The sequence below is a fragment of the Xiphophorus maculatus genome, chromosome 11 (genome assembly GCF_002775205.1).
Source record: "Xiphophorus maculatus strain JP 163 A chromosome 11, X_maculatus-5.0-male, whole genome shotgun sequence".
Taxonomy (NCBI): domain Eukaryota; kingdom Metazoa; phylum Chordata; class Actinopteri; order Cyprinodontiformes; family Poeciliidae; genus Xiphophorus; species Xiphophorus maculatus.
In genome coordinates this window covers 22,608,741-22,717,035 of record NC_036453.1, presented here as the reverse complement: position 1 = coordinate 22,717,035, position 108,295 = coordinate 22,608,741, and the positions used below count along the sequence as shown (strand labels likewise).

Below are 108,295 nucleotides of genomic sequence, written 5' to 3'. Positions count from 1 at the left end.
ATTGACAGGTTGATACATTATACATGCCGTTTTCAATCACATTTAGGTGACTTTCTCTGTTTATTTTTTGTTTTTAATTAGTTTCCCTCAGTTATTTCAATTTAAACATTAAAACCTATGCTTATGAAGTATGGTTTTTAACATTTTGACTGTAACCATGTTAATTCTGACAGTGTTTCTGAAGAAATGTCAGAGAGGATTGATAATTACGTTCAGATCAAATACTAGTTTGTTCGTAGCATGTTTTATATTATTACTTTTTTCTGCACTTAATCGGTTAAAAGAATGAGACCTTTATTTTTTTACACGCAGTAGCGTCACAACAATCCAACTGCTGGCGTTCAATTTCAGAGGCAAATTAAAACCAGCAAGTAACTTGGATCTTAAATGTTTAGTTACTCTCGACACAAAATATTTTTTCTAGGATGTGCCAACGTTTTGCATTTCAACCTTCAAGTTATCTTCATTAGAATTTATTTCCTCTAAATTTAAAATAAAGGTAGCTCGAATTATTGGTATGCAAAAAGAAAAACGGTCGGGTTGTGTTCAGTGGTGCCAAAGGATGTTCCGAAAAAAGCACCAGAAGTTGACAACCTTACTTAAAAAAAAGAAAAAAAAAGAGCGTATGGCTGAAGATGGATAGAAACATACGACACTGGGTAGAAACAGCGACGACGTGACGTCACTACGTACAGCGTGACGCCTCGGAAAGGATAAACAAAAAGGAAGGAAGCCTTCGGCGAGACAATCGCGGCAAAATCGGTTCAAATTTTACCTCGGAAGCTTTACTTGGTCACTACATGCGCGTTTTTGTTGCTTAGACTGCTACCGTCAGGCGTTCACAATCATGAACGACTCGTTATTGTTTCGTATGAGTGCATTTTCGGATCAAGGAGGGAGAAAATACATGGAGGATGTTATCGAGATCAGAATCGAGTACGAGCCGACGGCGTCAACAGACGAGGAATATCCCAAGTCGCAGAGACATGGAGGGCAGGGGAGCGCAGCTGGCCCGCAGACTGTAACAGAGCCACATGGCCTGAGCAGACCAGGTCCAGCCACCGCTGCGTGGGTTGAGAGCTTATCCGACGAGGACGTTTGCAGCGTCGGTACCCCGGCGTCGAGCGAGAATGTTGTTGTTGACACGCGGAGGTCCGTGGCGTTCTTCGCCGTGTTTGACGGCCACGGGGGCCGCGAAGCGGCGCATTTCGCCAGTGAGCATCTGTGGGATCTGCTGAAGAGGCAGCGGGGCTTCTGGTCAAAGGAGCACGGCGAGGTTTGCGCCGCTCTACGGAAAGGCTTCATCGCTTGTCACCAAGCAATGTGGAAGGAGCTGCGTAAGTTTTAAAAAAGAGTCTAATTTTCCACTGTATTTCTGTCAATATTTACCACACCTCTGAGCGTCATAATGATGTCACATGCTGCAGCATCATACTCTGCTTCTGCTTCGCTCTTAAATGGGATTTAATGAGCAGGAGCAACACAAAGCAGTGATGTTGGGGTAGAAATAGAAGATTCTTGATTTTAATGATTTATTTTAGCAAATGAAACCCCCCAAAAGTGTTGCGTATTTTTTTAATCTCACCCCTGTTTACTGTGATATCCATAAATAAAAATCATGTGCTACCTTTAGAAGTAATCTTTTACTTTAGTCCACTTTAGTGTAACTTACTGTTAGTATAAATACAGCAGTTTTTCGGTGACATTCAAGTTCTGTTCACGAACATTGAGTAAATAGGGTCGTAAAGATGAAGTTACGCAAAAAATAACGTCGTGTACACTTTTTTAAAGTAAGGGTATTAAACAAATGTGACACACCTGCATGCTTATGAAAACATGGTTTTCTGGGGCGTCGCGTGATGTAAAGGTAGAGCGGGCGCCACGCGCACGCAGGCTGATTCTCGACGCGGCCGTCCTGGGTTCGATTCCCGACTGAGCCCTGATCTGGTAGTTATTAAAGGTTGACAAAAAAAAAAAAACTTATGGAGACAATAACTGGATAATTTAATATACGTTCAAAATGCTATCTGCGATACATCATCATGAACATACCATCCCGTTCCCCCGGTCTCTTGGTATCTTGTTTCTTTTTAAGAGTTGCAAACCTGTTGAGGCGGCAAAAGACGTAGGCTGGAAGGCATCTCTAACTATATATCAAAATCTAAAATAATTTCAAGTTGCGTGAATAGCTGTGTGTGTGCTGACAAGGTAGCATATACCACATAGGTTCAGCAGAAGTTCAACCTGACTACTTAACTTCAGGATTTTATCTTCTTTCTTATCTTAAACACTCTGTTTAAAAACATCCACTCTATATAACCTTTCACAGCAATAATCAGTCAACGTTTTCTTTGTTTACCTCCCACCCCCCTCACAGCAGAGTGGCCAAAAACTATAACTGGCCTGCCCAGCACATCGGGCACCACGGCCAGCGTCATCGTGATCCGGGGAGTTCACATGTACGTTGCTCATGTAGGAGACTCGGCCGTAGTGGTTGGAGTGAAGGAAAACAACTCTGACATCACGCTCCAGGCGCTTGAAATAACGCAAGACCACAAACCTGAACTTCCGAAAGAAAAAGAAAGGATTGAGCGACTGGGTGGCAGGTGAGTGGCGTGCAGATGTTCAGAGGAAGTGTCAGTTTAAGGTCACAAAATCATTAATAACTCTATGTAACTATGTATCTTCATTGTTCTAGGCATTAGAAATTGATTTCTAACTCTACAAGAACCTTGTGTCGATGTTTGTGGTTGTGTTGCATCTCCTTAATCGTAGTGTAATGAAGAAATCTGGGGTTAACCGTGTTGTGTGGAAGAGGCCGCGGCTGACGCACAACGGGCCTGTGAGGAGGAGTACTGTCATAGACCAAATCCCGTTCCTCGCAGTCGCTCGATCCCTCGGTAAAGAACGCCTTGCTTGTTTGTTTCTGTTTCCCTTCAGCAAAATTCCAGTGGAAGTCAATTTAACAACTCTGATCGTATTTTATCGTCTGTTGACAGGTGATCTGTGGAGCTACGACTTCTACAGTGGAGAGTTTGTTGTTTCTCCTGAACCCGATACCACTGTGATGACCCTCGATCCCAAACGGCATCGCTACATCATTCTCGGCAGCGATGGGCTGTGGAATATGATGCCGCCCAAGAACGCCGTGAATATGTGTTACAGCCACGACAAAATGGCAGTACGTACTGCTTGATATTGTTAAACGAAGCAGATTGTGATTTTAGGTGCCTGGTATTTGCCACATCAATAACACCTTAAAAGTTTCAACAACTTCATTTGTCTTTCTCAAAGGGACCAAAGGGAATGTCTTGCGCCAGGAGGCTAGGATGTACGGCTCTGCTGTTCTGGAAAGAGCGCATGCTCCGGGCAGACAACACGACCGTCATCGTCCTGGCCCTGCAGGAGCGCGGGGGCCCGCCCATTCCCATGCACCGAGACGAGATCGTCGTTGACATGGCAACAGGCATCGACCAAATTCCATACCCGGGAACGCCATATAACACGTGCGAGATCCAAAAGGTCAGGAGCCGCTGATTTGTTGCATTGTGTTTTTAGAATGTCTAGGTTTCACAAACAAGATCAGACATGAAGAAAAGTTTGTGTCTTGATGCAGCACTGCTGCTCTGATTGTGCAATTGTTTTTCTGTACATGTTCATTTGTTTGTCCTTGACTATTTCCTGTTTTCTTATTACACGTTTTCAACCCATTTGTCAGTCAACTTATGACTTCCTCCAGTTAAACTACTGTATATATGTAGATGCCACAAACCGCTCATTGAGCAGTTACCCTTCTCTCATTCAACATGTTCCATACATTTTAGTCTTAATAACTTTATTTTAGTCACATATATCGGTAGCCTGCCGTATTGACTAATGCCAGCACTCAGATTAAACCGAAATCATATTTAAGATCTCTGACATCATCAATCTCGACACAATACACTGATAAGAAACCGCTCAAGATAGCAGCAGCCAATCAAATGAAGAAGGGTCATTGGTTCACCAAATCATTCTTTGTTTTCGGGGCCAACAGGCGGCGCATGAGGATGGCATGTTTTATGAAGAAGATGAGATATATGAAGAAGAACATGAGCGATGGACATGCCTGGATTGGTAGTGAGGTGACTGCTCAGCAATGAAAATGTGTTAAATGATCGCTGCTATTATTAGATAAATTATTAGCTAAGAAATAAGATGGGTTTGTTTAGTTTAGCAGCAAATTTGAAAGCAATTGAATAGAATCAGAAAAATGTCCTGAATGTAGAGCTGACTTTTTGATTTTAGTTCAGAATATACCAGGAATTCACACACAGACTTGTCAAAGTTGATCTGATAATTGAACTTTGTCAGATCTTCAAACTTTTATTTACCTGTATGTAATCATTTTTTTCACCTGCTCCCAATAGTAAGTAATTAATTTCATTTTCCACAGTTTTTGAAGTCCATATTATCATTACATTTCAAAACTAGATCCATAGCCATTCTTAAATATTTTTCATTCCAATAGTTTAAAACTTTCAAGTTTTTTTGTTGTACTGTTTTGTTCACTCTCATTAGTGTGTCTCATTTTAGTTCTTGATTGAAATCAAATTAAAAGGGACAAATCCATTTAAATCATATGTGCAGCACTTTAAGTATTTTTGAAGCATTTTGTCATGTTACACTTGCAAACCTCTGTGTATATTTATTGAGATTTTATTAGGAGTACACCGATTTAAAAAGAAAAATGATCTGGTGTCAAAATGCATCCCTAGATTTCATGTGATGGTCTAACACACAGTAGTGCAAAATCTGAATAATCTACTATGAATTTGTATTTGGTGTTTGAGTCAATCACAGTCTTTTTGTGCATGTGTTTATTGGGTTTTCCAAACTACAGAAAAAAATATAGATATTTTTTAAGTAGTTCAGTGAGTTTAATTGGCTGTATTTTTAGTATTTGTCTTGCTGGAAGGATAAACCTCAAGTATTTTGAAGCTTTCAAAAGGTTTTCTTTGAGGACCGTCCTGAATTTGGCTCCGCCCATTTTCCCATCAACCACTCCCAGTCCCTGCTGAATGAAAACATCCCCATATCCCTATGCTGCCACCACCATGCTTCACCATGTGGATGGTGTTAGTTGTTCACCGCTCACCGTTAGTTGTTCCGCATGTTGGTCGTGTTCGTTTTGTCTACAAATTCTCCAGAGAAATCCATTAGGCTCAACGTTTTTGCACATTATCACAATGAAATCCCTTTTTTTTCTACCACTTCATACTACGTTTTGTTGGTCTATCACAAAGTTTCAATAAAGAACATTGAGGTTTGATGGTGACAAAATGTGAAAAGGTTGAAGGGGTATGTGGGAAATCAATAAAGTTACAGCCTTTCATAAACGCATAACATTTTCTCTTCTGAAACCTCATTGGGTATGCTTTGCTTTTTTTTGTTTGTTTGTTTTCTCAGCCAATTGGTCCGCTGGAAGCCCCCTCCCCTTTTACAGAAAGTTCTCGAACACTGGAACAGGCCTTCGGGCTGTACGAGGCAGCTTTCTGCGCCACCACGCAGCTCTTACCCGAAGCAGACTCCACGCTGCGCCCCGCAGACCGTTCGACGAATGTTTTTGAGAAGCAAGACCCGTCCAGCACCCAGGTGGACTGCGACGATTCGGCTCCTCCTTCAAAAAAGCCCTGCCGGTCCTCCTCCAGAGCCCCTGAACTTAAAGGTCCTAATACCTGGCTTGGCGGGTCTCCGAGCAAAGGTTGCTCGCAGAAGAAACTTCACGGGAAAACAGACAGCGAACAGTCCCTACAGCCGAACAACGCGGAATCGGGTCCGTCTGAGGATGGTGGCATTCTGCCGCAGCACGCGTCGGCCCTGTGCGTGTGCTGAACCCCGTCTCGAAAAAATCTGCACACCGGTTCTTAGATGTATACTTTTATACAAAGTCTCTATTTGTATGTTCATATGTAAGATAGAGGTCTTGTAAATGTGTTGCTGTTCTGATTTCCCCCTCCCCCTTTTTTTCCTTTTCACCTTTTCTGTATATTTTAAGGAGAAAGCATTAATTTAAAGTGTCTTCAGTTTGAACAGAATTGGGACACACACATACTTCCATTTTTAGATTTTTATCAAAAGAACTGAACTACGGTAGATTAATTTTAATCGAGGAACAGGCCATGTTTTTCATTAGCAGTGGTTAATACCTCAGCTCACCTGTTTGGGTCTAAAGAATATTAATATATTGATAACTTGATGAGACGATCTCCTCGGTTGTACTATTCAGCACAAGCAGAGGTGTAATTTTTTAAAATATTTGTTTTATATGTAATTATGATTGTTTATAACCACGGTTTTTCATTCCGTTGTGTTTTTGTTTGCATTTTAAAGAATGGTCAGTATTAAACATGCTTTGGAATCGTCTCCCCATGCATTTGTCTTTGTAGCATTCCAAGCGCCTTCATTTTGTTGTCATTTATCATCTGGGTTTAGAAATAAATGAGTTTTTGTTCAAAACATCTATTTAAGCTGTAGAGGCAGAAATAGATGTTGGTCGCATCAGGCTGAAATGTTTTACGTAAGCTAACATTAGCCACTTCCCCCATACATCACACTACCACAGCTCGGTTTCCTTTGAAGTTGATGTTTTGTGAATCCATAACTTGTCCGATGAGACAACACTTAATTGCTCGTGTAACTTGTGTTACTACAACAGCTCGGTTACTAAGCTAAATAATATGTCTGCTTATATTTAGCATAAAATGTCATTGTTGCCTTAGCACAGATGAGTGAGGTTCTTTTGTGTGTGCGTCTGTGTTTGTATTTCAGATCTAAAATCAGGTAATGGAGTGTGTCTAGTGTGTTTCAGCCATCCATGTCACTACGGTTCAGCTGTTTAAGAGTTCTCTTTTTCTTTTTTTTTGTACATTGAGTAAATATGCAACATCAGTTTGTACAGTACTATAATATGCAACATGTGGGGATTTTCCAGGAGTTTGGCATGCTCAGATTTATGCTGTACTTTGTGATTTGTGTGTGATGAGGATAATGAATGTCGACGGGCATGTTCATGGATGTGTTTTAACAATACCAATACCTTTGTCTCACTTTATATTCAGTGTTGCAAATTTTCAAGTTGCATACTTTCAAAGTGATGACGTAAATAAAATGTCTGTGTTGTAATGAAGTTCTCGGCTTTTTTAAAAGGCGCGACCATGTCTGTTATTAGAAAGAAATTTGGATGTGCGAAACTGATATGGACTATTTTTTACTAAGCATGTTCTGTTAGGTGGAGTTCGTTAAAAGGTGCTGACGTGGCTCAGTGGAGAAAAGTAGTCGTCAGGTATTTTAATGAAATTGCCCTTTGTTTGGACCTCTGTCTGCAAAGCCAGTTACTAGTTGTAGCAACTGTTGCTAAAAGGCAAAGCAATTGGATGTTCATGAAGTTTTAACCTTGTCCAGAAGATGGCAACAAAGTAAAGGTTTCAAATAGATGTATTTGAGCCAAGCATTAATTCCTGCTTTGAAAAAACAAAAGGAATAATTTGGGACGTCCTATTGTCAATTCTTTTTAACCACATTTGACAAATGCTTCGTTAAAAAAAAAAAAAACTCAATGTTTTACAAGTAATATTGGTATCGGGTTTTTGATCTGCAACTACAAATCTGCACATAACAACCGAAAACTGCCTAGCAAAACGTTGCACTTGGGGGAAAAAAATAAATATGTTGTTAGAAATATAAATGTGCATAGCCTCCACCTTGTTTAGTGCTATCATCAAACAAGGTCTTTTGTGCGTTACGAAGTGCAATTGTAGGTATAGTTTTATATCTAGATTAATTTTCATGCATTAACAGGTAGAGGTGGGTCACACTATTTCAATACTTTTTTACTGAAGGAAAAGTAAACAGCAGCCGTCCACAAAATTACTCAAAAGTAAGAAGTATTTGGTAAAATGTCTGCTCAAATATTGAATGATCAAATTGTCAATTATTTAACTTTTTTTTAAAATTACATAATCAGATTGAGCAAAATATAGAGTTAACTGGAAATGTTGGTATTCTAAGGACCACAATGACATTAAGTTATATAAGTTAAATAAAATAAAATAAAAATAACAAAATCAGGCAAAAGAGAAATTTTTCATCTTTCCTTCAATTAAAAACGTACAAATCTATAACAAAAACTGCAGGTGTGTGTCTGCATCTGGTGACGTTTGGATAAAACATGTTTGTTTCTCATTCAGTGGGCAGAGAATCCAGAAATTATATTCAAGCAAGAGTAGCAATACTTCATAATAAAATTACTCAAGTAAGAGTAAAAAGTAAAATACTTCTAAAAGTACAGTTTTTTTTTTTTTAATGACTCTGGTAAACGTAATTAAGTAAATGTAACTAACCCACATCTTTTAACAGGAGGGGATTATGATTGGCTGTAAGAAGTAGGTCTGAATATTCACAATTTCTTCTTAATAATAAACAGATCACTAAATGTTTTCACCTGAGTGAAGTGGAGATTAATAAATATGACAAGTCAATAACTAATTTAAAAAATACTTAGATGACAAACAAAAGTGACATTACATTCAGTCCCTGTTTAGAAGAAACGCACAGATTTTGTTGACAAACAGCAAAGACGCGAAATTCTGGCTGCACATTTAAATGACAGCATCAGGTCTTAATTCCAGGAGAATGTGTCGCAGCTGGGACAAAATAGTAAAAAGTACACTGTTGACAAAAATGACATATGCCTCAAAATATGTCTTACATATTTGTTATTCTGTATGAAGGCAGTGCTCATATGCCATGTTCTGTGCTTTTCCTTTTGTCCATACCATCTCTGGTTCTGAGCCGTACAAATATTAGCTTCGTTATGGCAGTGACTTGACTTAAATATTTCATAGACTGTCATCCCAGCATCTGTCGACCTGCCAAACATGCAATATCCCCCTCTCACTGCAGACTGACTGTCAACTCCTGTAAACCAACAAAGCTTAAAAAATGTCCACCTCCTCTTCGTAACCTCTCTGTCTCTTGAGAAATGAACATCGTTGCAACCAGATGAGGATTATAGACTTAACATGCCAACATCACAAAATAGCATACAGCACAATTACTGACATAATTAATTGAGATTTACAAAAAAATAAAACTTTAAATAATCTCAGCTTTTTTGCTTTAGTTCAATGTAAACATATAGCACCATTTCACAACAAATGTGGTCAGGAACCACTTTACACACAAAAAAGTTATCACATTCCGAATGATTCTATATATCAAATGTTAAGTTCAGTTTTAATTTGTTTGTTATTTAATGATTTTTGTTTGGTTAGTTCTAACTCACCCACAACGTGGAAATTTTTTGCCCAAAATAATGTCAAGCAGAAAAAAGACAGAGTTGACCAATCTTGACTCTGTTTCTTGGTTGGCAAATAATAACACACAAAATACTCATAATTAACAAGATTAGCTTCTGTGAGCCAGCTGCTCTCGGAAGCTGATGATGTGTGCGCTAATCTAGAGTGAGACACAAAATCTCGGCTGCAGATGGCTTCAAGTCGCTTACAAAAGGCTATGTGGTCTTTTCTTGGAGCAACTGAACTGTCTGAGAAAAGACGATTTGAGGTTTGATCACTAAATCCATTTAATCCTGGGCTAGGATTCTTGCTTAGGTGTCGCAATGCCGCATTAATGCGCCTCCACGTTATGGCCAGAAGAGATTTGGCCAGAATCAAAGAAGCAGAGACATTAACAGAACAAACTTTACACAAAGGGATCACTGCATAGGGTTCCCACCATTTATTCGTTACGGAACTCTGTTGGGCTGTACGTATTTAGTAAAGAATTTGGAATTGCTAAAAAATGCCTGTGTGGAGCTGCAACTGTATCTGTACATTATTATCATTATGACAAACAAAGTCCAATATAAGAATTTTCACACTGTTCCCGGTCACTTACCCTAGACTTTTTTAGAACGTTACCTGTGTCCCTGTTGACACAAAGGGTGTGAAACGTGGCCCCAGATTCCATGTTCTCATTACCGCGGCTGGATTTAAAGGTATGACGAGGTTAAGATCCTTACCCAACTTTAAGTCCTGCACCTTTTCCTCATAGTACTTTTCACCTCACAGGAAAAAAGATGAACTGATACGGCTTTGATTGAATACTGCCACCTGGAGAAATATTTGTGATGTGACAAAACATAAAATTATGGTGAATAACATAAAAATGTGCCATAGAAATACACTGAGCAGCTGCAAGTTAAAGGACAAAACAGTAATTCTGCATCCCCAGAAACAGAACCAAATGTGGAGACGCACCATTCAGCTTCAAAGCACCACAAATCTGGAACAAACATCGAGAAAACTGCAAAACAGCTGAAACACTGAGCTCCTTTAAATCTAGACTAATAACCAACTGTTTAGAATTGCTTTTGGAACATCATAAATGAAACATTAATCAATATTTTGATGTGTAACGATGGCACTTGAAAAAATTTTATGTTTTAACTGTTGACTGTCTATGACTTTGTATTTTTGTGTTTTTACGATCTAAAGCTCTTTGAACTGCCTTATTGCTGAAATGTGCTGTGCAAATAAAATTGATTGATGGATTGAATTATTTATTGTTGTAGAAATTATGATGCTCTAAATTTGATTTTCCATATAATAATGGAAGGTATTTGTTTATTTTTTTATATGGGGGAAACTGTATAAAAAGTTTAGCAGGAAAACTTGACAAATTCAACGAGTTTACAAAATCCATAACGTAATAGTATAATTGGGCATCCGAAGGTATGAGGTCATTTGCAGCCATAGCCATGTGTCACCTTGGTGCAGTACTGCTTTTAATCCACCACTAATGTGTCCTTTGGGGCCTTTGTTGCTTTTAGGCTTCAATCTGACCTCCCATGCCTCATAAGACTCTTACTCTCATCAAACCTGCGAATCCTGGATTATAACGCAATTAACGCTCATCACAGTGCAACCAAGGTAAGAAGTCTTGACATCTACGGTGTTTGCTGAAAAGGTCCTCTTGTAATCTCGCTTACTCGATTAAGTGGTTCACAACTCTGTATGGTCTCCTTGGGAAACCTCTGCTAAACCGCGAAATAAGCGGTTTATTTGACTTTTAGCACAAGATTTTTGTTGCATTAACAAACAGCTTCTCAATTGTCACAGCATAGACACGAAGGGTTTTGCTTCACGCCACAGAAGACGAATGTAAATACTGAGAATACGGTGAATACAGAGAAGTCTCAGAGAAACATCTTTGGACCAGGTCATAGTATTTTCCATCTGGTTAGCCCCGGGCAATCTCCTTGATGCTATCTAGTATTGAACTAGCATTCAGTTCAATTCTTGGCCTTACTTTCTAACAACAATAAAGGCATCAAATTTCTGCTGTGAAACAAATTTAACCTTCTCGCACTGAACTGAAAAGAACTATAACTTTTCAGCATGGACCGCAATTACTTTCTCTGTCCGCCGTAATACCTCATCCCATCCTCCTAAACAAGTATACAATTTCAAATATTATTTCTGAGAAGTGCTGCAAAAAGTTAAAGGGGAAGGATTATGTATTTTCCTGGCACAAAGATTTAGTCTGGATAATTCCAGGCTTTGTTTAGGCCAGGGCATTTCAAAATAATTATTTTTTGCCATTCGGAGGTGGATTTGCCTCCTCCGAACCCACCTCAGAGGATCTAATGAGCTTTTGTATCATTGATCCAAAGATCCAATGATACTTTGGATCATTGTCCTGCTGCATAGCCCAAATGTGCATGACCTTAGGGTTACAAAGTGACTGCCAGACTTTCCACTTCCAAATTTGGTGTTAGAAAGAAAAATTTATAGTTCTTTGAATCACGGTAAGTTGTCCAGTTCCTGAAGCAGGAAAGCAGCCCCAATCCCTATAACCACCACCAAGCATGACCTTAGGTATAGTATTCTCTTTTTTTTATTCCTGTGTTTATTGGCTGGTTTAGGCTTGCAATGGTTTAGATCTCATTCTGTTTTGTTTGCTTTATGCAAGACTTGTCTGTGAAGTTTGTGTATTTAAACAGGTCTTATGTAAGTAGGTTAAATAAGTGGGATTCTTTGTCTCTTAATAATTGAAATCATAATATAAAAACTGCTTTATTTTAAAACCGACTGTCTTTGTCTGGAATTAACATTTACTTGATTATCTAAAGATTTAAATATGTCAAAACATCAAAAGCAAAAGGAATCTGTCATAGAAAAATAAATTTTTCAAAGCCCTTTTGATTGTACTTGTTGTGAAAGTATCAATGATCATAACATATCAACTCTTCTTTGTGAATTTGTGATAGAAGTTAAAAACACTCGGACCATGCATTGAGCTCCAGACATGGCATAGCCCTGGATTTCCCACAGGAGACCTTACCTGCACAGCAAGAAGGGTAGACCAGACGGTGAGGAAGTTAAATTAGGTGACAGTGGTCAAGGGACGACTAACACATGGAAGAAATTTTAATGTTTCAAATGCTTGGCGAATGTATTCCATTTTAAAGCATGATTCTCTGTTGTGTAAAATAGCGTCCCAACACTGGCTAATGGAACATAAGCAGTTGTTTTTCATGTTGAACTTAAGATAATCTTGTCAAGGATGTAGGGTCATTTATGGCCAATCCCCAGAACACAGATGCACCTTTGAAATGTAGAGCAAAGTTAAGCAGGGTCATAACAGGACAGAAAACAGACTTGTCAAAACACAAATTACCTGCTGCAGACTACAAAAGCCCTTTTTTGACTGAAGAATCCATTCAAAAGATTAAGGCTGGGGACTAAATGCCATTACCTATCCTCAAACAAACCTCATGGACAGTAATGTCACTCAGAGGACTGGGCAGTTTGAGCTCTTCACCCTATATAGAAGGAGAAGGTAAGGCCACTTCACAAAGACACCTAATTTTAACCTCCTGTGTCAGTGATCTCGTTATTTCTAATCCCAAATTTAAGTTCACATGGAAAATGAAGGCCTTGGCTCAGGTATTTTTTGTTCCAGAATAATCTGTCAATTTAACCCTAATTATACAGTTGTAAGAATGGTCTGGATCAGATTTTGTTTGACCATTTCTCAGGCATTTTAAAATAGTTAACAGAAGTTGGATTTTTTAAAAATTTTTGTGCATTGGGACAAAGGGAGAGAGTGAAGGGAAAAAAAGGGTCATTGTTAAACAGCGCGTGTTTGAAAGTTTCCAGATTCAGAGTCGAAGACAAACAAACAGGAAATCCCTCGGAAGGTTCAAGAAGCAAAGATAGAAGCTTCTTAGCAAGCTCAAACTGGGAATAGAATATGGTTACTATGAGTTTAAAATATAGCAACATGTGTACTAGAGACAGTTTATTTGCAAATATGGTTATTTCTCTTTTAAGTTTACAAAACCACAATGCAAACCATTTGTGAGCAATGAAACACTAAACTTATTGTATGCCAACACCAAGGAGGAATACAGTTCATCACTTATCCCTCCTCCAAGGGAGCTAAGATCACAACTTAGTTCATCTCCAACTTGGGCGCAAACTTATGATGGGTGAATGAACTGAACCAATTTCAGCAAATTTGATCAAACACTTACTCCACCTCCAGCCTACTCTCCCCTCATCCCACTCATCTTTGACGACTGCCTTCTTTTCTTCTGTGAACTTCACACCTCTCAGCTCTCAACCATCCTCTCTGTTTCAGACTCCATCTCGCCCACCACAACCACCAAATTTTCCCTATCAACACTTCAAGCGAGAAATGAACTGCAAAAAATACAAGTGTGAGAAGCTGCAGGTCCTCTCAAGAGGTTGGTTGATAACCATCTTCGCCCCTTGCTGAGGTACCTGCTACAGTTTACCTACCAGCCTGGCATTGGGGTGGATGACGCCTTGCACTGAGCTCTGACCCACCTGGACAAACCGGGAAGCACTGCGAGGATCATGTTCTTTGATTTCTATAGTACTTTTAAAACTATCCAGCCAAACTTTTGAGGGTTACATGGGAGATGTCAGGAGTGAATCACCACCCGTCCCAGCGGATACTGAACTACCTCACTGAGTTACCCATTATGTGAGGACATATAGCCATGTCTCCAACAGGCTGGTCTGCTGTACAGAGACTGCAGAGAACTATACCATGTTCACCCTCTACATGACAGATTTTTCCATCCACTTCTGAGGCTTCCATCTTTTGGAATGCAGGGAGTGCTCCTGGAGACCCTTTCTGACTTGGTGGTGTAATAAGCCATCTTCTATGCTGTAGTTTGTTGGGGCAGCAGCTTACCTATAGCCCACAGCCAAGGACACGGTTAGATAAGCTCATCAGGAAGGCCAACTCCGTCCCAGGACGCCCCTTTGACCCAGAAGGACATTACTATTGGACAATGTCTTCCACCACACGCATGAAGCTGTAGTAGGAATGGAGAGCTCATTCAGTGACAGACTGATGCATCATCGGTGCACAAAGGTCTGTTATTAAAGATCCTTCTCAGAAGCAGCACTAGTGATATCAACAAACTCAATAAGTATTTACAACTCTGCTGGTATTTGTGACATTTATCAGTTTCTTATAGTCTGCTGTCATTTCTTCTTGCACAAATACATGCATATGTGTAATGTTACTTTTTTCTTCTCAGTTTTGTCTTAGCTGCCAGTATATGCACAAAATTGTGCTTTTGTGTTGTTTCGATGTGAAAACGTCTACAGTAATAACCCATGAAGTAGATAGCATTGAAGGACATGTGGCCCCCAATAAGTTTTTGGTTTCTTTTGGCATCATAATAAGGTTTTTTTTCTTTTTGGCATCATTTCGAAAATCACCATCATTTAAAAAAAAACAAACAACTCACTGTTTATAGTGGAGTCTCTTCTCCCCACTTTCTTTGTCAAACCTTGTGCATGCTTATAAGGAGAAAGGTAGTTTTAACCAAACCTTGTGTCAGAAATTGAGATCCAGTTTGTTTGATTAGAAAAGTGATATGAAGAAGGCTCATTATGTTTCACAGACAGCCATTTTCAACCAAATGATTAGTCTTTGGTAATCTTTACATGAGCCATTAACACATTTTTTTGGTTTGGTATATCAATCCAAGTCCATATTTAACCATGGACTGGGTTATCACAATACTCCAAATTGTGTTAGTATTTTTTTCAATCCATCTGACATTTAGTCAGTGAAAGCATAAAATGTACTTTTTCGGTCACTAAGTTGTAAATTCACTTTTTAAATATGCATTTATTTTTGTTAAATGGGTTATTTTCTTTAATAAAAAATACATTTTGCATAGCTACTAACCATAATTCAGCTTCGTGTTAGTGTAAAAGAGTATGGAAATTTCATGATTTATTACATTCATTTAGCTGTACATAAAAACACAATATCATTAACGTTATTCTTTGTTACGTTTTTCTTGCGTCGGCAGATAAGCCAGTATTTCACGAGATCATTGTTATTTTAACAAATAAAAAACAGTAACCAGTTTTTTTTAGACTTCCTGTCATGGTTTGTGGTTGCAGGTGGTGAGGTAGATGCGGTGGACCCAGGTCGTAGTGAGTAATGGTTGTTTAATGGTGAAAACGAGGAGTACAGAAAGTCCAGGCAGCACAGGTGAGCATAAAAGCTAGAAACTCAAACACTGGTAGCACTGGTTAACAAACAACCTGAGACAGCTAGACAGTAAAGACAATGACAATGTCTTGCTGCTGAAATGTGCTATACAAATAAAATTTGATTGATTGATTGATTGACAAGGACCCGACAAGGAGCAAGGAACACAGGTGGGATTAAATAAACAAGGGGTAATCAGGAAACATGAGACACAGCTAGAAGCAATCAAGGACAGACGAGACAACACGGGAACTAAATAGACACACAGAAAAACCAAATCCTCACACTTCCTCTATCCTTAAAGTTTCCTCTTCATTAGCTTCATGAGTTCCTTTGGTTTGGCTACTTTCGCTTCTATAGCTGACAGAAAATCTGCAAATGAAGGCATTCGAAAACCAGATAATATTAAAAGTGGCAATATTTCAACATGTGGTTCTTTTCTATATTATAGTGGGCCAAATGTGTGAAAGGTTAGACTGATACTCTCACCTGCATCAGACACCGCCAGTTTCATTAACAGGATTAAAAGGAGGACACTGTAAGACTTTTATCCAGCCCTGAGTAGGAAGCACTGATCTCTTAAAGCTACAAAGAACTTGGTTTAATAAAAAAAAAAGTACTTCAAAAATAACATTTATAGCTCACATACATGAAGGCAGATTAGTTTATTACTTGACAGTTTTAGTTTATACTCATCAGTTTAAAGGCCAGACTTGTGTGGTACAGATGGGAGGAATAAGTGAGGAACTCAACTTGTGAGGAAACCTGTCACACTCTCCTGGACAATAGCTGTAAAGTCTTCTTTCATCCTGTAGAATGACTATCCGAGACCAATCTAAATAACCACGTCTAAGTGTTTCTTCAATATACCCACATAATGTTGTTACCCCAAAATGCTGTCAACTTCAAGACGTTTACCTGTCCATTTTGCATCTAAACATGCTATAGTTCTCGTCCTATGTCGACTTATTTCCTTTTCTTTCCCTATGACGTGTTTGAGCTTACAATACATCCGTTACTCAAATGCCTCTACAACCGTCACATTATGTTATTTCTCAAATAAACTAGACAAATAGCAACAGAAGTGTATGTGAATCTCTTACTTTAGAAAAAATATATACTCTACTGGACAGCAGCCTATTTAATCTTTGTATTCTCGTGGTCAGGAATGCCAGCTCACAAAGCACCAAAGTTGAGTGTCATGTAATATTGAGTGCTGTGGACCCTTCTTGTCATCCTAGTTCCCACCTAACACTGTCAGATGCCTAGAGGCATGGATATTTTTAGCTATAAAATGTTCCATTGGCTTCCCTTGCTTTAAGGACAAGAGAGAAAAAAAGTGTTGAGACTACAGGAGTCACTTAATCTCCTTGTTTTGACATCAGGTGTTCTAAAAGATGCAAAAGATGAAGCTTAAATAAGGCATTTTTGCTCCTCCAAATATGTTTTTTAATCCCTAAAGATGACAATTTGGCTCGAGGAATTTTAATAAGAAGGGAAGCAAATTACACAGCTCCTTCAGGGACTACTTCCAACCGGACCTTAGCTGGAGTCTCCTCCTTCACCACTTGTGTGGTCCTTTCGTTCACTTCAAAGAGCCAGTACTTAGAGCCGACACGTTGGCTGCCTACTTATCGCTTGAAATCAGCCGCGGGTCATTTACGTGCTGTTTCTTTCCTTTCCATCATGAGCCAGAGGGCTTAATACCGCCTCCACCTCTCCTTAGTTTGTCTAAGACTGTGACGTGCTGTCCTCAGAATTTGGGTTTATCTAGTGACGACTTGCAAGACACTGCAGATGCGCGACAGTCCACGTCTCTAGGTTTCCCCTGTTAGAGTTAGGTTTATTATTAGGCCCGAGCAGCAAAGCGCTGCGAAGGCCTATTGTATCTGTACTGTTTATTATTATTATTACGATTCTTCCCACCTCTTCGTGTGCCTTTTTGGGGGCTTTATCATATTCAAAAACTCACCAAACTTGGCGGTGGCGACTAGAAAATTTAAAAATTTTGAATTTTAAGGTTGTCGCAAAAATCGCAAAAAAAATTGCTGAACGGCGGCAACTAGCAATTTTCTGTTGACACAATGGTATGAACGTACTTCATCGTAGAGACATGAAATTTGGTACACTTGTAGAGCTCACCAAAAGACTCAGAACTTACATTGAATGTTATAAGCCAACTATCACAGAAAGTCGGCCATTTTGTATTGAACGTCCATTTTTTACCTCGAGTTTGACGTTTACAGCCTTCGTATTTGATCGAACTCCTCCTAGGGATTTCGATTGATCGACTTCAAACTCGGTCAGTCTGATCATAAGGCATGTTTGATTTAAAGTTATCAAATTGGTGAGTTTTGGAGCATGCTGAAGGGGGGTTAGCAGGGGTCAAAGTTCACCTACTCGCCATGAAACACGAAACTCTTATATTTCATATAAAAACACATAGAGGGACCAAACTTTCACTGATTGATCGTCATCGGGTGTCCTAAAATACCCTGTGGTGAAATGATGACATCACTTAGGCCACGCCCCCTGAGAACAGGAAGTGTCATGTTTTACTGTGAACGGTCGCTATCTTAGCCCTTTGACCTCATCAACATGAAACTGTGTCCAGAGACAGAAGACATGTTGGTGTGTTGAGGATTCCAACCCCGACCGGCTTTGACATAGCAGGTGGGCGTGGCGGCGTGGCGAAGTGACCTGTAACGCCGTTGCCATACGTTTGGCTCTGAATTCCACAATTTCGGGCCCAGCTGCTCCAAACTCACTAGGATGGATCCTTATCCACCCACCGACAGGAATTCATAACAAAATTTGGTGGGCGTGGCCTAATTTCTCTATAGCGACCCCTAAAGTATTTTAAATGAACAGCCCCAAGCCATGCTTTATCCTAGAATTACGAAACTTGGTACATATGTGTATCTTGTCGGGACGTACAAAAAAGTCTCTTAGAGCCATGCTCTAAACCCAACAGGAAGTCGGCCATTTTGTATTGAAGGTCCATTGTGGACCTCGAGTTTGACGTTTACAGCCTTTGCATTTGATCGAACTCCTCCTAGGGATTTCGGTTGATCGGCTTCAAACTCGGTCAGTCTGATCATAAGGCATGTCTGATTTAAAGTTATCAAATTGGTGACTGTATGAGCTTGCTGAAGGGGGGTTACCAGGGGTCAAAGTTCACCTACTCGCCATGAAACACCAAACTCTTATATATCCTGCACAGAAACTCACAGAGACACCAAACTTTCAGTTATTGATCATCAATAGGTGTCCTAAAATACCCTGTGGTGAAATTATGACATCGCTTAGGCGACGCCCCCTGAGAACAGGAAGTGTCATGTTTTACTGTGAACGGTCGCTATCTTAGCCCTTTGACCTAATCAACATGAAACTGTGTGCAGAGACAGAAGACATGTTGGTGTGTTGTGGATTCAAGCCCTGACCGGCTGCGATGAAGCAGCTGTGTGCGGCGGCATGGCGAAGTGACCTGTAACGCCGATGCCATACGTTTGCTTCTAGATTCCACATGTTTCGACCGAGCTGCACTAAACTTGGCTTGAGTGATGCTGGTGTGATACCTGAAAATTCTATGTCATCAGATTATGACGTCATCTAAGCCCCGCCCCCTCAGAACAGGAAGTGCTATTTTTTTCCTTGGAAACATTCATCTATGGCTCTCTTGACCTAATCAAGGTGATTCTGTGTTGGATGACAGATAGGAAGTTGGTCTCGCTTGCTTTAAAGTCCCAACAGTTTTCAATGGCGGCAACGCCGTTCGTATACGTTTGCCTCTACCTTCCACATATTTTGACCGAGCTGCATCAAACTTGGCCTGAGTGATCCTGGAGGCTTGCCCGTCAATCCTACGTCATCACATTATGACGTCATCTAAGCCCCGCCCCCTCGGAACCGGAAGTGCCGTTTTTTTCCTTGGAAAGCTCTGTTTATGGCTCTCTTGACCTAATCAAGGTGATTCTGTGTTGGATGACAGATAGGACGTTGGTCTCGCTTGCTTTAAAGTGCCAAGAGTTTTCAATGGCGGCAACGCCGTTCGTATACGTTTGCCTCTACATTCCACATATTTTGACCGAGCCGCATCAAACTTGGCCTGAGTGATCCTGGTGGGAGGCCCGTCGATCCTACGTCATCATATTATGACGTCATCTAAGCCCCGCCCCCTCGGAACAGGAAGTGCCGTTTTTTTCCTTGGAAAGCTCGCCCTAAACCATGCGAGAGCTCCTGCGGTGGCCGGAACCCACGCGGTGGCCAATAGGCCGGAGCGGCGCTTGCTGCGAGGGCCGCCCGAGGCTGCTTGCAGCTTTAATTAGGCCCGAGCAGCAAAGCGCTGCGAAGGCCTATTGTATCTGTACTGTTTATTATTATTTTTCTTCCCTACAAATGAATCGCCCTTTTGGGGGCTTTATCATATTCAAAAACTCACCAAACTTGGCGGACGCATACAGCGACGCTCAAATTTACGTATTTTAAGGTCGTCGCAAAAATTGCAAAAAAAATTGCTCAACGGCGGCAACTAGCAATTTTCAACAGACCCATTGCTATTCACTTACTTCATCGTAGAGACTTGAAATTCGGTACAGTTGTAGAGCTCACTAAGACGCTCAGAATTTACAAGTAATGTCATAGTGCAACTATCACAGGAAGTCGGCCATTTTGTATTGAAGGTCCATTTTTTACCTCGAGTTTGACGTTTACAGCCTTCGTATTTGATCGAACTCCTCCTAGGGATTTTGATTGATCGGCTTCAAACTCGGTCAGTCTGATCATAAGGCATGTCTGATTTAAAGTTATCAAATTGGTGAGTTTTGGAGCATGTTGAAGGGGGGTTAGCAGGGGTCAAAGTTCACCTACACGCCATGAAACAAAAACCTCTTATATTTCCTATACAAAAACACATAGAGGGACCAAACTTTCAGTGATTGATCGACATCAGGTGTCCTAAAACACCCTGCAGTGAAATTTTTTTTTTATGTAGGCCACGCCCCCTGAGAGCAGGAAGTGTAATGTTTTACTGTGAACGGTCGCTATCTTAGCCCTTTGACCTAATCAACATGAAACTGTGTCCAGAGACAGAAGACATGTTGGTGTGTTGTGGATTCCAACCCCGACCGGCTGCGATGAAGCAGGTGGGCGTGGCGGCGTTGCGAACGCCATCGAATTTCGTTTGGCTCTGAATTCCACAGTTTCGGGGTGAGCTGCTCCAAACTCACTAGGATGGATCCTTATCCATCCCCGAACAGGAATCCATAGCTATATTTGGTGGGCGTGGCCTAATTTTTCTATAGCGACCCCTAGAGTATTTTAAATGAACAGCCCCAAGCCATGCTTAAACCTAGAATTACGAAACTTGGTACACATGTGTATCTTGTCGGGACGTACAAAAAAGTCTCTTAGAGCCATGCTCTAAACCCAACAGGAAGTCGGCCATTTTAGATTGAAGTTCATTTGACAACGATTTTGACGTTTACAGCCTTTGCATTTGATCGAACTCCTCCTAGGGTTTTCGATTGATCGGCTTCAAACTCGGTCAGTCTGATCATAAGGCATGTCTGATTTAAAGTTATCAAATTGGTGACTGTATGAGCTTGCTGAAGGGGGGTTACCAGGGGTCAAAGTTCACCTACTCGCCATGAAACACGAAACTCTTATATATCCTGCACAGAAACTCACAGAGATACCAAACGTTCAGTGATTGATCAGCAATAGGTGTCCTAAAATACCCTGTGGTGAAATTATGACATCGCTTAGGCCACGCCCCCTGAGAACAGGAAGTGTCATGTTTTACTGTGAACGGTCGCTATCTTAGCCCTTTGACCTAATCAACATGAAGCTGTGTCCAGAGACAGAAGACATGTTGGTGTGTTGTGGATCCAAGCCCTGACCAGCTGCGATGAAGCAGCTGGGTGTGGCGGCATGGCGAAGTGACCTGTAACGCCGATGCCATACGTTTGCTTCTAGATTCCACATGTTTCGACCGAGCTGCACCAAACTTGGCCTGACTCATCCTGGTCTGATGCCTGACAATGCTATGTCATCATATTATGACGTCATCTAAGCCCCGCCCCCTCAGAATGAATTAGAGAGATCTTCTGTGTAATTACATAATAAACAGTCCATGTTCGTTGTTTGTAGGGCAATGCTGCCCTCTGCTGCCCACTGAAATAGTTTCATTATTTCAGTAATTCGACACCAGAGGGCAGCATTGCCCTACGGAATGAAAGTTCAATGTTGTAATGGAGGAAAAAATTAAATAATTTGTAATTCTAACACAAAAACTCACAGAGACACCAAACGTTCAGTGATTGATCATAATCGAGTGTCCAATAATATCCAATGGTCAAATGATGACATCACTTAGGCCCCGCCCCCTCGGAACAGGAAGTGATATTTTTTTACTTGGAAAGCTCTGTTTATGGCTCTCTTGACCTAATCAAGATGATTCGGATGATAAACTCTGTCAATGCTCGCTGCTGGCTGAACCGTGTGGGCGTGGCCAAACGGCGAATATCAGTCCCTCGCCATATACATACGTTTGGCTCTTATTCAGGCATAGATCATCCGATTGGTGCCAAACTGGATATGTATGACCTTTGTTCACCTCTGAAAAGCCCGACGGGTTTGAAATGTAATTTGGCTCCACTGTGCCCCCTAAGTTAATACATGGGCTGTATCTCCTCGACGCATCGACCGATCTGCACCAGATTTTTTGACAGTCGTCGGGGAGCGCTGCCGAACGCATTCACGCGTGTCGCCTGGTGGATGGGTGTGGAAAATGCGCGACAGCTTCTGCGGTGGCTAGCGGGCGGCTGTGCTGGAAACTGCGGCGGAGCTTCTGCGGTGGGGAGTTGGCTGCGGCTCTGGAAATCGTGCGAGAGCTTCTGCGGTGGCTGGAACCCCCGCGGTGGCCAATAGGCCGGAGCGGCGCTTGCTGCGAGGGCCGCCCGAGGCTGCTTGCAGCTTTAATTTTTTTTATTATTTTTTTCACCAGCTTTACGCATGATCCTCATGTGCGCCGTTCTTTGTAGACGTTTACTAATGGATCGACTCATCTGCAAATGCCTGGACTTTCAAGATATAGTGGTAATGATACAAAGATTTCGATGCACTCCTTCAACAGTTGCTGTTTCAAGCGCACTCACTGAGTGTCTTCTGCTGCGGTTCTGCTGCGGTTCCCATGGCTTACCACCCTTTCCAAGTTGACGGAGCGGACGCCTTTTCTCTGCCAGCGTTCACCCCCCGCGCACAGTCCTCACTTATCCCCTCCATAGCCGCGGACGCACGGCTGCGCGCAGCTATGGAGCTCCGGAGTCGGCCAGTACACCCGCGGACCACGAAGCGCCAGGAACGGCCCGAACAATGGCTGGACGACGATCCGAAAGTCACGCTGGAATCTAAGGATTTGTGGAGTGCATTTCACAAGATGGGGACTGAGATGGTTATCACGAAGTCTGGGAGGCAAGTAGATCTGACACTGAGAAAATAAACTGCTGGATATAACCAGTGGTCATTTTAATGTAGAAATGTATTTAAACAAAAAAAAAAAGTGATAGGTTTAACAGCTAAATACTTGAATAATTGAATAATTAAGTTCTAGCAATAATTAATGAGGTTACCAAAAACTTGGCAGGGAAAAGTACTACCTATTCAGAAATTTTGAGCTGTCAGCCAATTTTACCTTTATGGTGTATCTAAGCTAGCAGTCAAAGTATAAAATGTTGCTGATAAAAACAACTTTTAGAATCTGTTCTAACAAGGTGTAACGTAGCCTATAGCTTTTCTATTGCACCGAGTAGACAAGATACTTCGCTTACTAGAAAATTCAACTTTGCCTTAGTGTTTTTACTAGTTAGGTCGAAACTAAAATAGTGACAAGCTTTTTAATTTCTTTCTAAAAAATACTAAATTTAAAGTTATTCCCTTATAACCACGCAGAGATGTTTCAATCATAAACAATAACTGCTTCTGGGTTAAGAAGCCCAGCTAGCTAGCTCGACTTTAGCATTTGCACAGTTGCTAAACTAGTTTAGGCATAAAATATTACTGAAAGAGTAATGCATTTTTAAAGTCCGTTCAAAGGAGGTGTAGTTTCAACTTTGCCATTATAACTGCAGCTAAGATGTATTATTAAGTGACAAAAATGGTCTTGGGGACAGGAAGTTAAACTTACTACCAAGCTTAACTATAATATTACCACTTTTGCTAACTTTTGGAAACAAGCTTGATTTCTGGTGGAACTGAATTTACTTTAACTGTCATTTTGAATCTTTGCAAGGACTGCTCTTAAGTTGCTTTTATATTAACAGCATTTCATATTTTTACAATTTATAGCATTTTATTTTTTATTTTATCTACAACTACTACTCAGTGGTGGTTGTTATTGTGTCTTGTCTCTATGCTGTAACTGCGAAGTAATTTCCCTGCTGGGATGAATAAAGTAATTCTATTCTATTCTATTCTATAACAGTACTTACATTTTTGAAATTGTGCATTGTTATATTTTGCAAATTGGTGGCTATATATTTATAATTTACGTATAGAAATATACTAGCTTATTATATTAGCATGTAACGGTGGTGTGTTGTATTACCTGATGAATACAGAACACCGCTGTTGAAGTATATTCTAGTGAATATGTTTAGGTGGGATTGCTATTTTTTAATTTAATAATAAAGTAACATTAGATTTAAAAACTATAATAGAGGCTTAAATTAATTTTTTTTTTAAATTTAGGCAAGAACTGAAAACCCTCCACATTTTCTTTTGCATAGTTAATCTCTCAAGATTGTTGGAATTGGAAATATTGTCATAGTGAAAAAGCTTCTCAAGTTAACAGTTCAAAAAAGTAGTGAAACAAAAGAAGTCGGGGCAATTCCATAGACGTGAATTTTTTAACAAGAAAAATGTCGTCAAGTTGGCTCATTGGTAAAATATGCTTTCAAGAACTGCACATTATTTTAATTCTTGCGGAAATTTTTCACACTCAATTGTCAACGACAGGAGGATGTTTCCACCCTTCAAGGTGTGTGTGGATGGGCTGAACGAAAGCGCAAAATACATCCTGCTGATGGATATTGTTGCTGTTGACAACTGCCGCTACAAGTTTCACAACTCCCACTGGGCAGTTGTTGGAAAGGCCGACCCGGAGATGCCAAAGCGGATGTACATCCACCCAGACAGTCCGTCCAAAGGGGAGCAGTGGATGAGCAAGCCTGTTGCTTTTCATAAGCTCAAACTCACCAACAACATGTCGGATAGGCATGGATTTGTAAGTAGCATTCAGTTCAAAATTTCTACAAAATTGTAGGTACTGATAATTTTGCTTATGACTGTTGTTTGATTTTCCAGACAATCCTAAATTCCATGCATAAGTATCAACCGAGGTTTCATATTGTAAGAGCCAATGACATTATGAAGCTCCCATACAGCACCTTCAGAACTTATGTTTTCCCAGAGACTGAGTTTATTGCTGTCACTGCCTATCAGAATGAAAAGGTAACTCTTAATTTTGAGAATAGAAATGTTGCTTGTGCTTGTTTAAGGGATAAGTTACATATTTTTTTCCTTCACTATGTAGATAACTCAACTGAAAATTGACAACAATCCCTTTGCCAAAGGGTTCAGAAATACTGGAAATGGAAGACGGGAGAAAAGGTAGGTATCCTAACATTTTGATATGTGAACTCAGTACAACAGTTTTTGCACATTTTAACACATGGAGCTTTGGTTGTTATATTTACAGGGGCAAACAGCTTAGTAAATCAGACCAGGACGGTGATGATTCTGATGACTCATCTGGACAACCCAGTGCTAGCGAGCCGTTTTATTCTCCTCTGGAACTGGTCAGCAGCCCTCTGATGTCCACGCCAACCTGCCAAGGTGTGTTAACTTACAGAGTGACTGTGTTCTTTTAAGTAGACAAGCTTTTTTTAAGAACTAGCCAACTAACTAACCTGCTAACTAGCTAACTAATTGTTGTGATGGACTCAAAAGCCAGCAGGAGCTTATGAAAAGCAACAGGCTTGCTCATCCACTGCTCCCCTTTGGATGGCAAAATCCCCAAAAATGGTGTTTTATATTAGATTGATAATGAGCACAAATTCAGAAACTAAAACTATAGGAGAACTCAAATCCATGGTTTTATAACCATTTTTAGCAAGGTAAGAAAAAACAAGAAACCAGGTCACTTTGAACGGAACATTTAGATGGCTTGTACGAAGAAAAAGAACAAAGTATTTACTTTTTACTGCTTACTTGTTTTGATTTTAAAGTTGAAAAGGTCAGAAAACATCAAAATGATGATAAAAAATAGTTGAAATTAACAAAAAGAAAGAATTGGAAAAAGTATACAATCAAGTAAAAATGAGACTGGCACAAAAACCTGCAAAAGCCATGCCTTGTGTACATGAACTCGTAATTTGAAACTTTAGAATAGGCTTTAATAGCAAATATATTCCTTCTCTTTTTGCAAATATGCTGTAAATGCACAGTGAGCACGGAGAGCATCCATATTAAATTTGTTTGGAAAGAAACTAAAAGTTTCAGCATTCAGCTTTTCAATATTTTAACTCTATTCTGTTACAGAAATTCACCAAAAACCTTTTTTGCCGTGTCACCCCAGTATTCCTTTGTATTTATTAAATCTTCTGACTCCAATATCTTGGCCACACATTTGGTTCTAATAAAAGCTCTTTCAGCTTGCTTACCCTATCACACAATGACACACATTACCCAGAAGTGTCCTCTTTTTAAAACTTTTTCATGTGCTTCCTTACAGATGCAAAAGGAATCGAAAGCGATTCCGATATTTACCCTGAAGACGATGATGTTTTGGAAGCCGGCCTTCCCAAGACTGCGCCAACATTAACTACGAACCTGATGGATGAGGACGTTCTGCAAAACATGCCTGATTTTAGGCAAAGCAACAACAAAAAGGATGGATCAAGGGAGATAATTATGCAAAGAGCACATGATGACAACCAATACGTTATGAAAGTAGGTCCTTTTACAAACCAAAGGAGTGTAATCAAAGACAGAGGGCTACCTACAATGTCTCGATCACAAAGCCTAACCTGCTTCAGTAGTTGTCACGGTCCAACTTTAGATTTCTCGAGTGGTTATGAACAACCATTTGTCACTCTGCAAGAATCTTTTCAAGAAAAAAGACAGCTACCACCGACAGCAAAGGGGTTTACCTCTATGTGTGTGGGACCTGGATTTACACCCTTGACTGGAATTAAAAACTTTGAACAAGGACTCTCATGTCAAAGCATCCAGGCTTCAGCTCCATTTCCCTTCCCACAACTCACATTGGGATCTCAGGTAGGCTTTCCGAAATGCACTCAATTCTGTCATTGCACAATATTTAGATAGGACAACTTTGTACTTTTATCACATCCTTGAGATGTATTCAAGACCATCATCATTATGTGCATACAGATTTAAATGAAAGACATTGAAGGGGTACTTCAAAATGTCAAAAGTGTACAAGCCGGAAATACTTATCTTCCTATTTGAAACAAGGACTCCAAAATATGTAAAAAGCATTTTGAGTCAGTGACTAACTAATGGAAAACTGGTCCTGCTCCCACTCGGAATAGCCATTAGCTTCATCCTATGAGACAAGCTAATTTGGATTTACGTTAAATAAGAATGCCAAGAGAGGTTGTCTACTGCAGGTAACACTGATTCAAAATTTTTAACAGAACTCAAAATGTTGAACTATGCTTTAATCCACTATAGCTTATGGTCTATTTTTGGTTTGGTATTAATGTCAACGTAAGGTGCAAGCAAAGCATAAGTCTGGAATCTGAAGAATGATTTTTACTGAGTCGCAGCACCATTCTGAGGTTATGATGCTGTTCTAATAATACATTTTTTCCAAACAGGGAGTCACTCTGTCATCTGTCGATGGAATGCCATCATATCCATACCATTGTGTGGTACCAGTAGGAGCGAGTGTTTCAGCTCTCCCAACCAGCTCTGCCACCCCGTCACTTTCTGGAATCCATCATCACCGAAACCGTCAGCCGTGGTTGAGATTAAGTCCATATCAGATCCCACCATCTTTCAGTTCTTGCCAAAATTTCCTAACGACCACCTTGCCTGGAAGGTCACCTTCGCAGCCTGAGCTGTCCAAATATGGAAGCAAAGACTGGAGTTTGCCATCTGGACGCGACAGTTACCAAGCAAAGGCCATGCAAAAGACTGTTTCCCCATTTGTTATGGGGTTTGCTGATGAACTACAGCACACTTTCAGGATTGGCAAGTTGCACAAGAATAGCAACTAAAATAAATAACCATTGAAAAACAACAGTTCTGTTTTTTTTAGTTTTCTTTCATGAGGATATCTGCATTAACTCAATTCCAGGTCAGTACGGTCACATTTACAGGCTCTAGATGCAAGCCTAAGATTGAAATAGCTGCTTTAAAGTTTTACATGAGGAAGTGATTACCGAGATTTTAAAATATTTAAACTAATTTATCAACCTAATTTTTCAGATGCATTCATGTAATACACCACAGGATTGAGAAGCCAGTAACAGACCTGATGATCATTTGGATCGATTAGATTAATGTGTCGACATGCAGTCATGTTCCAATGGTTTTAAATGGATTTGGGAGGAGGATTCCGCTTTCCAGCCCGGATCAGAATGTGTCTGGATGTTAGGCCTAATCCTTTAAGTTAATTTGAGTAATTAATCTGTCTGTTTCATTAGAGGACTTCTGTGCACTTTTTCAGTAAGGACAGCCTAGGTGGTTGTATTTGTCCCGGTCTCTCCATTTTTGTCACAGTGATGGCATTAAAGGAGTACGGAAGATACGGAAGAGGATTAGGGCCACCGGAAAAAAAAAAAAAACAGCAGTTCTGACTTTAATCTCAGAATTCTGGGAAAAAAGTCAGAATTTTTTCTGACTTTCAGAAAAAAATTCAGAATCTCAGAATTCTGACTTTATAATTTATGGGCACCGATTGGAGGAACCATCGTTCAATGACCAACATGCTAGTTGTGCAGGAGGACAACGAAATATCTGGAGGAACATGTTGGATTTAAGTCAGCTTTTCCGTGTTCGAGGGGTCTTCAAAAATGCCCATCATTAATTAAATAACAAAAGTGAGTAAAAACAAGATAGATAGTTTAATGTCTAAAGTATAACGGCTACAGCTAGTTGTTAGCATGGTTTTAGCTTTCATCGACGGAGGAATTAATGTGTCTCGCAATGTTATATCACATGCGTTTTAATAAAGGGTGTAAACAGTTGTTTACTGGATTTCTGACTTTAATCCAAAATCCAAAAATTCTGACATTAATCTCAGAACTCCGAGATTAAAATCAGAATTTTTTTTTTTTTTTTCCCAGTGGCCCTAATCCTCTTCCGTAAAGGAGGCATTTTAAGGCAAAGTAAATTCTTGGGCTAATTGCTTCAATTAGACAAAGACCTAATCTGAAATTTCCGTTACTCTGATCAGTGTCCGTAGTAATAAGGCTGGGCTCTCCTTTTCTCCCTTTAACTGGACATCTGCTGACTTTGCACGTCACAGAGCACAACAAAATACCAACACAAGCTTCATGAATTAAGTTTGTCTTTCAAGCCTGAAAGGGACTTCAGAATCAAACAAGACAGACACAAGCCACAATCTGCATGCTGTCAGTTTTTGGTACTTTATGTAATTTATGCCTTCCTAAACAGCTGCTCAGTAAAAAATTACAGTAAAACTTAGGGGTTAAACAGTTTTTACTTCTCATTGTCACTCAGATCTTTGTGCTTGCTCGGTTTTGCTTCCACTTACCCAATTGTGAGTTTGTACACGTCCCAGTGTGTCCCATCCATGCCTGGGTGGCTGCCACTGTAATGAAATAGTCAATGTTAATCACTTCACTATTAAGTGGCTTAAACGTTGTGGCGGATTGTTGCACAAGTACATGTTTGCAAACAGCCTGTTGGTGCTTAAAGAACACACACAGGATAAATTGAAGATTTAAAACCCATCTGAGGAGTCACAGGAATCACAAGTGCATGGAACCGGGGAAAAGCGGGCATATACTGTACCTATCCCAGCAAAGGTGAAGACAAGCCACAGTGTGACACAGTTTTACTCTGTCTCAGATACTGACAGATACTGACACAAGCTAAATTATTAATTCATATTATACAAGTAGCAGCAGGCTAAAACCCAGCAGCTTTTTCCTGCCACCCGGATTCCAAACAGCATAAAGCCAGAGCAGACAATGGCAGGCGAAGGGATGCATTTCCAGTGAAAAAAGTGCCAATTATATTATGCCATTTAATTAATTCAATTTGATTATGTGAGGATTTTTAAACTAAACTCGTTTTAGTTTAGTTTACCACTCACTGAACTGAGTGGTATTTATAAGTGCCTATGAATACCACTCATTTAGGTCTAAACATTCATTTTAAACCTAATATTTAGGTTTAGACCCGTACATTTAGTTTTACCAAATAGCTGAGGATTAACAGGAATCTTATTTTTCAAAGTAAATGTGAGTCTAAGCAAAAGCATATTAACAATTCTAATATGGCCCAGCCAGAGCGTAGAACTAAGTCTGACACAGTTTGTGTGCTCATCTGAAGAGGACTTAATAGTCTAATAAATTTGGAGAAAAGGCATAGTGGGGCTAATATTACCAAGTTGTGTTGTGTGATGCCGATCATCTTCAATCAAAAATGGCTGAATGCTGATGTCAACGCAAAGAAGAAAGTGAGGTAAGCGTAATATTATTTCAAGGGTGTGCAGGTCCATCCATCCATCAAATATGGATTGTCTACTGCATGGTCATATGTAGGAGTTGGTACCTAACTGCAGCACAATGCAGGTTTTCCATCTGCAAGGAACATATTGGACATGTCACCAGTCCAGAACAGAAGGTTGACCCAGCTTCTTCTCCTTGTTTATCAAAGTTTGTTTGTTTTTTTTCCGCATAACAGTGACCTAGGGTGAAAATGTAACCCCGTAAAATTGTCTGACAAAAACAACAGCATAAATAGAAAAATAAAAAGGTTCTAAATTTGAACCTGTCAGAAGACGATCCCGTACAGTATTGACGATGTAAACCAAACTTAACGCCTCTGTTGCCATCTAGCGGCCTATAACGGCATTGACAAAGATTGTATATTCCTTTAGTTTACGTCAAGGATTCAGTTCCTTCATCTCCTACTCAAGGGCATATATTACGTTATCGACAAAACATGAGGGTACACAATTATTTGCATAAAAATGTACTCATCATTAACCTGAATAAGCTGAGTTGGTTAGTTTGGACATTTGATCGTAGCCTCTTGCTTATTTCCCTTGCATTTGTGGTATTAACATGAATGCATAAGCAATATGAGCGATATGTTCTACAGCAGGATTTGACGTGACCCTCACAAAAAAAGTTAAAAATAACTTGATTCCCTGGACATAATACTGTGACGTTTTTGGTCAACGGCAGGTACATTTACAAACCAACGTATGTTAAAACGGTGGAGCCTAGCTCGAGACTGAAACCAGATAACAACACACCGGCACACGACGCACGTGCAATTGGCAGTTGACAGTCCTGCTCTTCCGGGTGCATCTCCTCGTGCGCCCGCTCTAACCCCGCCTACAAAAGCATTTGGAATTTTGATTGGTCCGCCATGAATGGAGAGTTTCTAGATGTAGTTGTTACAGATATGAAATACTCGACTCGAATAATAGAAAGTACTGACTTATTTAGAACTCAGTTCAGCTTAAGAACATTGCACTGTTTCACATTTCTAATTATAATAATAAGTTAGAGGAACCAAAAACTGCAGAGATTAAGTGAGTTTCACAAATGATATTAAACATTATTTAGTTTAAAAGAAGGCTTTCAGATCAGCAATAACAAATTCAGTTTTTAGTGTAAATGTGCAATGTAGTCAGAGAGACTAATTTGATTTACAGTCAGGAGATTTAAGAATGAAGCATGAAATCATAGTACTTACATAACTACAAAGCATAAATTCCCAAGGGCTACATAAAAAGTTAATAAAAATAAACCGTCAACATGAATGGCCACTATATTATACATTTGATTAGCTTCTAAAATCTGTGTAAATTTAGAGCACTTCCTGTGAGATGTACTGGTTCTTAATGTTGAGGATACAGCATTCCAAGAATTCCAAGTGTTTGTGGGAAGGTTTGATTTTTTTGCTGAAATTATTCAACAGGGACAGGGAAGTCAAAGCACACTAATATAATATAATTATATATATAATATTATATATATAATTATATTATATAATTATTAATTAATTATTAATTAATTATATATATATAATATAATTTAATGATGCTTACCAAGAAAAAGCTATATTTTTTAGTTAAAATTAGACAGTTATAGGACGAGTTTGACTTTCTATCTAAGATTTTAAAAGATATTTTATGGTTTGACTTGATTTTAGTATAGTTCGCCCTGATTATTTATTTAATTTAAATTAATCAACATTTTATGACATCAAGAAAGGAGAAACAAATTTAAAGATGCAGGTGTTTTTGTAAATTTGAGGTTAGTCTTTAAAAGTCTCACTTCATGAAACTGCTGATGTTGTTCTTTCTGTGTTTTTGATATGCAGTAAATTTAATTGTCATACTTAAAAAAGTACTAATAAAAAATAAATAAGGCTTAAATAATATTTTAAATTTTTTTTTTTTTTTTTTTTAAAGGAACTTTAATTTTATCTCCACATTGAAAACCCGTTGGGAGCAACGTTATCTATTGGAACTAGTTCTACAGCGGAAGAAGTTGTCATAGGTCATTGTCCCGCAGTAACCTTCCTGCGCATCGTCACATCACCCCACTCTCTGCTGTGGAAGCGGCTTGCGAGAGTGGAGTGACCTCACCATGATGTGATTTCTTTCAAATTTTTTTTTGGTTTGTTTAATCTTTGCAGAAGAAAGACATGTCCGAAAGAAACCGCTAAGTTATTGATTTCATTCAGTCAACCTTTCCAGGATTACGTGTCGGTTTATCTGCACCGGTAGGTTTCATGCCGACTACATATTATCCCAGCTGATGTTCTAACAAAGAGTCCACGCTGTGGGACTGTTGTTTTACTCTATAGGATTCGCGTCCAGGCAGTACCACTGTTCACTGCAACGCATTGTAATAGCTTTAGCTGTCGCCTTGTGAGCTAGCCATATTAGCATCTTATCCTCCTCTCGTCTCTACCTGCTGTAACAGTAGAGACAGCTAGCTTTGACAGGTGAAGTAAACTCGAAGCGAGGTTTTAATAAAGAGCTTTAGCTATGTAATATTATTATGTCTGACAGGGAGTTATGTTAGATAACAAGCTAAATGCAGCCATCGTTGTCATTTAGTGATGTTTCCCTGGCTCACCTTTACCGTGTGTCTGGCTGCTGTGTTCGGCTTGTTTTTCTGGTCCCGCAAGCACTTACCGATAGGTAAGGTGTGCCCTAAGAGACGTTTCTTCCCTTTTTAAACCAACAAGAGGGGTAACAGTCAGTGAGTTGAGCTTGTTTTCTCCGCTCGGTGTTTCACTTTAAGTTGGACATTCTTGGAAACCTAAAGAGTTACTGAGGAGTTTAGAATTACATTTACTTGCATTACGTGTCGTTGTTTATCCACATATTTAGTTTGCTCTTGTGTTTGTTAGGGTTAGTATGTATTTTCTTTGTAATAGTGTCACGCTGTAAAGGAAAAGCGTGTTTAATGGTAATTTGTATGTATTTGTGAAGTAGACCCCAACTCATAAATTAAGGGCTTGTTTAAATAAATTTTTTATGCATTTTTGTAAAACTGTTTAGGATATGTACCACTGTAGATTTTTTTAGGTTCGTTTTACACTTTTGTTCAATAATTTATATAAATACGCGTTTTAAAAGCCAATTCTTAATTGGCACTTAGGGCCTCTGATATATACTGCTCAAAAAAATAAAGGGAACACTTTAAGTGTATTTGGCCTCCTAACTACTGTTGAATGCATTGCAATAATTTTAATACATACATTGTATGTGAGAGTGGCGTGTTTAATAAAGTGTATCTTTCTAGATGCTGTTAAGGATCTGGGTCACTTTCTGTTACCCAAGTGTTGCAATATCAATAAAAGTTGTGTTTATGCAATCCACTTTTGCAATTTAACAAACAGCACCATGCTGCTGCATGATGTGATGCGATATGTTATGAACTCTGACCCTCCTTTAGAACTCATTATGCCTCTGTGCCGCTTCCCATTTTCAGTATTCGCTGCCTGCTCGCGTTGGCCGGCCATGGCAGAGCAGGACGGTGCCGCCAAGAAGAACCCGGCCGTCGGGTCCTTGCAGTCTCACTTCCTGGTGGGCTCCATATCGGAGGAGAACTCCGAGGATGAAGTCCACGGGAGGGTAGACGGGTCGCTGGAGGACAAAGAGATCAGATCGCTGTCACCGTCTTCCTGTAGCTCAGACAGCACGAATGAGATGGGTTTCGATCACATTGATGGCACCATTCACAATTTAAGGTGAGCATCAATTTGTGTTTGTTCTTTTTCTTAGGTTTGTCTTCATTCAGAACTCTTTCTCCCATTGGAATTAATGTGTAAGGCATGCAGATGTGAATTGTTGTGTGGTCCAGTGTGAGTTAGAGCATAGCTGTACTTTTCCATTCGTGCATAAGGCCTTTTTACAGTACGTCTGAAAAATGCGGTCTCCATATTTGCACATGGGTTTCTGTGTGTACACTGTGTGTGTGTGGTTTTCCAGGAGACGGCGCAAAGATTTCTGAGTGTGGGTTTGGAAAACATGAAAGACTCACACACAGAAATCTTTTAAGTAGGAGTCAGAAGGAGATGCTCAGCACAGATGGACATTTGTCGAAAAACTCCCTAAAAAAGCAAAAGTTACTTTTGACTTCATGTAACTCTCAATACTACAATAGTCACAGTTGAGAACAAAAACCTTTCAGTTTTTTCTGATATATTTTTTTTTGTTGAGATAATTTTTTTTCTGCTGTTTTTCACTTAAATCTTATTTCTAAATAGTATTCAAACTCGCAGCCAGCAGGATGAAAACTCTAGAAATAGTTGTAGAAATACAACTTTAAACACTGGATGGGGATCCCTCAGGCAGCCATTTACATCTCAAACTGTCAAACTAGCTGAAACTCATTCGCCTCATGCCGTGACCCCTGCAGTGATGCAACCAGTCAGGATCAGGCCACAGAAAGCTAACCAGCCATACAAGCTCGGTCCTGCCACACCCGCTAGCTGATAGCAATTCTCCACGTGTTTGTCATAGCTCTTATTATGACTGATAGTTAAAACTCGCAAATCTCACTGAGCCCATGTTGTTACAGCTGTGTTTTAATGCCGGTAAAATAATTCCAGTTATTGTTTTGCACATTGTGCTTTCCCTGTTGCATTGGTATTCCCTTCCTGCCAGTGCTTTTCAGGTTTTTAGCACAGACGTTTCTGGGCTCTTGTGTAACTCACCTACAAGCAATTACGTGTGAGATACAGTAGTCAAGCAATTTGCAAGTGCAGATAAGTTTCTTATCTAAATTAGATGATCTGAATGCTGGGCTTTAAACAGATTTCTTTTGTACCCAAAAGGCACACACTGAGGATTTGCCTGTATTAGTTTATGATTTTGTGTATTTCTTGTGTTTTTTTTGGGTTTTTTTTTTTAAACAGACCAAGTATGTCAGGGCTCCACTTGGTGAAACAAGGCAGAGATCGCAGGCGGATTGATCTTCAACGGGATTTCACTGTCGCTTCACCTGCTGAATTTGTCACCCGCTTTGGTGGTACCAAGGTCATTGAAAAGGTAATTCATGGGGTGCTGTGGTGGCGCAGGGGTTAAGCACAACCCCCATATAGAGGCCTTAGTCCTTGACACGGCCGTCGCAGGTTCAATTCCCGGCCTGGTTATCATTCCCGCATGTCTTCCCCCTCTCTCATTACCCTGTTTCCTATCAATTCACTATCAAATAAAGGCCACTAGTGCCAATAAAATCTTTTTTAAAAAAAAGGTAATTCATGTTATTTGGTGCTCTTGTTAAAAAAAAAAAAAAAACTTTTGAGAACTAGTTAGTTGGTGACTTGGAACAACTGAACTTTTAGATATGTTATACAAATCTCAGTGTATTATATTATGTTTTGATTGTTCTTTGATGTACCAATGCTAAGAAACCCCAAGTTTTGAAATGGAAGAAAATGTGACACATGGTTTCCAATTTGTCATTTATAAGTAAGAAAAATAAAACACATATTGTTATTGTGTATACATGGATACAATTTATGTTCTTATTTTGACAGTGAGCTTCATTCAACAGCCCTCCTTTTTAGTCATTATCCCTCTAAAAATTCTTTGTATCAGCCCTGAAACTTTTAAATTCACCAGTCAATAATTTGTATCTCTTCAATGCCATGTGATTAGTTAGTTTTTTTTTTTTTCAATCTTTCTGGAGTCTCTAATTTATTTATTTATTTTTAAGAACCTAGCACATTTAATGGTATGTATTAGAGCCACTGTCAATCAGAAAAAAATGTCGTGGACAAGTAAATATCGCCCAAAACGTGTCCGACTTTACAATGTCGGAGAGTTTTTTTCTTGTCTATCTGTCCTGCTCAAAACATGTAGCACTTTTATTTTTCTCCAGGACAGGCTTATATTCAGCTTCCGCTCTCCTTCCCCCTTTCTGCTTACTTTGGCCGGTTCCTTAAAAACATCCCCACAACATAATGCTGCCACCACAACATGTAGGGATGGCCTGTTCACAGAGATGTGCTGTGTTTGCTTAACACTGCAGCTTGTGTATTGTTCTTCTGTATATTTGCTGTGTCACCTACTAGGTTTGTAGCCAACTGCATCCTGGTCTTTATGTAGCATTCTTTCCACATCTAACAAATTCTCAGAACTGAACTGTGATACTCTTATAAAAAAAATATATATATTGCTTCTTTTCCTCACAGTTACTTTAGGTTTACCTGCCAGATATCCAAACAAAAATCTTCTAAAGTTTTTCCTCGTAATGTGAAAAGGTTCACTCAATATGACAACTTTTTAAAGAATCTACTTGAACGTACAATATTTTCATTCCATCACTTTTTTTGTTTTCATCTCACTGGCAAAATAAACTTTAGTTATCAAAATATTTTTGCTCGTTCAGGTGCTGATTGCCAACAACGGCATTGCTGCAGTCAAATGCATGCGCTCCATCCGCCGCTGGGCCTACGAGATGTTCCGCAATGAAAGGGCAATTCGGTTTGTTGTCATGGTAACCCCAGAAGACCTGAAAGCCAATGCAGGTCAGCGTTCTCTTAGTTGTGTTTTTTTCTTTTTTGCTCACATGGAGCTAGTCAATAATTGAAGCCCATTAGTTATAGATTATGACCTGGAGTCATTAAGAAGTTGGTAAACAGGTTCCTGAAACACTGAATTTGATGTCTGTCCAACATAATGATTCAGTAAAAACCAGATTTGCCTGTTTACACATGCATGTTAATCCAGTTTTAGTAGTAATCTTTGCATCTAGTCTTGATGGTTACCTTTTTGCAATGGAACGAGTGCAGTTAGCGACCAGGAAGTAGACTGCATCCGACTCGTTTGACTTGTACTTTTGAGTCATTTCACAAATCGGGTATTTTGTATTTCCCAGAATACATAAAAATGGCCGACCATTATGTGCCTGTACCTGGAGGAACCAACAACAACAACTATGCCAATGTCGAGCTCATTCTTGACATTGCAAAGCGTATACCTGTTCAGGTACAAAGAGTGTGCTGATTTTTTTCTTTTTTCCACAGTTAACTAATGATTTTCCTTTTAGCTGTGTCTCCTTTGTCACTGTTGTTTATTTACATGTTGCAGGCTGTGTGGGCAGGATGGGGTCATGCCTCAGAGAACCCAAAACTCCCAGAGCTTCTTCACAAGCATGACATTGCTTTCATGGGTAAAGGGGATTTGGGTTCCTATTTTTCTTACATTTTTCCACCCACTTTTGTTCATTCGGATTTCCTTAACTTGTACGGTTTTCTAGGTCCTCCAAGTCAAGCTATGTGGGCTCTTGGAGACAAGATTGCCTCTTCCATTGTAGCTCAGACCGCTGGTATTCCAACTTTACCCTGGAGTGGAACAGGTAACTAAAAGATTACATTTTTTTTATACTGTTAAAAAGATTTTTTTTTAAGCTCACACTAAAAGTAGTGAACTGAGTTTTCTTCACTCAGAAAAAACTTCCACACTGAAAGGTGTTGACATTGTGACCTTGCAGCGATTATAGATGTTTTCCACTGATTGCAGGAAAATAACTGCTACTCTGTCAGCTCATTTCCCTATATCTTACTGGTGTTTTAAGGCTATTTATGGTTTCACTTTAGCTGTTTGTCTTTATATTTTAAGGCCTGACAGTAGAATGGTCAGAAAGCAATCAAAAGAAGAAAATCATCAATGTACCTAACGAGTTGTATGAGCGCGGCTGCATCCAGGATGTAGAAGAGGGCCTCAAAGTAAGCACGGTTTTAACACCATACCGTCGTTTTATCTGTGCAGAGGTAGTGCATGCTCAAAGGGTTTCTTAAAACTCCCGTGTCCTATTTCCAGGCTGCAGAGAAGATTGGCTATCCAATAATGGTGAAAGCCTCAGAGGGCGGCGGAGGAAAAGGTATCCGTAAAGTCAACTGCGCTGATGACTTCCCTAATCTCTTCAGACAGGTAAGCATTCATTTACATGTCTAATTTTAAGCCGAGGGGTGTTTTGTTTCACCTAATCAGGATCACACTCTCCCTCCGGCGGTCTAGGTCCAGGCTGAAGTTCCAGGATCGCCTATCTTTGTCATGCAGCTAGCCAAGCACGCCCGTCACTTAGAGGTGCAGATTTTGGCGGATCAGTATGGAAATGCGATTTCCTTATTCGGCAGAGACTGTTCTGTGCAGCGCCGTCACCAGAAAATCATAGAAGAGGCTCCGGCCACCATAGCCACCTCGGATGTGTTTGAAGATATGGAAAAGGTTTAGTTGAACTTGCCAGGCTTTTAAACATGAATATGATTGGATTTAAGCCTAAAGTTATTTGTTTTGCTTATTTATGTTTTCTGCAGTGCGCTGTGCGGCTGGCTAAGATGGTCGGTTACGTCAGCGCAGGAACTGTGGAGTACCTCTACAGCCAGGATGGCAGCTTCTACTTCTTGGAGCTCAACCCCCGTCTGCAGGTGGAACACCCCTGCACTGAGATGGTGGCTGATGTCAACTTGCCTGCCGCTCAAATGCAGGTCAGTAGATCTTGCAAAAAACCCTGCAAGTTTCCCTTCCCCCCTTTGTTTCCTTGGATACCATTTGAAAAAAGAAACAGGCAATATGCAGAGACAGTGTGGTGGATCCAGGCGTTGTAGCATCATTAGGTCACGAGGCCTGTTCTGCAGCGTTTAGGATTGTGCATAAATAGGTCAGAGGCAGTGAAGCAGAAAGGCTGGGAAAGCTTTCTGGTCGAGCTGATTGGGCGTCTTTCTGGGAGGATGAGTGACCACCCTCTCTGTCCCACTGGGAAATGACTGACGTTGTCTTGTAAACTGAAAATTTGATCCTCATATCCATGCCTTGGAAAGGCTAATGTGTAACATTCAAGTCACTGCACCTTGAAAAGTATTCATACCTCTTGAACATTTCACTTTTTGTCATATAACGCCAAACTTGTAGTTTATTTTGATTCGGTGTGATGTGCAACACAAGGAAAGGCATGATTGTGAATCACCTGGATTTTCCCAACGCGGGACATTAAAAGATATCTCTATTCCTTTCTATTCTATTTTAAACCTTCACCTCTGCAAAACACTCCCAAGTGTTTTGCAGCTCCTAACTTGCTATCTTCCATGATTTTCTTTTATTTAGTACCATCCATGTTCTTGTTACCTCTGACCAGCTTTCTTGCACCTGTTGAAGAAAAGTGTTCCAACATCAAGAAGCTGCTATGTTTCAATTATGAGACTTTGTATTAGTTTGCGCTGGATTTGATTTAAACATTTTGAAAACGATGACTTCTTTTTCCCCCCACTCTATGCAATAATTGGTCAATTTCAAAATTCAGACCAAGGTCGTGTTTGTAACATAACAAAATGCAAAAAGTTCACTTATTGAACCTGTCATTGTCTTCCAAGCTAATTTCTTAGCATGAACATGAACTTTTTTTTCAGATTGCGATGGGTATTCCTCTTCATCGGATCAAAGACATCCGGATGCTCTATGGAGTCCAGCCTTGGGGAGACTCTCCTATTGACTTTGAGTCTCTGTCAAACACACCGTGCCCACGGGGACACGTCATCGCGGCACGCATCACCAGCGAAAACCCCGATGAGGTACGACACCGATTCTCTTCTCACAACCAAATATCTGTGGTTTCTCTTTGTAGTTGTTTTCAGTTTGTGAACATTTAGCCCTTTAAAGGAAAATTAGTGTGTCTTTTATGTGTCTGCGCAATTGCAGGGTTTCAAACCAAGCTCCGGGACAGTGCAGGAGCTGAACTTCCGGAGCAATAAGAACGTGTGGGGTTACTTCAGCGTCGCAGCAGCAGGAGGCCTGCACGAGTTTGCCGACTCCCAGTTTGGACACTGCTTCTCTTGGGGAGAGAATCGTGAAGAAGCTATCTCGTGAGTTAACATTAAAACACTACCACTGCTAAAAAGTTACCCCCACTCGGATTTAGCTAAGCAAATTAGTAAGAGGCTTCCTTTGGATTAATAAAAATGAAGAACATTGCAACATGTGGAGCTGTAAAGAAGATCTGTTATAACTGCGCATGGTTTAGTCTCCACAGAGTTGAAAAATTAACCTTATTTTTATTTGCAATGGGGGACCCCTTTAATCAGTACATTTAAGTGTGGTGGGTTTTGGTTAATTGCTAGGGAAGAACGTCTTTATGATCATTCCTAATTTGATTTTTATTTTGTTTTTTGTATTTTTCTCAGCAACATGGTGGTTGCTCTCAAGGAGCTGTCCATCAGAGGAGACTTTAGAACAACAGTCGAATACCTCATTAAGCTGCTGGAGACCGAGAGCTTTCAGCATAACAGCATCGATACGGGCTGGCTGGACCGACTCATTTCAGAGAAGATGCAGGTATGAAGCCGTCGCCACCTACTGGTCGTGCAGAAGACAAATCAAGTTGCAGGGCTGAAACAGAAATCCATGCCAGTATTGTAGATATTGGTCAAACTCAGCTCCTTAGCATTTACTGATTAAGGTTTTCATGACTGAGCGGTACAGAACTTGTTGCATGCAGGCGGAGCGTCCTGATACCATGCTTGGCATTGTGAGCGGGGCTCTCCATGTGGCAGACGTCAACCTAAGGAACAGTGTTTCCAACTTTTTGCATTCTTTGGAAAGGTAAATAGATACAACCGGAATGAACTTTTAAGAAATGAAACATTCTTGTTGGGGAAACAACGAGCCTTTGTTCTCTTTCACCAGGGGCCAAGTGCTGCCAGCACACACACTACAGAACACTGTGGACGTGGAGCTGATCTACGAAGGCACCAAGTATGTCCTGAAAGTGACACGGCAGTCTCCCAACTCGTACGTTGTGATCATGAACAGCTCTTTAGCGGAGGTGGACGTTCATCGTCTGAGTGATGGAGGTCTTTTGCTGTCTTACGATGGAAGCAGCTACACTACATACATGAAGGAAGAGGTGGATAGGTAAGACTGTACATAATTATTATTTTTGGCACATTAAGTGGTCACTTCATTTTTTTTTTTTACAGAAAATACAGCATGTTATAGATTTAAAACGTCACATATCTGGTTATGTTAAAGTAAAGGGTGTCTCCTTACTTAGGTATCGGATTACGATTGGGAACAAGACTTGTGTTTTTGAGAAGGAGAACGATCCGTCGCTGCTGCGATCCCCCTCAGCAGGAAAACTCATTCAGTACTCAGTAGAGGATGGCGGACATGTGTTTGCGGGACAGTGCTTTGCAGAAATAGAGGTAAAGTGTCCATCCACAGCATGAACAAACCCAGAAAGATTGAAACTACTTCAAGCTGTAAATGTTTCGGTGAATTTCAGGTGATGAAAATGGTAATGACCCTCACTGCTGCAGAGTCGGGTTGTATTCATTATGTGAAGAGGGCCGGAGCAGCGTTGGAACCTGGCTGTGTCATCGCCAAACTGCAACTGGATGACCCAAGCAGAGTGCAACAGGTTGGACAGATGCAATATACCCAAGCATGCATTTTAGAATTCCCAAGCATGCAATACCTGTCTGTTTAGGTTGGATTAATGTGTTTTTTTATTTATTTTTTATTTTTTTAACAAAGTTGAAAATTTTGTTTAAAATGTGTTAACTGTCCAGATTAAAGAGTGCAGATTTATACTCTGCTGCATATTGAAGACATTTTACTGTGGTTGTTGAGGTGTTGATGCATCACTCTGGAGTCAGAGCATCAGTGAGACAGTAAATCAATGCTGCCAACAAAGATGACAGCTCCATTATCTGATAAAAAGAGACGTCTCCCTGCTTCAGTGTGTCTGGACCCAAATATGCTGCTGTGTCTTTAGAAAAATTCAAGACAGACCTGACTTTGGCCAGGTTTTCATGATGGTTATCAGACAACTAATAGGACAGTATAATAATTACAAACCCTCCAGCATGCTTAAATGTGTGCATGAGGTTCTTTTCCACATGTTCATCGTCTATTGCACACCAAACCCACTCTGACTAATTATTGTTCAAACGGCAGAACATGCACATCCTTAAAAAGTCTTAAATAATGCATCTAAAAATATGTTTTAGGCTGTGTGTGGTCATGACAACAGGCTGCGTTTTGATACGTTTCTTACCTACAGGCGGAGCTCTACACAGGGACGCTTCCTTCAACCCAGGCTGTGGCTCTGAGAGGGGAGAAGCTGCACAGGGTCTTCCACAACACTCTGGATCATCTCGTTCACATCATGAACGGGTACTGCCTTCCTGAGCCGTTCTTCAGCGCTAAAGTAAGAATTTGCGGAAATGCAAGTGAACGCTCAGATTAATTGTTACAATGGTAGATTCTAACCAAAATGTGCTTTGTGTGTCTCCCAGCTGAAAGAGTGGGTGGAAAGGCTCATGAAAACCATGCGTGACCCCTCCTTGCCCCTTCTTGAACTTCAAGACATCATGACCAGTGTTTCAGGCCGGATCCCTCCTGCTGTGGAGAAGTCCATTAAGAAGGAGATGGCTCAGTATGCCAGCAACATAACGTCTGTGCTGTGCCAGTTTCCCAGCCAGCAGGTACACATTTATCACACCAACTTAACTATGTATGTAGACATTGCTTTTCTCAGCTGCAACTCCTGCTTCGAAATCAATCCTAATCTATAGGAAAATGAGTCTTTAGTTTTTGAGTCTCTGCTGCCTGCATTAAATACTCACTCCATCGTTTCCAGATTGCAAACATCCTGGACAGCCACGCTGCTACTCTCAACAAGAAATCAGAGAGAGAAGTGTTCTTCATGAACACTCAAAGCATCGTCCAGCTGGTGCAGAAGTAAGCCATGGATTCCACAGCTTATTATGTTACATACTCTTGAATTTGTTTTTTTGTTTGTTTTTGTTTTATTTTACGCAAGGCTTTACTTGTTTGTTTGTCTCCATCAGGTATCGAAGTGGCATTCGAGGCCACATGAAGGCAGTGGTCATGGACTTGCTCAGACAGTACCTGAAAGTAGAGATCCAGTTCCAGAACGGTGAGATGACACACATCGGAGTCAATTTGAATTTTGTTCTATGTCCTCTGAAGAGTTGCAGTGGCTTTCTCTTTTCATTTGGTGGAGTACTTTCATCTCATTTGCCCCATGCGATGCTTTCTTTGCAGGACACTACGACAAGTGCGTGTTTACACTTCGTGAGGAAAACAAAGTTGACATGGTCAATGTTGTCAACTACATTTTCTCCCACGCACAAGTAACCAAGAAGAACCTGCTGGTGACTATGCTGATTGTAAGTGTCCAGCCTTTCTGTGAAAAGATTTGTGTGTTGTCATATTGATCTTCCCTGATGTCATGGTCATATTCCAAGATGACAACGCCAGGATTCATTGGGTTCAGGGAGCACGAGACTTCATTTCCAAGCAAATGTCAGAAATATGTTTTATATATGTATGCAGACTAGTTAGCATGGGTAGCAATGATTGCATATAAATAAAAATACACACACGTAAAAAATTACATATTGCAGTTTTGAAGATCTTTGATCAGACTCTCCCATCACCAAAACAAGATCTTGGTGAAAAGTTTATGCAACACTGGATGCAAATAAATATTAACAGGAAAATGCTGTAACAAATATCTGCCATATTTGATTTTTTGTATGTTGAAGCCAAAAAAAACATAGAATATAATCTATTTAATTTCTTTCCTTATGTGTACTTTCAGAAAAATGAAGTAGTATAAAATGTTAATTACTGTTTCATAATGCATTCACGTGACATTTGGTTGACTAGAGATGTACATTTTATTATTATTATTATGAATAATTTATGTTTTAACACTGTGTTTAGGATCAGCTATGTGGTCGTGATCCCACTCTGACAGATGAACTGATGACCATTTTGACTGAGCTCACTCAGCTCAGCAAGACAACAAACGCCAAGGTGGCTCTGCGCGCTCGGCAGGTCAGGTGTCGCCCTCAGCTCCCCTTTTCCTACAGCAACAGCACACACAATTCTGAAAGCAACAAATAACTGCCTTACTTCGCCAGTAGGTGTCACTAAAGGCCTACTACAGTAACAGAGACAATATAGTGACAGGAGTTTTTAATGAGTATGAATTTAGGCATAGATGGATAATTACATGCTTCACACTCTATAGCCACAGACAAATTCCGGGGGTAAAACTGCATGAAGGTATATGCTGTTGCAAGATGTCATAAGATAAGTAAAGAAGTATTGTGGTGTGTCATATGCCTGAAGGACCCCATTAATCTTCCTCACCCAGGTTCTGATAGCGTCCCACCTTCCCTCCTATGAGCTACGACACAACCAGGTGGAGTCCATTTTCCTATCTGCCATTGATATGTATGGGCACCAGTTCTGCATCGAGAACCTGCAGGTAGGTAGCAAACAAGATGGTTGTTCTTTCCATTATTGTGCCAACAAAATGGGTTAACACATAACATTTTTCTTTCGTAGAAACTCATCCTTTCGGAAACGTCCATCTTTGATGTTCTGCCCAACTTCTTCTACCACAGTAATCAGGTGGTCAGGATGGCTGCCCTGGAGGTGAGACGAACAATGAGCTCAGTCTGACGGTATGTTTCCTGTAGCTGTAACTCAACAAACTTACAGGCACTTCATATACTGTGGCTTCGTCTTCGTTGAACTCAGGTGTATGTCCGGAGAGCGTACATCGCCTATGAACTCAACAGCGTTCAGCATCGACAGCTGAAGGACAACACATGTGTGGTAGAGTTCCAGTTCATGCTTCCCACCTCACATCCTAACAGGTAACACATGCCAGTATGATCTCCAAAAGTTATGGATTATTTTTCTACTTCTTTGCTATTACTTAGTAGCACTACAATGTATTTGATTATAAATATACAGTACAGTTTCTTTCAAAATACTTATATTCTTTGATTTTTTTTTTTTTTGGTGGGATTTTATATGACAAAGTAGCACTGGTAAAGTCCCCCTGAATCTTACAATCATTTTTTGCTTCAGTTATAGCTACAGACTAGGTAGATTTGCACTTCTAGATATTGTTATCTTTTGCATAATTTGGGTAATTTATGCAAAGGTGGACATTATTATATGACCTTTTTAAACAGTTTTACTGGATTTCATTTTGGGGTGAAATTAAGATGTGAATTTGATCAGATTTTTATTTGTATAAAAGTATTAAACAACTGTAAATTTTCCTTTTCCTTCATATTTACAGACTATTTTGTATACGATTTTATCACATAAAATCCTGACAAAATATATTGGTGTTTGTGGTTTTGATATGATAGAATTGAAAAAGGTCAAGAGGTTGAAATATTTTTGAAGAATACTGTATATTTGGTCATTTAAAAAAATAATCCCTTATAATTAATGGTTCCTTGTGATTTGTGAACATTTCATCCATGTTCCATCCACTGTGTCCTTTATCCTCATTCTTTGTCACACAAAGTAAAGTGTTTTAATGTTTACATTTTGTGATGTCTGAAAGCAACTAAATTCACATATTTGAGTTCTAAAATGCACTGATTTTCCATTAAAATTAGAAACCAAAGCAAATATATTATATTTTATGTTAAACATAACAGAAACAATCCTAATGACAGAGATGTTTGATTTGCTGGATTTCGGGTTTGATGATAGATTTTTTGCTTTGTATATTTTGACACTTTTGCTTGCTCCTCCCCCTCCTTGTCGTTTATATTTTTTGTGCTTAGCTCTTTGATTTTGCTGATTGTGTTTGTTGATGTCCTGCTTATGCTATTCTGTTCTCATTCTGTTGCATGATATTTATCTGACATGGCTGAATTAACCTTTACGTTTGGCACATAATTTTAGACGACACAACAGCATGTGTGTGTTAAAGGATCATCTCTTGACAAAAAGGAGGTTTTTAACATCTCATTATGCATGTTTTAAAAAGGAGCAGTCAGGAAGTGGGATATGTTGCTTTTTTCATTCTTTTGTTAATATTAGACTGTAATTCACCCAGGGTGATATTCCCACACACTTCTCAATCTTGACTGTCTTCTTCTGCTGATGCTTGACACTAACCACATTGTAATCAATGTTGTTTGATTGCAGAGGGAACATTCCAACTCTCAACAGGTATTGTGAACATACTTTTTATCGCATAAACTAATGATTGCACGATAAAGTAGAAACTGCATAACATTTTAACAAAGACCTTTAAATGTCAAAAAAAAAAATTTGCGCACTCTAGTGCAATTTTTTAGTGCAAAGTTGTTGGCCTCTATTTGTGCAAATGTTTTGTTTACACTTATGTGTTAGAGATTATGTGTTTAATCAAAACTGTTATGCAAGTCCTTCAATGTTGCTTAGACGGTGTGTAATGTTACATAACAAAGAAAGTTATGGGAGAAATAACGGGCATCAGTAAGAATATCCAATACTAAAACTTCTACCCTGTCAGGAAAATGGCCACTCCTATCCTGGACTATCTTAAGACCTGGGATGGTAAAGCACAGGAACCAAAACCACGGGAGCTTAAATCCCAGGATAGTGAAGCTAAGGATGAGAATGCTGAGAAGAAAGATTTGGAATCTGAAGAAAGGTTAGATTCAAGAATGTCTTTAGTGGTCACAGTTGGTGCAACGTCTGGGAAATCTTCTTATCACCTACTGACTAACAACCTAACCAAATGAAAGGAAACAATCTAAAGGGTCTTTCTGGTGGATCTAGCTTTTCTTTGTCACATGAGAAGTATATTTTCCTTCCTGTAATGTAACTGACACAGCCTGTAAAAGTTACATTAATTACATGAAAGATAATTGTTCTTGCTTTTTTTTCTCTCAAGTTCCTTGTATCTTAGACGTGAGACTTTCTTCTGCTGTAATAGAAATTAGAGATGCACCGATCGAAGTTTTAAATATGATAACATCGCAAAAACACAAAATCTTAACAAGTATTTTTATGTCTAATTTCTAGTGCAGATATAGGAGCTTGTCAAGAATCCTTTAATATGGATAAAAGAAAAGTACTGGTTTCAGTAACAATTTTTTTTTCATTTATAACAGGAAAGTTTTTAAGTGGGAAAAATGTAGAAGCACAGACTTGTTTCAACATTTTATATTAAAGTCGTCTTTACTCAGTAAAAGTGTCCAGAGTGCAGTTGTTTTGGTGGAAGAGTACGGTGCGTTTGCTGAACAGAAAAATATTGGATTTTCACCCTATTCCGTTCACAAGTCGATTTCTCGGTGCATCTCTAAAATTATGGTAAAATTATAGACCTGCCAGAAAACAGAGGGATCAAAACTGAGTCGGTTTTTAAGGTGGTCTGGGGTAACCCTCACCCTCAATTTAGCCAAACTGGCAGTTTTTCCTCAACTTTGTTTTACGTTTACATATTAGGATGTCCTTCTCATCCAACCTGAATCACTACGGCATGATGCATGTGGCCAGTGTAAGTGATGTCCTGCTGGACACGTCTTTTACACCACCCTGTCAACGTATGGGAGCCATGGTTTCTTTCCGCTCCTTCCAAGAGTTTACAAGGTCAGTACCTTTTTTATTTTCTTTTTTAAGAAAAAGCTCTACCCCTGGTATCACTGAGAGAAAAATAAAATATTAAACATTTATAAAATATATTTTGTGATTTTCGTCTCCTTGCAGGAACATTAATGATGTCCTGAGCTGCTTTTCTGACTCACCACCTGCAAGTCCTATGTTCCCTGATGGAGGCAACCCTGTCTTGTACGGTGAAGAGGACACCAAGGTGATGACTAGAGACAAGCACAGCCATGTAATTGACCTGTACATTTGTGTAACCTGAAATAAATACAGCTTAATTTATCATACAGAGTGTCCAGGAAGAGCCTATCCACATCCTGAATGTAGCGATAAAGACAGACAGCGACATCGATGACGATGGCCTGGCAGCCATGTTTCGGGAGTTCACTCAGTCAAAGGTTAGCAAAGGTTGTTGTTGACAAACAAGTCTTTCTCAATTTCGCAAGCAGCATTTAAAATTTGAAATGCACAAAAAAGGTTCATGCAGCGTTGAAATTGTTTTATTTCAGAAATCCTTGCTCTTTGAAAACGGCATCCGAAGACTGACATTTCTAGTAGCTCAGAAGGTAGGAATTTTGATTTCCATGGAGTACACCGTCTGCTTCTTCGCATGTCACCAATTGAGCAGTTTTAATGGCATCTCACAGAATATGACAAATGTACTAAGTCTTGCATGTTTCTTTCTATAATATTTGTATTTTATAAACAATTATATTGAACTGCATTACTGTGGTAATTACACTAATAATTTGAAATTTAGCGTGTCTTCTCTCTTTCTCTGTATCTTTCTGCATGCCTCGCTTTTGTTCATTTTTGATGGTAGGATTTCAGAAAACAAGTCAACTGTGAGGTGGACCAAAGGTTTCATGTAAGTACTGAGAGACAAGTGAAGTCTGGTTTGTTCTTGCTCACCTTTATTGAGAAAGAGCGTACTAAAAATCAAGTTAATGTCAAATCTAACTTGATTCTAATAAACATTCATCATTAAATAGTCTCTTGTAATAGACAAGTTGTCGTTTTTCTTGTATTATCATGTCTTTCCATCTACTCTGACCAGTTTTCATATATAGGCTAATGAAAAGCATCTCCACAGCATAATGCATCTACCACCGTGCTTTAAGGGGGTGGACAGGGTGTTCAGTTTTATATGCAGGCTAAGTTTTCAGTCTCGTATAGAAGTTTCCATGTAGGCCAAAAGTTTAATCTGGTTTCATCTAAGCAGAGAATCAACTTCCACCTTTTTTGGTTGGTTCCTATCTATGCTGATGAATCTACATTTATAGAAAAAGGAAACCATGTATCCTTCTCTTCTTGTTTGTCAATTGGGATTAAATTTGAAAAGATTTGCATGTCTTCCACCTCTGTTATTTCTTTTAATTTGTCTTTTCATAGAGGTATAACAAGAGCCCTATCACGTTAGTTGCCACATCTTACAGAGAGGGTATTCTGCTAGTTTTCCCTCCTATGTGATGTATATATTCATTCCAAGGTCTCGCATTGTGAAAAATATTTTTTTCTATAAATCTATAATGTTAAGTAGAAGCGAAGTTTAATCACGACACCAAATCATGTCTTTGGAGGTTTGCAGCTCTCTCATCATCGCGTCAGCTGCGAGTTGATAAGAGCATCTCCAATCGCCCAGGCATTGTTTTGGCAAGTGGGACGCTTCATCTGATAGCGTCAAACAGCGCTACCAGGCATTATTCAGAAGATCACATGTCTCTGAGGGAAGAAAATATTTTATTCATCAGCATAGCAAGTGATGCATGTATACGTGGCTTGTCAGTGCACCAATGATAACTTGCTGCTTTTGTGAACACTCTGATTGTATGGCTGATAAATTATAGCGAGAAAACATCAATGCACCGCATTAGGAACGCAGCAGACTTGCTCCCTGCGGAGTAGTGAAAGCTAGAACCAGACTATGCCTTTTCACCTGATAAGAAGTTTGAATGCTTTAAAGGTTACCTTCTATTAATGTATGTTTTATCGAAAATTTTATTCACAGAGAGAATTCCCCAAATTCTTCACATTCCGGGCGAGAGATAAGGTAGGTATTGACCTAAAACGGGTTAAAGTGTCCACTCTTTACTAAAAATCATCAGTTGCTAACATTAAACTGAGTAACAGTCTTCCATTTCCATTATATTTGGAAAGAAAACAGATTTACCACTCGTACCCCTCCCTCAGCGCTCCTGAGTTTTATTCTTTCCGAATTAGTGATGACTCGTCTTGTCCAGCACGCCTGATAGTTTCTGTGCAACTGCACTCCACTAAAACTCATTACAGTAATGAACTCTTTAATTATGTTCCCCATTTAAGAGAAATGACACCCATTAGCAGCTTCCTGAGATTAAGATTGTTCAGGATTTCATTTGCTTAATACATTGTGTTGCTCCAAGGCGTCTCTCTACTCTTATATCAACTCGGTCCTAATATGTTCTCCTGCTACTTCTCCTATTAAAAAGACTGTTAGATGTTATAACTACAGAAAATGTGTTTAGATATGAGTTGAAAGAAGCTTTTTCAAAACTTTCTTGCGCTGACTGTTGGTTTCGTCTCTCTGCTTTTCCTCTCAGTTTGAAGAAGACAGGATCTATCGACACCTGGAGCCGGCGTTGGCTTTCCAGTTGGAGCTCAACCGCATGCGCAATTTTGCACTGACTGCCATTCCCTGCGCCAACCACAAGATGCACCTGTACCTGGGCGCAGCCCGTGTGGAGGTGGGCACAGAGGTTACCGACTATCGATTCTTTGTCCGAGCAATCATCCGCCATTCCGATCTGGTCACAAAGGTGAGAAAAGATGGAAACTTCCCCCCCCCCATCTAAATAATCAAAATCTGAATAATAAGAACAAGATTTAAATTATGAATGCATTTTCTAGCCTACCTATAATGAAGTGTTATTTATATCAGTAGCAAGGGTGCCACCATAAAACAAGGTTTTATTAATATTTTAAGATGAAGACATAAAGATGATGAAGTGGACATTTTTAACTGTCTTTGGCATTTGCTTGTAATACTTTGTGCTTTAAAAATAACATCTAACTTTGTATTCTGCCCTTCACAACCACTTCCACACTAAAGAGTGGGAGTTCGTGTGGACCTGGTAGCATTTAGTTATGGGGTGTACTATGGGGTGTACAAATAATTGGACTTTTGAGTTTCTTGCTAGCTGTTCACCACGTCAGGACCAGACAAAGTAAAAACCAACCAAATCCTGCCATCAGCAGGAATGGGTTGCTGGTGTATCTCTTGGTGCATCTCCTTTCCCAAATGGTTTTATAATATACAGGATTTATTTATTAATCTTATTCAAACTACTGTTCTGTTGACTTAATAGGAAGCTTCCTTTGAATACCTTCACAATGAAGCAGAGCGTCTTCTGCTGGAAGCCATGGATGAACTGGAGGTGGCTTTCAACAACACAACTGTGAGGACGGACTGTAACCACATCTTCCTCAACTTTGTCCCTACAGTCATCATGGACCCATCAAAGGTTTGTCAAACATTTGACACGCAGCACAGATTATCATAAGCGCATTTGCTACTTAGTAATTTAATTCCGTACAAACGTCAGATCGAGGAGTCTGTGCGCTCCATGGTGATGCGCTATGGCAGCCGTCTTTGGAAGCTTCGCGTCCTGCAAGCTGAACTAAAAATCAACATCCGCCTGACTCCGACGGGAAAGCAAATTCCTATCCGGCTCTTCCTAACTAATGAGTCAGGCTACTACCTGGATATCAGTCTGTACAAGGAGGTCACCGACTCCCGAACGGGACAGGTGGGGCCCAAAGATCGACAGGTGGGGCACTCATCCACTTTTCATCTCATCCTCTTTTTATTGTCCAGTCTTGGGCAAGGGACTACAAATTATTTCTAGAAGGCTATGGTTCTGGTTGCACTTTGTGAGTAAAGATTTTAAAAAATATATATATTTTAAAAAGTCACTTTTTAGATTTATGACAATTCAGAGGGGATCCTCTATTTGGTTTTGTGCCCTTTGCCTGGTGGACAATTTTTTGTGTTATTTTGCTTCCTGCAGCAGATGAGGTAAGACTTTTGCTTCATCCAGTCATTGGGTCATCATCCTTTCATCCCTGTAATTCATTCATTAACTTCATGTTAAAAAGAAAACGACTAAATCCATATTAAACCATCACCAAACATTTACTTTGGTTCACATTTCCATTTATTTATTTTTTTCAGAGGGTTTGGGGGGGTTGGTTATCCATTGATTTCTTCATGTATTCCTTCTACATGCCTTAGGTTACTATTTTGTTTTTTAATTGAAGATTGGAGAAACTCATGAGAGATCAGTAAAATTTAAATAGGAACCAATCTTTTACAGTTTGAGTATGTCAAAGCCTTAAAAAAGGAGAATATTGTCTTTATTCAGCCAATCAGTTTCTTTATCAGTTTTGTTTTACAGAATAAGAAATACATTGTGGTGCTGGATGCTGTACGATAGATCAATACCTATTATCTAATATAAAATTTATAATTTCGCTAAACTCTTACCCAGAACCGCACTTCGTTGTAGGCAGAAGGCAGAAGGCAGAGGAAAGGCTTTAACTGCTCAACCTCTCACGGCTTAGCTAAGAAAGATTTGTGGAATCAACTGACTCACTCGCTCTTTGGTTACCTAGCAACAGTGTAAGTAACATGCCAGCAGCAGTTTCATGTTCGCCCTCAACATATTCGGCCATACTTCACTCCTCTGATATCCGCGCGTGCTCAAGCCGACGTCGTAAAGAGAACGTCGTAGGTCCATAAGCCAACGTCCGAGAGACACGTTGTCGCAAAGGTATTTTTTTTTCTTAAGACTGCGGACGTGTACTCGGTGTCGGACTGTGTTCACATCGAAAATGTTTGCGAATTGCGGCACCGAGCTCACCATGTTGAGAGTCAGCTTTGCGTGACTGCTGCTCTCTGTGCAGCGCCGACAGTTGTACGGTGTCTGGTGGAGAAGAAAGAGATCTAGACGCCCGACTAGCTCATCAAACTTGCTAGTATCCATTATGATTGTGGGAAATGAAGGACTTGTAAGAAAATGTAAGCTTGAAATCACCGTCCACCGACAGTGCCCGCGGAGTCTGCGTGGTATGCGGAGTATGTGGAGTGGAAGTCGTTTCATATTGTTCCACCATTCGGCGCTTTTGAAAGTTCGCGATGAGCGCGCGAGATCCAAGACGGTGTTCCGTCAGATCAGCGTCCGCTGTCAGATCGTCATACGCTTAGCACGAACTGATGGCTATATCTATCAGACAAGTATACACTGTCATTACCATATGATTTTTATTTAATCAGCAACATAGAATCATGACGTAGATCGTCATACACTTTGCTATTAACAGCCGTGTGACATCCTGACTTAGCGGTTAAGTGGGTTATAGAGTTTTACCCACTTGTAGGTGTGTTGTAGTTGACTGCAGCTGCAGCTAGACCCTGCTTTAAATCCACGTTGAAACCACGACAATGCATGTTTATATATCTAGTTATCACTGAAAACAATTTAATGACTTATTTTCGTCACAACTTTTCGCGTATGCTGAACTGACAGCTCCTCTGACTGTCGGACTTCTTAATGCGCATGCGTACTCACTGCACGCCTGGATTAGTACACCGGCGCTATGGCGTTTATAGTAATGCGGACGCCGGAAACGTTTCTGTCGTCGGCGCTTTTGGTGCCCGCTGCCATGCGCCCGGTTCAAAGCGTCAACTCTGAATCTGGCTTTACTGCGTAGAAAAATAACTAAAACAAAAACGTCTCTGTGTAATGAAAGGAAAATGATCAAAACGGCTTAAGAGGACATTGTGGTTAAAAGAGGAAGGGTCACGTCAGTAGTTTGGGAGTATTTTGGATACTTGAAACAAAAAAAAGTAATCAATAATTATCGATATGAAATTACATGAAGTCTTTATTTTACATGTAAAATGTCAAAGAAAAATAAAATGGAAGATGACAAAAATACATCAGAAAATGAATCAAATGAGAAAACAAAACTTTCATATCCAGTCCAAAAAAGAGTAGGAAAAAGACAAAAATAATTAATTCCTTTGAAATGCTTATTGTAATACTTTTTCAGCCATATTGCCCAGTCTTCTAATTACTTCTGTCCTATAACTTGGAGGATTCCACTGCACAATTTTCAGTGATGCAGAGAGACAAAAAGTTCTAAGTTCTTTTTGTTGTTGTTCAGACTTTACTTAACTGGAATTGACGGGTTGGACCTCTTACAAAGTTGGTTAATATAAATTAATCGGATTTCTGATTTCTGCATCTCTGCTTTTTCATTAAATTTAAGGGGATCACTGTTTATAGTTGCAATAGAAATTAACTACGAATGTGATGTCAGTGGTACTGTGATATGTCATAATCATTAAATAATTGTTTTATTTTTTCCATTTTAATCCCAAGTTTGAAGACAACAGTGCATAAGTAAATTGGCTAATTTTATAATTTGTCTTTCCAGATTATGTTCCAGGCATATGGTGACAAACAAGGCCCCTTGCATGGCATGCTAATCAATACGCCTTACGTGACCAAGGACCTGTTACAGTCCAAGCGCTTCCAGGCTCAATCTTTGGGCACCACATATGTCTACGACTTTCCTGAAATGTTCAGACAGGTATTGAACAGAAACTTGATTCTTTTTAAAAATGTTGCATATTTCTTAATGCCCATTTCTGTCTTTTTGTTATCGCCTAGTCTTTGAAAAAGCTGTGGAACTCTAGTCAGGCCTATGCTTTGCTACCTGAATGCCCGCCTCCTCCTGAGCTCCTCACCTTCACCGAGCTGGTTCTGGATGCACAGGGTCAGCTGGTGCAGATGAACAGACTCCCTGGAGGAAATGAGGTCAGTGAGTTAAGCTGCATAGACGAACACATACAATAAAAACGGAAGTTTTTCTGTCAATATTTTGACATATATTTCTAAGTATGTAATTCATGATTTCCTCTGTAGGTGTCTCTGTTGCTTTGGCTGTCTGTTTGAGTTGTTGTCAGGCACTTTCTTCCCTGCAAAGCTCAGGATTTTAGTCTATAAAGTCAGAACTTTTTCAGAAGATTGCATTTATATCAAGCAAAAAAACAAATATTAACAATTTATATAAAATCCTGTGTCCAGTTTTGTAGCTTCTTTTCTAATCAGTCTTAAAACAAATCTTAAATCTTAAAATTTTGTATTCATAATATGTTTTTTTTTTCCCCCTTTATCACTCTAAATTGTCTAATTGTCTGTGCAGATTGGCATGGTGGCGTGGCGGATGACTCTGCGAACCCCCGAGTATCCAGCAGGACGTGAGATCATAGTCATAAGCAATGATATCACTCACAAGATAGGCTCATTTGGACCTCAGGAGGACGTTCTGTTTCTGCGAGCTTCCGAGATGGCGAGGGAGAGCGGCATCCCTCGCATCTACATCGCAGCAAACAGCGGCGCCCGCATCGGCCTGGCGGAGGAGATCCGACACATGTTCCATGTGGCCTGGCAGGATCCAGCTGATCCATACAAGGTCAGGAAATGTTTCAGACATCATAAACCAATGCAGGGTTGTTGGGTGTTTTTAAAATCTATGGGTAATCTGCGGAGAGTATTATTTATTTGCAAAAACAAATGTAGTTTTCTTCTTCTTACAAGATTTTCCTGTTTTATAAGGGGAAAAGTCATCTGTATTTCCACAACTTCATTTCAAAAATCCATATTATTTGTTTTCTATCAACATTTCTGTCTATTTATGTTTAATTTACTATGAGTTCTCTATTCTCTGCAGGGTTTCAAGTATCTGTACCTCACACCTCAGGACTACAAAAAGGTCTCAGCTCTTAACTCTGTACATTGTGAACATGTGGAAGACGAAGGAGAATCGAGGTAATATTTGCTGGGTTTTTTTTGTTGTTTTTATAACAACAAAATCTTGCTACAGAATGTGAGAAATATGCATCGTTCTGTTGAAATTGTGTAAAATTCACAAAGTCTGCCGGTCACATTTGGTTTGGATGTAAACTGTAGATTCTGTCATTCAGGTACAAGATCACTGACATTATTGGAAAGGAGGAGGGGCTTGGTGTGGAGAACCTGAGGGGATCTGGAATGATTGCTGGAGAATCTTCTTTAGCTTATGACGAGATCATCACCATGAATCTGGTAAGACTAAAGCACACATGTTTAACTTGAGCGAAGGCTTGCGTCCTACCTCAAAGTTCTGTGGGTTTCATTGGGATTTCATGTGATGACAAACACAAGGTATATAGCTGTAAAATGGAAGGAAAATGTCCGTGTGTATAAATCTGAAAAGTGTGGCCAACATTTCACTTGGTACCGAAATAAAATCCAGTGCAGCCAATTGCTTTCAGAAGTCATTTAATTAATCAGCTCCTACATGATATTGTCGTGTTTTTTTCTTTTTCTTTTTCTTTTTTATTGTGGCAGCCTAAAAATGACTGATTTGTTACGTTTACGATTTCCTATTACGATTTGTTACGTTTTTCAAAATGTTGCAATCAAAATTGCAAATGTTATTGCAAAACTTTATTTTTACCATAACTTGATCTTACAAAAAAAGTTTAAATTGCTGCACATAACCTTCCCAAAAAAGACAAGATTTTAACATACCTAAAATTTAAAGTGCAATTAACATTTGCACGTTCCTTCTTGAAATAGCATCCTTAGGACACATAAAATCCTGGCCTGTGCAGTTGTGAACATGCAAAAGAAGAATTAAATATTGATAATTTAACTTAACATGAACTGTATACACGGTATAGGCAAATACTACAGAACATCTCAAAACGTTTTTAACCGTTTAGCATCATATATGATTTCATGTTGTAGGTTTGGCTTTCCAGAGATGTCCTAAAACAGGAAGTTAAATTAGAGTGGGGCTAAAAGGACTGCTCCAAATTCAGCCCTGGTGCAATGATTGGTCAGAAAAGACAAAAATACAGAAAATGCTACCGTGATTGGTCAGACTTGCGGCAGAGTCGCGATGACTGAATTTGTATTAACAGTTGGAATCTCAAATTCCTAGAGGGACTAATTATTAATTAAATGGTGTTGAAAGATAATGGTAGTGGTGGCATCACGATGGTTTGGGAGACTTAACAGACTTGGAAATTAAACCTGCAGCCAGAGAGACAATGTAGCAATTTAAATCAAAGCATATGCATGTCTTAAAGTGAACATATGCCACAAGACTTGCAGCTGTATGCATCTAAAGGTGATTCTGCATAGCATTGACTCAGAGGGTCTAAATACAAATTCACATCACACTTTTTAGATTTTTATTTGGTAAAAAAAAGTTAAAATGTATATGCTTTTGTTCTGTTTCATATATATACTATACTCTGGTTTGGTATATCACATAAAATCCCAAGAAAACATATTGAAGTTTGTGGTGTGAACATGACAAAATGTGAAACAGTTCAAGCCTTGAAAATATCTGATATTTTAGGACGCTTGTCTCCCAGGTCACATGTCGAGCCATCGGCATCGGAGCCTATCTGGTGAGGCTTGGACAGAGAACTATCCAGGTGGACAACTCTCACATCATCCTCACTGGAGCTGGGGCGCTCAACAAGGTAAAATGAGCTCAAATGCGCAATCTGTGTTTCGGCATAGAGACAATTTACTTTTTTTGTTAGTGGAATCAGTGTGAGCACCAAATGAGCTGTACCTTAAATTAGCACCAATAATGAATCTGCATTTTAATGAGGAAAATCTCTTAAAGGATTTACTAGTTGACTATTAAAATTTAAAGCCATTAAGGAGAGAAGTTCAAATAAGTGTTAGTGAAACACTTTTTTTTTAAAACCTGCTTTGCGATATAATGAAGAAATCCTATAGAAGGACATGATTGGAGGAGGAAGGAGGTTTTTTTGTGTCAAAAAAGAGAAAAGGATTCTGCTCTGATTTTTTTTTTTTTTTTCGTGGCTTGTTCCGACTCGCTGATCCTGCAATTTTCAGGCTCGCTCCTCTCTGCTCTGCTCTGTTCTACAAGGATTCCCTTTCCGACGGCAGCCACGGGCCTGCCTGCCACTCAAAGCGGAATAATTGAAAGCGAACCATGAAGCTGTATTTGCATAGAAATAGAGTGACATGCCAGAGGCTGCAGTGCAGGACACCCATATCATTTGTTTTTAATCAAAATGAAAAGTTTTGCTGATGCAGATTGTTTTTCTGCACACAATTGATATGTGTGTTGGGGTGTGCGTGTGTGTGTGTGTCTGTACGCTTCATTGCCTCCTGCTGTCTTGCTTTCCATTCTCTGTCCTTGTCAGTGCATTAGGATGACTCCATTTCAAATTATATGACACGCTGCAACATGGTAAACCATGCAAATGGCCAAATGATGGCATACAAATATTCCTGGAAGCTCAGTTATTAGATCGCCCTGCTGTTTATCTCCATTTGTGGGAGCAGTGATTGTTATTTAAAAATATTTGCAGTCTAGATGATGTATATCTTAATGCAGTGCTGTAAAATAGTATTTTCCATTTTTGTTTTTGTCTCATTTAAAGACAAGAATAACCTGAATATGACTGACGGTTTCCAACTGAAGATCTCATTTACTGCTTAAAAAAAGTTCTACCTTAAACATAATAACTTGGGTTGTCATCAGTGACAGCAGCTAGTGTTTCTGTAAATGACGATGAGTATTTTTGCATCACTGGGGAGAAATTGGAGTGTCAAAGGCTCAGAAATCTTTTGTGATTTTTTTTTCTGCCTACTTTATGCTATCAGACAAGATGCACTTATTTTTTATTCTACACCTCAGACAGACGGTCATCAGACTCGGGCGTGGATTGGGAAATTCAGCCATTAAATTTAATCATAGTTTGTTCACTATTTAGGGAGATTAGAAAATTTGTGCCTAATGTGAGTTGTTCTTTTTCTTTGTTTGTTTTTTTTACTACAGAATTGGATCCAATTAAAGTAAATCTGTTTTACTTGAGGGTTTCTAAGTAAAACATATTTGTGGAAGCAGTTTATTTACTAACTTCAATGCAAAATGTAAATATTTTTTTGAACAGTTTTGCCTTAATTACTGCTGAGTATCTTGTTCTTCCAGCCAACGACCTCGTTTTAAATATATACTCCAGTTAACTCTAGTTTTAATCTAGAGTTTAAAACTCTAGATTTAAACATAGAGTTGTATATAAAGTTGACAGTCATTTCAATAATCGATTCATCATGATTATTCCAATTAATTGTTTCATCCCTGTCTGAAGATAAAATACGTTTCATGATCTGCAACATTTAAGCGCAACAAATAAACAAACCTGATCTGTAAGTAGTTAAAGTAGCAGTTATTGTTTTTTTTGTTGTTATTTTTAATGGAGCTGTATATTTAGCTTCCATTCAATTTTGAGGAAAGTGAGGAATCTCTAATCCGTCATGTGGATTCTTGGCTATTAGCTGAAACGTAATGGGGAGCAGCAGGCGGCCACCCGCAGATCATCATTTCATTAGCTGCTAGAAAACGCTCCGATTTTCATGGGGAGTGGAGAGTAACTACTACCACAAATACCCCAGTGAGCTGTTGCTACCAGTTGGCCTCGAGTTTTTCTCCTCCCAGTCATCCCACTCTGTCCCTCGTCCAATATCTCCTCCTCTTCCTCTCTCCGCCACGGAATCTTAATGAAGCAGGCGATGGCCAGAGGCTCAGAGGTTTTGTGTATGTCAAGGTGACTGTAATGTTTCTTGGGGCTGCCGCCTCTCCTGACAGCTTTAGGAGAGTGCCCCAGATTTGTGGCCAGATACATAACCATTAATGGTAATAAAGAAAGTAAATGATGGCTGAAAAGGTGAGAGCTGAGGGTAGGGATTGAGCTCCACTCTTGATTTTTATGGGAGCATGTCAGCGCCCAGCCACCTGTTCTGAGCTGCTTATCAAAATAGGGTGGGCTGACAGGGGAGACTTTATGACTTCACTTCACTTCCAACTTGCTCCTTTATGAAGCCTGTTTGCCGGTTACATCTGGACGATTCACAACTTGTCAACAAATACCATGCAAAACACCAAAATTAGTTTTTCATCATCTCTGAAAGTCCCGGGATAAGATGAGGCAGGATCTGTTTCTGAGACCACTGGCCTGTTCCTGCTGTGATGCTGTGCTTTCAAGCTTGTTTTCGCCCGTATTGACAAAGATGCTGTTCCTTGGAATGTCTTCATCTGTGTCAGATCTGATTAAACTCAGTTGAAAATACCTTCAGCTGTCAATGTTGGATATTTCTTTGAGAGCTTTTGGAAGAGGTTGTTATCAGTATCATGAGGTAATCATTACTTCACGATCTTTTCTAAGAAAAACTAGTTACGCTAACCTACATTTTTCTTAGAAAAGATTTGGGTTTTTCTAATTATTTTTTTTATTTTTATATGATCAAGAGAGAAGAAACAATTCCTATACCGTAAACATTTCCCACAACTGCAAAGGTCAATGTATTTTACTGGGATTTTAATATGATTTGCTGACTCAAAGTTGTGTGTCATTCTGAAGTGGAAGGAATTGGATCAATAATTTTACACATTTCAATCAAAATATGAAAATATTGGTCTTGGACTTTGACTGGGTCATTTTATCTCATGAACGTCCTGTGATGTAAATAACTTATTTGGCATTGTTTGACTAAAAGTGGAACCTTCACTCAAGTGTTGAAACTTTTTCCTTTTTATTTTTTGCAGCCTCCAACAGATTTTCTTCCAACATTACTCTGTTCAGGTTCCTATTATGCATTACTTTGTGTAGAACTATCACATAAAATCCCAAAAAACTGCAGTCATTTTACACTGAAAAAAAGTTTGAGTTAAACTCATTTAAAGTTTATACATACATTTATATTACCATTTATATTGTTCACCCTGTGAGCGATTTAAACCGGAAACAAGTTCCTTATTTGTGTGAACGTCTTGGCTAGTAAATCTCTTTCTGAATGCAATTCTGGGATTGAACCGATTTAAATGTTGTATTTTCCTTCTTAAATTCAACAATCATTTGTGTTTTCAGGTGCTAGGCAGAGAGGTGTACACCTCCAACAACCAACTGGGTGGAATTCAGATCATGCACAACAACGGTGTGACCCACAGTACTGTCTGCGATGACTTTGAGGGAGTCTTTAACTTGTTGCAGTGGCTGTCCTACATGCCCAAGGTAATCTTGCTCCTGTTGACTTTCACAACAGGAGTTGTGAAAGTTGTTAAAGAGCTGATCTATACATTTATAACATGTATGTTCCTTAGTGCACATCCAATCCAGTACCCATCATCAGTGCAAAGGATCCCATAGATCGTCTGGTGGAGTTTGTGCCGACCAAGACACCTTATGATCCTCGCTGGATGCTGGCAGGACGTCCTAGTCAAAGTAAGTCCCTTATGTCTCTGAAATAAAAAAAAATAGATAGTGCAGATAATGCCGATCTTACTAAAGAAAGTAAATATTTCAGACAAAAGTTAGAAGATATATTTAAGTCCATATCACCTAGCCCGTTTTTTCCTCATTCTGTTTATGTCTCAGTGGAAATCATGCTCCGTTACATGTGAGGCTTAGAATTTGGTAGTATTTACTCTTCTGGCTTCCAAGCTGTGATGATAAATATAACTTATCAATTTGATGTTGCTCCTCTAATTATTATTGCTGCTTTATCTGCAACTGATAAAAGTTGCAGTCTGATTCTCTGCATCTTTTGAAGCACACGTACAGATTTATCATTCCAGACGATGAGTTAAAGGTTGGAACAATTCATTAGAATATATAAAGGCTATTAAGTAAATAAAGTATTAGAGGCTAGGTCATCAGCAGAATGTGTGTAGTACATCTTACTCTGCAGGTTAAACAGTGGTGTAATTACAGAGGATTTGAGGTACGGTGTGGGAACTCTGTCAACTTCTCTGTTAGCGAGGAGTGGCGAGGCCTAATTGAATGGTAACCTCAAAGGCCGGGCATGTTCCTTGGAGTGTGCAAGCAGAAAAACCGCTGAGCTAGGCTGCTTCTACAGTCATCCATCATGGCCACTGCTAAGCACAGAGAAGGAACAAAATGAGACGAGACAGAATCCAGAAACAAGTTGAGGAAATAGAGGGAGAAGGGATAATCATGTAGCGATTGATTTGGCTGCTTTTGGTGTACCATTCACGTGAGGTCTGAATAAAGCTTTGTGCTTTGTCTTGATGCTCGTAACTCCTCTCTTTGTGAAGATCCAAAGGGTTCGTGGCAGAGTGGATTCTTTGACCAAGGCTCCTTCATGGAGATCATGCAGCCCTGGGCTCAGAGTGTGGTGGTGGGCAGAGCCAGGTATAATCAACACTCACAGAAACATTAGCTTTGTGAAATGTTTTGGGCGCTTCTTTGTGACTGTTTTCCTGTTTTTTGGGGGGGGTTCAGGTTGGGAGGGATACCTACTGGTGTTGTTGCTGTGGAAACCAGGACAGTGGAGCTGTCAATCCCAGCTGATCCAGCCAATTTGGACTCTGAGGCAAAGGTAAGATTCACTTTGAGTAAAAAGGTGCAGTGCCTCACCAGATGTTTCCATCCTTCCTTTCTTTCTTCCTTGTCTCCTTTCTGGCTTCATCCTTCACTCATCTCCTTTCTGATTTTCTTTCTTCCTTGCTTGGTCCCTTACACCTTTCCATCACGGTTTTCTTTCTGTCTTTCTGTTTCTGTTTGTCTTTCTTTCTATTACTTCCTCTATGTGTTTTTTTTACTCATTCTCTTTCCCTGTCTTTCCTTCCTTGTCTGTTTTTTTTTCTCCCATCATTCTTTCTTTACTCATTTGCTTCCTGGTTTCTTCCTTGTGAAAAAGTCTGCAATATTTACATAAAAAATGTGCAGTGGAAAAGCTCAAAGGATAAGAATACCTTGACTGGACGCTGTGTATTAGTATTAGAATACTAATTGTGGTACTGATGCTGAATATCCTGTTTTTCTATGTTTAGATTATCCAGCAGGCGGGACAGGTGTGGTTTCCAGATTCTGCTTTCAAAACAGCACAAGCCATCAAGGATCTGAACCGAGAGGGTTTACCTCTCATTGTGTTTTCCAACTGGAGAGGCTTTTCTGGGGGAATGAAAGGTATTTCTCCTCCTTGGTCATCTACCACTATGAGTAACAGTAAACCTTCTGTGATTTGACTTGAAACGATTCTTCCCAGACATGTACGACCAGGTGTTGAAGTTTGGAGCCTACATCGTGGACGGACTGAGGGAGTACAAGCAGCCTGTTCTAGTTTACATCCCCCCTCATGCGGAGCTGAGAGGAGGCTCCTGGGTGGTCATAGACCCCACCATAAACCCCCGTCACATGGAAATGTATGCCGACAAGGACAGCAGGTAAGTTCATAAAGCTGAAAGATATAAATTATTAACAGGGTTGCAAAAACTTACATCCCTTTTCAACTCTTTCACGTTTTGATATTTTACAGGACAATCAGAAATATCACCGGATTTAATGTGACAAACGGGGAGAGGACGCTTTTCTTCCTTATGCTTAAAAACTCTCTTTAAATAGATGCCGCAAAATACCAACCCAATCTTTGCAGCTTATTTGTTTAAAATCTTGAAAATTGCACATAATTTTCTATTGATTAAACGATCATCTTCTACTTTATGTTTTGCTCTATCGCATGAAATCGCAACATAATCTACTGACATTTGTGGTTGAAGTGGAAGTAAATTGGACTGAAAAGAATCTTAATTATTAACTTTATTGTGTCTCTTTTTCAGAGGTGGCGTGTTGGAGCCTGAAGGAACAGTGGAGATCAAGTTCAGAAAGAAGGACCTGGTGAAAACCATGAGGAGAGTAGATCCGGTCTACATGGGCTTGGCCGAGAGGCTTGGTGAGTCCTGCCATCTTTACACCTGATGCTTTTCCACTTGTAGCCCTTTTTTCAGTTCAGTGAGTTAGCCGTACATCAAGTGGGACTTGTGTGTGCTTTCCCCACCCTGCTTTATTTTGGTGTTGATTGTGTCATCTTCACTGCAGTCCCCCGGGAGATGTGTCAATCACAGCCCACTCGGATCAATCACCAACTCCCCGGTGCAGGCTATTGATTTTGGTTTGCTCTGATGCTGCGCTGGTTTGGCGCTTTAAGCAAAACATGATGGAATAAAGGTGGGCTTCTGGAGGGCTGGAGAGCTTACAGATTGGAATTGACAGAAATCAGCAAGGGGTTAGGGAGGGGGGAGGTTGGAGCTCCAAAACAAAATGCTGTTGATTCTTTAGCTTCATTCACATGGGGAACTTGAATTGATGGTAATGGGATAAGGAGATGAGGAAAGGTGAATACACACGGGGAGTTCTATTTGATTGTAGAATTTTTGTGTTTTAGATTCAAGCTTCACCTTTATTGGCTTTGGCAACAATGATTTATGCAGTGTTTATCAGCCACATTAAAGGATATTGGTGTTAATGAGTCAGTCTAAAAGTTATCAAGAATCTATTTGACTCTAATATGTCAAGAGGATGGTTATTCTAAAGGTCTAATTCTCATTTGTATGGTCTGATTTAAGTGGTTTATTAAAAGAGGCAAGCAAAACAAAGTCCAGAGTTTCCAAGCTACTTTGATAATCCAGCAGCCTTTGGTATTTGTTAAAAGTGAAGAACTTTTTTTTATTGTCTCAAACCATGCATCTCAGTTTTCCAGGTTTTCATACTAAAGAAGATTGAAAAAAGTCCTTTTGTTTCAAACAGAATTTAGAAATGTTAACTATGAGCTTGTGCTTCGATGAAAAGAGGGAAAGACGTTCAGCAAAGGAACCAGGATGAGAGTCGAATTCGGGACAGCCACACTGAGGTCAAACATGGTTTTCTACTGAGTACAACAATGCAGAGTCCAAACGCGACTACAAAAATGAGCAAAGAAAGTCAGAATTTCACTTTAACAACATAGCAGTTGGAGCGAGCGGCCTGCATACTGAGGCTATACACACTGCTTTATACGAACCCCTGGTGGCAGAGAGGCTTTTAGGTCAAAATGGGTAATGCAGTTAACCTACATTATGTAATATTTAAACGTTTTAGGTTAATCGGATGCTTTAATGTTGACAGCCATATATATAATGAATTACTATTCATAAAATTATTTTAAAGCATCTGTGATCAAATTTGTGTGGCTGCTGAATATCAAAGGTGATGATTTTTTTTCTGTTATTTTAATCATTAAACTAAGCAGTTCAAAGGTCTGAAAAAAACTTTTTTTTTTTTTTTTAAAGGAGAATTATGAACCACAATTTAATTTTGTCTATATCCTAAAATCCACTCTGACTGGGCAGAAGAGAAAAAGACTCTTTGGGTTTTCACCATTTTGCTTAAAATTGTGCCATTTGAATCTGAACAGGAACTCCAGAGCTGAGCCCCGCTGACCGCAAAGAGCTGGAGACCAAACTGAAGGAGCGAGAGGAGTTCCTGCTGCCCATCTACCATCAGGTGGCTGTGCAGTTCGCTGACCTCCACGACACGCCGGGCCGCATGCAGGAGAAGGGCGTGATCACGGTGAGAGCCCAGACCTCCATTTGTTCATGTGTGGCGTCAGTGGGAGCGTGTAGTAAGTGAATCACCTGAAAAGCCCCCAGGGCAGCATCGGTCTAGCTGCTGCTGCACCTGTCCAGTGAATAATGTTTGGTCTTACCAAGCTGGGCGACTTGTCTTCATAATTATCTTCTGATGACCCTGGTCAATCATCTCACCTAGTATAGAGCAGCCTGAGGCAGGCCTCAGCTCATTCTGCACCTCCACAGTCCCATCCCTCACACACACATACACTCTTTGCTCACATTACCAGAAGGGTGTTTCACAGATGGATGGTTGCCAGTGTTTTATTACACACAGAATTCACCCAAGAAGATTATTATTTGAACTCGACTCCATGTTTACCTTAGTCTGCCTAGAGAAATCTGTGATTGAGTCTTTGACTGAATGTGATCACTCAACTCAGAGGTCTGCATTTCTTTGATAAACATTAAGAAAATGTCCCGCAAGTTTTATACTTTATTTTTTAAAAAACAACTAATAAATAACCTAATTTTTTAAATTATTATCTATTAGTCTTATGTAGTCCAACAGAAACCTTGGGATATTCCACTTTTCAGACTTTGAGTTTTTCCTAGTCCTCTCCAATGTAAAATGCAGAACACTTTATGAAATTGTAAACACATGAGACTATCTATAGTATCTAAAAGTCATATTTTGATACTTAATGCCCTCTCTTTGCCCCTTTTTCCCCACTCAGGATATCCTGGAATGGCAAACTTCCCGTCAGTTCTTCTACTGGCGTCTGAGGCGCCTGCTGCTTGAGGACACAGTAAAGAGGAAAATCCAGGCGGCCAACAGTGAGCTGACAGACGGCCAGATTCAGGCGATGCTGCGGCGCTGGTTTGTGGAGGCAGAGGGGACTGTGAAGGTAAAAGCCTAGTATAGGCGTGAGCCCCAGCTGATTTTGGAAGTAAAGTATGAAAAAGTCTTTTTCTTATTCTGATTAATGGAGTCAGAATATCAAGAAAAGAACTATTCAAAAAGTACAATTTTGCTAGCCTGTGGGGATGGTGTTTTTCAAGTCATGCTCAGCATTTTGTAGATGTTCACTGACAAACTTCAAATAGGATTTTACATGCACCTTTGTTAAAGCAGGAGTCTGCAGGATTTCGACAGTAGAATAAAAATGGCTAGGACAGGTTTTCCTAGCCACCAGTTTTTTAGTTTCATTTTATAAGCTTACTTCTGGAATTTTCAAAAATATATATATTCTCTCTGTATTAAGATGAAACTGGCAAAACTGTTTGCTAAATTATCAAGTGATCAAACCGAATTCCCACCAACATGGACATGTTTTTATGCATTTATAAGGAAACTCGGCTAATTCTGACCATATTAAAAGAGTATTTTATTTGGAAAATTTGGTCTCTTATTCCGCTACCCATTATCTGTGTTTAGAGTTATCTCTCACTTGAAATGAGCCAGTTGTCCAGCATCTGTAGGTTGCTGTGTGAGAGACTCTGTGGAAAGCCAGCCGACTCACATCCGGGTCAGCCACAGCAGCAGCCTTAATAGACCTCATGAAGGGAAACATCAGACGAAATGGGCCGGTGCTTATCACCAAATAATCAGCCGCAACAGATTGGTCAATAAACTAAAACATCCCTCAAAGATCCTGAAACGGCGCTTCCCTCCTGGGCCGGTCTGGGTTTCAGACGAGCAGCTGCTGCTGTGACGGGAGCCAGCTCCGCGGCGGCGATCGCTCAAGAAAAAGGCCTTGTTAGCTCATACGTTACTCCGGTCCCGCCCGCCTGTCTTAAGCCACAATTAATCACGGCCCTGGCACGCACAGATAGGAGAGCAACACACTGTTTCTTAATTAAAAGCAAACAGATTAAAAATGATTAATAAGGGCATTAAATGTTCTCGTGGACCTCAAGCAGGACTGCTCAGGAGCAGCAAGAGCCTATTAAGGCCTCCCTCCCCCCAAATCTTTGCTAAGCCCTGCAGCCTGGCTTTGTTTGGGAGCAGAAATAACTGCACTTATGAATGCTAATTTTTTTTTTTGACCAGACCAGTCAACAAGAAATGAAGACTTTACATTTTTTGCTGTTATTAATATTTATTTGTTCCTTCAGGAGGTGCTATAGTTTTTACTCATTATCTTTATATATATAAACTGAAATGACCCTTTTCTTATCCTTGTCACCACCTAAGGGAAAAAAAAAAAAAAAAAAATATATATATATATATATATATATATATATATATATATAGAATGTGGATGGATTTTATTTTATTTATTTATTTATTTTTGCAAATATAAAGCTGAAACATTTGGCAGTTGAAAACAGCCCCTTTTATAGATATTCCTAACATAAAACTGAACTCCAAATCACTTTATTGGCAAATAAATTCAAACTATATGTAATTTAATCTTGAGCTTGAAACACTGTCCCAATGGAGAAACACGATAACGGCAGAATCATGCTGTGATTATGCTTTTCTTCAACTGCTTAAAATTGATGGGAGGATTGGCCTACAAACCATAATGGCATGGATTTGAACAAGTCATATTCATTTCTTGCATGGCCCAGTCAAAGTCCAGCTCTAAATCCCATTGAGAATCTGTCACAAGACTTGAAAATTGATATTTATTGATGCTTGTTATTGAATCTGATTGACTGAACTATTTTAGAAAGGAAAAATATATATATTATTCATTCTCTTTTTTTTTCTTCTTTTTTATTTTGCTCAGGCGTATCTGTGGGACAACAATGAAGAAGTGGTGGCCTGGCTGGAGAGGCAGCTAGCCGAAGAAGAGGGCGCCAGGTCCGTCATCGACGAGAACATCAAGTACATCCGGCGGGATCACCTCCTCAAGCAGATTCGCAGGTGATGACTCGCCCGATTCTGCTCTAGAAATTAGTTAAAGACGTGACGTCGTTTGAGCTAAAGCCGTTTTTTCTTCCAGCCTCGTGCAAGCCAATCCAGAGGTGGCTATGGACTCTATCGTGCACATGACCCAGCACATCTCCGCCACGCAGAGAGCTGAGGTTGTGCGGATCCTGTCCACCATGGAGGCGTCTACCTCGTCCTAACAGGAGCCCCGTCTTCGTCTTGCTCTCTGTTGCAGCTGTGGGAGAAATGACTCTGAGCTGGAAACACTGGACCAGAGGAGCCGGGTTGATGCAACGGCCAATACGGGACTGCTGATGAAACGTTGGCAATGATTCTCGCACAGCAAGACGGTAGATAGTTGACATTAGCTCTAAAATTTTGTAAATTGTCTTTCCTAAGTCTTAAGTGTTTGCGTAAGTTGATTTTCAAGTGCAATCTTAAGAGAATTGACAATGTAGAAATAGCAGGTGATTAATATTTAATGTTTAGGGTTTGTTTATGGATGGATTTTGTCCTTTGATAACAATCAGTGGCCTCCATCCTTTTGATCTGAAGCGTTCACATTAATATATAAGTATGTATTTTTGAAAAAAGCAATACTGCTGTTTGAAAAGCACCTTGGTTTGTGACATATGCTTGTGAAGGTTTACAAGTGTTTTGATGACCAGCTCAACAATGACAACGCGTCGCCTGGGGAGTTGACCAAAAAGGAGTTTTCACTCTGCTAAATAAAAAGCACTTAGTTACTGAACAAAGACGGGGGGAAACGCCAAAGCAGATTTGGCCGGGGAAGCCCAGCGGGGAGCGGGACGAGGTCCCTTTTAGACCCCGACTGTTTCACAGTTACCCTGCGGTGAGCGGTGGGCAGCTTGCCTCATAACAAAACCACAGCTGTCCCTTCTGTTCTCACCCACACACGCTGCTTAACAGGCACTTTAGTGCTTACTGTTCCCCTCACACTGCACCGAGAACCGCGCCCGCGCAGGACTCTCTCGTGGACGAACGCGCACGCACAAAGTGGCACAAACTCTGCCGCACAGAGTGGATAAAAGCTTAAAACACAAATCGGTAATGGCTCAGTTGAAAGAGAAAGCAAAAGGAAGTGTGTTTGAAGGGATTAGCTTGAGGTTTTTAGCCAAAGATGTCAGTTTGAATTTAGGACAGATAGGTAGCCAAATCAAGAAATGTCTTAGAAATAACAAATGCTGCTGTTTACTTTATTCGACATGTTACACGTCTGATGTTTAAATGTGACCCGCAAACACTTTTCTGTCTTGTTAATGAATGAATTGTTACTGATTGTTAATGTTCTTGTAAGCGCCGTGGGAATCACATATGACTTGAGTTTGCGTCTGAATCTCTCTTTGAAAGGAGAACATAATACTAGCTAAACGGCTCTATTATGATGAATTCAGCTTTAGAAGTTTGTGTCATTTTTGCTCCGTTGAAATCTTTACTCCTGCATGGATCAGTTCTGTGCCTTGAGTTCCGTCATTTACATATTCTCTGACCAGATGTTTTACATGTAACCGTTTACCTACAGACATGGAGAAGAACTTACAGTGATGAACTCTAAACGTGTCTGCAAACTGAATAAAACTTTACCAATTCCCGTTTGTTTTTATTGCAAACTTAACATTTTGATTTGTATTCCTTCAAACTTCAACTGAACCTTTGTGTTTTAATGGAATTTTACACAATTGACCACTAGCACATTGAGCAGCACATACATGAGTTTGATTAACAGCACCTAGATATTCCCCATGGCTCTGATTGGTTGTTTCGTTTCAGACTTATCTGATTTATCCTGATGGCAGTAGTTGTTTTTTTTTTTGTTTGATTATTTTTCAGATTATTTTTTGTTACACTCACAATATAGTGAGTTTTAACAAATATGTAAAAAAAAGTTACATACTGCAGCCTTAGGGCTTTATTTCAATAGCATAATAAAATTTAAAAGTTTTAAGGAATATTAATATATTTGCAGAGCGTTTGGAGGTTTCAAAAAATGCCTCACTAATTTAATTTGACAAATACGTTCATATATTGATGATTTGTGGAACAGATAAGCACATCACAGGAAGTCTCATTAATTTTTTCCAGTCAGGAACAAAGTCCGTCACTCCAGAGAGACTTTTCTCCTGATTACTGGAAAATGATAGTCTTCCTGTCCCTCACACCACAGATTATTAAAGTGGCGTTTTGTTTCTGGGTTTTAAACTTCAACAGTATTAAGAAGGATGAAGCAGATCAAACAAATATTGAGGGATCTATCATCCGTTTCCCCCATCCCCCCCTATGTCTGATTCTTTTAAATCATCCCCTTGGCTCTGTCAACTCTATTACCATCCAACCAACAAATATGTAAGACAAATTGAGTTGCATGCACCCAATACCCACCACAATTATAGAAGGCCCAATAAGAAAATGAGTCATTTGGAAGTATAATTGGAAATGTTCTTTGCTTGGTCTCCCTGGTTTCCCAGAGGGCTCTCCTCATTTGGTGGCATGCAAGGCTGGCTAATTCAGCTTTTAATCACTGACAAACTGCAGAATCAGGTTAGTCCTGAGCCAATCAAAAGACGCGCAGAGTTTGGTAAAACTTGCAGGGAGCTGCTTAATGTCTTTAAACTTGTTAACCATCTGGACCCAGAGCGCCGAATTTGCTTTTTGTCACATCATCACTCCACATCAGCTTCACTGGCTCTGAAGCGCTTAATGTTACAGTAAAAGATCCAGTTTAAATGGCTCATTTTATATATATATATATATATATATATATATATATATATATATATATATCAAAAGGCTAAAGTCCCAGCAGTGACTGCCAGTTTCGGGCACAAACCTTCTCAACAACTCTACGCAGAAACAGAGAGAAATCCTAATGAAAAAAAGGGGAGGAAAAAAATCAGCATCTGCGTTGAAACTGAAATGGACGCCTTAATATAGCGCAGAGGGGGAGACATTATCACGCATCTGAGGCACCCATAATTCCACATTCACGCGTCTCAATGACTTGACAGCACTTGAGAGACAAAGCCTGTGACCCAGTTGCAGGATTCCAATTAGCAGGGTGTATGCAACAGTTGATATGAAAGGAGAACAGGGTCTTTACAGAGCCCCAGGGCTGTCTGATTACTGCCTGAAAACACAAGTCTTTTGCCCGTGACAAAGGCTGGAGTGACACAGAGGGAGCGCCAGGACTCAGCTGCTCTACAGGCTGAGGATTCTGAAGAGCTCATCTCATCTCATCTAAAGCCCGCACTGCCAGGCTTTTTACATTTCAACTAGAGTTAAAGTGCGGAGCGGCGGCCCGGCTGCTAAGATGCTTTTCAGACATGTCCAGTGGGTGAAGTGGTAGATTTTTCCTGCCAGACTCGGGTCAAATGAATGACCTCTAACTCAAAATACTGTAAAGTCAAAAAGAAACTGCAATTTTTTTCATTTTATGTTCTAAAGTTTTACATAAGAGAACATGGTAAAAATCCACTGATCTTTACTGGGCTCTAAAAATAACTATATTTAACTTCAACTATGCAAAAACATGCAACAGACTCCATGTTTTCATTACTTATTAAATGAAGATGAAGTGGTTGTTTTCTGTTGATGGGCCTCTCGCAGCGTTTTGGGGGAATTTTGACCCACTCTTTCCATCAGTGGAAAGAGTGGGTCACACACACTTTTCAGACCATAGCTATCAACCCAAGTTGAGGCCAAGTCACTAAAACAATTTCCAACCATTCTGCAGACATGTAAGTATGTGCAAAATTGCACATATTTACATTAAATATGTACCAATTTTCCAAACTGTTGAACATTTGACTCTCCACTATTTCACTGGTGAACGTGCCCAAACCATCACCCCTCCATCTTCAGCGTAGTGGTGCCATGTCGTTTTAACTACAAAAGATTCATTTCCTATGAGGTTCACTTCTGGGAAAGTGGCATCCATCTTTACTGGGATCTGCCTCATTCCCATTCCCAAAATGATGGGAAGCAACAGTCGCTTTTCGAAGTTCATTGCTGTTGCCCTTCCATCTTGGCATTGTGTAAACACACACCTGTATGCTCAGCAGACTAAAAAGGTGCTGGAACTCCTGCCTTTTTAGCTGTGGTCACACGTTCTTATGACCAAACGGTGAACTGCATTCATTTGCCATGTCTGATCCCATTTTTCAGAGATTTGTGTGCATAAATATTGGCTAAAAATCATTGAGCTGCTACTTCTCCTCTTTCATTTCCATTTTTCCTTTTTGCTTTGATGATCAAAAATACCTGCTGAAGTTCTTCTTTTGTTTGTTTTTTGTGCACTTCGCGTTAAACGTCAACAACTGTGGCACCTTGTCAATACCTGATATTTTTTGGTTTTTTTCTGGTCTGACACATTTTTGACAATCAACAAAACAGTTTCCAAAAGTTTCCACATTTAGACTGAGACTTCTTGAGTATCTGAATTTCATTCTATTTGCTGTATTTGTCCAAAAAATGTTAGCATTTAAAAAGAAATATCTTAGCTCTGCATCTCAGCATTTTGTTACAGTGTAATTTGAAAACATAAACGACTTTTCCTTGGCAGGTTAATCTATTGAAAGCTGATTTATGTGGAACTTGAACTTTATGGAACAAAATAAATCCCAGAAAGAACCTAAAACTTGATGAAGGCAACTTATCTGTGGTAAATTGTTGGATTCTTTAACAGGATTTCCACAGTGAAAGCAGGGAACAAATAAGACAGACATTATGAACTCTTAGAAAGTTGATAGATGTAATGAGCAAAGAATGCTGAAACTGAAGCAAAGCTTTTTCATCTGGAAAATGACCTTTTATGATTGATGTACCTACAAGTGGGACTCAGAAAACCTTCAAATTATAGATCTAAAAATTTTTTTTAAAGAAATAAATCCTTGTATCTTCCCTGCATGGATGTCAGAGTGCAGAGAAAACCTCTAGGAGCAGAGGCAGCCTGTCAAACAGATGCAGCGGTTAAAGATTAACACACCCTCCAACCATCATCGCCACCTAATGCACACATTTTCAGTCAGCAGGCGCTAAGCAAATATTAGAAGAACACAAATGGCAAAGGAGAATATTCACAAGTAAAATAAAAAAAAGTATTGGACAGGAAAAAGAGGAAGAAGACAAACTCTAGAGTTTAACAAAAGTGCAAAAAAAAAAGAAAAATGTTTTAATCGCCTCGACTAAAACGGAATAAAGGGTTCCTCATTTATTTATTTTCAAATTAAGTTTCCAGCAGAACACAAAGTCTGGCCTCCCGTTCTCTTATATTACACTTTTCCACTGTCCATGCGGGTGTCGGTATTTAATATTAAACGTGATAAATGTAGCAGATCCAACATGAACCATTATATGCAAAGAAGCTCCTGTGTGTACTGCAGACCAGGTGAAGCTGCAGCCTGTGTCGTTCGGTTCCCCCTGCATTCCCATCCCCTCTCCTCCCAGCATTAACATTCATGGAGTCAGTGGAGTGTGGCGAGCCGCATACATCGAACCGACCACGAGATGCAGCATGATGTGTGTGTGTGTGTGTGTGTGTGTGCGTGTGTGTGCGTGTGTGTGTGTGTGTGTGTTGGCTTTCCTGAATGTGGGTGGCAAAAAAATGAGGGGGGAGGGCTGCAGAGGAATGATGTTGAAGGTTGCCCAATGTTGGATGGTGGAAAGGTCAGCAACCAAAGTGCCACGCCTTTACGGTCATAGATCACAATTATCACTGGGGGTCATTGAGCGCTGCAGGAATTATGGGAGCAGGGACAGGTTCACGCCGGAAGAGCGGGCAAGGCCAGGTTAGCTGCTCTTACTGGGTCTTGAAGTAAATGTCAGGAAAAATATGACTCCAGCCGTAGCGGCGGCAAACCTCTAGGGAGGGAGAGGAGAAGTTGTTCTGGTGGTCTACAACCTAGAGCCACATTACATAAAATATTCCTCTGAATTTTTTATTTATTTATTTTTTGGTAAAACAATGACTTGACTTTTAGTGCAAGTGAGATGCATATATTTCTAAATGTGCACCCAAATAAATGCAAAGTTGCAAAGTTGTTTTGTCTCTGCAAAATAGAACATTAAAGAAAACCAAACACATACAGAGTCGGGACTGTGGAGATAATTTTACCTCTAAATCTACCAATCAGAGATTTCTGTAGACTCTCAGTTTAAGTTTTTTATGAGTTCAAGTCTTGACTTCAGGAAGCGTTCTCCATAAAATGTAAGCGTTACCAGCGCATCAGCAGAGCGTAGAAAGTCGAGATCACGTGGAAGTGTTCGCTTGCCGGTTTGTCGTCGCCTCAGTGAAATGAATGGATTGGTGACCGCGTCCTCTTTCTTTGAAGGACAGAAGCATCCAGACAGAGAAATCACTTTGCTTGATGGCACGTCTGCCTTTGTCATGTAGCAACCTTTGAAGGTTCTCAGAAACTTGTACCATTTCATAAAAACATGTAAGAGTAGAATTAGTGCAAACGATGGGATACGAATGAATATGAATGCATGAATGAATGAATGAATAAATGAATGGGATGATGGATGGAGCTTAATGCAGGACAATGCTGTAAGGTAAATCGGCAGGATTTACCTTACAACAGAATAATGCCTTTGAACATAAAGCCAAATCTCCAATGCAATAATTCAGTTCAGTATAGTCACGAGCTAGAATGGCCTAGTTAAAGTTCCGTTCTAAACTGTATGGAGCAAGAGATGGACCTGTTTTTCAAAGAAGACTTGGTCTCTTGATGTGCACATCTGGTAGAGATATGCCCCAAAAAAGACTTGTGATGGAATGAAAGTAACAGCTGGTTCCACAAATGATCAACTCAGAGGTTCTGTGTACAAATGCACACATTTAATTTTATTATTTTAAACTGCAAAACATCACCCATCAATTTTATTCTACTTTATCATGCACCACTTTGTCTCAATAAAATTCCTTTCTATTTGGACAAAATGAAACATAAATGTTGCCTGAATATTTCATGTATCCACTGTGTAGATATTTGCTCCAATAAACATCCGGGCCGGTGAACAAGATGGACATCATTTTCTTCAGGTCAGGGAAACTCTGTGCTAAAGTGACAGAAAAAATAGTAGAGGGAAGTGTGGGCTACCACCCAGATTCCTGCACCTTCGTCCTGCTCTTTCATCCCATTACACACATTATAGCAGAATAGCTTCTCCCCCCCCCCATCACATAAACATAAACAGTACATGCTTGGATGCAAATGAGAAAAGCATAGAGTCTTCCCGGGTTGTCTCTTTGTCTTATAGCGATTCAGTTGGTAAAAGTAGAAAAAAAAACATCTGATGAAGCCACAAATGTTTCAGAGAACTGCTTTTGTGTAGATGTGAGGCATCTTTCTGTTTGCTGCTTAAGGCAAACCTATAAGAGGAAAGGGCATAAATTGCTAATTTCATGGATTAGCGGTGACAATGATTGCAATCACATTATCTGACGGGCAAAACTGGGGTCTGTGTGTCAGTTTACATCGCTGCCGTGGAAAAATCACAATCTCATCAACATATGGTGGAGCAAGCGACCCAAACATCCCTAAAACAATGAACACTAAGTGATGGGAATCTTAACAAGCCAAAGCAAGGCTGCTTTTTCTCTCAACGAGTGGCTAGTCAGCATCTGTGGCTGAAATCTGCTCCTGGGTCTCGCAGATTAAACACCAGCAGAAGAGACAGTAGGTGGGGAACACATAATTCTGTCCTCTTCAACTTTAATCAGGAGTACACTGACGCGCCGCGCCCCCCCCCCCTCCACGTCTCTCATAATAATAGGCCGCTAAAAATTCAGGAGGCAGGCTCCACATCAATCACTCGCCAGATTTGAGTCCAATGCAATAAATATGTAAATGAGCAGAAGCCAATGTCTCATAGCTTTGAGATCTGCACAAGGAAGGGCGGGGAGGGAGAAGGAGAGGGGCTAGAAGGGAAAACTGTATTAATTGCCCGTGGCCAGAGGAATCCTATTACTGTGGGCATTGATTATAAAATTGTACGTGTGAATGATTTTCATGCAGAAAGTGGCTGGCCGAGCCTAGGGCAAGAAGTGTAGACGGAGTTGAACTGGATTAGATTGTGTAAAAAAAAAAAAGGAAAAAAATTAAAGGGAAACAGTCACAACAAAAAGGCCAAATATAAGTTGAAGTAAGATTTAGATTAAGGAATGAAAAGGATCTGGCTCCAATTACAGAGAAGGAATTATTCCGCTATGACTTGCTCCATTGTGCCGTTTTTTAGAAACCGGTTACGCCCGCAAACTAAGGATTCCAACATTGTGGGTCTCCTTCCACAAAAGTAGCTCTAGTAAAAACTGAGTCAGGTCTGCAGGCCATCTTGCTCTCACGCATATTTTCAGCTATGCCCAGACTTTTTTATGGAAGAGAGATCATGCCTTTGAAACGGACACTCCAAAAGGTCAACCAGATTTGGTGTTAGATGCTTAAGATTTCAGTCCATGCGGAAGATCGATTGTGCACAAGCTAGAACTTCCTGTCTGATGTTCTTTCAGTGTTTCCACGTTATTTTGTGAAGTGCACCAGTCTCTTTTGCAGCAAAGCACCCACACAATGTGATGGATGCTGTTGGGATGGTGTTTTAAGGCTTACAAGTTTCCCTCATTGTACCAATTGGTCATTATGGCCAAACACTTACATTTTAGTTCAATTAGAGCACAGGGAATGTCTCCCAAAGGGAAGGAATTTACCCTTGTGTGTATTTACAAATGGTAATCTGCTTGTTAATGTTGCTTTAGTAATGATGGCTACTTCTTTTCAAGTTATTTCACAGTGGTAAAGCCACTCTCTTATTGCTTCAAGCCAATATGTTCACATTGTAGTTTGTTTTCACACACACAAAAAAAAAAACTCTAACCTTAGAACTCAGAAGATCTCTCCTTACTAAATAGTGTGGTACTGAATATTCTAGTGCTTTTTATTTTTACACATATCTGTTCGAAAAAATCTTCTGGAATGAACCAGTCTTGTGGAGATCCACAATTCTCTTCTTGATGTCTTGACTGATTTATTTCATCTATGAAATTATGTCACAAAAGAAAATAGTTAGTTTGATTTGTTGCCTTAAAATATGCATCCACAGGTGCTGTGACTCTTTTTGGTTTTCAGACACTTGGTCTTATATAATTTCCACCAAACATTGGGTCAAAAACGCAGATCATTTCATTAAGTTAGAAGCAAGACTAAACAAATATCTTTTCTAAATCTGCCTTTTCTTAATGCCTCACGTGGGTTTATGCATTGTTTGCTCTTGCATAAATTCAGTTTTACTTACTTATTTACTTAGTGTCTTGTAAAGATGAATTCTCCTTTACAGACCTCCACAACGTGATTAGACTTCACTGAGCTTTTGCGACAAGATCGAATAACAAATAGTAAAATAGCACTGTATATTAATATTCATGACTTTAGTTCACATCAGAGAACGAGTTGGCTAACTTAAAACTATTCATCACCAAGCATAACCTTTGGTATTTTAACCACTGAATACAATCAAACAGGATTGTTTTTCTGTTCGTTACAGTGAGGTACCAAACAGAAGTATAGGAATTATAGCAATTTAATTGTTGGAGAAAAAAAAATCTTCGAATTGTTTTAAATTTGACTATATGTTATACATTATGAAAATATCCAGGACTCCTGCTCACCTAATAGTTAAAGTTTGGATTTAGGGTGAATGGAAGACTCGTGCATTTTGACCCAAATATTCCCTGTGTATACTTTGTCCTGTGGATTATTCTCTTCAAGCCATACTTTGGTAGCTAAAACATTACACACTAGTCCTTTCACCCTATTTTGTGTGTTGAAAAACTGACCAATCAACCCCATCATCCAAACCTTTTAGAGTTAAATCCTTGCAGGCCAAGCGGTTAGCCCATTTTTAACCCATGTCAGGTTGTTATCAGCACAATAGATATTAGAGTGTAAAGGATACATGGAACATATGTAAACCTCTTATGCTCAATAATATGATCAACAAACTAAACTATAGAAAACATTGTATAATCAAAGACAGATTAGAGATTTTGTTATAAACAGCTTGACCAATTCCAGTACCATAGTAGTTTCAGTATGAAGTATTAGGGTTAACACTAACCCTAACCCTAACCCTACCCTAAATGAATTGGGCTATCCCAAGAGTATTAATATGTCATATCATCAAAATATGACATGACCTTATAAATCTTAATGATAAAATAATACAATTATCAAATTGACTAATAGGTTGCACATATTTTACATATAATCGACGAATAAGCCAATCCAGTAGTAGGGGAAACATTTGTATAATAGAAGATTGTGAAATCCAGCAGTTTTATATTTGAATCTATATAGAAAAGCCCCCTTTTATTGCTTACTTGTTTATTTTTTAGACAGAGTTTGTTGAAACTGTATGCGTTGGAACAGCTAAAAGTGCAAGACTGGATCCATGTTAGCCTTAAACTGTTTCTCCAACCGAAAGACAACATTTCACTGAAATCAAACACTCGAGCAGCAGAGCTTTCAGAAAACCATTTACTGTTCTGTAGGCTACAATATTTCTTCATTAATCCACTTACAGCTGGACTCATGTCGAAGCCAAATCATCGTTCTTCACCAATATAAAATCATCAGACATACAAAGATATCATTCTGAAGGCAGACATGTAAAGACGTTACAAAAAAACCCAAATCTGATCACAGTCCTGAGAGACGCACTGTACTGATCTACTGGGCGTCACAGTCATAATTTGTGATTTGTCACTAAATGATAAAATCCTATTTTACATCATTACAAAGAGACAAAGTTCTGTGAATCAGTTTGTATAAAACATATACAGTACATCATGCATGTTCATGTCAGAATCTCAGACAAGTAGATCTTAGAGTAGACAGTGCTGCAAAAACCTCCCAGATGGTCATGTAAAATAATACTCTAAAACTTCTTTATCAATCAACTGAAGACAAAGTTCAATGTAAACAAAGGGAATAGAGCGTTTCACATCTTCCTCTCCAAACAAATGTCACATTTATTTACTTGAACACGGGTTTGAAGGTTTGTCGGAGGTTTTGTAGGTTCAGCCAGTCTCACCCGACACCCTTTGGCTGTCTTTTAAAACCCCCGGACTGACTTGGTAAAGTTGAATTTTGATAAGGTTGAATTTTGAGATTGTTTATAATGACTTTTGCTGCCCAACTTCTGAAACTAACTAAAGTTCCTGTAGTTGCTTTTGCTTATTGCTTGATCAATGAGGCATGGAACTTGAGAAATACTGGCAGTCATTCACATTTAAACTTTTTTAATATTTAAATATTAAAAAAATCTTGTCAAAAAAAGTGCCTTAATGATATATAAATAAATAAATAAATAAATAAATAAATAAATAAATAAATAAATAAATAAATAAATAAATAAAGTGTGCTTTGTTTTAGCTGGATTACCAGGCAGTGCCTTCACTCAGTTCCGAGGACGGCTGTGACAGCTGGTTGGTGTATCCGTTGTCGCTGAGAGACACGGCCGTGAACGGCGTGCCGGGCCCGCACATCTCGCTGGAGATGCTGTGAATGGAGCCGGGCCCGCTGGGCTCCGGGCTGGGCGAGTCCGCGGGGTGGTGCGACGCGCCGTCCGAGAAGCACTGCACTTCTGCGCCGCAGTGGTGCTGCCCCACCCCTGCGTGTTGGTGGGGGTGGTGGTGGTGGTCCATGGCTCCTAACGGGGTGCCGGCGGGGACCGTCGAGGGTACAAAGCCCAAATCTGCGGGGGTCTGAGCCTGGGACGAAGGGGGGCCTTGGAAGTACTCGTAATTCCCACCTGGGCCGTAGTATTCGCTCGGATAATCTGCGTTTGTGAGAGGTGGGATTAGCGCATGGGTCGCGTCAAAACACAGAGAACGAAACAATTTGGAAACGTTTCTCCCCCCCCCCCCCTTTTTTTAAGCTTATGACGTTTTATCAAATAAATGATTCCGTCGAGCATCTCACCTCCATAATAAGAGAAATGGCCGAGCTCTCCTGGTTCCAGTCTCTCTCCTAGAGACCTCATTCTCCTCGGACTCCGGAAAAACACGTGTCTCCGCGCGCTCAGCGCGCTCAGCTGCTTCATGCGTCGCTCTTTGGACCTCCGGTTCTGGAACCAAACCTTAAGGAGACACGAATAACACTTTTACTTAGAGAATATAGACGAATTAATAAAATGGGTAGATACTCTTTCGTTGATATCAAACGAAAAGGCTGTTTCACTCGATATCAAGAATCTATTGTGAAATCTTAAAATAACAAACAAAACAGAAAATATTAAATAAGGAAGCAGTAGAAAAAACATGCAAGTTTCTTTTTTTTGTTGCTGAAAACTCACATTCTTCAGGTTATTAAATATTAGCCATTCAACTGCTTGAGTGTTATCCAAGCATGTTAATTTCTAAAGGTAATTTAAAACAAAGTGTAATTTGGAACTTATATATATATATATATATATATATATATATATATATATATATATATATATATATATATATATATATATATAAGTATATATATATATACTTATATATATATAAGTATATATATATACTTATATATATATAAGTATATATACTTATATACTTATATATATATAAGTATATATATATACTTATATATATATAAGTATATATACTTATATACTTATATAAGTTGTATATTTTGGCTCAGTCAACAATTTCTCATTTGTTGTGTGAAGGTCCATCAAAGACTGATGAAGCAATCTGTTGATAAAGAATTTCAGCAATACAGCTTACTGTAAAAATGTGCACACATTTTATTTGTTTCATTGATATTTATGAACAGAAGTTTTGGAAGTTGAACACCCATGGAATGTCTAAATAATTGTTTTCAGCTTTATGGTATTTATATTTTAAAAATATTTTTACTGAACCGAGGCTGCTCAGTTCTGACTAATTATTGTGATAAGATAAACAAGCCCAACCACAGCTAGGAAGTCAAGCTTGCTAACAAGTTTGACTTCAACTTTAGCGCTGTCACTAAACAATACCAAAGCTGGATAAAAATTGTGTTCCAACAAACATAATGTCTCAGCCAAGTCACATAGCAGTTATCTGCGTTTATAGAGTTGGTGAAATCCACTAGAATGCATAAATACACTGATATCTGTTGAAAACAAGACAGAACAAATTAAGCTAACAACTGACTTCAGAAACACTCTTCTTTAACTAATTAGGAAGGATTGGTCACCAAAACAAAATAATAAACCTTGGTAGAATGTAGGCATTATAATATCAACTAATTATAATTGGTTTATTGATATTATTTTTACAATTTGAATGGTTGATATTAAAATCTGTAAAAAAAAAACAAAACAAAACAGTGTGATGTGTTAATATGAATGGCATTATGAATAAATAGAAGAGTTCCGTAAAAACTAATGCCATCAGACTTTTTAAAAAAAAGTTGTTTTTTTTTGATAGAAACAAGAATAATGACGCTTGTGTGACTTTGCATAAAGTCAGACTTACAAGCTGGGATTCTTAGCAGCTCCTGTCAATGAATGTAACATCAGTGGTTAGTTTGTTACTTCAGTAACAGTTAAGCCTTAATCACAAACCAATTCTGATTTTTGGTTTCTTTTAAATGGCGAAGAACAGCCAAAAGCTCAATAATTATTATTCATTCGCTTGTTTATTTGAGCGTCTTTAAGACCTTAAGCTTACATAATCACGACTCAGAAGTGTGCATTTATTAGAAAACTATGCCAATTAAAATATGCAAATTGTTTCTCGGATCTTATTGGTTGTGTTCTAACAGTTTGTTTTATGAGTGTTGGAGAGAAAGAGATAAGCCAAGAATATTGTGAAGTCTTTTGATTGGGGGACAAACGAAATAAAGAAAGAGCTGGGAATGCAGAAATAATAATAATAAAAAAACAAATGAAATGAAATGATGTTTAATCTAGTTTGAACCCAAATACTCTTCCGAACTTCGTCACACCAAACTCTGGGTTTTTAGACAACTTTATTTTATTTTATTTTTTTTAAATGACTCCTGCTGTTATCCCGAGAGCATGACCGCCTCCTCACCTGGATCACCCTCATGTTGAGGCCGGTCTCCCGGGACAGCTGCTCCCGGATGTGCCTGGTGGGCTTCGGCGTGGCCGCGAACGCAGCCTTCAGCGTCTCCAGCTGCTTGGCCTTGATGGTGGTCCGGGGCCCGCGCCGCTTGCCGACGGCGCTCTGCTCGTCGTTGTCGTTGCCGCACGCCTCCTTGTCGGACACGTGTCCGCCCTCCGAGTCCTTCCCGTCGTCCTGCGGGTCCTGCGAGTCCGGCGAGAGGCTCGGGTCGCTGCACGTCGTGACTGTCGCGAAAGGGAACAGTTATAGGAGTGGATCTGAATTCGGCAGTAAAATATTATATATATATATATATATATTCATTTAAAAAAAAACAAACAATAAGGTAAGATTCGATGAGTTCACCTGACAGGAGGATCGTGTCCTTCCCGTTGTTGTTCTGGTAGTCCTCCTTGCAGACAAACTTGAACTCGTCCAGGATGTACAGCTCCTCCCCGGTGGACAGCTGCTTGTTACACATCATGCAGGTGAAACAGTTGAGGTGAAACACTTTGCTTTTGGCCCTGCGGACAAGATCACTGGGCAAAATCCCCTGTGAGCAACCTCCACACTTGGTCCCAAATCTCCTGTTCAGGAAAGATAAGGTAATAAATAATAATAATGAAAAAAGAAGAAGAAGAAGAAGAAGAAGAAGAAGAAAAGGCCAAAGTTTTAGCAGACTATAACGTCGTCAATAAATATGAATATATAAATAAACATTTTAATCATCGTAACCGAAAGCACAAAAGGCCTTAGTTTTTCCAACAATATGGTAAAACTATATTTAGTTGCATTTAGTTATATGAGCACAATAATTGTCAGGCCCAATGTTTGTTACCATTTCCACTCGATTTTTAACAGAAAATAACACTCAGACAAATAAAAAAAAATGCTAACAACAAAAATATAAATAATAATCCAAGTATAAAGCAATGCGAGCCAATATTTTCCAATCACTTATCCATTTCATCGACTTTTCACTTTCTTAGTTTATTGAGGGAAATTCTCAATTGTCAAATATTGCAGTTTATCTAAAAAAAAAGTAAAATAAAATAAAATTTCACACCTGTAAAAAAAAAAAGAAAGAAACAAAAAGAATATAGTGCCTTTCCTTCTTCTTGAATTGAAGAAATAAACGCGTTGGAGGCTTACCTAAAGAAGTCGTTCTTACAATACAGTCTCCCATCCCTAGAGAAGCACTTCTCTGTCAGACTACATTTGCATTCGCAGCACTGGACACACTTGATGTGCCACGGCCTGTCCAAAACTTTGAGCAGGAACCTGTCCAGAATAGGTTTCTCACAGTCGGCACAGTGTAGCATCGTTCCGGTCCAGCTGATGAGAATTTCACTAGTTGTGTCCTCCCGACACCTCCACACTCCTCCCTCAACAAGCTTCGATCGTCCGAGTGTTCTGATACTGGATCAGGGGAATCCACTGGGTCCAAGCTGCGCTGAAAGACCAGGCTTACATCACCATCCGTTTGCGGGGGTCCTGTAATCCACATCCAGACATCGGCTCCAAACGAGACATTGTTTTCATCACGTATAAAGAAGCATTTCTGTGATCAAATTATTTATTGTAAATCAAAGTGGGCCCGCCAGGATCTTCCAGTGTTTGCCATTTTATCGAAAAGCACAGGGGAGGGAGAGGCAGGTTGAATTAAAAACAATACTGATAAAAGGTGACAAGAGATCCCCAATGTCGTGTGATGAAGAGATAAATAATGTAGAGCAGTAGTCGGAGCGCTTTGCCTCGTTGTTTGTGCTCCGCTTTTCCTCTGATGAGCTCTGAGCCTGAGAGGAAGGCTGTAATGAGCTCACCTTGTGCTGCTCAGCCTACTGCCTAATAAGGAACTGCCCACGTCATCACCACGAGAAACCTATGAGGAGTCATTTCTGTTTTTGTTGCACCTCAACACTTCATTATAACAAATAAAAACACAGTAATAATAGTACAAAATCACCCGGTGTATTTCCTTAAAAAAAAAACAAATCAAACAAAAAAACAAAAACAATTCTGGAGTTACACTATAAAAATAGATTTTTGAGGTTGTCAAGCATTAGACAAAATATATTGACATTTTAGTTAAAATATATTAGTTTGTAAATATAATGTTTATTAAAAGATAAAAATAACATAGCCTACTTCATTTATGAATACTTCTCGCCTTAACATTTCATCTGAATTGAGCAGATGGTTTATTTAGTCAGGTGTTAGCTTAATTCATTGAGTTATAACAAAACTCAATGAGAGCAAAGTGAGCAAAGAAAGGTTCATATGTTTATGTGGTAGGTGTTATGAATAAAAAAAAAATAGTAAAAAAGTTAATAAAACTTATTAGTTTTTTGGTTGTGAACGTTTGTGTGTTGGGGTAGAAATCTAAGGTAGCTTAGCAATAGCGCTAATGCTAAACTTAAACTTTTCAACCCTGAGACAGTCATTTCCAATAACCACACGTTAGCTGTGGCTAATTGTCCGGTAAGCTGTTCACATGTCAGCTCGTTATAATAAATTCAAAACGTTTGCATCATCTTTAATTGTTTAAAGATAGTTCTAAAGTCAGACTTGCTAGTAAGCAGCTCCTGAAAAGTTCTGCTGTGGTCGTCAGAAAAACAGTTCAACCTTATTGTAGCCTACTATTTTCACAAATCAGTTCTTGCTATGTACACAAGCACTACTGGTTAAATAAAATCCAGCAGTCTGTTTTAAAAAATAATAACTTCGATTTTATAGCTTAATTATTTTTTTTCTGGCTGAGGGAACTCTAGTTTTAGAAACATTATTGTTATTTTTTGTTTATATAAATGTTAGTTTTAGAAACAATAATAATTTCATCCTGAGAGTCAATGATGATGTCATGAATATGTTCTCCTTGGATAACAGCCTGGAAGTGGTGGCAGCTGACTGATGATCAGCAGGTCTGTCCCTTCAGCATAGGAGAGGACAGATAGATTAATGTTGTGGTCCGGCATTATTCTTCATTTCTCTGAAAGGACGAGATTCACTAATGGTTATAATCTGAGGCGATAGGCCGTCTCTTATAGATCTTATCGGATCATGTTGGTGCACATGGGGACGCAGATAGCGCACTTCCCCCTCCCAGGCTCCCAGCTCTGCTCGACTCCGATAGCTGCAGTTCCCTGCAGCAGGGGGAACTGTACTGTGGGGAAATTAAAAAGCCCAAATGCGAATTGTTTCTTTTTTCTTTTTATTTTTTTAGTTAAAAACAGAAAACAGATCAGATAGTTGTAACTTTTCCTTGATATTTTAAAATGTCTTTCTTTTTGTTTGTTAGTTTATCCGTATCACTTTTGTGTTGATCATTTTGGCGCAGAAACAAGATTGCAGAATAACATTTGTTCCAGGATCTCTAGTCCTACTTTCTGTCTAAAAGTATTTCATTTAAAAGATTCCATTGTTTAGATCTGTTTACGTCCATTAAAGATGATTGATTAGAACCTTGTCAGTGGATAAGGGGGTGTTGATTCACTCTAAGCTCAAACATTTGAACTTTTTTTGTGTGTTGTAACCATTATAGTCATGAAACACACTGAAAACACAGCTTAAAACAAAGTACAACATTTTGAATTAACACAGGAATTTGATTGTCAACTTAATAGTTTTTGGTATTAATACATAAAGTCAATATTACTCTTATTATTTATATCAATATTTTGCCTGTCAATCATGCACCACAGACAGCAACTCTGAAATGTAGCCTTTTCTTAAAAATAAATGAAAGATAAGGCTGCAGGCTGCTGATTATTCAGAAATTTTTATTAGATTGCACTCTTTCATCTATTTATTTATATATTCATCCATTCATTTGAGACTGGCAGAAATATCAGTTGTCTGTCTCATTGCAGGAAGTACAGTTTTTCACATTCATTTTAAGAATGCATTATCATAATGCTCAACTCAACAGACGTGTCTGATAATCTTTGCAGGAAGAGAAGTTGAACAATGTTGAAAAAGAAAAAAAAACAGAAACCGTCAACCTATTCTCACTCTGAAATCGTTGGTTGAAATGTTTTCATATTTCCTCACAGCAGAATGAACCAGGTAATTTTTTTTTAATCTTAAGAAAGATGATATGCATGTTATTAGTAGCCTTTTCTCTGCACTGGATAAGAGATCTTGTAGTGGGTTTCAAATTCAAGTGTGTTCAGCTCTTTTTAATCAGCGTCTGATAAAACATCAGGGTAAAAGAAAATCACAGCACACAAAAAGCAGATCCAACTAAATCTCTCTTAGCTCGACTCTGTTTGGAAACCTACTTGGAGATATCGCATGTGACGACCATAAAAAAAAAAGAAGCTAAAGTGAAAAACGTATTCCACCCAAAGCACACAAGTTGGACCTCCTTGATGAGTAAATGTGTGTCTCATTGAAGTCCCAGCCTCACACCAAAAAGGTCTCTTCGCAGTGCTGGAATCTGGCAGGGTGTGCACTGTTTGTTTTGGAATGAAAAGAGGCACGTCATTAGTGTTTGTTAATTGCAGCTAATTGGCCCTAACGAGTTGAACAAGACCACCCACTGGGATCAGTCACACAAATAAATTGTAGAAAACAAAATTAATTACTAGATGCTAATTAAAGTCAATTAAAACTGATTAGGCAGGAGTGGGATGGGAAAGTTATAGAGAGCAGGAAAATACCTGGCAGCGCACAATATGGCATGACAAGTGTGTCTGGCAGCATCGGGAGAGACTTGCTGTGAAACACGATGGCTTCACTTCCTCTCATAGAGACACACTCGGCGGAGCTGATTCCTTTGTTCAAACAAAACACTTAACCATCTGGCATAAAGAACAAGTTGATGATGAAATACAAACGAAAAAAGTCGATCAAACACATTGAAACGTCCAAATTATTCACATTTTCATTTATTGATTTTTTACAAAAAAGAAATTCTCAGTATTTCTTTGGGGACAATGTTTGAGTAAGAGAATTATTCACTAATCCTTCCTCTTTCTCCCCTTTTTGTTTTCAGTCACACTGTTTCTTTCCTGTTTCATTTTCCAACTATTCCCTTTGCCATGTTTGGGACTTTTTCATTGGAAATCTTAATACATTTCTTCTTTCATCCTTCCCTTTAAATATGTGGGTTGTGGGAGTGCCATGTGGTGTAGGACAGCCCACTCCCTACTTCTTCTCACCTGCAAACTTCACCTTTGGCATATCATGTGGGGATGATGTGGAGGACCAGTCTTTCTTTAAACATTATGTGCAAAATGATACCTAAAGAGTTTCTTCATCTGAACAGACTATATTCTCCCAGTACTTCCCAGTATTCGACTACCTTCCATAAGTTCAACACGTATTTTCTTCATCAGTGGAGTGCTGTGTAGAGTGTTAATTGAGGCCATTGTGTTTGATTGAATTGCTTTATGTTTTCATGGGAAACTTGTGCTTGATACTTCCAGAATTTCCTGGAGGACCTCGCAAGTGTTCTTTGGTTCTTGTATAACTCTGTTGATAATTTTTTGACCCCTCTGTCAACCATTTTATGAAAGTCACCTGGTCATGGCTGGTTTATGGTGAAATTATGTTTATGGCAGCATATGTACTGGCTGGGATATTCAGAGGTTTAGAAATGCTGCTGTAATCATTGCCCTATTAGTAACATTCATTCTTTGTGAAGGTTGTTTGCTTTTACCAATCTTACCACTCTGTGCAATACTTTGGTAATGAGAAACCTTGTAGGTAATTAGTTATTATGTAATCTGACATTGATTTGTATGTACCAGCATATATGCTTTATACAAACAAACACATTAACTTTCTTTGCCATTGTACATTGTACACATTTATGGAGTAATCTGATTAGATTTCTTTGCATGTGTGGATTACTGGCCTCATTTGAAGTATTTTAAACAAGAAAAATTGGGATGTGTTCAATATTTCATTTACAAAATTGCAACTATTTGTAGTGGTCTCTATTTTATATCACAAACCCTTGGCTATTTACACAGGGGTGTGTACAGTTCTCTGGCCAGTTTTAAACAAAGTTCATTATTCTTTTTCTGGCAACAGGGTAGACCATCTGTACTTCCTCTTGTCTGAGCCAAATGACCCGAAAGCCTCAATATTTTTAACTGAAAAGTAGAGCAGCTTAGCATGACATTGGCAGTTCAGCAGAAATCGCACATACATCTTCCCCTAATACACTCTGCTTCAATTAGCTGTAATTTCGTAAGAAGAGATGTGCAAGATTAATCAGTAGTCAGTTCTCTCAGTAGATTAATTTCTACATAAATGGATTATGCAGAGTGCCTTATGAAAGTATATTTCGTAAACTCTTCAACATTTTACCACATCACAGCAACAAATAGCACAATATTCAATACTCAACATACAATGTCTCAAAGAACTGTGTTTGAAAGCATGCAACCTATAGGAGTCACCAAATTAGAATACAGAATAGTGCAATTGTGTGTATCTGATCTGTTCTGTTAAAATTGTTATTTACCATTTGTGATCTAACAGCTCCTTGAAAATCACACAAAATGATCAAGGGAAAACTTTGGGGAAGTTTATTGTAGTTTTAATTTATCCCAAGTTATAAGAATTTCATACACTTGCAAGACGCGGTTGCCCATATGAACTGTCAGGCTAAAGAAGAGCAATAAAGAGCTGGTCAAGAGGCCAGTGGTAGCTGCAAAGTTTAAGAACTCATGTGGGAAAATTTATGAGCGTTATTAGTGGAACACATTTTTTCCAAGGAATCAAGTTTGAAGTTCTACGCAAGTCATGTAGGGAGCTTCTGTTTCCGTCTGCATGCAAAACTATGTAATAGTGTTTTGTAAAGCTAATGCTGTATATTGTACACTGTGGACATACTATCTCCAGAGTGAAACATGGTGATGTCGACATTATCATGCTTCAGAACAGGGAATTTCTGCAAGAAAACCTGTTAGAACCTCTAAAGGATTTGAGACTGAGAGATTTACACTCCTGAACATACAACTAGAAATACAATCAAATGGTTGATTCTCTTATTAAGATATTTTTTTTTAAGTCTAACTACTAAAGAAGTTTATTAAAAGAAAAGACTCAAATTATGTGCTATAAACTCATGAGGAAAACAGCATATGCAAGGTTAATGGGAAAACCCCCAGGTGTATAATCCAAAACCTCTTGTGAATAAGATAAAATCACATCCGCATATAATGAATACCATAAAATTATCCCTAAAACAGATGTAATATCTGCTATGATAGTAATAACCTAATCCTGTTCACATAAAAAAAAAGGGCTTAAAATAATATTTTGTTGATGACAGTTCGAGGCAGTGTTGAAGCAGCGTCACATTGTTTGCATGCTTGAATACGACTGTGAGGTAGCCGGGGTGGTGAGATGGAAAACGACCCCATATGAGAGGAGTAGGGAGAGTGATTCGCCTGAGGGGGGCCGCTCGGTGAGAGGGCCCAGGGGACCGTGGGGTACCCATGGCCCCGGCGGTGATGATGGTGATTGATGTGGGCACAATTCAGATGGCCCAGACGCTGCAGCAAATTAAAAGGCTATTTTGTAAAGTTGTAAAAGAGCAGAATGGCAGAGGGGAGTGACGAGCCCCCGACAACCAACACACCCTGCCACCCCCCCGCCCCACTTGACTGTTCTGTCACACCATCAGCTCCTGTTTGGTTTCCCTGGTGTCATCAGTCCCGCGGGGAGGAGAGCTATCACAGGCCTCTCATGCTCATTCATACTGGATGAGTACATTGCTGATGCTCCACGTAGACGTACGGGAGCTTGGATGAGCGTGATATGAAAGCAAATGACCATGTTTTTAAATTCAAAATTTTATTTTTCTGATTATAAATATGGTGCCTTACAAAATTACCACACCTTCCAAACCCTGTCATCTTTCACTGCACTACCACGAAAATTAGCATTTTATTGGGATTGTGTTGTGTGTGATAGAAGCATTAAAACATTACAATGTGAGATGCAAAAGAAAGGAGCAGGATTTTCAAAAGCAAATTGTGGTGTCCTTTTGAATCCAGCCCTCTTTACTTTGAGAGCCTTAAAGAAATCCTGTGGAATCACCAAAATTTGCCTAATTAGTGTGACATGTTTGATTTTCAGTATGACCCAAATTAAGGCAGATCAGAATCAGAGAGGTAAATTGAAGAGTTTTAATGCTGAATAAAAAATAAAAAATAAAGCCTTGAAATACTAGCATAAAGAGAGCAAGAAATTGAGCAATGAACAATGCAAACCATGGACAAAGGTGGGAAGATACAAAGGAACCAGGTGAGCTAATCAGATTAGATGTGGAACAGCAGTTAAATGGAGACTCATTAACACAAAAAGTGCTAAAGTAAGTGTCAATAATAACAAACTAAGATGCACTGATGAAAGAATATAGGAAATAGATAAGAAACTAACCACAGAAGAATGAATTTATATGGCAAACCAATAATGACAATAATAAACAACTGTATATGGCAAGACCTATAATTTTATTTTATTACCTTTTTTAATAGGCATGTTCTCATTTACATTATTATATAAATATTTTTTCATCACAAAAATGCAGGAGATATTAAACTGGATTTGAGATATTTTGACATTTCACCCCAGTAAACTTTTTTATGCGCTGCTATAGTTTACAAATTATTAATTTCCTTTGATTTGGGAAGATGCCATAAAGGCAGACTTAAGGTGCTCCAAACTTTTGATATTACTTGTCAAAAGACGGCTCATTGTCATTGGGCATGTATTAGTAGTTGTGCAGCTTACATATAAACTCCTGAATTATAAAACACAAATTAGTGGCAAAGTTTACCCTTTTGAGCATTAGTTTCTTATTTGAACATCATTTGCAAATCATTCATTCACAGCTTGAATTGAATTAACCTGGCTGACCTTTGTCTTCCCTGGGAGCAGTAAACAGTGTGTGTGGTTAGAGAAGATAGACAGACAAACTGTGTTGGGCTACAGGCAGAGCAGCCTTCGGGGAGGACAAGTCACATGCCTGAGGTCAAACTGGTGTCAAGTGGGGAGTGAAGACAGCTGAGCTGCCCGGCCTGAGCATTGTGCTCATCAGTGCAGCTGCTGTCAGTTATCACAAGTGTGAGGCGGGAGGAGGGGGGCCTGGGCGGGGGGCTGCTGCCTGCTTGGATAAAAGGGAGCGTGCCCGTGTGTAAGTTTAGGAGTGGTGGGCGGGAGTACTGTTGGGGCTCGGGGGCATATGGGCCTGAATGGAGAAAAAGGGCTCTTGTTCATGCAACACATGTTGGCTTTCTCGCGAGCAGGTCACCTGCTTTTACATCTCTGCTGCTCAGTCACTTTTCCGCTTGTATTTTGAATAAAAATGATTTGGTCGCGTAATCGCCCACATCTTCAACTTATAAAAAAGATAATTCATTCCCTAACTGTGACTTATGCCTTTTTTTGATGTATCAAAGTCAATTAAACCAAGTATTTCCCCTGTTCAGGGTCAAATGGGATGTGAAAGTTGTTTGACAACTTATATTTATACTGTAATTCAGTTACACACAAGAAAATTGCATTTATTGTAAGTGACATCTGTTTAATAACTCCAGTATGATTCAGACCCCAAAATGTAGACCACTACCGGGAAATTGTTCAATTGTTTATTATTACAAAAAGAAAAGGTGTGAGGTGAGAAAATCCTTCTCTTCCGGAATCATTCGCCAGTCAGACTCAGCACGGTAAACAAAGTGGTGAGTGATGTTGATATAGAGAGGATAATGCAGTAGAATCAATAAAGGGGATCTTTACTTATCTGTAAAGGGAAGAACTTTCTGAATCCAGGAACCAATACCTGAGTAGCTTACAGCATAACTCAATAGCATTAATCCTAAGAGAGACAGAAGGACATGAACCCACAATTCAAAAAGGTTTAGCAAGAAGATAGTCCAGGTCAGTAACAGAAGCGTTCTTTTCTCTGGGCGATGTTTGTCATTGGTCTAACACTGAACTTTGAACTTCATAGAAAAACTGCATCTATATTGGGATTGCATTAAATAACAGGCTTGTCACATTTATCAGGCTTTCATAGAACAAACGTTTCAAAAGCCACGCATAATTTTCATTTCACTCCATAATTATTCACCTTATTCTTACTTAATAAAGCTAATTTTAAGCATACAGTTTGTTTAACATCTGTAAGTGTTTTGCAAGTCATAGTTATAGCTCATGGGAGTCATTGTAAATTTGATCAACATTTCCAGTTAGGATTACCAAAATGGTTGCTAGTGACTCGTTTCACAATCCCATAAAATGTAAATCTGTCATTCTAGAGGAAAATCAATAGTGTGACTTTTAATTAAACAAACAAAAAACCTGAGAATAACAAGAGTACGATGGAAAACTAAGAGCAATAAAGTAAAAATAATCATCTAAACATGCTATAGGTGAGTAAAAACATTATAATTTAGTTCTGACTACTGTGTCTTAGTGTTTGTAATCTCTTAAATAGCTGCTGCACTCTCAGTCAGGAGTGATATTTATTATAGTGTGGTGCAGAGGCTTGATTCCCAGACGGAGCAGCCCTGGCCAAGATATAATCAGCCTTTCTGCAATGGGGTCACGACTCTCACTGGAACGGGTTGACTGGCCTGCAGCAGCTTATCACCTGCTCCCAACCAAGCCACCGAACAGTGACAACACAGACGGGGCAGCCCACTGTATAAATCGATCTGTGCTCACACAGATACGTCCCGCCAAGAGGGACACCAAGGATGGGTAATGTGTGCACTGTCAAGTCAATAGGAAAATATTAGCTAAACAGCTTAAGAGAGAAAGAGGGAACACAGATGCTGCATGCATGAAAGGACGGAGCTTGTGTCGGACACCGCAGTCTGCTCTCCTCCGTGCATCTGTCGGTCTCTGATCTCGGCCTCGTATGCAGGCAGGGGAGTCACGGAAGCTGCATTAGAATAAGAGTGGTCGGCGGGAGTGCCTTAGAGGCAGACTGCGTCCTGAAGCGGCCGCCCACCCTTGTCTCTTCAGCTGGGTCTTCTCATGCTTGGCTCTTTCATTCCTGCAGCTCTGGGGAGACTGGGCTCGTCCCAATGCACTAAACAGATGGGCGTTTCACAATGGGCCGCGCTTCTTCGCAAGCTGGTGTACTATATGGATGATTACTCCTCAATACTGAACCCAGAATTGATACAGTGGCTCCCAGTCACATTATGCCATGACTGTGGAGGGGACACAATCAAAGGAAATCAAAAGACCATTAAGGTTGAAACCAGCGTGCATTGTTTATGATGATAAAACTTATAAAGGGTGTTTTGTTTCAAGAGAAATACATGCACCATGATTTGGTTACTCATTTTATTGGGATTTTATGTGATATGACAACAAATTCTAGTGCATAACTGTGATAATAAGAAAAATAAATATCTTGCAAACGATTTGCAAAAAACCCCCCCAAAAAATACAAAACAAATGTGGTACGCATATATCATCATTCTTTTTTTTATTCCTGTTTTCTTAAAGATTTTGTGCAACAAATTACTTGTATAATTTTGTTTTTCTGATTGTATATAACCTAACTCACAGCACATTTCATTTACAGGCCCTTTAAAAACAAACATATAATTCATATCCACACATGTATTAGAAAACTAGTCTAATACACTCTGCAGTCCTTTAATAACACTCATTCCAATTTGGTCTTAGTTATTATCCAGTCCTACTTCTAACTTGTTCTAAGTCGTATAATTTCAAATGGAATCTACCAGATACCAAAAGGAACTGCATGTAAATATCTGAATTTGAAAGAGAAAAAAAGCCTTAAAACTCTTGCAGCCATTATTAAGGACTTTAGCAAATAGAAATCATCTTGCTCATCTTACTAGTCGAAAACTGGAAATGCAAGTCAGATCAAAACATCAGTAAACAGAAGTGAAAAAAGGTGATGTGTGTATTTGTGCAGTGTAAATCTGGTTCCAACTTTACCACAGTTTACCACATATAATCCCAATGAAATAAAATGAAGTTTGGGGTGGTAATGTAAAAAAAAAAAAAAAAAAAAATCAGATTACAAGGGGTATAAACACTTTTTGCAAGGCATTCTACTGTGATATTTTATCACTGTGGCAACATTAATCCAGCTGTCAGCACTTTAAAATCAGAGAACTCCTCATCAGTGATCAGCTAAGTCAGCATCATGTCGTTGGACGTAAAAATCCTCACCGCCTCAAGTGTCTTGGCACTAATTGCTCCACAATGCTACCATCTTTCGTGCTGCATCTGCCAAATGACTGTGGATAAAATCAGAACTCAAGCATTGCGATTTAAATTGTATCTTTTGCATCAATTTCTCTAAAATAAAAAGAATAACATTTGTTTTGTGCAAAGAGACGTACCTAATCACAAATAAACATTCGGGTTACTTATTCTGTGTAGCAGATGGGAATAAACAAGCTTCTCTTCTCATAGTCAGGGCTTGTTTTATCCTTCATCGCTGAGATAGGACTGCTGCTGATGTGTGTCTGTATATCAATTCACATCTTGTGCTGTGCACATTAGATAGCGAGGTACAGAGCAATGGGAGACTCTACATGCCTTTAGCAAGACTATCCACATTTTTTTTTATCAACACATGAAGAAAAAAGAAAGGAAAAACAGGGTTCTTATCAGCAACTGTGTCCTTTCCTTCCTCTCAGACTACCCTCCCATCCTTGTCTGGCCTCCCAGATATGCTAATCGCTATGTAAGAATATCCTGTTGGATAATTACCATACATTACCCTGTGCTCATCTCCGGATTAATTCTCCATGTGCATAATCGCATTTTGGGCTTCTTTTCCAGCGTAATGTTAAAGGTGAAATGTGGGTAAATACAATTTACCCTGGTCAGACATTATTGCTTGGAATGCGTTGGCAGCTCCTAGCTCCAGGACATCGTCTGCAGCCTGAGATGGCTGAATGAGGAGGATAATCTCCTCAGTCATAAACTGTCTAGGTTGCCGATTCTTAGAGAGTTGTAATACCACCCAGGGCTTTTTTTTTTCAGTAGTGGATATCCTTGCTCTATCCTTTGTGTACTTGTGGGTTGTTTTTTTTTGCTTCTTTTGGACATGAATGGTTTTCTTAATCTTTCAGCACAGAATCCCTAATTACAAGAGTTAAACTTTCTCTGCTAAGAATGCAGCACGCATTTTAACAAGCAGGGGTGCCAGATTCTTTTTTTTTTGTTGCAGTTCTTTTATGTCTTCCAATTAAATATTTATATCATACAAAGCAGGCCCGAGTGAATACAAAACAGCAGTTTTATCTTAAGATTTTCTTAATTCTGGAAAAAATGGTGTCCAAACCAGGATTAATATCAATGACATCTATGAATCTGCAAAGTGTTACTATGCCATTTTTAAGTCTTCAGTGCTCCAGCAGATGCACAGGCCTTCGCCTGCACCACATTGTGGCCACTGATTTTAGATCATACTTTCCATTTAGTACTTTCTCTGCTAGGCCAGTTTTTCATTCCCACTGAGGTTCTTTGGCCAGGAGGTAATCAGATATCTGCTCTCTTCAGAACATAATGCTGTCTGGTCTCTTTGGTGCACATTTGCAAATGCTCAAGGACATCTATTCAGGGTCTCTGTTGAGCATTAAGTTATTGTTTTTGCACACAGCTATTCAAGAGTCAAATATAAGCTCTGTTTGAGAGGTAAAGCTATGGTCATAAAAAAGACAGTGATTTGAAACACAGCTGCAAACCCACAACAGAATAATAAAAAAAAGAATATAATTAAGGTGTTTAAGGGCTGATAAAGCCATTCAATAAAAGATTACATCATGTTATAACTGGTAAAGGTATTACTGTAAACAATGTGGTGTGCTTAGTTTTCTTCTCTGTCTTTGTTTTTTGTTTAGTGGCAGTGTGGTTTGAATGCCTGAGGTGAGATTTAAATAATTTCATGAGAACCTTTTAGTTGTACAACAGGCCTGGACATGTGCCTGAAAGTGGAACCTCGTTTTAATGTATTCGTCCTGACAGATGATGCGCAGTCCCCCGTACGTGGACCTTCGAGCGAAGCCTTGTTGTGCCAGTTGCACACATGACCCTCATGAGCAAACCATAAAGCCACCATTACACGAGTAATGAGTAATTTAACAGTTTGTTTCGGCACACCTGGGTTCCAGACAAGAGCTGTATATTTCCTCTGACAGTCCCAAACATCTCAGAGCAGCCAAGCAGAACATAACTGGCAAGGTCAATATCCCCAGAGAGAAAAGAGAGAGTGGTTAAAGGATGTGATGCATTTCAGGGCTCTTGTTTGTGGCTGTATAAATGCCATAGTGGAGGACAGCTAAGACTGGAATCAGTCTATCCATCCTATATCTATAGATTGAGGTCAGGACTCTAACAATCCTATCTATCTATCTATCTATCTATCTATCTATCTATCTATCTATCTATCTATCTATCTATCTATCTATCTATCTATCTATCTATCTATCTATCTATCTATCTATCTATCTATCTATCTATCTATCTATCTATCTATCTATCTATCTATCTATCCGTCCGTCCGTCCGTCCGTCCGTCCGTCCGTCCGTCCGTCCGTCCGTCCGTCCGTCCGTCCGTCCGTCCATCCACCTAGCTACCTAGCTAGCTAGCTCTCACAGCTACTAGTCAGCCATGTTTTCCCATCAAAGCCAACAAGATTCCTTTCTTTCAGTTCATTTATAGTCATACAATCTTCCAATCTTAAGATGTGAACATGTTACACTATATTTCTAATAACGCTGTGTTTCAATTAAATCTTTGTTTTGTCAAGTGACAGCTGACCGAACAACCACATTTATGCAGATGCTACTTGCACCATGTCAATATGGCTATTTCTATGCAATTGATTTGTTGGAGTGCTGCAGCTCCCATGAGAAATGAGTGACAATAAGGGTGAGAAACAGGACGCAAGAGTGACAAGTACCTTTTACCTTTTCACATCTGACCTTGAGAACTGTGATCTGCTCCTCTCATCATTTCCCTGCTGATGCTGCTGGGAGCTGAAAGACACTTGTCATTCTGCTTCACCGTATTACCATGGCTTTGGTTTAAAAAAGATTGATCAGCTCATAGTGGCGTCAGGGTATACCAGCCTTGTTTGTCCCCGATTCATTTATTGTAAACTTATCAGTTTTTGCCAATGATTGAACCTTTGGGAACATCCAGGTAACAAAGTAGTATCATGGTAGGTCAAATTTGCCTCCAGAGGTCAACACACTGTATGAATTGAATGTCGTGTTTTCTTGCCTTTCCTCTTTTGAATAAAATTGAGCCTCATTACATGACATACTCACACCTCTGAGATCCTCAGCCATTTATTTTACTAAAATAAAATCACGCATGTATGATCAAATAAAAGGCTGTATTCTGCTTCTCTTGGCCCACAATTTCTGCTTCAAAAAATAATCTGATGGGACATCAGGAAAAGACTACTGTTGTAAGGAAGAAGTGCAAAAAAATAAAAAATAAAAAATAGAGTTAGACTAGTACCAAAGTTTTTCAAGCTTAAAATACCATCTGAGTAGCAAAACATTTTTGTAGGAAAGAAAGCCATCTCCAATGTTAATGTAAGTGTCCAAATTTCAAATACGTTTCAGAAATGATCAGGAAACACTTAATAGCTTAATTTTTATAAGACTTTACACCAATCTGATGGTTGACTGATAAATAAATATATTTGTTGTTGAGCTCCTATGTCTATTTACTGAGCAATTCAACAGCAAATGGGATTTTTGAATTGAAGATGTTGCTTATTTTGTCAGTCTTTGGTTTTGTTAGCAATTAAATGCAGCCTCTCCAATTAGCTTGATTAAAAATTGTAATCTAGTCCCACCACAACTTACTACACATTATTTATTTAAACTATTCACCTAGACGGTATTAAAAATTGTAGTGGTTGTTAGGTAAAAACAAACAAACAAAAAAAGGTATGTGCCTTTCCAAAAAACCATAAAATATTTGTGCCATATACTTTGCGGCTTGCACCATAATTGTGTTTTACAGTGTTGGTGAAGCCCCTTCTAGTGAACACATTGGTTCCTTATGGAGGGGTTAAGTATTGACTTTAAGAAGAGAATAAATCAACCTTTGCAGGATGTGGAGCATTAATTACCAGAGGGACATAATACAGAGAGATGGAAAATGAAAACGGGGACAGCCTGTCACCGGTGGTGATGAATGGAAATGGACCTCTCTTCTTCATCCTCGGCAGTCTAGCATTTCCTGCTTTCCTTGAATGACACATTTCTCATCAGTCATGTTTTAGACATTTGTTGCAAATAACTCCACCTGACATTGCTGGCATCTGTCTGTACCACAAAAAATAGAGAGTGATGTCGAACGGACGGTTGATTGACAAGGACGAGGGAACCAACCAGTGGCAGAAGCTGGGAGGAGAGAAAGAAGAGACGAGCTGGAAAGCCTTTCTGAACATAAATCCCCCTGGGTAAAGCTGAATCGGTCAATCTGGGGCTAATTCATGTCAGAGTCTGTGTGTGTTATCTCATTGAGAGGCCATCAAAGGGTTGAGGAAAATCAAGAAGGTGCCCAAATAGTCAGATATAACACATACGATGAGAAAAACTGTTTTAATAATATTCTGTAGTGGTCTCATCTGACCCCATTTCCGGCTTTGTATATATATATATATATATATTTACTGCTCAAAAAAGTAAAGGGAACACTTTAAGTGTTAAACACCTGTCTAAGTGTTCCCTTTATTTTTTTGAGCAGTGTATATATATATATATATGTATGTATATAAAGAGCCTCCTTAAAGAATGACAGAGGACACTATACCTTCTGAATACCAATCTCAACAAGGTTCAAATCAAATTTACAGTTTTTCGTCTGAGTTCTGCTTAAATCACAAAAAAAAAGGTAGAAAATTAGACGGTAAAAAAACACCGCAGGAGTTCAGGAAAGGAGGATTGGTTCTCACCAGTCACAGCAGGCCGGTTCGAATTTAGAGCAGATGGTGACGTTGGGGCTCTGTGTTGAGTGCATAATGTGCCCTCAGGCCTGGGGAAGCAATGTCTAAATTAATATGATTTGTCCACCTTTGATATTTAAGAGGATTATACCTTATACTCCAACACATGGTTCTGAATGGACTTAGATGAAAAGTGACACAGAGTAGAATATAATTAGAGGCTCCTGAAGGACCTTTACATTCATTGTTAACTTCAATCCTAATCCCTATTAGGATGTACAGGTCCGAGGGAGTAGGCTGTGGCTAAAGGGACACGCTTCCCCATTGTGCCGGTGATGGTTAATTGTGCTGTCATGGCAGGAGGAGGGGAAAGCAAATGGAAGGAAAATAAGGGATCAAGAAAATGCATAAAGCCCCCCCTGCTTTCCAGGGTGTTACTCAGTCTGGCTTTTCTTTTATCCTCTATGTTGCTGAATATGAATTGCGGAGGGCAGCCAATGGCTCCGAGCATGGACTCACGAGGCATGTCATATGTGTTTAAACACAGAAATCTGAAAAAAAAAAACATATATACAGTATATACACAGAAGGTCAAGTAAATTAAACTGGGAGACTTGAAATATTTCTGATTCTAAGCTTTTCGTACTGCTGAAGGGGAGCGGTTGTCATTCTGTTGCGGAGACATAAAGCAGCTGACTTTTAGTTTAGATTAGCTTTTATGACGCCCATAATTACTCTTAGCAGGCAAATGAAGGTGCTAGATAATTTACAAGCACGGAGATATAAAATTTTGTGACCAGAAGCCAACAAAAATGTAAGTTACATGCCAGACTGAAATCCTTCAAACTGCTAGAGGACCCCCAGTTGAGTGTATGACTTTCTTGGTGTATCTTTGGTACAGTTCCTCAAAATGTTTCAGCGAAGCCACAACTTTTTCTTAGTTCTGAAATCATTCTAGTTTGGTATTTGATCATTATTGGTCAGATAACATTTACTTGAATAGCACACCAGAGAATTACAAAGCACTTCACTCTACATTCAGTCATCATTCACCCTTTCACCTACACACTCAGATGCTGCATGGACAGAACTGCCGACAACACAGTGGAACAGAAGGCCAGTCTAGCGAAGAACAATGAAAATTCAGGGGCTTAAATATTGAGGCAGGGGTGGAAAGTGACAACTAGATGAACAGGTCACAGAAAATCTGGTACAGCTGTGGCAGGGTGAAAGCAGGGGAACACAAAAAGATCAAAATCAATGTGACAAGAATGCCAGCAGTGTATGCACATTTTAGAAATTTAATTTAAGCACTATAATTTCCTTATTAGGTTTATGGATTGCAACTTCTTCACGGTAAAAAGTGTTCACGTTCTTTTATTTATTTTTTATTCTAGGATGACAGTTCCTTGGTTTCCTACAGGATGTGCCAACAATTACGGACAGCAAACAATTTTTGGTAAGATTTACTAACAGAGATTGTGAAATAATTTATTTGGTTAAAACCATTGACATTAAACTACTAACATATGTTACAGGTGGCTGAATTAGATGTCCCCCAATCTTTTGTTTGTGGAACCAAGCAAACATGAGAATTAGCTACTCTGGTAAGATAAGACCAAAGTTTAACTTTATGCCATATGTGCAAAATGCACATAAGACCTAAAGGAAACACAAACTGAATGGTGAAACCTGGTGGCGGCTGTATCATGCTGCCAGGGTGCCTCTGATTAATAGGGGAAAGGAAGCTGTTCAGTGTGAATAGCAAAATGATTAGAGTTAAATACAGGGAGGTAAAACCCTGTTAGAGGCTGCAAAACTTAAAAGCTTCAACACACAGATCAAAGCACATACTGGTATTAGAATGGCATAGTCAAAGTCCAGCCTGATATCCAATTGAACTATAAGCAGTGGCAGTTTCGAATATGGGTGACATGGACAATCTCCCAGACCTCTGACTGTAAGACTTGGGGAAAAAACTTAATCCATTCTGACTAGCTGTTTTGCAAGGAGCAATGGGCAAACGTTCACTTTCCACACGTTCAAATAGTAAAAATGATAGTGACATGATTACTTCATCCAGCATAAGGACTTCCATTCTCTGCAGTGCAGGCGACCCCTTTAAGACAATCAGTTGCTCGTTACCACAACATGGAAAAATTAAAAGAAAATGCTAAAAAAAACCCCACAAAAAACAAAACTGCGTAATACTTCTAAATGCAATTAATATCTGCTTAATACCACAACAAAACCATTTGTGACGCAAACTAGAATCTCCTTAATAGGTTTATCCATTATGAAAGAAAAAAAATCTAAGCAAAATCCAAATTTAAATCCATTATTATTATTATTATTATTATTATTATTATTATTATTATTATTATTATTATTATTATTATTATTATTATTATTATTATTATTATTATTATTATTATTATTATTATTATTATTATTATTAATAATAATAATAATAATAATAATTTAAACAAATAAGTAACTACTCTAACCTTTACCCTAGTGGCACTTTATAAATGACTTCTGCAGAATTGCAAGCGCTTCTCCAGTTACCAGTTTGTGTGTTTCTAGCTGTTGTGCACCTGCTTGTGTACAGTCTTTTGTCAGGACAGAAGCTTTCGTCCCTGCTTGTGTGCACACACACAACATCGGGGTCACTGTATGCTGTAAGCCAAGTCATGCAACAATTCAACAACAATTCGGCAACAATTCAGCTCTGGCCTTTGTCCAACAACCATTACCTTTTTGAAATGAGAGACATAGTTGCTCTCATTTAATATATAGTAAGTCTGAAAAAAAAATAAATGGCATAATTGTGGTGGTTAGAGCAAATTATGACACTTGCAGTTGCGGGTAAATGCCCTGTAAACCGCCATTAGAGGTGAGGAGGCTCCCTGAGCTCCATAAAAATGAAGAGTGAGGAGGTGGAGGGGGCGGCAAGCTTTACCCTCAACAATCTGCCATAATCACACCTCCACTTACAATGCAACGCCTCCCATCTTCCATTTTTCTGAGTCGCTGAAATACGTTGATAGTTTCAGACAACTTTTCTTTTGATACCAGACACATTGTGTTCAAATTGTTCTGCGGTGAATTCAAAAGATTTTTTTTTTTTTTTACCCAAGTTTAAAATCTGCCATTAGTCTGAGAGAGTGCATAAAATAAACAAGGTTGGTAATTGTGAGGAGGTTTACAGACACAAAGCTTAGTAGCGGATTTTTTTTTTCAACCAAAACCCAAATCAGCATTAATTCATTTTTCTTCTTATTCTTTTATCAGCTACACAAAATGCGCTAATTGTTTATACCCATCAAGTTATTATGGAAATATCAGTTATACAAGCATCTTGTATGATGTTAGAAGCAGAGTTCCACTTTAATTAACAACTGGCTTTTCTATGGTCACTTCTCTGAGCTTTGTTGTGATCAACATAATTGCATGGGCAATGTTGCATTTGTTTCCGGTAAAAGGAAGCTGTTGCTGACCGATACTTCCACCAAACATTACAGCCATGTGGAGAGCAGCGTGGCTTTCTAAGGTTACGGGATCTGATGTTGTGATATTAGTTACTCTGTCAATGAGTCTCTTCTTTGTTCTGTGAAAATCATCTTTGTTTCATTATCACTTGAAAAGTTCTTCACTGATTGAATTCAAATCAAAACATCTGATTTGTTTAAAGCATAAAAACAGCACTTAGATTGCGGTTTTTATGTTTGGTGGGTGCAGTCAGTGACCATGTAAAATATGATCAGTAAGGCTTTCTGCCCAGGGCAGCACACATTTGAGGATGGCGCAGGTACAAAGCAAAAAAGTAAGTCATAAGTACATCCCAATTATGGATGTACTTAATTATGATGATGATTCTTCCAATGATTCTTCTGTTTTCTAATTTGTTCTTCATGATAGCATCGAAATACCATGCTGCCTTGGGTTGACTTTTTATTGCTGTGCATGGTCTTTAGTTCCCATTATTTATTCACAAATTAAGCCTGTAAAAACATTTACTTGATTTATATTTCATCTGCAAATACTGTACATCAAAACCGTACTTCAAATATAACTCAAATTTAAGTAAAGTCGTATTCATAATAGAGCATGTTCTGATTTTGGACTTTACTTGCTGAAAATGTCTCCCCTCTGCAAACAATGGATCTCTGCGAGAGTCTGTTTTGTAGGCAGTTATTGAAAACGAGTTCAAATTTTGATTTTTTAGCTCGTCCGTCTGGAACAAATTTAGCCTAAAGAGAGAATAAATGTTCATCTCTCACTTTCAATCGGATTTTTATGTCTGAAGAAATTGCTAAAGGAGATTTGCTGTGCCTTTTTAATGCAAATACCTCCAGGTTGTTGGCAGGTTACCTAGTGAATGATGTGAAAACTATCTATCATATGACTCTTGTGTGGGATGAACAATTTTTCATGTAAGCAGACCGTCTCTCACTGAGCAAACATGAACTAAGGCATATAAGAATTTCACTTAGGAGAACAACTTTCATAAAGTGTGCTTATAAAATATGGTTTCCAAAGTGAAAAGGGTAAAGAAGGGTAAAGAATGGTGTGTCAGATTTAAAATGAGTGAATAACTCTTAATGTTCTTCCTTTAGAATATTATGTTTTCTAAATATATATGAATTATTAAAATATATGAATATTTACCAAATACCACAATACAACATGTCAGATAAAACCTTCATTGTTTTTCTTTTGCTATTTTTTCTTTGACTAAAATGGCAATATCATAAAAATAAATACCTTCTGTGTTTAAACGCAGGACTTAGCTTTCTCTTTGCTTGTCATAGTATTACTGCAGTACTGACAGTCTTGATGATGGACTCCCCTGTAGCAGTGATGTTCCTCAGCAGTGTTGGCCCAAAGCGTTGGTTACACTTGTCTCTCATAATGATATTCATAGCAAGACATCTAATAACTATGCTAATTATGAAACAAAGGAGATCATTTCTCTCTGGTTTGGTTATCTTGGAATGAAGAGTAAAATCAGGAGTAGCGTATCAATTTGAAACGGAAACAAAAAAAACAAAAAACAAAAAGAACTTGGAGTGAACTCTACGAAGAGCTCATGCTTTATCATTAAAGCAACTCAGTCCATTAGCCAAATCTTAGAACACTGCAATTAACCCTGCAATCATTTATTTAGGCTCTATATGTGTGAGTCTCATAATTAATCCCCCTGTATGTAGTTAAGCTTGGGCATCATCAACTAAGCCTGTCATGAAGTTAGTCTGCCTAATCTTCTTGACCCCCACCTCTTTACTGGCTTTTCATCTAGTCAGCGGAACTTCCTCATTGCTGAAAATAATTTTTAAAAAATCCCACCTTAACATATCATAATTTACAATAAAAACTGATTCTTTTCTATAAACTCTTACTGTTTTGTTATTTATTTCTGTTGAGGGTGAGTAGGTCAGTTCTGTACTTTAAAAAAAAACCCAACCAACAAACAGTTTAATATGCAAATATAGTCAAAATAACTGGCAGTCATGTGGAGATGATCTAACTTCTAAAATTATTTGAACATGTTGATAATTCTGAACTCTGTGAGAGGTCAACACAATAATAACCACTAATGCATGTTAATGCTTTCCATGGCTAATGAGAAATAGCCATGACAAACAGATTGCAAACAGTTTTGGTCAGTTTTTTTTTTTTAATACAAATTGTAAACATATAGGCTCAAGTATATATAAGTACACAACTCAACATTGGTGGGTCTTACATGAATGGCCCTAATAGTGAAGACCTCCTTAGACCGCCCTTCCAACCAATCAAAATGCACTAAATCATCTAAAATTCTGGTATGGGATGAAATATAAGTGCAGTTCTGCACAAAGCTCATTCCTTAATCCTCTTATTCACAGCAGCAAACAGGTGACACCAACTCAACACACAGAAAAAAACAACTTTTATTTCACAAAAGCAATAGAAAACTTGTTCAAGGAGCAGCTGACAGATACGTTTTGCTTGTGTAGCTCTGGACAACTGAAGATAAGTCCCTGTGATAAAGTAACTAACCCTAACCCTAACCATAACCCTATCCCTATCCCTATCACCTTAAATAATAAGTAAATAAATAAATCAGTAAACTTTCAGGATTTCTTTAACAACAGCTTTTAAATTACATTTATTCCTTCAAATAAAAGAGAAAATCAGTAATCTGAGTTAAGTAATATGTGGAATCCTAAATGATTCACTCTGACTTTTTGCCTATTTGGCCAAGACCCACACACAATCATAGAGCTATGTTACAGATGACTTAAAAATGCCATTTAAACAGCATGAAATATGGCAGTGAAGTTAAATGTGCATCTGTAAATCAAGCAGTTACATTCTGCCTGCAATTATGAGGCCTTTATTAAAAATATGTCCCACAAAGCTAATTAAAGCATGAAATACTGCAGCAGCAGCAGCAGCTATGCAGCCTATGGTTCTGCTCTGACATTCTGAGAGCAACATATAGGTTTTTATTGAAACATTTTTGTTAAAACCGAATCAATTTTCTTTTTAACTGAAAAAAAAAATCCCCCCACTTCTTACTGATAAATATTCAAGCACAACGAAAAATGAAATGATTAATGATAGCATGATATGAAAGTGCATTTCCTGCTTAGTGATTAATCAAGACACTTACATGTTCTTTTACTACCTCCTGGTTAACATATTAAAGAAGGAATTAAAGTTTAATGTTTAATTATAAGAAAGATCCAAGATTAAATATTAACGGCATTTGATGAATAAGGTGTTGATCGCCTTTCCGTTACAGCTGACAAATATGATTTTAACAGGGTTAATTTTGTAATCCTTGGATTTTGAAAACACAAATTCCATTTGTGTTTTCCCTTCCCTTTTTCTTTTTAGCTGACTTTTAGTCATCGCTACACGCCCAGTGAACAGCGATCTTATCGTTCGTGCTAACAGTTTGAAAATAGAGCTCTTGACAAATGAAGCTGAACTTCAAACCAACGCTGAAGTTATTAATGTTTTAATTATGCACTCCACTCAGTCAAATTAAAGCGATCTTCCATTTTCCTCCGTCTCGGCCTCGCCGTCACCTGCTGTCTTCTGCCTTCCTTTTGCCGCGCTATGCAACGTTTAGGTTTCGTCACCCAAACTAGTTTCCACCGGATGAAAACATTGCGTGTTAAACACACAGCACATGTATGTGTGTACACTTCAAAGGTAACATTGTTGACACCTCTCAGTAGGTGTCACGTTGTAATTAAGCCTCATGAAGACAAACTTTACTTTGCATGACTAGCAATGTGGCCAAAACTGATTCTGCATCACCGCTCAGAATTTCTACACACAAGAAGAGACTAAAATCGATACAGGCCACACGTTCTACCAGGAAAAGGATCCATTATGTTGAAATCATGATTTATGTCAACTGCAGAAAGGATGTCAGGTTGAGCAAGGGATGGAGGTATAAGCCAATAATGATAAATGCCCTCATGAGGGCCCACAAAGCCCCTCCCCTCCCCACCACACATACACAGCATGTCACCCGAGGACCCCTCTGAATCCCTCCGTACTGCTCCAGCTCCCCTTGCAGCTTTTCACCACAACACCTTTCAGCCATGTCTACTTTTTCTTCTTCTTCTGATCAGATGTACTTCTCCATCCTCTCTCGTGTCACCCGTCTCCTGTTGTCTTTCCCGTGCGATCTGTTTTCTGCAGAGGCAGGCGCCCGTACGGCCCATGATGGATTCCAATGATGCAGCGCTTTGGGGGAACACAGACCGAGGCAGTCACCTTTAAGCTGAGGCTGTGCAATCTGTCTCTGTCAGACATCTCCTGGACATGCAACATGGGCCAGACGTTGAATTAGTGAAAGGAGAAGGCGATGAAGAACATAAGCCGGTTCTGTGTTTTTTCTTCCCCTCAATCTTTTCACATCTTTTAATTATATATTTGCAAACGTTGATGTGACATGGGGGAATTTAAGTGACAGTAGTAGTAGTGGTGGTGTTAGGAATAAAAATCTGAAAACTGTGATCTTCACATGAGTCTATATTTTACAAAACTATCCTTATCTGCGATTAAAGCTTTTGGATTATGTCTCTATCTTTGCACATAGTGACTCATATTAATCAACAATCTTTGCAAAATAGGTTGTCAACATGGTCACATTGCGTAAAAATTGTCAGTGAACATCAGTTTTCAATCTTACCACAAACTCTCTCTTGGATTTAGGTCTGGACTTTGACTAAGCCATGAATATCCTTTGATCTGAACTATTCCACTGTAGCTCTAGCTGCGTGTTTAGAGTCATCTCTTTGGTTGAGGAACCACCGACATGATTTTCAACTTTCTATAACCGCTAACGTGGTTCTTGGGCTACTTGGTTCCTTCCAGGAACCAAGTAGTGCCGGTCAAACCACCTTGCTGTCTGCTCTGACTGTCTTTGCTCTCCATGTGGAAAATAAGCAAGTACCCACAGCATGATACCGCCACCACCACTTGTCACTCTTATTTACCTTGTCAACAATTGCATCAACCTGATCAGTGAATCTCTGCAGTTCCTACAGGCTTTTTGACCGTCTCTTTGAGTTACGCTCATCTCATCGGGGCTCTTGTTTTACCAGGACTGATAAGTCTTGGTAGGTTTGCAGTTCTGTCATGCTGATATAATAAAATTTTTCAGAAAGATTATGTGGTTTTGAGCCATAAATAGCACTTTTTTAATATGTAATGTCAACTTCACTAATACACTAATTATATAGTATTAATAATCACTTGGCATGTTTTGCAAACTACATTCACTGATTATCCAGGTTACCCTGACCTCTGCTTATTGTGCTTCTCCCCATCAGTCACTCACGGACTAGAGTAAGTAATTTGCCATTCAGCATTAGCATTAAGATCTGCTCCTCACCAACATCCAGGGAATCAGACGTTGCCACCTCTCCTCTCCCAGCACAACCCCATTAACTCTCTTAAATAGGAATAAGCAGGCTAAGTCAATGAATTAAATCAGGATTGGCTCATGAAGCCAACTCTGCACCGAACTGCTTATTCAGATACAGTCATTAAGTGTCTGCTGTGGATGCATTGTTG

The 108,295-nt window shown here is 39.2% G+C and overlaps 4 protein-coding genes across 14 annotated transcripts; 3 read left to right on the top strand and 1 right to left on the bottom strand.

Moving 5' to 3' along the window:
• The first annotated feature begins 704 nt into the window (after window positions 1–704).
• LOC102222104 (protein phosphatase 1D-like) lies at window positions 705–7,162 on the top strand. Of its 2 annotated transcripts, XM_023342036.1 has the most exons (7): window positions 705–1,337; window positions 2,378–2,606; window positions 2,776–2,900; window positions 3,000–3,181; window positions 3,295–3,522; window positions 4,037–4,124; window positions 5,449–5,535. In XM_023342036.1, the coding sequence occupies exons 1-6, from the start codon at window positions 848–850 to the stop codon at window positions 4,118–4,120; spliced, it is 1,338 nt and encodes a 445-aa protein (XP_023197804.1). In that variant the 5' UTR covers window positions 705–847; the 3' UTR covers window positions 4,121–4,124; window positions 5,449–5,535. The 2 variants fall into 2 exon arrangements, with proteins under 2 accessions (XP_023197804.1, XP_005803680.1); XM_005803623.3 differs by lacking the exon at window positions 4,037–4,124 and having other exon boundaries at window positions 5,449–7,162.
• A 15,624-nt stretch (window positions 7,163–22,786) lies between these two features.
• On the top strand, window positions 22,787–27,739 carry LOC102222367 (T-box transcription factor TBX2b-like). Its single transcript, XM_023342539.1, has 6 exons — window positions 22,787–23,067; window positions 24,610–24,877; window positions 24,958–25,104; window positions 25,187–25,263; window positions 25,352–25,488; window positions 27,498–27,739. Exons 1-6 carry the CDS (start codon window positions 22,787–22,789, stop codon window positions 27,737–27,739), a joined length of 1,152 nt encoding a protein of 383 aa, XP_023198307.1.
• Window positions 27,740–32,424: 4,685 nt separating this feature from the next.
• LOC102219234 (acetyl-CoA carboxylase) lies at window positions 32,425–69,772 on the top strand. Of its 10 annotated transcripts, none has more exons than XM_023341641.1 (55): window positions 32,425–32,616; window positions 33,837–34,095; window positions 35,266–35,398; window positions 36,744–36,882; window positions 37,233–37,342; window positions 37,445–37,526; window positions 37,614–37,712; window positions 37,976–38,082; window positions 38,177–38,287; window positions 38,375–38,584; window positions 38,674–38,844; window positions 39,763–39,924; window positions 40,052–40,215; window positions 40,534–40,684; window positions 40,848–40,951; window positions 41,036–41,263; window positions 41,403–41,553; window positions 41,634–41,768; window positions 42,414–42,560; window positions 42,649–42,837; window positions 42,993–43,093; window positions 43,204–43,292; window positions 43,421–43,545; window positions 44,105–44,218; window positions 44,541–44,654; window positions 44,735–44,824; window positions 44,930–45,048; window positions 46,349–46,372; window positions 46,698–46,838; window positions 47,636–47,779; window positions 47,897–47,999; window positions 48,085–48,192; window positions 48,304–48,360; window positions 48,618–48,662; window positions 49,803–49,844; window positions 50,374–50,589; window positions 51,139–51,294; window positions 51,376–51,579; window positions 54,272–54,427; window positions 54,508–54,654; window positions 55,043–55,312; window positions 55,571–55,668; window positions 55,824–55,944; window positions 57,267–57,377; window positions 60,804–60,947; window positions 61,037–61,157; window positions 61,991–62,087; window positions 62,178–62,274; window positions 62,729–62,864; window positions 62,944–63,121; window positions 63,515–63,627; window positions 65,128–65,282; window positions 66,019–66,189; window positions 68,020–68,156; window positions 68,236–69,772. In XM_023341641.1, exons 2-55 carry the CDS (start codon window positions 33,866–33,868, stop codon window positions 68,360–68,362), a joined length of 7,194 nt encoding a protein of 2,397 aa, XP_023197409.1. In that variant the 5' UTR covers window positions 32,425–32,616; window positions 33,837–33,865; the 3' UTR covers window positions 68,363–69,772. The 10 variants fall into 10 exon arrangements, with proteins under 10 accessions (XP_023197409.1, XP_023197408.1, XP_023197414.1 ...); XM_023341640.1 differs by having other exon boundaries at window positions 51,376–51,600; XM_023341646.1 differs by lacking the exon at window positions 46,698–46,838.
• An 8,943-nt stretch (window positions 69,773–78,715) lies between these two features.
• LOC102222617 (LIM/homeobox protein Lhx1-like) lies at window positions 78,716–84,070 on the bottom strand. Its single transcript, XM_005803625.2, has 5 exons — window positions 83,428–84,070; window positions 82,642–82,862; window positions 82,246–82,520; window positions 80,156–80,312; window positions 78,716–80,012 (listed from the first exon to the last, which is right to left on the bottom strand). Exons 1-5 carry the CDS (start codon window positions 83,595–83,597, stop codon window positions 79,612–79,614), a joined length of 1,224 nt encoding a protein of 407 aa, XP_005803682.1. The 5' UTR covers window positions 83,598–84,070; the 3' UTR covers window positions 78,716–79,611.
• Window positions 84,071–108,295: the final 24,225 nt, after the last annotated feature.

Bases quoted from the DNA above. Each gene is read 5' to 3' on its own strand.
- LOC102222104 (XM_005803623.3), top strand. From the start codon at position 848: ATGAACGACTCGTTATTGTTTCGTATGAGTGCATTTTCGGATCAAGGA. The intron at 1,338-2,377 runs GTAAGTTTTAAA...CCCCCCTCACAG, and splicing joins AGCAATGTGGAAGGAGCTGC to CAGAGTGGCCAAAAACTATA. The intron at 3,523-5,448 runs GTCAGGAGCCGC...TTGTTTTCTCAG, and splicing joins ACACGTGCGAGATCCAAAAG to CCAATTGGTCCGCTGGAAGC.
- LOC102222367 (XM_023342539.1), top strand. From the start codon at position 22,787: ATGGCTTACCACCCTTTCCAAGTTGACGGAGCGGACGCCTTTTCTCTG. The intron at 24,878-24,957 runs GTAAGTAGCATT...TTGATTTTCCAG, and splicing joins TGTCGGATAGGCATGGATTT to ACAATCCTAAATTCCATGCA. The intron at 25,489-27,497 runs GTGTGTTAACTT...TTTTCCAAACAG, and splicing joins GTCCACGCCAACCTGCCAAG to GGAGTCACTCTGTCATCTGT.
- LOC102219234 (XM_023341640.1), top strand. From the start codon at position 33,866: ATGGCAGAGCAGGACGGTGCCGCCAAGAAGAACCCGGCCGTCGGGTCC. The intron at 62,865-62,943 runs GTATTTCTCCTC...GATTCTTCCCAG, and splicing joins CTTTTCTGGGGGAATGAAAG to ACATGTACGACCAGGTGTTG. The intron at 63,628-65,127 runs GTGAGTCCTGCC...GAATCTGAACAG, and splicing joins GGGCTTGGCCGAGAGGCTTG to GAACTCCAGAGCTGAGCCCC.
- LOC102222617 (XM_005803625.2), bottom strand. From the start codon at position 83,597: ATGCTACACTGTGCCGACTGTGAGAAACCTATTCTGGACAGGTTCCTG. The intron at 82,521-82,641 runs GTGAACTCATCG...CTTTCGCGACAG, and splicing joins GGACACGATCCTCCTGTCAG to TCACGACGTGCAGCGACCCG. The intron at 80,313-82,245 runs GTGAGGAGGCGG...TGTCTCCTTAAG, and splicing joins TCAACATGAGGGTGATCCAG to GTTTGGTTCCAGAACCGGAG.